We start from the raw sequence: 144,179 nt of genomic DNA on the forward strand, positions 1-144,179 counted from the left end.
TCCTCTCTTTTCTTACTAACTGTGCCATATAAATTTTACCCCTTGTAAAAGAATTAAGATTTAAACAAAAATGTATTTCTTATCAACTGTTTAGAAAGTCAATGTTGTGGAAAGTATTTTCATTTGTAGACTCAGGGCAGCATTGGTAAAAGGTGTTTAAATATTTAGATGCCGGTGAATGTTTTATAAAGCATCCAAATAAGAAAAATACAGCAGGAATAAAGACGTTGGTCAATTTAGATTCAAGGTCAAAAAGAAATAAAATCAGTGTGACTCAAAAACAGCCTCAACGCTCAATGAAATCCAAGTACCAGGCGACTGCTGATTATTTTGTCAGGATCTGTTCATGACAACATCACTCAACACTTTTGTTGGTCATTGTTGGTCATTTCAGTCCAACCCTAGTAACCACACCGCGTTTCACCAGCAGCGAATAAATTCACGAAACTTGAAAATTCGCCAGGGTCAAAAAATATTGGAGGCGCGTCCAAACACTATTTGGACGCCCATTGACATTAACACCGGCATCAAAATCGCACATTTTTCGTCGTTTTGTGAATTTCGCGGGATCACTATTCCCATCCTTTCCATGAAGGAAATGACAAGTAAATGCCAAAAAATGAATGACATGTATATTGTATATGTGAACTTCTACTTATGTGTAAGCCAAAGTCTGAAGTTGACTTCACTTAAACTAGAGTAAGTCTGAAAACATAACCATTCTCTGTTTATGCTTTATAATTATAAAAACCAAGCAAGAATTCATTTTTATCAATTAAAATAATAGGCACAAAAGGGGCCGATTTATATATAAAAAAAATGAACATACATCTTTTTCTCCACTCGAGAAAAAAACGTAGTGACAAAATGTGAATGCTAATAGTCGCACAAGTATTTTCAGCTCTGATACAGTATTCGGGGTTTAATGAAATCAAAGTCGGCAAAAAGTCGCCAGAAAAAACTCAAATTCCAATTAACTCTATTGAAGTTAATTGGAATATTCTCTAACAAATTTTTTTCCCCCCAGTTCAGTAAAATATGAGTTTTTCAGCCCCATTGAAAATGAATGTATAATGTGATTCTTTGCAGCATGCCGCTTTTTTATGCAAATAAATGAGTATGCGACTATTTGGTCCAAATTTTTCATAATCAAGTTAGCATTCGAGTAAAGTTGCACGCTTTTTTTTTTCTATGCTCAAATTGTTTTTTGAACTTGTAAATGAGTAAATGGGCCTCACTGTATTCACATTATTCAGTTATGGGATCCATTATCCAGAAACCCATTATTCAGAAAGCTCTGAATTACGGAAAGGCCATCTCCTATAGGGGCAAATTCACTAAGATTCGTAGTTGCGCCAGGCGCAACTTCGCCGCACTTCGCCACACTTCGCCAGGCTCCGCAAATTCACTAAAATCCGAAGTTGCGCTCAGGGGTAGCGTAAGGTTGCGAAGCGAAGTTACGCTAGTGATGGTTAATTTGCATACGGCGCCAAATTCAAATTTCAATGGAGGAATATGTAGCAGCACTACAAATGCCTGGGAAACCTTCAAAACATCAGATAAAATGTTTATTTTGCCCTACACATGTGCCCACTGTATAGTTAAGGTGCCATGAGTTAGGAAATGTAGGGGGGAGCCCCAAAAAAAATTCGATCTTTTCAGCCTACCCATAGGCCAGCGTTTTTTGGGACTAAGAAAAAATTTGAACTTTTTTTGAAGCAATCCCTATCTACTCTATTGCACTTCGCCTGGTCTGAGGTGGCGAAGGAAGTCTAGTGTAAAAGGTAGCGGTCAGAAAAATGTGCGTCAGTGAATTTGCGTAGTTACGTCTGTTGCTCAAATTCGCCAGACGTAAGGGTGCGAAGTAACACTAGCGAATTTACGCCAGTGTCCGTGAATTTGCAAAGTAACAAAAATGCTCAACGCTAGTGAATTGACGCTAGCGTTAGGCGCTTCGGCGCTTAGTGAATTTGCTCCATAGACTCTAATCAAATAACTTAAATTTTTAGAAATTATTTAATTTTTCTTTATAATAATAATAAAACAGTAGCTCGTACTCGATCCTAACTAAGATATAATGAATCCAGCAAAACCAGCCTATTGGGTTTATTTAATATTTACATGATTTTCTAGTAATTCTCGGAGTATCCAAATATTAAACTTGAAAAGCAACAAAAAAAAAAAACCCTTTTTCAGACATCCCATTTTTCTTAAAAGTTACACTGAAAAGTTTTCCCTCTTTTGACCACACTTAATATGTTGTGTGCAGTCAGCACAATCCATATGTTAGTATGACATTTACAGGACCTGAATTATTTATGATCTGAGTCATTGTTATCGGATACAGTGTGTACACGACTTGTTGGGAAAGCTGAGCATTATCATCTGGATTGTGAGGCTAAGCAGATGGTTCAGGATGGAAAAAGAACAGTATAATACTTAGTAAAAATGAATATTCCTTTCATAATAAATGTGCTTATAGTCTTAAAGTCTGTTACCGTTAAAAAAATAGTAACATGAGCATAAGGACATGTGCTGGTAAACATTGGTTTAAAAATAAATGAAAAATATAGAGATTCCACCATCCCATGGTACTTTATCCCTGTTTTTATCTTCTTCATGTACTTTTACATAAAAGTTAAATTTCCCGTTGCTTAAAATTCCATTATTATAATTTAGCTTCTGGGGTCTAGCCTACTCAATAGATTGATTAAGATTGGGTCTGACTTCATCTTCCTCTATCAGTTAATGTTGATATTAAAAAAAAAAACAGGAAAATAAGCATTGCCCATAGCTATTTGTATGTGGGGCTTAAGATAATGAATCCCGAAGGCTACTGGGCAATGCAAAATAACGGGTTTGATCAAATATGTCAATTTGATTGTGAATGTAGGCTAATTTGTGTCATGTTTTGCCTGGGGAGAAGTTATGGGGTACCAGGAAGTTGGGAGCCTGAAGACTGGGTAACCTGGGGTATAATCATACACAGCATTACAGAGATCCAAATCCATTATTATGGTGAAATATATTTAATAAACTTAGAAGTGATTACAACTCATGGTGCTCACAAAGTAGATACAAAGTTGTAGTAGAAAGCAGCAGCCAAGGATACAGTCCATAAACAGGCCAAACAGTAAAGGCAGGCGGCAGACAAACAAAGTCGAGGGACAGGCCAGGAGTCAGAACTGGAGAATCCACAAGCAGAGCAAAGAGGGGCACTGGGGTACAGGAACAAGGCAGGAAGGAACTTGGAACAGGACAGGTCACAGGAACTCGGAACTTGGAACTTGGAACAGGATCAGATAAATACAGGAACAGCAAGGTCATAGGAACATTGCAGGATTGGATCATGGGAAACAGATGGGAATAATGAGATGGGCGGAAAAGTAAAACAGACAACTGGAGTATATCAGGAACACAAATACAGAACAAAGCAAGGACCTCCAGTGGCACGATAGGTAAGTGCAGAGGTAACTTAGTCCAGAGTTCGAAATGAGAAAATTGGCCCCTATAATACTGTACATGTAAGGAACCTGTTATCCAGAATACTACGGACCTGGGGTTTTCCGGTTAATGTATCTTTCCATAATTTGGTTTTAATACATTGTCTACTAGAAAATCATGTAAACATTAAATAAACCCAATAGGCTGGTTTTGCTTCCAATAAGTATTATTACTTTAGTTGGGGTCAAGTACAAGTGACTGTTTTATTATTACAGAGAAAAAGGAAATAATTTTTAAAAATGTGGATTATTTGGATAAAATGGAGTCTACGGGAGATGGCCTTTCTGTAATTTCAGATTTCTGGATAATGGATCCCATTCCTGTATCCTATTTTTAAAGCTAGGTTAATTTATTCTATGTTAGAAATCATTATCCTCATGTACATTAATCTATAGCCCATAGGAGTGACCACAAGTGAATTGTATCTAGAGGTATTTGAGTACTCAAGTTTGAGTTGCACCCAATTTGCAACAAAATGCAAACTCAGTTGCATCCATTTTGATACATTGGGCACCATAGTTGGGAAACACCTCATTATGGGTAAAAACATGGGAATTTAAGTCCAAAATTGTACTTTGCAAATTTGAGTTTACATCAGAGCACAAGATGAAGATGCATTTCCACTCTTGTCTCACCTGGACACTAATCCAACAAGGCAGATTGCATTTTAGCACAAACTCTAAGGGGCTGATTCACTAAGGGTCGACTATCGAGGGTTAATTAACCCTCGATATTCGTCTAGGAATTAAAATCCTTCGACTTCGAATATCGAAGTCGAAGGATTTAGCGCAGATAGTTCGATCGAACGATCGAAGGATTATTCCTTCGAACGATTCGAAGGATTTTAATCCAACGATCGAAGGAATATCCTTCGATCAAAAAAAGTTAGCCAAGCCTATGGGGACCTTCCCCATAGGCTAACATTGACTTCGGTAGCTTTCAGATGGCGAACTAGGCGGTCAAATTTTTTTTAAAGAGACAGTACTTCAAATATCGAATGGTCGAATAGTCGAACGATTTTTCCTTCGAATAGTTCGATTCGAAGGCGTAGTCGAAGGTCGAAGTAGCCCATTCGATGGTCAAAGTAGCCCAAAAAAAAATCTTCGAAATTCGAAAGTTTTTTAACTTCGAATCCTTCACTCGAAGTTAGTGAATCGGCCCCTAAGTATAAGAGAGTATGTACTGGTACAAGTACAGGTATGGGATCCGTTATCCAGAAACCTGTTATCCAGAAAGCTCCGAATTACGGAATGGCCGTCTCCCATAGACTCCGTTATAATTAAATAGTGCATATGTTTAAAAATGATTTCCTTTTTCTCTGTTATAATAAAACAGTACCTTGTACTTGATCCAAACGAAGATATAATTAATCCTTATTGGAAGAAAAAACAGCTTTTTAGGTTTATTTAATGTTTACATGATTTTCTAGTAGACTTAAGGTGTGAAGATCCAAATTATGGAAAGATCCGTTATCCGGAAAACCCCAGTTCCCGAACATTCTGGATAATAGGTCCCATACCTGTACATTCATTAACACAATTTAACATCAGTTTTTTGGACTTTGCAGTGCACCGTGTGATTGTAGAACTCCTTTAGTGAAACATTGCTTTTGAGCCTTCCAAACTTTTAGTAAATATGCTCTCAGCAAGGCAACTCGATAAATATACACTTAAGCCACTTTTGCCATAAATGTTTCTACGTAATATCCTAGGAATCATTTCACATCAAATGTAATGCTTTATATTGTGATATATAACTCATGCAAAGACAACCCAATGGATTTTAGATTTCCAGCGAAATATATTGTTCCCAGTAATAGACTTATTGATTTCATACTGCATACAATTCAACACCTTAATATTGTCTTAGGCAGGATCCATAAAATACCGGTGAATTGCATTTTAAGCCCTTCAAATGGGTCCCTTAAATGCCCCCATGTTATAAGAGTTTTGGTTATCAAACTTTAAATTCACAGTTATTAAACTTTAGACTTTTTCCTAATGTTGCTGCATTTTTCTGTTACTGCTCTAAAATGTTTTTTTTAGGACTGCCAGTTGGCTCTCGATTCCAGCACTGAATGTATCTCACTATTGGGATATAGCATCGTTATAGCAATTATAATGTGTCCCAGCTGTAGAAACTGTATTTTTATATTTATTTGTCAATGTACCTTGAGAGCATTATATTTCCCTTAGTTCATATGCATCACATTTCAGGTACTGTAAGTTACAAAATGTTCCAAATAAGATATCCAAAAAATCTAGTCTGTAAATATTCATACGGTTAGTGGTTCCCAGGGAGTTAAGTAGTTATGACATGACTATGTACAGTACTGGATACAGAGGAGCATGAAACATTACTCATAGTGATCTAGCACCTCTATCTAGCACATTGTCATGGCACTGCTTTGGAAATATATTTTCTGATCTGAAACAGCAGAACTTCGTACACAAATCCAATTGTACCATATCACACTGATGTGTAACATCTGTCCTAAATTCATGATGAGGGCATACTCAGCCCATTACCTAAGAAACTCCAACTCATAAAAATGAATGGTGTTGGAAGAAGGAAAGGATCATAGAACAACAACTTGTAAAGGTCTTCACTGACCAGCACCTCATTTGTAAGGGCCAACCGAGGCCCCTTGATTACTTAAGAGATTCTAGAGCATCGTTCTTCCCATAATGTTGCTTTGTCTGGAGCCTTGTGTATGTTTATATTTAGTACTTGCAGTTATAGTTGTATTCTTAGAATGCATGGAGCTACATCAGCTCAACTTCCAAAAGGCATTAAGCAGATGTGCCTGGTGCTGGTAGATGAGCCAAACATCCTATAAGTCCACGGTGCAGAGAAGAATTTTTAAGGTTATATTCAAAGGTTAAGCCCAGCAGATGGATAGACCGAGAAATGAAAAGGTTCATCATTCACATAGAATGGAAATGTTCTACTGGGGAAGGAACAGTGCCTAGAAGGGAGGGTTCAAGCCAGTTCTGACTTATATGTGGTCATGCAGAATTTAGTATTTCTAATCTGCCCTTCTGATTACAAGAAAATGAGGGGCCCATTCATTAAGTTCGAGTGAAGGAATAGAAGAAAAAATACTTTGAATTTTGAAGTGTTTTTTTGGCTACTTTGACCATCGAATGGGCTACTTCGACCTTCGACTACGACTTCGAATCGAAGGATTCGAACTAAAAATCGTTCCACTTTTCGACCATTCGATAGTCGAAATACTGTTTCTTTAAGAAATAACTTCAACCCCCTAGTTTGCCACCTAAAAGCTACCAAACTTAATGTTAACTATGGGGAAGGTCCCCATAGGCTTGGCTATCTTTTTTTGGTCGAAGGATAATCCATTGATCTAAGGATTTAATCATTCGATCGAACGATTATTCCTTGGATCATTCAATCGAACTATTTGCGCAAAATCCTTCGACTTTGATATTCGAAGTCGAAGGATTTTAATTCCCCAGTCGAATATCGAGGGTTAATTAACCCTCGCTATTCGACCCTTAATGCATATGCCCCATAGTGTATGGATGGATGCATGCACCAAGGTTTTTTTTTTCACGATAAGATGAAGCCTATCTCTTTCTTCTCATCACAACTCTAACATCAACAGGTAGCAATGTACAGATACAACAATATTTTGAAGTTCTGGAGGTGGATCCAATAATAAGGGGATTGATTACAAAACCAAAACACGACACATACACAAAAACACATACACAGATGTTGATGGGATTTTTCTTGCATATCATGTTCATTCTCAGTCACCCTCAGCTTTTGTGAGTATACCCAACACAAACAACACATTTCTGGTTTGGTATTACTTAATAAATAAAATATTTGTATTTGCAACAACAATGGGTAATGTTGAGGAGCAGTTAAAGTATTTATTCAAATGTTAAAATAAAAAATGCTTTTAATTAGTAAGTATTGAACTGCCACATGATTTCACTAGTCTAATAATAATTCTGAATTTTTCTTTAGTTTGGTGCCTGGGTCCCTTATACTGTATGTTAAATTTGACTCATAATATTACTCATTCGCGCCTAGCATTACTTCAGACTGCATTACCATATTGGAAATGTCTCAGTATGCTTCCTTTTCATCTGAGCAGGGAAAAGTTGTTCATATATTTAAAATTAGAATTATGAAATCATTCATTTGAATCTGTAAGTAGTTGAAAGCCTTCCTTTCCAGTGTGAGAATATTTGTTTAAGTGTTACTTTTCTGCACAATTTAATAAGATCTTTAAAATAATTCCATCCTGTCCCGCTTAGTATCAGGGGCAAAAACTTACACCTACGCATTCATTTCATGATGAGATTCTAAATTCAATTAAGATTCATCAACTGTATTTAACTTTGGCTTGGCTTTAAATTAAACTAAGATAATGGTTGCTAGAAGTGTTTTGGGTGTTTCACCATTAGGAGCATTGTTTAAGGTAAAACGTTTTGCTACTAATCTTCAGGATGTAAATTCCAAAGTCTCACTTGGTATCCATGCAGACTTACAGATGTAGGCTATGTTGGACTAGATGGGGGTTCGTTTCTCTGAAGAAATGGGTTTTAAGATATCATTTGAAGGCAGAAAGACTGTAAAAAGTAAGAGATAACGAGTGATAAGGACTAAGTCATCAGAGGAACATAACAAGAGGCTTGGTGAGGATGAGTCTGAAGAGGTAGGGTGGGCCAAAGCCATGACCTGTTTTGAATATCAGGGTCTGTAATTTAAATGTTATTCTGAAATGTAGTAGAAGCCAGTGCACTGGTAGTTTGTGATCAAAGCAGAGGAGGAGTCATTGCTGGAGGCAAGTCACAGTATTCATTGTGGACTGAGAGGTGAAGGCCAATTAATAGAGTTACAGTTGTCAATGCAAAATAAGATGAGATAGTAAATCAGAATTTCGGGTGGCATCCTGGGTGGTAAATGATTGGATTTTGGAAATTAATATGATTTGGTAATTAAATGGATATGAGAAGGGAAGGACAGGATCATGGATAACCCCAAGGCCCAGTCCTGGAGAGATTTGGTGATACTATACTATCATATACTATACATATACTATCACTTTAAGGGGCAGATTTACTAGTGGTCGAATATCGAGGGTTAATTAACCCTCGATATTCGACTAGGAACTAAAATCGTTCGACTTCGAATATCGAAGTCGAACGATTTAGCGCTAATCCTACGATCGAACGATCGAAGGATTATTCGTTCAATCGAACGATTAAATCCTTCGAATCGAACGATTCCAAGGATTTTAATACAACGATCGAAGGAATATCCTTCGATCAAAAAAGCACAGGCAAGCCTATGGGGACCTTCCCCATAGGCTAACATTGAGTTCGGTAGCTTTTAGCTGCCGAACTAGGGGGTCGAAGTTTTTCTTAAAGAGACAGTACTTCGATTATCGAATGGTCGAATAGTCGAACGATTTTTAGTTCGAATCGTTCGATTCGAAGTCGAAGTAGTAGTCGAAGGTCAAACTAGCCCATTCGATGGTCGAAGTAGCCCAAATTCGAATCCTTCACTCGAGCTTTGTAAATGTGCCCCTAAGGGTTACAAATAAAGGTAAAGTTGTGCATCAAGGGACGTCAGTTGACATTTTTCTTTTTTTTTTTCAACAATATTTTTATTGTTTCACAAACAAATGCCAAGTGTACGTTACAAAAGTTTGACAGGTTATCAAAAATAATGCAAACAGTCGAAAGCGGACACAAGTAAAACATCAGTGCACATTGACACAACGTAAGATATCAACAGTGAATAGACAAAAAAAAAATCGTTGCAAATTATTATGAGACCATGTGAGTCTGTTATGTGACATTTTTCTTTTTTGCTTTGTTGTTATGGTAATACATAAAGATAAACTGATAATGAGTGTTACAAATAAACACATATTTCTCTAAAGTTATCTAAAGCAAATGAAATACTAGCACAAATTACCTTTGGCCAAGGTTATAAAATTCAAGTGAAAGAATACAGAAATGCATTGTATAGTGAAAAATGTTTCTATGTGCGTAATGATGTTCGGTCCAGCATCATGAATGAGGAGGTTTCGCTTTATTTACACAACAGTCTATCATTTTTTCAAAGACTAAAAGTGACAATGTGTTAAAGGTGAGGAGTAGGAGTAATGCAAGTGACTGAAAGGTTTAATACAAATTTAAATTATTTGTTGAAAAGCATCGCCTCTCTGTTTTATCTCTTGGCTAGTTTTGATACCAAATGAGGTTGTCTATAAGCTCCAGACTTTAACAAGTTTTCACCTTGATATTAGCAATACCAGAAAAATCTCTTAAACATCCTTGGCTTCTATGTTTGTGGCAATCCTCATTAAGTAGTTTTCTGCAAACCCAGACTCAATATGGAAAAAAATTAACATTGTATTTACAGCAGCAACTTGAAGATGATCTTTCACCCGTCCCACCTTGCAGCAACCTATCTTCTCTCTGATCTCCACCACAAATTGCTTTTGTGCACAACATGCCAGTTGTGACTATTTAAACCCTTTGGCAGGGCCCAGCATATTTCTCAGTGTTTAGCATTGTATGAGGCTTTGATTTATTTTATATTTTGCCAAATATTAGGAAAATCGCTGGGTGGCCACAACAAAGTCACCCAGGCATTGGTCAGAGCAGGCAGAGATTAGGTAGGCTCAGATACAGTAGAACATAAGCACCTACCACAGGCAGTGACCAAATTACTAGTGGGAGGTAAAATGCTAAATTAGGCTATATGTAAGCAGCTTCTGGGGAATACACTGCACCTGGTAATGCAGAGCAATATAGGTAGACTTCAATACAAAGAAACCCAATACCTACAGCTTGCCTCTGTAGAACAAGGGTAAAAGGCTGCAAACTACTATTGCTTCAGGTTCAAAACAAGCAGAGAACAACAAAACCGGGGACATCGTCTTACTCTGGTGCTACAATGTATCTCTGAGCAGAGATAGAGAAGGCAAATTGTTCATTATTGCAGGGCATTGTGTGTTTGTGTGTGGGGGGGGGGGGCAGTATGATCTTTAAGTATGGCAGCTGTTTCAGATATTCTTCTCCTCCCATTGTGCCTCAGGGTAGAACCAATGTCATCGGGATGTGTCACTGGCTGGGCAATAATATAAACAGTGGAAGCTCATGTTGGTTGCACTTTAGTCAACATTGATATTTCCTTTCTGGTTGTCCATCCTACTTGTTAAGGCTGGGGCTTCAGACCTCTCATCTGGACTGAGCACAACAAAGCCCACTTCTTTTACCATTCCTATTGCTGGTTATGATGTCAGCATGATGAGGACTCCTGAATATTGTTCAGTAAATTGAACTCCATTGGGAGAGTGCAGACAGCAATACTGGGATATTGGAAAATCTCAAAATACATCTCATAAGTACAGCAAAAGTCATTTAACTGGATGCCCAGCAATGGGCAGGCCCATACTGATTGATATTTAAGGTTCAGAGGTGATTTAAGAGGATACATTTAGGAGGTTATTTCAGAGGATATTTAAGGTCAGAGGTTCAAATTGATATTTAAAGGGATACTGTCATGGGGAAAAATTTTTTTTTCAAAATGAATCAGTTAATAGTGCTGCTCCAGCAGAATTCTGCACTGAAATCCATTTCTCAAAAGAGCAAACAGATTTTTTTATATCCAATTTTGAAATCTGACATGAGGCTAGACATTTTGTCAATTTCCCAGCTGCCCCAAGTCATGTGACTTTTGCTCTGATAAACTTCAATCACTCTTTACTGCTGTACTGCAAGTTGGAGTGATATCACCCCCTCCCAGCAGCCTAACAACAGAACAATGGGAAGGTAACCAGATAGCAGCTCCCTAACACAAGATAACAGCTGCCTGGTAGATCTAAGAACAACACTCAATAGTAAAACCCATGTCCCACTGAGACACATTCAGTTGCATTGAGAAGGAAAAACAGCAGCCTGCCAGAAAGCATTTCTCTCCTAAAGTGCAGGCACAAGTCACATGACTTGGGGCAGCTGGGAAATTGACAAAATGTCTAGCCCCATGTCAGATTTCAAAATTGAATATAAAAAAATCTGTTTGCTCTTTTGAGAAATGGATTTCAGTGCATAAGTCTGCTGGAGTAGCACTATTAACTGATGCTTTTGAAAAAAACATCTTTTCTGGCGACAGGATCCCTTTAAGGTTCATAATGGATGCAGATAATAGTTACCAGTTTGGCAAAACCTGCGAAGCAGCCTAGAAGAAATTGACTATTGCCACTTAACACCTAAAATAATATTGTGGAACGTTAAGCTTTAACGCAACTTGGCCAGACTAGACTTTGATCAGACAGTTGCAGAGAATAATATGAACAGTGCATTTTGTAATTGACAGGTTAGAGGACTGAATATGATACAAACCTTTTTCAACTATGATACATGAAAGTGTGCCGTTGAATGAGACCTTATTCCATTTATTTGAAGTTTTCATTCTATAGCATTTAGACTTGTTACAGGGGTCATTTATTGTAATTTTAATGTCAAAATTCATCAGATTATCTAGAGGAACATTCTTTTTTGGTAATGTTAACACATTGGTACAATATCTGTGAGATACCAAAGTGATTCACATTGAGCAGCAAGACTAAAGGAATTCTAGACTTGTAATGAAGTTTGTTCTACAGGCGGTATTCCCCATTAGGAAGAGCCAGTATAATCCTCAAAGTACTGCCCGGTGTGAACATTGTAAAGCCTAATTTTAGGAGAGATGACTGCTTGATAGAGGTCACCCTTGAAAATAGATAAAAGGTTCTGGGTATTATGATGAACACAGGGCCGTATTTAACTCTTGAACTGAGACTGTAGCAGAGTGATAGAAAATCTTAATATCCTGTTGTGCAGAATTATACATGAATGTAGTCAGTTTAAAGATAAATGTATTTTATTTCTGTAAAATATAGACCTGGGTTCCATATTTCAGTACTGACCATTCCTCCCAGCTGTAAGATAAAATACAATGTTTACTATTATGTACATGCATAATTCTCCTGAAATAAAAGAACTAACAAGTTGCTGCCAGAAGAGAAATGAAAAGTGTAACTTCCCTTGAGTAGATAGAGGTATTGTGAGGCCACACGGAGACTTTTTTTAATAACAGAAAATTACAATAAATGTATTTTTTTGTTATAAACTGAACTGATAGCTACACATTATAGATGAAAGGAATAATGCCCACTTCAGGTACTGTTGGAAATGTTGTCGTAGTGTTAAGAGAGGATAATAGGAAGATTAATTTTAAATTTAGGTGCCAGCATGATCCATTACTGGCAGAGACAACTGTTACCTGGCATTAGCATTGAGCAGTGTTGCAAAAAGGACATTTCATCCCTGAGGAATTGTTTGGAGAGTGATAAAAGTCTTGCTTTAGTCTGGTGTCTTCTTATAAGCTTTTAATCAATAAAGAGAAAAAAGGAAAGTAAGGTAGTAAATATGTGAAGTGAGGCATAGAGAGATAAATGGATAGAAAGAAAGAGAAGTTATAGAATATATAGCGATTGATTATGGTGATTTTGATAGATAGATGATATAGATAGATAGATATATAGATGACAGATAGATGATAGATAGATAATAGATAGATAGATAGATAGATAATAGATAGATAGATAGATAGATAGACAAGTGATAGATAGATGGAAAGAGAGAGTGAGCAAGAGAGAGAGAGAGAGAGAGGTGGATAACGATAAAAAGATTGATAGACAGACAGACAGACAGACAGACAGACAGATAGATAGATACACAAATGATAGACAGATAGATAGATAGATAGATAGATAATAGAGAGAGAGAGAGAGAGAGAGAGAGAGAGAGAGAGAGAGAGAGAGAGAGAGAGAGAGAGAGAGAGAGGTGGATAGATAAAAAGATTGATAGAAAGACAGACAGACAGACAGACAGACAGACAGACAGACAGACAGACAGACAGATAGATAGATAGATAGATAGATAGATAGATAGATACATAGATAGATAGAGAGAGATAGAGGTGGATAGATAAAAAGATTGAGAGACAGACAGACAGACAGACAGATAGATAGACAGACAGACAGACAGACAGACAGACAGACAGACAGACAGACAGATAGATAGATAGATAGATAGATAGATAGATAGATCCTGCCTGGTTATAATAGACAACACTTGGGATCTGATCACTGTCATAATAATTTTTCCTTCTGGTGCAGTATAATGTAGTATAATGTAATAGAATTTGCATCTATTGATTGTTGCTGGTCAGATGTGAATTAACTCATCACATTAGATGTGTGTTCTATATTGTGTTTATTTTTTCATTTGTAATATCTTGTTTATTTCTTTTTCCAGCCAATCACATATGAGTGATGTCTCCCTAGGGTGCTAGTCTGATCCTTATATAATGAGAAGGAATATCAGTAAGGGGGATCTGGTCAATAAACTCTTTTCATTCAGTGGTTACACACTCTTTTTTAAACCCGTTGTTCAATGAGTCTTCTTAAGCTAATGTCCAACCTACCTTTATATCACAACTACTTTACAAGTTTGCCGAGGTACAGCAATCTATAGGAACCAATACCAAATTTGCTTTTAAATACTAAATAGGTAACCAGTAAATGCTTTGCTGGTTGGTTGCTATGTGTTACTGCATCTGGGTAAACAAAGTCACAGATTTATCAGTCGTCTTCAAAATCATAATGAAACTCAATCTAGTTTTTTTCTTGACTAGTTACAAAAACGGAGTCACATTCACTTTCAAAACACCCATTATTTACAAAAAAAAAAAAAAAACTTCAAAAAAATTCACTATGTTTTGGGCTGCCAATTTTTTCATTGGAATTTTGAAATTTAGTCAAATTTTTGTGGTATTAGAGATTTTCAAAACCATGATTAAATTAATTTTCTCTAAAAACAATAATGACAAGTTATTAAATGATCTGAATAGAAAAAGTATGAATAGAAAAAATTGCTTAACAATCAAAATAAAAATAGAAAAGAATCTAAAACAATTACTAGAGATGAAAATCTTAAAACCTCTAAAAGTCTTGATGGCTTAAAAAATAGGTCCAATAGGATCAGTGCAGCTCCCATTGACTTCTATAGGACCTAAACTATATTAGAGTTTTGTATGGGTTTTACACGTAATGCATCTCAAGTTTTTAGGGTTTGAGAGAAATCAAAAGACACCAATTTATAGAGAAAAAAATTGTGAACATAGAGAAAAATAGAAATCTGTATGTTAATAAATCAGCCCCTAAGTCTTGAAAATTGTAGTTAAAAAAATGGCTATTAAAAAAAATGTTTTTTCTTTGGGATTTTCTTGATTTGTGGAAAAAACACACAAACACAATTTTAATATATAATTAAAAGAGTAGAGATAAGTAGAATATGAGGTGTGCAAAGGTTTATAGAAACGCCAACCCTCTAGGACAAAATACAAACAGATACTATTTTTTAAAACCGCTAATTAAATATCAAGGTTAAAAGCAATGAACACGCAAATGCGCGTTTCGCATAATTGCTTTGTCAAGGCGAGAATGTGGCTACTTCCGGGACTAGCGGTTAAAAAACATTTCCTTGTAGACGTCATCACGTATATCTCGCGGGAGTTTTGGTAATAATACTTGCTGGATCTCAAGATAACATTTGTCCTATATTTTTGCTGTGTATAAACTCGTCATCACCAATGTGCGGGTTAGCACCTTCCCCTGCAGCGACACTCCATATGTATGTGGGTCCATTGCTTTTAACCTTGATATTTAATTAGCAGTTTTAAAAAATAGTATCTGTGTGATATTGCAGTCACTGTTATTCTTTCATATAACCAACAGAGAGCGCTGTGTGATATTGCAGTCACTGTTATTCTTTCATATAACCAACAGAGGGCACTGTGTGATATTGCAGTCACTGTTATTCTTTCATATAACCAACAGAGGGTGCTGTGTGATATTGCCATCACTGTTATTCTTTCATATAACCAACAGAGGGCGCTGTGTGATATTGCAGTCACTGTTATTCTTTCATATAACCAACAAAGGGCGCACTGTTATTCTTTGATATAACCAACAGATGGCGCTGTGTGATATTGCAGTCACTGTTATTCTTTCATATAACCAACAGAGGGCGCATTGTTATTCTGTCATATAACCAACAGAGGGCGCTGTGTGATATTGCAGTCACTGTTATTCTTTGATATAACCAACAGAGGGCGCACTGTTATTCTTTCATATAAGCAACAGAGGGCATTGTGGGATATTGCAGTCTCTCCCCAAGTGTACTGTTGGTATAGGAATGATTAAAAGTGACTGCAATCTCAGCTACTCGGGTCGGGTACCGCTGACCCGAGTATAAGCCGAGGTAGACTTTTTCAGCACATTTTGGATGCTGAAAAACTTGGCTTATACTCGGGTATATACGTAATTTTGTGACCAACGGTATAGTAATTAGCTTATGCGGGATACTTTCCTCTTTCTATAAGAAACTACTTATCAGTCATCAAAATAGTAATTTAATTTTAAAATTCTATAGTTTCTTTTTGTCTTCTGAAACTGTTTTACAGTTATATTTTTACTTCTGTAACAAAGTATAAATTTAGGAAATATTTGGCTCTGTAGCTTGAAACCTATTTGGGATCCATTATCATTAATCATTTAAATATTTGTAACACCAGGGCTTAAAAAAGGCTGTGCTTCATTTAAGGCAGATGATAATTAGCAAGTGAGTCCTGTTGTTAGGCCAATAACAGCAGCCTTGGAGGAAGATTGCTAACAATGTTTATATTTGATTTTATTCCCCAGTCAAGTGAAAAGAGCCAACACTAGGTCAGAGAAACAGAGTTGTGTCTGCAGAAACTGAGCAAGTTGTATCTAAAGGGGTTTTGCATTAGATTCACTGGCAAATGCCAGGTCCACTATGGTGGCAGAAGCTGCAGGAATCTCTAGTGTCAGAAATGATGCCCCTTAATCAGAATGATGGCTTGACTGGCAACTATATGGAAGTGCATGAGAGCATATTTGCACAAGTATCAACAATTTGCATCAACATGCTCTCTCCATTTTGTCCATTTCCAAACACCTGCACTTGTATTTCTAAATGACCTCTATCAACACCTTCAGCTCTTCTCCAGCCAAGACAGGTCTTTTAATCAGTTGGCTTTTGCTACTTTGCTTTAAAACTCAGAACCCTGTATAATACATTTGACAGTTGATTAGAATTACATTATATACTGGAGGCGGGTATGTCAGAGGACCTAAGGTAGAGATAGGCCTCCAAGAAGAAAAAGTCTGATCCAAAAGTAAACTTTCCTTAGTAAAGCAAGGACAATGGGACAGGTAAATGAGGCTATCATCCTGGGATTGTACACCGCAGGGTTGAAAGACTCCACAGTCAACACCCGCCAAAGTAGGGACTTCAGTATGGCAGATCTGATGGTAAGGTACATTCCCTTGGAGCACCAGTAAATATTTGGTATGCTGAGGCTGACACCTGTGGTAATCTTAACCAAGTGTCTGTTGTATGAGTATTGCAAAAACTATTAACATATAGGGGGTTATTTATCAAAGTCCGAATGTATCTTAATATTTTCAGAAAAAACTCCAGACGAATCCGCACTGGTTTTTTTGGGCTTATTTATTAATACACTTTCCTGAAATAAATCAGAAAAATTTTCAGAATTTTCCGAATTCTGCCCAAAAACTCTGAAAACTTCAGGGTATTGCCAAAAACCCAGCGCACATCAAAAAATCATTGGGACTTCTCCCATTGACTTATATGCAACCTTGACAGGTCTGAGATGCTGAATTTTCTGATTCTGACTTTTCCATCCTCAGGGTTTTTATAAATTCCCAAAAATTTGTGATTTTTTTTTAAAGTCAGATTTTGTATTCGTAGTTTAGTAAATAAACCCCTAAGAGTAAAAAAGGAAGTATCTTTCAATTCAATAAACTGTTGTTTCATGATGAGGAACCACGTCGCCCTTCTTCTCGACACTTACATCAAGGGCTGAGTGAAGGGGTCACAATGTAACATTGCTTCTGTTTAACAGCTGTCAATGCATCTTTGACCAGTTTACCTATAACTTTCTGCTGTCACAGGGAAGTTTAAAAGTAAATGATCTGGAGAGCAGCAGAATATCAGCTGTGAATCCGTTTGCAATGTTAATGTTTGAGCAGGATATCAAATAACAATATTTTACATGCTACAAATAGTTGTATAGCATAATAACCATAACATTCCATATCATAACTGTTTTCTTTCTTAATGTATATTACTCACCTTTCTAGGTTGGTTATATCCTTTTACTATGAAATTTAAAAAGAGACCAATTCCATGTAGGGCAAAGAAAAAACAAGAATAAAACTGGATCTAATGAAAGTACTTTTTAATTTAAAGTCTTCATGTTTGATAGTTTTGCTCTAGATTTGTGTATTTTCCATGAAGGACACAGTGCTTTTTACCTCTAATGTACATTTGTATATATTTTCTCAAAATGATTCTCCTTTTAAGGAAGGTTGGGCTTTTTTTTGATGCCAAGAATAATAATATTCCAATTGTCTCTATACTGCAGCCCCCATGTACACAACCTTTCCACAAATGCAGTTCTTAATCCTTTTCCCTATTATACAGCATATCATTGTTTCTAAGTAACTCAAATCATTTCATACCAAGGACCACATAGGGCATAGTGGATCTTTAAACTCAGTTAAACATAAAATAAATGTATTACATTACACAATGACATAACATCCACAGTGGAGCTGTAATCTTGCCTTTCTTTACAGCCAAGTTCAGCTAATTAAAAATAACCTAAAAAGAAAGCTGTAAAACAGTATACAAATGAGTAATTCTCTATAATTTTGCATTTTTCCAATTTACAGAGAGGCCAAGTTACAGTCCCACGTGTAGCAGATAAGGGTGGAATGATATGGTAGGATTAAGCAATTGGTAGCTACTTGGGGCCCAGGAGTGTGTCATAGATAAGGAGTAGGCTATGCATCAAATATAACACCAGAGACCTATATGAATCAAGCTTCCCTTCCAGTGATTCTTGAATATGGCAACCAAGTGGAATAATATTTAAGGCTGCAAATATCCTAAAAACCTGGACAGGACTAGGTATTTTTTTAATATATATAGTTTGTCTATGAAAAACCATTGGAATTGCCATTAATTAGGAACTACAGAAAACTTTAGAGAGTTTTAATTTAGAAGATTTTGCTGAATGTACATATGCTAAGTTTTTTCTTTCTAAGTATTTGCTCCCAGGGCCCCCCTTTGGCTCTAGGCCCAGGCACAGTTGAGGCCCCAGGAGCTATCAACATGCAACCGTAACTTAGCACTGATCAGTTCTTTAATAATGAACCAGGCAAAACAATGATATTCACATTTCATATTTTACAGGTTTATGTAACTGAACAAACTGAGAAATATTGCTTTTTGTTACTTGTTTCAGGTCCATGAGGAAACAAAATAATCATTTCAGATTTAAAGGGACCATGTACACCCATTTTTTTCAGGTATACTTTTTTTTATTGTTTTGTTGATACAGAGATATATATATATTTATTTTTTTTATTTTCTGGTGCTCAAATTTTTCTGATTTTTGAAGAATATTTCAAGTGCACTATATCATTGTCTTAGAAACCTACAAAGGGCTCAAGAGTCAAAGACATAGAGATCCCACAGACTAGAGATAAAGAATTCCAAATATTGGGATTAACTGAGTCATGACAAAACATGAGAGGAAGAAGATCAATCACTTTGTTTGATATATAATCCCAAACCAGAGATAAAATCCTGTAAAACTAGGCAAGATGCTTAAATGAAGATACTTCAGGTTTTAAAAGAGAAGATTATGTTTCAAGCTCCATAACAGCGCACTCAGGATAAAAACCCTTTTCAGTGTAATCTTTCAGAATGATCATGACTCCTTTATTAATCAGTGTCCTTCACTCATTTCCAGGCGTCAGCATATTCCCATGGACATCCCTTCAAAGATCATAAATATCAACATATGCTCCAAATGAATCCCTCATTGATTCTTAATCAACATTCTCAGTCCATATAGTGAATCCCATCTATCCCTGTGCACATTCCCATTCACTCCCTGCAATGTATAAACAGATTAGTCAAACCAAAAGTCCTGAAATCATCTTCACATCTATCTATCTGTCTGTCTGTCTGTCTGTCTATCTATCTATCTATCTATCTATCTATCTATCTATCTATCTATCTATCTATCTATCTATCTATCTATCTATCTATCTATCTATCTATCTATCTATCTATCTATGACACTGCCATTGCAAATGGTATTGAATTATTTTAAAACTTTATGGATAATTGGCTTCTACACAATCCCATACTTGTACCTAAAACATAAAAAAAATGTGCATACTATACAGTATGATATTATATAGTATTATATTTTTCTCAACATATGTAGGGCATATTTATCAAAAAAATACTGTATTTCTTTTCACATTCTCTGAGCAGTAAACTAAACTCACATTGTCACAGGAAAATTCCCTGTAATTCTCATTCAAAAATCTTTATAAAGTTTTCACAACTTGTCACTTTGCTTGACTGATTGTAAACTCCATGGGGCACATTTATTAAACCTCGATTATTTCTCGTCTATGTTTTTTGTGGGGAAAAAGATATATCATACCCCAAAGATGCTAAAAATCCAAAAATAATCCATCTGAAACCTGTTGATGTAGAAGTCAATGGCAGATGTCCTTGAAGTTGTTTTTTGACATCGTGATCTGCGCTGGATAATCTGAAAAATTCAGGGTTTTCATCCAATAATCTTGAAATGCTGAGTTAAGCAGAGAAAATTTAAAAAAAACGAGTTATTGGTGCATCTATTGTATTGACACTCAATTTTGTTGTGAAGTTTTGTCAATCAGATTTTTTTCTAGAAAAACTATTGATACGGGATGTGAGTTAAAATCATGGGAGTTTCGTTGGATTTCTTTTCATATAGAGATTTTATCAATTTGAGTTTGAGTAAATGTGCCCCATATGTAAGAACTCTAGTGCACCCATTTTTAAAAATCTACAACCTGAATTTATGCCAAATTGTTTCACCTTAATGGACTTAGGGAAGGCGCAGGCAAGTTAATGGGTACAAAGGCGCATGTGCATCATTGTTTTATAGACTATATCAATTATTCGTCCTTTTTTTTCAGAATTGTATTTTTGACATGGGTTTCTAAACAGGTGTTCTAATAAATATTTTTATCTTGCAGTATTTGTGCTAGCAAAGTGTGACAAATAACAGACCCTAAAAAGTTGTGTTGTATATGAAATACAAAAACACAGTTGTTAACCTTGTATTGGGGTTGCCTTCATCTGCCAGATAATTCAGGTGACAGAAACAACCGGCAACTCTACCGGTCATGGGGCAAAAAAAAAAAAATTCTATAAAAAAAAAACCTAACAAAATAAATAAGAGCACTGTAAATTGTATATGTTGATGCCTGTGTATAATCATAAAATGATATGGTCGTGTTTAAATAACTATCATTTGCTTTTCTGTTCACAAAACTGGTTATTATTTTACAGTATTTTTTATTTTTATTTTTACAGGTTGCTACAGCATATACCTTATGTTGTCATGCTGTTTGCTTACAGGCTTCTTGCTGTACAGAAATGCCCTGGGTGTTTTTCTGTTATTCTATGAGTTTTCCCACTGACCTTTGAGCAGAAGAGCCAAGAGAGATGAGATCTCACAAGCAATGGCCGTCTTCCTCTGCTTCCCCGTCTGCCTGGTGTCTGAAGTTGACTGAAACAAGATTGTTTTGCATTCAGCCCAAACCGTAACTCAATCTCATATCTATCACCATAAATGGATCAAGGTGTCAGCAGAGCTATTTTGCTGGGAACATTAGATGTATTTAGAATTATGAGAGAGATCATTACTGATTTCATGAAACATTCAGCAAAATTGATCATGAATGATTTGCTTATGTCTAATGTTTACAAGCCTTTGAATATTTCATTAGCCGTTCTCATGCATAAAATAGAAATCCATCTAATGAATGGTCTCCGAGCTTTCATATGTCATATAATAACGTGAAGAAAACCATAATATGTATAACGATTCAGAATAACCCCCAAAATACAAAGCTTTCGGACCCAAACATCGCTTACTGCGTCAAATAATTCCACTGAATCTCATATTTACTCGAGGGAGGAGAACGCACCACTGATAGATTAAAATACAAAAAAAAGTTCATCAAATATTTATAAACGACTCTTTATGACTGTGTTGTGTTTACTAAGCCTTGGAATAATTAGAAGCAAACACTGGTTCAGCATAAATAATTAACTGTTTATTATATTTCAAACTATGAAACAGTAGTAAAAAATATAAAGATTCATGGAATAGTTAGGGCACCTCTGTGTTTATTATTTACAAGATTATTCCTTATATAAATTTGGCAAATTTTTGTTTTTGTGCAGTATTAAAAACCAGCTCTACCATTTGGGTAATTTCCTATATTTATATTCAACACATAGGGCCAGAAAAACAAAAAACTTCGAAATTCGACCATCGAATTAAAAAACTTCGAATTCGAATATCGAATTTGGCAATCCTGCGGACAAATAAAATTAAATAAAATTCGAACGATTTTAGCGATCGATCGAAGGATTTTTATTCGATGTGTAAAGACTTAAGGGCCGATTCACCAAGGGTAGAATATCGAGGGTTAATTAACCCTCGACATTCGGCTGGGAATTAAAATCCTTTGAATATCAAAGTCGAAGGATTTTAGCGCAAATAGTTTGAACGTTCGATCGAAGGAATAATCCTTCAATCGAACGATTAAATCCTTCGAATCGAACGATTCGAAGGATTTTAATCCATCGATCGAAGGATTATCCTTCGACCAAAAAAACGTAGGCAAGCCTATGGGGACCTTCCCCATAGGCTAACATTGAGTTCGGTAGGTTTTAGATGGCGAACTAGGGGGTCGAAGTTTTTTCTTAAAGAGACAGTACTTCGACTATCGAATGGTCGAATAGTCGAACGATTTGTAGTTCGAATCCTTAGATTCGAAGTCGAAGTAGCCCATTTGATGGTCGAAGTAGCCCAAAAAACACTTCGAAATTCGAAGTTTTTTTACTTCGAATCCTTCACTCGAAGTTAGTGAATCGGCCCCCTAGAAAAACATAGCACTTTGGCAGGTTTAATTTGGCGAAGTATTGAAGTCGAAGTTTTTTTTAAAGAGACAGTACTTTGATTATCGAATGGTCGAATATTTGAACGATTTTTACTTTGAATCGAAGTCTAAGTAAATTCGAAGTCGTAGTATCCTATTCGATGGTCGAAGTATTAAAAAAAATTACTTTGAATTTCAAATTTTTTTACTTTGAAAATTCCCTCGAATTCTCTTCGACCCTCAGTAAATCTGCCCCATAAAAGCAAAGACTAAAATGCCGATTTCATTTTCACAGATTTTTCTTTTCCTTTGCAGGTGCTAGAATGATGCCGTTGATTGATTCAAGAGAGGGAAGGAAAATGCAGAACTATGGAAGCTTGACATTATCGATCTCTTTTCTGGCTACATTTACATTCCCTGTGCTTGTTCATTTGCTTCTGTACGAGATGAATGACAGATTGAAAGACAAAGGAAGAAAGGGGAAAAAAAGCAGCGGCATAAAAATGAAGGTTCTTCCAGTTTTGATGAATTCTAAAAATGTTGCAGGAATTTGGTCTGCAAATTTTTTACTTATTTAAACATTGTTATTACTGCAAGGTTAGACTTTCTAATAAGTAAATATCTAGATAACAAGACTCTTTGGTTTATTTCATTTTATAAATTGTTTGCTTGATTCATTCATTATCTAACTTTGCCTTTCCATGTAAACACTAAATTATGTATCTCTGATGCTTTTCAGACGTTGGGTAGGCTTAGGCTGGAATAAGAAATCTTGTTCTTTTCTTGTCGTGATCCCTGATGTCTCTGGGTAAATGTGTATACGGTTGGGCCCACTGGGTGGCAGAATTTGTCCTCATATAGAAGTGTAACAAACAAATGTGGCGAGTTCTTTAATTTATACCCGAATTAAATGAAATCTTCAGGGGGAAGACGACAGTTGCAGTGTTCTCAATTTCATGCTAAAGCACCGAACATTCACTACCAATGGTAATTTCATTTGAATCATGATATGTAATCAAAGATATATTTACATACTCAAATCAGAAAATGCTAGAATATTTCGTTATATTATTCAGTTGTTTTTTAAAAAAAAATAATTTTTTTTTCCATCTGTATTCTACTTGGCAATGTTAAAGAATATAATTCACAAAAACAGGTTTAAATACGGAAGTTCACTTTTATGTATACAATAAAAGGAGATGATTTCAGATCAGGAAGCTTTAATACACCGTATCTTGACCTGATTGATTTACTCAACAGGCAAATTGAGAAATCTACAATGATATACTGAACTTAATATTATTACAAAAACATTATTCTCTAGCAATCCCTGTGTTATTTTTCTTAGAAAGGTTTCCTAATGTGTTGAATTTTTTATCAACTCATTATTTCATTCTTTGGCTAGTGTATTGGAGGCTTAATTAGTCAGTTCCTGACTCATCAGATTCTTTGGAATGCTACAGCCAGATTAATTCACCTCATTAACTACTGTACTTCTGTTCTGCAGTCCACATGCCAACCCCTAAATTATATCTACAAAGAGTGCCATCATTTTACATTGCTTTGTAGCCAAATAACACACACACTGTATATTTATATATACATAGGTATATCTATATATATTAAGGGAATATATATCGGAACTTATATATACATGTACTATGTATGATTTCACACTGTTACCTTACTGATCCGCGCTGTATATGGGAATTATACAGAACACTTTTTTTTTATTATGATTTACTTTATGGGGTTTTTATTTCTTATCACTCTAAGTTGGATAGTAGTGATGGGCGAATTTATTTGCCAGGCGCAAATTTGCAGCGAATTTGTGCGATTCACCGGCGGCGAATAAATTTGTGAAACGGCCACGGTAGTTTGTTACATTAATGTTAGCAGATAACATTGCAACACTGTGTTTGTTTTTAACACTGTTTTTAATTTGTTTTTTTTAGAAGGAGCTTTTTGGTTTCCTATAATGTGTTTAGACAGGTCAACCATTTATGAAATACGGTCAACCATTTACAGATGCAGCCACTTTGGTTTGTCTGTTTGACACAGAATAACTAAACACAGATATCCCATTTATCTCATTTAACACAGAAAACTGCGTCACAACATCCCATCTAATTAAAGCATTCACCATTGTTCACAATGGTGCTTTGGTATGCTAATGGAAAGGTTAAATGCATTAAATGAGTTAAGATGACTTTAGATAACGCAGTTTCTTCAATTAACCATGAGTCATGACGCATTTATCTCACAAATCCAAGTGGCTTCATCTGTATGCAATGATTTGATTTGATTGGCAGTAGCTTTAAGTTGACTAGGGATGGGCGAATTTGACCCATTTCGTTTCGCCATAAATTTGCCGCCGGAGAAATGTCGCTGACGCACATTAAAGTCTATGGGCATCAAAAAAACTTTTGTCCGCGGCAAATTTTTTTGACGTGTGTCTTTATTTTTGTCACCCATCCATACACCATGTCTAGGGATGGGCGCATTTGACCCGTTTTGTCACAGACGGCCATTAAAGTCTATGGCCGCGCGGCAATTTTTTTTTGACGCGTGTCTTTTTTTTTTGACGCACGCCGCCATACGAGTCTATGGGCGTCATTTTTTCGCCGAAACTAGGGCAAAAAATTTTGCCCATCCCTAACCACGTCAGCTAGACTGTTGTTTTCCCGCCAGATCATGTTTATAATATGCAGTTCTAACAAAGAAATGTTACTTTGAGAAAGGCCTGGGATCAAGCCGAAATGTCAGTCTGTAACTTCTACAATAAAACATTTTTTTCTTTTTGAGAAGTCTTGAGAGTGCAGACCTTATTGCATTTGGATACGCGGGACACTGCACCCAGGCATTTGAACCCTGTGTCAAGAGTGCTGGCAACATGGAGGTTGTATATATATATATATATATATATATATATATATATATATATATATATATATATATATATATATATATATATATATATCATCTCTCATACAATTTATATATATTCTCCAGAGATTAAAGATAAGAAAAGGTATAAGGACTGGGGTGCCAAAATGTTAAGCATCACTTACCTTAGACCCCTGGCTTCCAGTTTGTTAAAAACTGCACTGGCTTGGGATTCTTCTTTAGGAGCACCATGTTGCAAACTTCTATCACTTTGTTAGGTATGCATGTGCAGTAGAATAAAAAGCAACTGAAGGTGTGCCCAACATTTTGAACTCTGCTGTCGTTATACCTTTCCTTCTCTTTTAAGTGAAAGAACATGATTTTCCCTGAAGTGAATTGAGGAGAGCAGGTGGGTCATCCATTCCACTAGGCTACACCAACATTGCTGGTAGTGACTTATTAGGTGCAGTTTTGAGTGGGGAGTATTTTTGTCTCAATAAGAAGTAGATGAGCTTTAGTTCTGTGAAACACAGTGTGGGGAAGAGCAGGAGCAGCAATTCTAAATGAGAACCTTACTAATATGTAAGCACATGTGTTTGCTTCTTAAAGGAGAAGGAAAGCTACTGAGGCATTTTATTGCCAATAGATTAGCCACAATAGTGCAAGCTAGAATGCTATATTTATTCTATAGAATGTTTTACCATACCTGAGTAAACAGCTCTAGAAACTCTCTGTTTGTTTGGGATAGGAGCTGCAGTATTAACATGGTGTGACATCACTTCCTGCCTGAGTCTCTCCTTGCTCTGGGCTCAGATTACAGTAGTGAAGGGAGGGGGCGGGGGAAGAGGAGCAAACTGAGCATGCTCTTGCCCTGGGCAATGAGGTTTTAGCTGAAGGCAGGAAGTCAGATACAGAAGCCCATGAGTACACAATAGAAGGAAAGAAATGCTGTGTTTCTTTTGACAGGGGACTCAGAGCAGCACTACTTTGGGGGTTTACTGGTATATTTAGATGGACCTTTCTGATAAGGCTTACTTAGTTTTAACCTTTCCTTCTCCTTTAATGGCTAGGCCATCATTTTATGGTAAAGTGGAACAAGACCTTTGTATTAAGGATTTATTTTCTTTTTGCTGTTTGGAAAATCCAGCTGTAATGTAATTTGAGTGGACTTCATCTATACTTTGGGTGTCTGCCAGAATCTTACTGGAAGGCAGCTGTCCAGAGGTAGAATGCCAAGAATTTTAATCATCGGATAGGGTCCTAACAAATTGGCACCCCACAGTGTATTTTTTCTCATTTTTACTTTCTTTCATTGTTCTTTGAATCGATACTGGCACATCTGAAAAGCATCTAAATATTGAGAGTATGTGACTGCTTCAGGTTCTCCAGTTCAGAAGCTTATTTGCAAGTTCTAGTTTCAGCACTGCTATATGTAGAAACATCTATAATTCTTATAATCCACTGTAAGGAGAGTATTAAGCAATGAGAACATGGGGAGGTCCATTTATTGAAGTCCGAATTTATCCCAATATTTTCTGAAAAAAACTCTGACCAAATCCGCACAGGTTTTTTCTCCTTATTTATTATTACACTTTTCCAAAAATTTTATGCAATTTTCCCAGTGCTTCCCTTAACGTTTATTAAGTGGGCTCACCTTCTTAATTTGGTCACATCATAAAGACAAAAAGATTCATCAATATACGTTGTATGAAGGAGGCCACAAAGCATCCGCAGTACTGTGCTGCAAAACTTTTATTCCAAAATACACTACGGGGCACATTTACAAAGCTCGAGTGAAGGATTCGAATTAAAAAAACTTCGAATTTCTAAGTGTTTTTTTGGCTTCTTCGACCATCGAATGGGCTAGTTCGACCTTCGACTACTACTTCGACTTCGAATCGAACGATTCGAACTAAAAATCGTTCGACTATTCGACCATTCGATAATCGAAGTACTGTCTCTTTAAGAAAAACTTCGACCCCCTAGTTCGGCAGCTAAAAGCTACCGAACTCAATGTTAGCCTATGGGGAAGGTCCCCATAGGCTTGCCTGCGTTTTTTTGATCGAAGGATATTCCTTCGATCGTTGGATTAAAATTCTTCGAATCGTTCGATTCGAAGGATTTAATCGTTCGATCGAACGAATAATCCTTCGATCATTCAATCGCAGGATTTGCGCTAAATCGTTCGACTTCGATATTCGAAGTCGAACGATTTTAGTTCCTGGTCGAATATCGAGGGTTAATTAACCCTCGATATTCGACCCTTAGTAAATCTGCCCCTACATGTTTCGAGTCAACAAGGACCATTTCTTCTGAAAAAACCTGAAAAAATTGTACAAATTGTTTTTTGATTTTTTCACCGGATTTTGTCTGATTATATCATGAATTCAATCAAAACTGAACCCCTGGAGAAAGAAAACTGATTGTGACCCATGATGTTTATTGCTACAAATATTTTTTCAGCTATTTTACTCCAGCCCTCCAGCACAGTAACCTTGTAATTCTGAAACAGGAAAACTTACTAGTAGGAAGGATCAGCAAAAAACATAATGGCCAACTGAAGAGTTGCCAAACAAAGATGTTCAATAACTTCTTAATTCAAATTTGCACTAATAAGCATTTAAAAAAATGTTCCGATTTGATACCCATACAATACACAATTGAGTTTTTCAAATTCAAGTTTTTTTTAGTACCGATGATATCGATCAAGAAGAAAAATTGTGATTGTGAAAAGACTTCACCAAGTTTATTGTGACTTTTTTGTTTTGAATTCTGAAAAACTTGAATTCCCAGGGTGCTGATTTATATAGTTGCAAAAAACTATTCAGCAGAAACATGCAAAAAAGTGATTTCGGTGCATCATAATGTAAAATAAATAAAAGTAGTACAATTTTCTTAAGTTTTCTATATCATTTTGCTTTAAGGGGCATATTTATCATCTTCAATTTCATTCATATAAAACTGCAGATAAAGTTGAGAAAGATTTTAAAAAACAACTTAAATATCTGAAATAAATGGGTATGTTTATTAGCAACTATCCAGCTATTTTATTATTTTCTTTAAACCACCTAATTGTCAAAATAAACGGAATAATGTGATTTTTGATTAATTTGACCCTTGCTTTTACATTTTCAAATAAATAACAACCTATCAAGAATTTTGATAAAAAAGGAAAATATTCAACAAAGAAACAAGTATCAGTGTCAAGAATAACTTAGGGGCAGATTTATCAAGGGTCGAATTTCGAAGTTAAAAATACTTCCCAATTCGACCATCAACTTAAAATACTTCGAATTCGAGTATCGAATTTAAACTTTTTTTCATCTAATTTGGCCATCAAAAAGTAAAATGGAACGACTGAATGATTAAATCCTTTGATTCAAAAACTGCTGTAGAAGGTCCCCATAGGCTAACATAACACTTCGGCAGGTTTAATTTGATGAAGTATTGAAGTTGAAGTTTTTTTTAAAGAGACAGAACTTCGATTATCGAATGGTCGAATATTCAAACTATTTAACTTTGCATCAAAGTCATAGTATCCTATTCGATGGTCGAAGTATCCAAAAATTACTTCGAGTTTTGAATTTTTCGAAACTTCCCTCGAATTCACTTCGACCCTTAAATCTGCCCCTTAGTGTTTAATCTTTACGACTTTTCAGTTACTATTGCTACAAGTTTTAAAAATATGTTTATGAACAATATATGCTTGAAGTTTACTATGTCCTTTAATGTACAATAATGCTTATGCAATATGGCTTTAAACTGATATAAATATGTTCAATAAAAAAAAATACAGAAAAAAAGGAAAATATTTTAAATTAAAAAAAAAAAATCTGCCTCTATAATTCTTTATTATTTTCAGCTAAATCATGTATAAAATAAATGTTTCTGAATATTAGAAGAATCTAAAAATAAAATGAGAAACAAGGCAGCAATCTGTATTATTTTTCTTCTGGAAGAAATAGCATTGTTATGAGATACAATAAAAGTAATTATGTGTAACCTCAAAACAGAAGTAATTCTGCACATTTTCTCACTTAACACATGAGAAATACAGTAAATGTGTCCACCCACTTTCCAGTGCATGTTATTATATTTGGGAAAAGATTTGTATTTCTTGCGTCTAGGAGATTATTCATGCACTTGTTAGTAGTTCAGTCGTTGTCAGATAACCGAATGAATCTGTTCAGTGCCCTTTAGTAATCTTTCCCATTCATTTTATGAAATATTTTCATATGACAATGCAATACCAAAACAAAAAGTGTCGTTGTACCATTAAGAAGCAGAAATGAGGCACGCAATAATTGGTTGTTTTTCAAACAAATCTGTATTTCTGCATTGCCTCGTCAGTTTTAAACAATTTTTAAGCAATGACTGTATAAGTAATGTTTATTGCAAGGTTATCTTTTAATGCTTTTATTGCATCTGGCTAAAGCATCATTGCCATACAGTAGTACCAATGCCATAGATACAATGGTTGAGGTTTTTGCTTTCATCTATGCTGTTACACTTTAAAAGACACTCTGGCACAAGAGTGTTAAACATGGAATGGATGTGTATGCTGAGAAACAGAAAGATGAGCAAAAGAAGAAGAGTTCTAATTAAGAGTTGACGAGGAAGATCATTGCATGATGAAGGCATTAAAAAAATGCATGAATAATACAAGAGAAAGCCAATAGAGTATGAGAAAAATGAATCAGGCAAAACCCATAGGTTTCTCATCTCAGAAGTTATAAAATGTATGGGAAACGTTTTTTTGGCGAATGCACACAGACCTCTAATGACTATGGTAAATGACAACATATTTTGGATCTCACCTGATGGTCCTCAACTGATGAAGGATCTCTAGATCTGAAACATGTTGTGCATTATACAATGAAAGTTTACTAGATAAGTCCTATGGTTCTCCAAAGTGCAATTTGTTTGTAATTTGTAATGTCTGGATGGCCTGACAAAGCCAAACCCAGATACAGGATTAAAGGGGAAAAAAATCACCTATCAATTACTGTGACCTATAATAACTGACCTATTCTCTTCAGTTTGGTCACTGGTATTCTAGAAGTCAGTATCACACATGAGATGGAAGCCTCACTAGATCTGTTCATTATGTCAGTTGTACTGCTCATCCCATATAAGGACATAACAACACCACCTATTTCTGAAGCCCATAGTAAGAAGCACATTCCTGTCCTATGGTGGCATTAGAGAATCAGTAAATATCAATCCTACAATAAGTGAATTTTCTCTAGCCAATGTTCAGCCTTATGGAAATCATTGCACACAATCATTTGCTACTTTTCTCTAACATAAGCTGCTTTACAAGATGTTATCTTAACAGTTAGGGGCTGATTCATGAAGCTCGAGTGAAGGATTTGAATTAAAAAAACTTCGAATTTCGAAGTGTTTTTTGGGCTACTTCGGCCATCAAATGGGCTACTTCGACCTTCGACTACTACTTCGACTTCGAATCGAAGGATTCGAACTAAAAATCGTTCGACTATTCGACCATTCGATAGTCGAAGTACTGTCTCGACCCCCTACTTCGGCAGCTAAAAGCTACCGAAGTCAATGTTAGCCTATGGGGAAGGTCCCCATAGGCTTGCCTGAGATTTTTTGATCGAAGGATATTCCTTAGATCGTTGGATTAAAATCCTTCGAATCGTTCGATTCAAAGGATTTGGTCGTTCGATCGAAGGAATAATCCTTCGATCGTTCGATCGCAGGATTTGCGCTAAATCGTTCGACTTCGATATTCGAAGTCGAACGATTTTAGTTCCTAGTCGAATATCGAGGGTTAATTAACCCTCGATATTCGACCCTTCATACATCTGCCCCTTAATGTCATAACATGTCTGCATTGGAACTGATGCCTTTTGACTTTCTACTATGTTTTAGGCATAGCTGTACACTATAATATACTGTGTTATATATTTTGTACCATGCTGTAAGTGTGTTCCTTAAAGGGAAACTAAAATAATAAAATAGAATAAGGCTACAAATGCTGTATTTTGTATACTAAACATAAACATGAACTTTACTGCACCAGAAGCCTAATTAAACAAATGATTTATGCTTTAAAAGTTGGCCACAAGGGGTCATCATCTTGTAACTTTGTCAATCATCTTTACAAGACTACGCACATGCTCAGTAGGGATGTAGCGAACTGTTCGCCCGCGAACTAGTTCGCGCAAACTTCGACCGTTCGCGTCCGCCGAATGTTCGCGAACGTTTGGGAACGTTCGCATTTTGAGTTCGCGTTCGATCATTCGACCATTCGACCATTCGACCATTCGAATTCCTTCGACCGCTAAAAATCGAACGATTCCATTCGTTCGAACGATTGTAAGCATTCGATCGAATGAAAAGCATTCGATCGAATGGCTTCGATCGAATGAAAAGCATTCGATCGAATGGCTTCGATCGTTCGATTCGAATGAAAATCCTTCGATCGAACGATTAAAATCCTTCGATCGTTCGAATCGAACGATTTTAGCGGTGTTCGAAGTTCGCGAACTGTTCGCGAACGTTCGCATTTTTTGCCGGTGTTCGCGAACGGCGTTCGCGAACACCAAATCGGCAGTTCGCTACATCCCTAATGCTCAGTGTGGTCTGTGCTTTAGTTGGGAGGTTAAGCTTAGTTAAAACCACAAAAAACTCTACTACAAAATTCTCCAAGTAAAAGCAGTCAAGTTCCTATAGAAGTCAATGAGAGCTGTGCTTTCTTTCCACTTGTAATTGTCCAAAAAACTCTATTTTCTAGAGGTTTTAGAGATATTCATATTTTTAGCAGATTATTCAGAATTTTTTTCCCTTTGAACTTTTTGTATTTGGATCTTTTAATGACTTTCATGGCATTCGAGGTTTTAGAGAAATAGAGTTTAATCATGGTTTCAGAAAGCTCTAAATCCACTAAAATTCCACCTTTAATATATTGGCCTCTAAGGATTATATTTTTACTAAAATTAAAATAATATCAGTTTTTTTTTAATGAAAACAAAGTTGAACAAACTCCCTTCCACTAATTGAACTCATTTATGAATATTTTTTCTCCAAAAAATTGGAGTGACAAAATGTTGTGACAAAATCGAGCCTCGATTCGTATCATACGATAGACGCTCTAAAAACTCGATTCTAACTCATTTTTGATGCAAAAACTAAACTTAATCGAGTTGTCGGATGAAAACCCCAACTTCATTGGATTATCCAGAGCAGATGCTAATATCAAGAAACAACAAAGGGGCATCTGCCATTGACTTCTTCATGACCTCGACAGGTTTCAGAGTATTTTAGGATTCCGATTTTTAGAAGCTTTGGGGTATAATTTTTCTATTTTCCCCAAAAAACCTCAACCAGAAAAAAACAAGGTTTAATAAGTAGGCCCCTAATTGTTATCAGCTGAATGCCTCTAGAAGGTTCATTTAGGGCATATGGACTACATGGTCCCAGTGATTTGGAATAAGGTTCATGCTCAGTAGTACAACTGGAGTCTGTTGGCACTCATACATTTCGAGTGTTCATAACAACAAAAGTAAATACATTCAGGGATTCAGATCAAACAGTGCGATTATTAGACTAATGTAACTATAGTTTATGCATAGGAAAGATTATTGGTGGCAATTCATAACATTAACATCACTTTATGCTACGGTTGTGCAGCTGTAGGTTTGGTTTGCATGATCGCTTTACATTTGGGATTTGTTTTGTGCTACTTCCTAAATGCAGTTATTTATGAGCCTGCCCTATATTTCCACAGCTAAAATTCACTTTATATATAGAAACCCTGATGTCTCAGCTCAACAACTTCAAGTGCAGAATCTTCCTGGCATATTACAGAACATTGGAATAAATGATCAGCTTAAATGAACAGTCTCACCTTACATTAACGGTGGAAGGAATTGCCTTTAAAGTGCTTAATATTGATTGTTTTAACCCAATCATTTTCCTATTTGAAGTGCGCTACCCAGTTTGGAACGCACTGTGTGCTTGTAGGTTCAGTACTAGTTTTCTTCTGCAAAAAAAGTTATATCTGGCCAGTTATGGGTTAAATAGTGGAGCCAGTCTATACAGCAGCAAATGGAAAACAGAACCACCAGCAATAAAAAAAACAATGGCATCTTTGCCTCAGAAAATGATATTTCCAAATTCGTGCATAATTTATATTTATGAAAGTAATTCTGTTAACATTTTACAATATCAAAGACACATAAATTCATGGACAAGGTTATTAACCCTTTGTGCACTGGCTACTGTACAATCTGTAGCACTGACACAACACCATAGATCCTGCGATCCTTTTGATCCATGGTCCTTGTTCATCATGGAAGTGGAAATATTGACTAGTCCATTGGGGCAGGCCCAAATCCTGCTCATACTAGTTCTTAGGTGATCATAGTATTCTGATGTCTTATATCAGGAATAAGTAATACTAGAAAAATATGGGAAGTTACAGTGACTCCGAATAATGTAATTGTCATTTTACTAGCTGAGCTCTTGATACATGAACCCTTTCAGAAAGTATTGTTACGGCACATGGACTACATGGTCCCAGTGATTTGAAATAAGGTTATTTGAAGAAGCAAGCTCAGTAATACATCTGGAGTCTGTTGGCACTCAACCAACATCCATTTTGCAGTGTGAATTGCAACAAAATGCAAATGTTCATGTTTATTTGCAGCAGTGTGGTAAGATAAAATGGTACCACCACAGAAATCAATTATAACAAGTGCTTAGGAGTAAACCTCCTGATACTGTACATCTGTGAATAATGCACTAGACCCTGAATAAATAATATAGTAATGCAAGTCTTACAGATGAAACATTTATTTGCTGCACAAAGCAATCCTAAACTCCTAACGCGTTTTTCGTCATTGCGCAATTCCTCAAAGTAGGTCTGACAGAGCATCAAATGATGCGAAACACATTAGGATGGAGGAGTTCATGGACCATGGAGCACTGAGATACCTCAGTCCTTTTGGTATGGTTAATTACTTTGAATCTTGGATAAATGTTTCATGTGTGAGACTGTCTTCTACAATACTTGTATTACCAACACAAAAGGCTTAAAAGCCAGAGCAGAAATCATCCAAAATCTAGACAACTTCTTTCTGTGGAGCAAGAGAGGCGAGGCAATTATCTATGAACCAATTGGTTAGATCATTTCGTTTATAATAGAATGTAATATATTTGCAGTTCAAGAGAGAGGAAACAATCATGATCTTCCTCTAGAGAGAGCACAATAGTTCTCATATATTTTCTGCCCTAAATGAGCCACAACCGCAAAACTGAATCTACCAATCTAACATTGTAACATAGTAAATTATGTTGAAAAAAGACACATCCATCAAGTTCAACCGTTTAACTCTATTTTAACCTGCCTAACTGCTAGGTCCTCCTTGCAGCAAGTTCTAATAGTAACAAAGTTGCTCACTTAAAATTGTCCTACAACAACAACTTGCACTCAGAGGACCAGCCGCACAGTGTAGGGCTCTGTTTACTGCCATACATAAAGCACAATTGTAATGGTTGGCACCCTGAATCTAGAACCAATGCCAAGCACCCTGGTCTCGGCTCGTGCTTCTGCCTCTAAACAAGTGAAGGGGCACAACTGTAGGTAAAGTCTTTGGGCAGAAGGTCGTGGTACAAGACGTTAGGCCATAGATTAGTCAGATCAGGCCGGGTCTGGGCAGGCAGATTATAAACGTAGTCAGTCAGGCAAGGGTCAGGATCCAGAGGTCAGAATGGTCAAAAGCCAGGCAGGGGTCACAACAGGGATCAAAACAGGTTCAAACAGATTAACAAAAGCTCAAATAGCACCAGGAACAAACTCCTATAACGGGCAAGGTCTGGAAGCCCTATTAGGCTATTTATACTTTTTGAATTTCGCACCCTTGCGTGCTGACGTCATCATACCTTTAAATGAGTTATGAGCGTGCTGTGCGCGCCCTAGTGAGCAGGCACCTGCGGCCTAATGGCAGGGGCCGCACGACATGGCGGGCGTCCCTGCCATCCTCCCACTAGACCACCAGGTACGATCACTACAACAATGCTAGTGATACAGTACGTGTCTGGATTTTGAACTCTGGCTTTTTCTTAGTGGTCACTTCCATATTGTTCCCATTCACAGAATAAGGAAACATTTTGAGGGTTATTTATCAAAATATGAGTTTTTCTGATTCTTTAATTTCAAAAAGTCAGACCAAACCAGAATCCAAGATTTGACATTATTTACTATTAGCAGAGCTTGATTTATTTAGATTGGGAAAAAAACAAGCAAAAACCCGAATCTTACGATCTTTTAGTATTTTCCCCCCGAATTGCTAGATTTATTCTGCTTTTTTTCTGAAAAGTCCAAATTTTTCAGATTTTTGCCCAAAAAGTCAGAAATATTTGGATTTTCGTGAAAATTCCAGCGCAGACCACAGAAACTTTCAAAGGATAGGGACTTCTCCCATTGACTTACAGTATATACAACCTCGGCAGGTCTGAGAGGGTGGATTTTAAGATTCTGACTTTTTGTAGCCTCCACTAAAAACTTGATTTTTTTTTAGTTTTTAGCATTTGAATTTTGATAAATAACCCCCTTTTAGTTAAGTATACAGCCTGATGTTATGGAATATTCAATCACTTGACCTAGAAACAATTATGTGAATTATTTATAAATGAGCTGTGAAATTAAGGGGTCTATTTACAACCATTTCAAATTCTATTTTTTACAAATCTTATTTTTTTCTCTAAAAATGTTTTGCTTTTTTTAATTTCTCCAAAACTCTAAAAAATGTATTAAGTGTAGGGATGTAGCGAACTGTTCTGCTGCGAACTAGTTCGCGCGAACTTCGACCGTTCGCGTCCGCCGAATGTTCGGGAACGTTTGGGAACGTTCGCATTTTGAGTTCGCGTTCGATTCGAATACAAGTCGTTCGACCATTCGAATTCCTTCGACCGCTAAAATCGAACGATTTCCATTCGTTCGAACGATTGTAAGCATTCGATTCAATGAAAAGCATTCGATCGAATGGCTTCGATCGTTTAATTCGAATGAAAATCCTTCGATCGAATGATTAAAATCCTTCGATCGTTCGAATCGAACGATTTTAGCGGGTGTTCGAAGTTCGCGAACTGTCCGCGAATGTTCGCATTTTTTGCCGGTGTTCGCGAACGGCGTTCGCGAACACCAAATCGGCAGTTCGCTACATCCCTAATTAAGTGTAAAAACCAGGAAAAGCTCGAATACAAAACTTTGCCAAGTAAAAGAAGGTCTTGTGGAAGTTAATGGTAGCTGCATTGATCCTATTGGACTTTTTATAGCCATTTAGAATTTTAGAGATCTTTGGAATTTTTTTTTGCTAGTAATTGTCAGAAAAACTTGAATTTTAGAGGTTTTTGAGGTTTTCATATTACTATTCGAATCATTTGTCATTTTTTGATTGTGCTATTTATATTCAGATCTTTTAATAGATTACATGGCATTTCTGATTTTAGATACATGGGGCTCATTTATAAACACTGGGCAAATTTGCACCTGGGTAGTTACCCATAGCAACCAAACTGTAATTACCTTTTTTCAGTCAGCTGCAGGTTCAGTGCCTTAAGCGGTTATGTGATTAGTTGCCATGGGTTACTTCCTAGGAGCAAATGTGCCCATTGTTTATATATGAGCCCCCAATAAGTTTATTCACGGTTTCAAAAACCTCAAACACTACTAAAATGTGAATGTTGATAAATGGTCCTCCCCATGTTTCCAAAAGGTCTCTGAATATGACATCATAGTATGGCATCATACTAAAATGTAATATTATAAATAATAAAATGTAATAATATTGTGAACCTCTCCTTTATATTATATATCCTATATATTTATATGGTTATTTAATCAAAAATCCAACAAACTTTGAAACTTTTGAAAGTTAAACATTTGAAAACACTTTGCCCCAATTTCCAGGAGCAGACAACTTTTCTATCTAGGCCAGTCCATTGTTTTATATTTGGTAATTCCCGCTCTTACAACGATTATCTAAATTTATTTTTACGCATGTTCCAGTTCCAACGATGATCATCAAGCATATTCATTAAGGCTGTTATTCTGTGATTACCATTCATTAAACTGGCATGGCCTGCAAACCCTATTGACTCAGCTTCTGCCTTACTTGCCAGTTATTGATGCCAATTTTATGGATTAGATTAAAATAATTGAACATTTCATCCTGCCATTGACTTATAACTGTATATAACCCCATCTATTAGTTCTGCACTAATGATGGGCTGAATATAAATAGGAATACTGTTATTCTATTTTTCTAATACCATATAGTTAAATCAAAGTGCTAGAATGCATTATATAAAGAGGGTAAAAGAACCTTGGCACTGGTATGCTTGATAACCAATATTTGCTGAAATTTCTAAAAACACAACAGTTATTTATTTAGTTATTTATAAAGGAACTATGTCAATGCACTATTCATTATTTCTTGTATTCAGTGTACTACTCTGTTTATTGGATACTCTGGGTTACAGATGGTGTGGTCTTACCTTTCCATGAAACAAGGGAAACCCCTGCCAGCACACATCTTCACCAACACCCTTTTTAGGCTACTAGAATTTTTGCTGCAGAACTGACAGGGAACCTAGATGCTTTGGAGTCTGAACCAGAGCAAATGGCGTAAAGACAAGGATCAGGCAGGATCATAGTTAAGGACAGGCTAAAGGGTGCCAATGAAGACTAGGTGCTAAGATATGATGTTGCAGCATCAAATGTGCCTCATCTTTGTGACCCAGAAGTAATGGAGCACACACAAGGGGTACAAGTCAGAAATGGTAAGCCAAGACTTACACTAAGATAAGCACATACAGAGGTTATCCACAAACCCTGGGGTTGCATATGCAAGAGTACTAAAGGGAGCAAGGGCTCCGGTCCTTAAAAAGGATATCAATGAGCTGGAGAGAATGCAGACTAAGTGCAACTTAACTGGTTAAGGGGATAGAAGATTTAAATTATGAGGGTAGATTGTCAAGGGTGGGGTTGCTAATTGCGGTTTGTCTTTTGTCATAACAGTGTTCAGTTTTAAAGCAAAAGCTTAAGGGAGAGCAGAGTTAAAACCTTATCTGTACCCTCCTGCTCCCAAATAGCACCACCAACCCGAACCTGGCCTACAACTCCATTTATAGACCCACAACTGTCCATCTCTGATGTCAGGAAAATGAGCAGGAGTGCACCTATAAATGGAGGCTGCTAGAGCCAAAAGCCACAGAGTAAGAGCAGGAAGAGCAGAAGAAGAGTTTAGCTGCCCCCCACCCCCACTAATACATATACAAATATATATATCCACATACATATAAAAACTGACTGTAGATATTGAGATCACAATAACCTTGAATATTATCCTGGTCCAAGAAATAATTCAAGGCCCTCTTAAAGGAATTAATAGAATCAGCCATCAAAACATCCCAGGTAAAGCATTCCCCAACCTCACTGTGAAGATCCATTTCCTTTATTTCAATGTAACTTCAGTTCCAGAAATCTAGAGGAGTGACTTCTTGTTCTTTGTTCTTTTTCAGGTAAACAATTATAAACCACTGTCTGTCGTTTATGCCCTCTAATGTACTTATAATGAGTAATCATTTCCCTCACAAGCGCTTTTTCTTAAGAGAAAACAACCCCAACCTTGACAGTCTGTCTTCACAGTTGTTCAATTTCTTATACCAGTTCGCATTTCTTGTACTCTTTCCAGCCCACTGATATCCTTCTTCCAAACTGTGGGCCAAAGCTTCACTGGATAATCAATTTGCCACATTGTCAGTTAAAATTATGTTTTCACCCCAAAAGTCAATGCTCCTTTTTATACAAGAGAGCATTTTATTAGCTTTGTAACCACTAACCGCCACTACCTAGAGCTGCATAGCCTGTTATCCACAAAAACTCCCAAATCCTTCTCTTTTAAGGAGGTCCCTCAGCAAACTTGTCCATGTGTATAAATAGCCTTTTTTAACAGTCATTTTTAACCAAGTACTAATTTGGATGGTGGAGGCTTTGTGTGTTATTATACTGCAGAGTGCCAGCCCTCACCTTATGTGCAGTTTTTTCTGCTGTTTTTTTTTTTCTTTTTGCATTGGCGCAAAGTAGAACATTAGAACATAATCCTTATTAAATTAATATGATAAACAATACAGATACTTTGTGGTTGGCGATTGGATATCAAATTCATGCAGCCACTGATTTAGTCAACTTTGACGAACACTGATAATACTTTTGGATCAAAAAGAAAGAACATTTAGACAAAACTGATATTCCACAGATCTATCATTGTTAACCTTTGATCTCATAGGTTTACTGCTTCACAGAAGGTCCCAGAAGACCTGTGTTTCTCAACCATGACAATCCTTCTCCCTACAGATGCGATGCTCAACAAAGAGAAAGAAAAAAGAAAACACCAAGGAGATTTTCACTTTCAAGCTTTCATTTTATATTTGGCACCTTTTTTGCATTATATAAATATACAACTTTCCTACACTTCTTGAAATATATTTTGTCAACCCTGTTTGAGCAAGGAAATGTAAATTGCAAATGGAAATACAACATTTCTCTGTTAAAAAAAATATTTACACACAGGCACCTATAAAGCGTGTTTGATTTTATTGCCAGATGATAATTTTTCAAGATCTGTTTTTGTTTTAAATCCAAGAATGCATAACAAACAGAGTTACTGTGCATATAACTAAATAACAACATTAATTAATAGATTTCTCATTTCTGGAATGTGTAAAATGCTAAGAATAAATAGGCTTTAGCTCATAGAAGAAGAAGAGCACATTAAGAAGGAATATGAGCTTATATCCTTTTAAAATATTTTTAAAACATGGCAATGGTAGTGTGTTTTCTTCCCCTCTCCTTTATTTTAAAGGGAAATGTGTGACAGCACTGAAACTGGAGAAGATGATCACTCAGTCAATTACTCAACTGTGCAAATGAATATCATTGGTGGATTCAGGAAATACTACACTGGCTGAAAAATCAGCCTAGATCTGTTCTTGTAACACAATAAAGTGATATTTTTGGAATTCATGTTCAAACAGTGCAATGGATATTGGCACATTTATAAATGGTTTGAGATTTTTAAATGTATATTTATTACAGTACCTTCTATTGTGTTTTTCAAAATAGGAAAACTGAAGAATTCATATTCAGTAGACATGAGCTTATCCTATCATGAATCCTAATATGTACCTGCCATTTTCAGAGGCAAGACACTTGGTGAATACATTTGCTGCCCACACAGCCAGTATCCCCAGGAACCGTCGCTGCATTCAGTGAGTCATGTGTTTCTGTAGATGATGATCTACTGTAGGTCACTGCTGTGTTAGTGCCTTGTGGATTCTGATACCTGGCCTTGTAAATGAGTGTTCAGCCCATCAGCATGAGAGGGAGGTGAACATGAGTTTCTTGAATGAACCTGGATAACATGTAGACAACTCTTGGCGATAAAGAATATTCTGACCTAGGTTATTCTGGGTGGAAACAGTATCTTCTAGGGATATTTTCAACTCAGTTGTGAAAGATGGTGCTCATGACATTGTGTTGTGATAATTTTTAACTTACTGGTGTACCATCCATACAAAGTCCTTGACCCAGGTGAATTGTCTTCTTCTCCTTTCCAGAGGTTGGTGAAAGTGAAGATAAATAGATGCACCACATAAGGACTACAACAATGATTACCTCCTGACTCTCATGACACCCCCATACACCTTTATCCATCATGCATAAAGTAAATACAGGACCAAATGTAAACAGAAACACAGATTGGTCCTCAGCGCATGACCAATTTATATGTTTTGTAGTGACATAGGGAAATGTAAAAAAAATGTTTTTGTTTTTTAATGCTTTTCCTACTCTTTATAAATGTTTTGAATCTTTTTCTTTTAACTCCTATTGTTGATATAGTTAAATGTCATGTATAAAATTATATTAAGGGAAAGCATGTTCTAAATGTTAATATTAAGTTATGTAAGCAGGTATGTGCTCATATTCACTTTACGCTTGAAGACCTAATGAGATATCACAAATCATGATTAATTGAAGTGCTTTATTACTAGTGTCATGAAGCAAGACATCTTCCAGAGTGAGAAGTGATAAATGATGATGAGGTTAGTTAAGATCCAAAATTATACACAATAGAGACAGATTCAACTTATAAAAAATGTTCTATCCAAATCAGAGTGGCTCATGGGTGAAAAAAGGTTGAGGACCCCTGACTTAAAGTATGGTGATCCAAATTACAGAAAGACCCCTTATCTGGAAAACCCCAGGTTCCAGTGATTCTGAATAACAGGTCCTATACCTGTAGGAATTGGAGCACCTCTGTGAATTTCTGAAGAAGTGTATTATACCAAAGAGATTAGTGCACATAGCTGGACTTGCTGAGTACTTATTGAAGACATTTCATTACTCATCCGAGCAGCTTCTTCAGTTCAACTGACTGGTGGGGGAAGTTCTCATCTTATAAACTCTTCCACTAATTCAATTACAATGGCACATTGTAACTCTTCAGAGAGGTGACATCTGAAAATTACAGAAGTGTTGATTCTGTGTAGTTACTATGATAGGATTACCAATGTGTCATGTGACTCCTAGATACAGGTGTTACTTGTGAGAGTTGCATGAATGAATGTATGAAATGTTCTGAAACCGCGGGGTACAGATGTGAGAACAGCATTGTATGTAGCAGACAGGTGGTGTCGAAGGCCCCCACCTCTGTTCAGGGATGGTTTCTCCACCTTGACATGAATCGCCTCTTTCAAACCCCAAGAAGAGAACCAACATCACTACCCCACATGATGAATATACATCATCAATGTACCTCATCCACTCCCCACAATAATTATAATAGGTGGTTGCAGACAAAGGATTCCTCAAACCAATCCATAAAGGCATTATCATATAGGTGCTATGCCCTATAACAAACTCAGACCAGAAGTGAAAATAATCATTAGGAAGAATGTGAAAAGTAATTCACAAAAAAAAAGAAATCAATCACTTGGACTTCCGACTCAACATCAATAGACCTCTTGTAGCTTCCACCCTTTCCTGGTGGGGGATTGATGTATATAATCTACATATGTACAATGTCACTAGTATAACATTCTTTTTCAAGGGGACAGCCCAAAAGTATTCTAAAAAAATCATTGGTATCCCTCAAATAGAACTAAGTATCCTGAACAAGAGGATCCAGAAACAACCATGCAGGTTGGGGTATATACCCTGGGATATAAAAAGGTCCTTATGTATCTTTAGAAGACTGTAGAACACCAGAATGATTGGGTACAAGTCATTGTACCCAATCATGTACAAAAGTTGTGTATCAATAACATGAAATGGCAAATATTTACTCACCAAATCTCTTATTTTTCTAATTATTTTAACTGTTGGATCCTCACTCAATTTACAGTATTATCTCCTAATTGTCTATACACCTCTGTGACCATCACTGCAATGGCTTCGCTAGTGTATAACTAGCATTTGTTATTTGTACCAAAGTGCATAACCTTGCATTTATCAACTTTAAACCTTATATGGCAATTGATAGTGATGGGAAAATAAATTCGCCTGGCACAAAATTTGCGGCAAATTCCCACATTTCGCCGCTGTCGAATACATTCGCGAATCTCCTGCGAAAATTCCCCCTGCGTCAATTTCCGATTTTCATGATTTTTTTGTGAAAACGTTCAAATTGCTAGATTTTTCGTGAAAAGGTTTGAATTGCTCGATTTTATAGTGAAAACTTTCAAATTGCTTGATTTTTTTGTGAAAACGTTCTAATTGCTTGATTTTTCGTGAAAATGTTCGAATTTCACGTTTTTTTCATGAAAACGTTCAAATTTCTGATTTCAAGATTTTTCAATAATTTTTCGCCGTTTCGCGAATTTTGCGGGAAATTCACAAATTTTTCGGCGCAATGTGAGAGATTCGCCCATCACTAGCAATTGACTATCCAGTTCCCCAATCTCTCTGCAAAATGGCATCATCCTGCATGGAACTTATAGTTTTGTACAGTTCAGAATCCTAAGCAAAACAAAGCCATCCACAAAGCCATTAATAAAAACAATATTTTTTAGATAACTGATCTATTATTATTATTATTATTATTATTATTATTATTATACCTGTTTCCACTGAAATAAACACAGTGACATATTGTGCTATGGTGTGCTGCATTATGAGAGCTCAAAGCCAAGTTTACAAACAGAAATATTATGATGAGGCTAAAATGAGAAAAATATGCCCTTCACTATAAAATTACAGTAAACGCATTTAAAAAATTGGGTAAGCAGTTAGCTTCAATTATACACTATAGAATTGCCTTACAAAAGCAGAAAATGAGAGAACAGCCCTAAGTAATTGTGCATATATACATGCAAATTATTCTTTATGCCAAAGACCTTTGTTCAACTATGCAGATGTCATCTAACTGTCAGCTGTGTTTGCTTTTTTTTTTTAGATTCTACTGGGGTGAGTTTTATCAATGGCACTAGAAAAAAACCATAAAGATTAAACTTGTATGAAATATTTATATTTCATATATCTGCTATTTTTCTTTCTATATTTACTGCCTATTTCTTACTTACAGTATATACATGTGTTGTATTTATCAAATGCAAGTGAGAAATCAAAATTTATAGTAAATTAATTATGACAAGTTGGGTAGATTCCATTAGCCATGTAAAGTAGACATTGCACATTTTTTACTTTTTATTGTTTGCTTTTTGTCCAGTTTGTGGGGAAAATGTGTATGCAGTGCTTATAACAAGCGATATTTCTAAAATATAATTATAATAACCACATTTTTTTTTTACTTTGAAAAATATGACATATATTTCCCTGACAAAGTGACTTCCAGTACATAGATACCGAATGGCAGTTGTCTGGGAAAAAAAAAGGTTCAAATCAAAGTACTTGATAGACGGCTTATGGGTATCAGCCTTTTCATTTTTTATTATGTGTCAAAAAGAACCATTTTCACACAAGTAACCTGTCACTCATTGCAGGAATGTGCACTTTCTGTGGAGAATTTCATTGTTCGGAATGATTCTACATTTGAATTGACTGTTGCAGCACTAGCTAATCCATTTAATCAAACAGGTATCAAGGAGAAGGCATACTTATTTGAAATACTGAATATCATTTACATTTTCAAGTGACCTTGCTAAAATATTGTGACCTTCATTTTTTGGCAGAAAAACAACTTTGTGTTAGATGAAACCAGACCAAAGAATTATTTATGTCAGATAATGCAATTAAAGTATTGGGATTTTGCTTTTCAATTTTTTTCCTCATGATTACTTTAGTTAAGATGCATTAAATACATTCCAATTTATGATATTGTGGGGGATGAGTTTGGAGCCTTTTTTTGAGTATTGCAGGAATAAAATAGGAAAGATTGCAATGAGCTCCTTATCTGGGCAATCTCTTAGGGGCTCATTTACTTAGTTCGAGTGAAGGAATAGAGGAAAAAAGTAAGAATTTCGAATGGTCGAATATGGCTACTTCGACCATCGAATGGGCTAGTACAACCTTCGACTACGACCTTCGAATCGAACGTTTCGAACTAAAAATCGTTTGAATATTCGACCATTTGATAGTCGAAGTACTGTCTCTTTAAAAAATTCTTACTGAGGCCAATGTTAGCCTGTGGGAAAGGTCCACATAGGCTTCCCAACAATTTCCTGATCAAAGGAATATCCTTCGATCGATGGATTAAAATCCTTCGAATCGAACGATTATTCCTTCGATCGTAGGAATAGTGGTAAATCCTTTGACTTCGATATTCTAAGTCGAAGGATTTTACTTTGATGGTCGAATAGCGAGGGTTAATTAACCCGAGGTAAATGTGCCCCCCACAGTATCCCCAACCATGGGCTCACAAGCAACATGCTGCTCACCAAGACCTTTCATGATGCTCCCAGTGTCCTCAAAGAAGATTTCTGACTTGGAGGCAAGTTGTGGTTCTATAAAAAACAAGTGTAATGACAAATAAATAATTACAGCCATAGGAACTTTTTTCATCCTTGTATTACTCCCCAACTTTTTTATATTTAAATGTGGGTCATGGGAACCCCCACTCTAAAGTAATAGTTTTGCAAATGATTGTCCACCATAGACCTTTGTGAACAAGTATATTTTTGAGTCCAAAAGGCCTTACTTGTACTGCAACAATCCTTCAGAATGATATTGTTTCTACTGACATCATTTGTCAGTCAATCTTATTTGCTATGCACTGTTCAGAATTGGATTACTGTATACCACAGATTATTGAGGGGAAAATAAAAACAAAAAAATATATATAGGGGCAGATTTATCAAGGGTCGAAGTGAATTCGAGGGAATTTTCAAAGTAAAAAAATTTGAAATTCGAAGTAATTTTTTGGATACTTCGACCATCGAATAGGACACTACGACTTCGAATTAACATCGACTTCGATTCGAAGTAAAAATCGTTTGACTATTCGACCATTCGATAATCAAAGTACTGTCTCTTTAAAAAAAACTTCAATACTTTGCCAACTTAAACTTGCCAAATTGCTGTTTAGCCTATGGGGGACCTCCTATGTGTTTTGCTAAGTTTTTTTTAAGGAAAATCGTACGATCGTATGATAAAATCATTCAAATTGTTCGATTCGAAGTGCGATCGGGGTACAAGCGTACGATCGTACTACGATCGAAATACAATCGTACGATGTATAAAATCCTCCGACTTCGAATGTCGGAGGATTCTATTCAATGGTCGAATTTCGAAGTTTTTTCTACTTCGAAATTCGACCCTTGATAAATCTGCCCCATAGTGTAGTATTTTTTAAAAATTGTTTGTTACAACCTTGGTGCTCTTTTTACATTTCAATCTATGTGTATCAACTTAGAAGTGTTTTTCATTAGCATCAAAATATCAAGTGAAAAAAAATAATAAAAGAAAAACGAAAAAGAAAAATAGAAAAAGAGAATAAATTATAGCTTAGTAGAACCCACACTTTAAATCACAGTGAATTCCACAGTGCTGCAGATGGCATATAGGTGTAGTAAGGTGGGGATTCAACTTTTAGGACCACACTACTCCCCGGTGGTATATTATACTCACAAGACATGAGTTAATGCAGGCATTGAATATAATAGGCGATCTATTCCACTTCTGATCTTCTTTTATCCTTACTTGGGCAAAAACAAAGTGACTTGTGCAGAAGCGCTTTTATAACTTTAATGAATATTTAAAAATACACTCACAGACGTTCTCAATAAAACCGCATGTAAAATCAACAAAGAGTATATTGCTCCGAGTTCCTTAGCGTTCTTTACAGTGCACTGCGCAAGTTCGCTAAACGCTTCCGCAAGTCTCAAGACACGGTTGTCCTCATTGGCTTAAGCCAGTCGGTGAAACACGTTAGCGAGGACAACTGTGTCTTGAGACTTGCGGAAGCTATTTCAAAAATAAAAAAACATTTCAAAAAGAAATGGCAACACAGATGAGAGTTGAATCCATTTCTTTCACACAAGCACAGTAGACTATGCAATACCAATAAGAGATCTGGGCAGTGATCCTCTGGCCTCTGACCCATTATACCCTTCCCTCCACTGTCCTGGGACCCTGGAGAGTTCCAGGCCCATGTATAAAGGTTTGACTATACTCACCTGCCTAGCTAGACAACTTGTAGCTGAACTAGTTCACATATACTACCCCACTTTTTCTTTCTTTCTTTCTTTCTTTCTTTTTCTTTCTTTCTTTCTTTCTTTCTTTCTTTCTTTCTTTCTTTCTTTCTTTCTTTCTTTCTTTCTTTCTTTCTTTCTTTCTTTCTTTCTTTCTTTCTTTTTCTTTCTTTCTTTCTCTCTCCATACACAACTTACCAGAAGCTTCTGTAAGGTCTTCTCTATGATATAATTATTTTTTAACTTGATTTAGCTTCTGATAATGTAGAAACCTAACTGAACAGTTATTCAGTATTACTTTTTCTGTTATTCTTCCAAAATCAATAAAAATGTAAATTGAAAAAAAAAAAAAATCAGCGGTCAACGTAAAAAATACACAATTAAAATATAGAGAGTTCTCTACCATGAGGCCTACAGACATGAAGAGACCAAATGCAAAAACATGTCAGGGGTGGGGTAGTGTATAATTGAGTGACAGCATGGAGTAGGTTGGAAAGTGCTGATCTATACCAAATAATATAATAGCTACGTTTTCAACAGATACCATTTATAGGTATCCATTGTATGTCTCCAATGGCTCACAGGCTCTAATTCCTATGTCTTTGTGTTTGCAGACTTCAAGCATTGTTGGCCTCCTCTACTGATTATTTTAAAAGTGCCGGCTGCTGCTGTGCACAAAGACAGCAAATTAACAGGATATGTGTCAAGCGTTAAGGCAGGCCGTTCACACGAGCTTCTCACAGCTGTCTCCTTAGCACAATTGGAAAGTTTTCTTTTTGGTTTTGGTGACAGTTACTAAAAACCATTTGAAAAGCAGAGTATGGGCCAGTGATTTTCAAAGCTCTACCTTGTAATGTCTGTAATAGAGCTAAACATTGTGATCCTGGCTACAAGTCTTTCTTGTCTTTCTGCTAGAAACTTGAATACAGTTCTCAAGTAAGGAGAGATGTGGCCATTTAACACAGTGATAAAGATCAAGAAGATTGTGCATAAACGTGCCACAGAATTTTTGATTGATCATCTGCATTTATGGCATGATAAGTGATGGGCGACTTTACGCAAACGGCGCCGGCGTCTCGTTTTTGATGCCGGCGCCCGTTTTTTGACGCTGGCGCCCGTTTTTGATGCCGGTGACCATTTTTCGAAAAAAATCGAATTTATTCGCCAGCGGCGAATCATGCAAATTCACCACAAATTCACGCCTGGCGAATAAATTCGACCATCACTAGGCATGATCCATGACATGCTTCTCTTGCACGGCTATATGCTGGACATTATTCCTTGTTCCTCATTCACATTAAGGAGCATCAACACGTAACTCAACCAGTTGCAGTTAGGCTCAGATCCACATTTTGCAGGTGGTAAAAATTTCTGTGAAAATGCATAAAACAAAATGACGTGTAGCAAAAAAAGAGACATGCAACAAATGCAAACACCATTAATTCCTTCCCCTCTCCTTCAACATCAATCAAAGGGATGTGAGCCATCCAACTCTATATACATACACATAAGTATATAGTTAATTCATTTTAATGTGGGCTACAAAGCACCCAGATATTATCTATTGGTGATCAGATTTATTATTAGTTGTGCCTGTGTTTGTAAGCAACATGGTGTAGTAGTAGATACCATTACCACTCAACCAGGGGTAATGTAAAAATTACAGACATGTTTTTAAGAAATTGGCAAAATGGGAGCCTTTTTTGCTATTGAAAAAGCAGTTGTAGCCTAGTGAATAGGAGGTTCTCTAACACTGTAGAGCATGTTTGTAGCAGTATATTGAGTCAAAAATGTATGTGATTTTGCCCTCCCAAAGCAGAAACAAGTTGGGATGAAAAAAACAGGCATAGACGCTGATGTAGTTTACGAGAAAAAGGACACGCCACAACATTTTTCACCATTTCGCAAATGGGATAAATTCGATTCTGCACAACAAAACTTAACAAAAACCACTTCATGTATTACATTTTGGCACAAGCAAATATTTTGGCACCGAACTCTGTACCTGTTAATACTTAGGGCTGAATTATTAATGTTAAAATTAAAAATTTTTGCACTAAAACTTGTTAAGCATGAAAATGTGAAAAACTCTGATGTAAAAAGAAAATCACTTTTAAAAGCTGTCAAATTCACGTAGAAGTCAATGGGACTTGTCCTAGGCTAAATTTAATTTATTAAATTACATTTTTGAGATATGGCAGACCTATTGAAAATGATGAGCAGAATACATATTAGCTGTATACTAGGTTTACTAGGTATACTAGGTTTTTTTCATGTTTTTATTCAAGTTTTATCATAAATAAGTATGGGGGGGTTGTGGATGCACACCTGAGGCCAATTTCAAAAAGTATAAAGCCCTGTCTAAGTAATTCAAGTAAATATGCAAGTGCATGTAATTTTGAAACAGGGTTTTTTTGTTACAAAGTTATGATCATAATATTGATAAGCCACCATACCACGTCAAGGTAAAACCCCACATGGTGGTCCCTAACTTATTTATCTTTAGTCATAGTAAAAAAGGAATATTACCTCTCTGTAGTAACAATTCTTTATGTAACAACCCCCCCATAGTTATGTATTTGCCGGAAGCTTTGGCTAAGCTCATGTGGTTATTGCACCCTCATACCCACCCCTTTATATTTTTGGTGGTCCCCCTCACTTGTTGTGCATTGGTTTGTGCAATCACTCTCTCTTAAAAGCCATAAATGCTAGCGGCATGGGAGGATCTAGCCGTGAAAAAACCAACGTCCCATTAGACTCTTCTCTATGCACACACACACTTATTTTGTCATTTATTTAGTTCTCCTTTACACTCTTTCATTCTATGTTTACTTACATACATACTCCCAAATACACATACACTTTCCCTTATCACTACCATACACACCTTCACATTTCACTTACACATGTATACACACTATTGTGCAACTGCACATATCACTCTACTTTGTTTTTAATTACAACACCTGACTTCTACTTTTCTAAAATGGGCGTTGGTTAAGGCAGTCTCTCCCTCTTAAAAGCCGCTTAGCAGTTGGCGGGGGAGGATTTAGTTTGAAACCAAAGCACAGGAGATGTTTACATGAAGAATTGTTACTACACAGAGAAGTAATGTTCCTTTTTTACTATGACTAAAGATAAATACGTTAGGGACCACCATGTGGGGTTTTACCTTGACGTGGTATGGTGGCTTATCAATATTATGATCATAACTTTGTAACAAAAAAACCCTGTTTCAAAATTACATGCGCTTGCATATTTACTTGAATTACTTAGACAGGGCTTTATACTTTTTGAAATTGGCCTCAGGTGTGCATCCACAACCCCCCCATAGTTATCATAAATAAGCACAAATTAGAGTTTCAAATATTTTCAAATTGAAAATAAAAAAAATCTAAGAGCTCTAAGATTAAAACATTAGAGAATCACTCACTTTCTTTCTTTGTAACTCAAAATTTTATTTGGCAAGTACAGGAATCCAGGGTGTTTTACATATAGACATTTCCATACAAAAATCACTCACTTTCTATTCATTCCTATGGGATTTTTAGAATTTTATCAGTGGGTTAAAATTTTGCACAATGCATAAAAGAAACTATATAAAATATTTAAATAGCAGGAGGAGAGAGCCAAGTTTGATTGTCTTCCGGCTTCTTCTATCTTCAAATTTCCAGGGGCAGCTGCATGCTCTGTAAAACGAAATAGCCGACTTTTTGTTAAAGTTTGGCTTTTTGTGCTACTGCACATGTGCAGCCGTGAGTAAAAAGAAGAAACCAGAAGACAATAGCTTGGTGGAAGAATCCCGGACCAGTGCAGTTTTCTTCTGATAGGAGCACTTGCCCAGGTTTCAGGTAAGTACATGCAATCACTTGGGGGTGACTAACTTTTGACACCTCCAAGTTAAAAGACCTTTCCTTCCCCTTTAACCTCCTGAAGCTCCTGTCACATGGCATTCACGGCTGTTGGGGGTAGTATGCCCATGGCCATCCCCACACCCTCTACCACCCATTCTCCCACTCCCATGGCTCCTACTATTCACTACTAACTAAAAATGAAAATAGGGGGGGTTTGGAGATTTGGGGGATGGGAGGGATAAATAAATAAAACACTAAACTAAACTAAATCAGCAAAGAAAAAAAAATAACTCAGCAGTAGTTACACTCACAGAAGGACAAAGACAAACACAGTCCTAACAAAGGATCTTGGGTCGCATGGGTGAACAGGAAAGGAGAGATGGAAAAACAGGAAACTGAAACCCACTACTTTCACTTGCACTGACTCCAACAGATATCTCTTCAAACACCTACTCTAGCTGAAGGACACAAAATGCTCCTAGTTCATGTTCTAATCACAGCCCACAATAAACTGAGTAATGGCCACCTGTACAACTGCTTATATAGATAGTGGGAGGGCTCAAATCCCATTGGTTGATGTGGAAGGAAAGGATAAAATGATGCATGCATGATGTGCCTTTTTTTACTGCACAACTCACCGTGTGGCAAATTTTTGATGCAGTTGTACAAAACTTTTCATCAGTGGAAAAGCGCAAAAAATTAATAGTGGTAAAAGAATTCACTCATCACTAATTTTAACTGAGATAGAAGTAAAGGTTAACTGTTAGCCAGTCTTGATGTGCTACATATAGTGATTAGCAAATCTGTCCTGTTTGGCTTCACTGAAATATCGATTGAACCATTAAAATTTGCAAAAATGTGACAATTTGTGGAGCACAATAAAGTCAATGGATCTTTTTCTCAATGACTTTTGCAACACAAAATAGTGTAATTCTGATGTGAATCAATTCCTGGCAATAGATTTTGCTCTTCCCTAGTGACATATCTAAGGTAAACTTTGTTAGGAATTTGCACAAATTCTTATATGAGGACAGGAATTTATATTATATTCCAACTTTTTCATGACTTTCAATAATTATTTTAAAATAACACTAACATATACAACATCAACAAACATTTTTAATTTCACTTCAACAGTAGGAGAAATTACGTATCCTTGACATTTAGTTTTTAGTATAGGCAACGGTTAAAGAGAGAATTATCGATATTTTGTTAAAGGAGTTGGCAATAACACGTTATTGTTAATAATTTTATTATATTTGTTTTATCTGCTGTGCTATTATTTTAAATGCAGAAATTGGCGTCAGCTCAGTGCGCCACAGGACTGTTTAATTTTTTTGCTAGAATTATAGGTCGTAAAGAGATATCACTATAATGAATTACCTTCCATTGCAATGTGTCAGGTCTGCTTGTGACAAATGATAGGGCTGCCGGTGAAGCCTTCAATTGATAAGCACAGAATGATCTATAATTCCAAGTCATCCACCAGCTTTGTAGTAATTTCACTTTGTTATTGCTAACTAGTTAGTTCAATCTTTTTCCTTTCTGTAAGGGCGACACACACACGTTCCATGGCAGTTACTCATTTTTGTTCGGAAGCCTGAACTGGCCTTCAAAACAGTTCAATTAATATGTATAGTATTACTAAGTGGTTACTATTCATAGTCTTATTTATATTTGTGTAAAATTCAAATGGAGTGTAGTGAGAGGTGGTAGCATTGTCCATACATATTGCGGATTTTTTATGTTGCTATGCCATTGCTAGTCTCCTAGTTGCCAAGGTAACAAGCATTCCATAATCATAGAACACCAAGCCCATGTCCACTTCCAAGGCACCCATTTTGATGGATCCATACATTTCTTTTTTGCCCTAAGATCTCAGCCTTCGAAAAAAATGATATAGCATAATACCACTGAAATATATCAAGTCTTCAGGACATATGCTTCAAAAGGGAAACTAAAGCCTATTTTGAATAGAGTTATAGTAGTAACCTCCAACTACTATGCTTTCTTCTTTTCATCCAAGCTCTATTCTCTATTCTTCAAAACCCTCAGTCAAAATCCTTCACTTGTCATATTCTTCCTGTCCACAATTCAAGGTTAAATATAAAGAAGCAGATAATAAACTCAGTAGTTGGGTGAATCTGGATACACTACTTATAGTACATAGGATGGGCTCGTGTCCCTTCTTAGCAGTCTAGTTGGATCAAACACAAACAAATGGGCCATTTATAGAGAGCACTTGTATCTGGGGTATCGTTGTGATTTGCACAAGTTCGGCTCTGGTAAGTACAAGACAGCCCTGTGCCTACTATGGGGACGGCAGTAAGTACAGGGCTCTGTTGACATCTGTGCACACAGGCACTCCCTAACTTGCTCATCTGAATAATGGGAAGGCCCAGATTTGTGAGAAGGTCACAAAGGCCCGGGCCTAGGGAGGCTAAACTTTAGGGGTGGTATGCCCCCCAGCCACATTTGGTTTTCTGGAGCACTGTGAAAAGGGTGAGATTTTTAATTCTTTTGCACCAATTCCTGGGACTGAGGAGGAACAAATGTTTGAGCAAGGGGGCTTCTAGTGAGAGAAGAATGAGTAAGGAGCAATTGCATATATGTACGGGGGTGGTAGATGATTTATGGAGGCTGGCCTATGGGTGCAGTTATTGCAAACCCAGGGCTGATGATGGGTAAGTTAGATGCTCGGTAGGAGGGTGGAAGAGAGGACACCCATGTGCCTTCACCTGTCCCTCATGGTGAACACAATTTTTGAGGTCACAGGTCTCTGAACTCCAAAATGGAGCTTACTTTGCACCCTGGTGTGTCCTTAATAAATGACCCCTAAAGCTGTCATTGATAGTAATGTATGGATATTTATGAGCATTTTATACATATGCTTATACAGTAGCTACAGTATGTAGTCTGAAGTACTCCATAAATACTCCATAAAAGTGCTCCACAAAATGATCTTTACTTGCAACACCAAAATTTTAACAATTTCCAAAATAAGATATTTATAAAAAAAGTTCTATTTTATCGAATTAAAGTTGAGATACATACAGTAGCATAAATAATCTATAAATCTATTAGCTATAAATACATATTAATTTGCTGTGCGAGCCTCACTAATGGGAAGGGATGAACAAAATCATTTGACTTGTTTCCTAATGCATTGAATCGTAGGGGGTTATTTACTAATTTCTGGTCGGGCTTTTTTGGGGAAAAACTCGAATTTTTCAAGTTTTTTTTTTTTTTTTTTTAAAACTCACATTTTTCCAGGTCTATTAAAGTGGACCTGTCACCCAAAAATCTGTATAATAAAAGTCCTTTTCAAATTAAACATGAAATCCAATTTCTATTTTTTATTAAATCATTCATAGCTGTTGTAAACTCATTTAAACATCTCAGCTGTCAATCAAATATTGTCTTACAACAAAGATTCCTGATTCCCCAGTCTCTCCAAGCTCGGTATCCGGAAGAGAGGTTGGCACCTCTCTAATATGCATGATTTGAATTAAACACACAGAGGTTTGGGCAGACAATTACTTTCACTTTCTATTCAGCACTTCCTACATGTCACTGCTCTCCCCACATTCCCCCCAATCTCTTCACCATTTAATTGTGTAGCCAGGACATGGGGATGGACATCAGCTCCCCCATTCTGATGCACAAACAAGATTCTGAGATGATACAAGACTTGTCTTAATAACAGTGTCCCACAAAATGGCTCCTGCCTGCTTGTTATAATTATGAATTCCCAGACTGAAGGAAACAAGATTCAAATAATTTATACAGTGTAATTAAAGTTCATTTTGCTTGACTTATGTGATAAAATAGGATTTTGGACAATTTTTTTGGGTGACGGGTCCCCCTTTAAAGGCCGATGCAGGAAACAGCATGAATCCAAAAATCCACCATTTCAGACCTGCCGAGGTTGTGTAAATGATAATGGCAGAGATCCCTTTCCTATTTTGATGTTTCTGTGGTCTTCTCTGGAATAAGCCCAAAAATCTTAGCATTTCAGACTTTTTGGGCAAAAATTAAAAAAAAATAGGGAAAAAGCCAGAAAAAATGGAGTGATTCAGGAAAAAACTCATATGATTTGGGTTTCACTCAACTTTATTGACTTTTTAACCTTACTGATTAAATCAAGTTTTTTTAATAATAAATAAGGTAAAATCAGGTTTGGGAGTTTGGTTGTGGTTTTTTATTTATATAATGAGATAAATTAAGATTTTAGAAAATAACCCTCTTAATGTGGCATTGCACTAGATAACCTTTAGTTGTCTAAACATGGTGCTTTTTTAATTCTCAAATTGTAATTGGCGCATTAGGGAGTCAGTGAGGTATTTGGAGGAGAAATTAACATTTGGATTTGGTGCATGTCTACTTCATATATTTTTCAGCAATGTGTAGATCCACCTACAAAAAAATGACATGAAAACAAAATTTGATGCCATTTCTAGTGCAGTGAAATGGATATTTTGCAAATAAAACAAAGCCATCGGTTTCGTGAACACTTTTGGAAAAACCAGGTATTGTCCTATTATATCTACTTATTGGAATGTACCATACAAAAAAATCAATAAACATTTTTTACACTCCAGGAGTAAAGATGTAAAAACTGCTAACAGTTAATTTTACTGAGCAATTCCTACTGACAACGCTCAATTCTTTTTTGCGAAATTGTTCCCAGGAAACGTTATCTTGTTTATTGAATAGATGTTTTGGTGTTTTGAACAGTGAACGCTTCTTGTTTATGTTGCACCGGTTAAGCTAACACTTTTTTTTTTTCAGTGCCGCCAAGTATATTTTTGTTTATAACGCTACTTGTATATGCATTGCTGTACATTAAAACAATACATCAGTAGCACAGATGGGAAACAGAATATGATTTTCTCTATAAAGACAACAGGTTTTTTTATGTTTAGATGTTTGTGCATAATCATAAAAGCCTTTGTGTTTTCCTCTAGGAAGAGTTAACTCCGCGGTATCCTTTCCTTCAGGGGGGTATCACTGCCTCCCCATGGTGAGCATTGCAGGGTAGAGAAGCTCCTCGGGGAAGATGCCAGTAGTATTCAGTTGCAAATCCAACGTTTGCAGCAGTATTGTCATTGCAAACATGAAAAATAGAATAATCATAGCATTTTGGATTGTTAATGAATTCACTACTTGCAATGTCATTTTTTGGTGTAATAAACATAATATACCATATGCAGGTGTCCTGTACCCTGTGTTTCTATTTTAATGGGAAATCTACAGCCTTATGCCAAATTCGGTTTTGCTTATCGTCTTCCAGCTGTCATGATGCTTATCAGTTTTCTGTTTGCTCTTTGGAGGGGAATCAAATCGCCTGCCAAACCTTTGCATTGCAGCTTCCTGCTGAACTGTCTTTTTCAAATCCTAGCAAAGCATTGACATTGAGTCTGCAAAGTGTACAGAGCTAAACAGAATATGTTTCTGAGGACAAAGGTATTGCATTTACAAATATATTTTACTGTGTTTAGTTATTCATTTAAATTCACAAATTGAGAGTGTTGCTCCATTTAATAATGGTACCAGTATGGTTGTAACAGATACAGAAAAGGAAAATGTGCTAAATCAGTTCTTTTCTTCAGTGTAAACAATAGAGGAGTCTGAGTTCCCAGGCTCACTTTATAGCTGCACTGATGGCTCAGCTCAATCTAGTCAGTGGCTGACTCAGGATATGATTCATAAAGCTTTAATACAAATGAATGTAAACAAGGCTCCAGGGCCTGATGGCATACACCCCCGGATTCTAAGAGAGCTTAGTTCAGCTTTAGACCAGCCCCTATCTCTGATTTTCTCAGATACACTTTCATCTGGTATGGTATATTTAAAAAGGGATTCCGATCTCAGCCTGGCATCTATAGGCCAGTAAGTTTGACATCTGTGGTGGGCAAATTATTTGAAGGCTTGTTAAGGGATCACATTCAAAATTTTGTCCTAGTGAATGGCATTATGAGCAGCAATCAGCATGGCTTTATGAAGGATAGGCCATGTCAGACAAATGTGATTGCTTTTTATGATGAGGTAAGTAAGATGGGGGGGGGCAGTAGATGTGATCTATTTGGATATTTGGATTTTTCCAAAGCATTAAACTAGACATGCAGGAAGAGAGTTTTTGAAAGTTGGGGGGGGGGGGTGATATTTTGGGCATCCGAATGAAGTTGTTTCGCTGAGACACTAGATTCACCAATAAAAGTTTTTAAAGGTTTTTAGGGCATTGCCCCAAGCAACATAATTCTTGTTAGCGTTGGCTAAATGGTTTTAAGTAGAGTGTTGGTTGTTTTTTAGGAAAAAATCTATTAAAAGTAAGCTAGTAGTACACTATTGGTATATAATATATACATTTGGAAATCACCTAAACTTACCAACTAAGGGTAAGGGGAATAATGATGTAAATCCCTGGTTCCTATATCCTAGATTGTGGGTCAGAGTCTGTGGGTGTGTGAGCGCCCAACATATAGATTTGTATGCTTACATATTTATTGCTATCTAAGTACAAAGATTAGAGTACAGGAAACTAGACTAGATTCTAGAACTCAGGGTTTAAGGTCACTCTATTTGCTATTTTTCTACAGAACAAGAAATACTTTTGTTGTCTTCTGTCACAAGTATTACTAGTGCTAGGCTAAAGGAGTCAAAAGCCATTTAAAAGCACAGATGCTGCCCCATGGACTAATATATGGTTAGATAGTAACATGTTGGTTTAGAAGATGCCCTCTAGCTTTGTGAGGAGTTTTCATGATACACAAGCCATCTGGTTAATATCCTGAGTGAAGTCAAGCTCAAGAGGAACAACAGGGACAGTTATTTATTGAAGTCCAATGGACTGATATATGAATATTTGAATTTTCATTTTTACTATAATTCAAGGTTTTTGGAGCTAAAATACACAAAGTTGAATTAGAGTTTTACATTTTTTAAGACATGTATTAAGAACAAATAGCTCCGACACAAAAGTAAGCGTTTCTCTCAATTTGTGTTTTTCAAGTTTTAAACTTGTTTGGAGTTGGTAGATCCATTGATGATGAAAATGATGCCTATAAAAACAAATTTGATGCATTCAATGTTTTTTTCCACTGTTTTAATCTATTGAGCTATTAATATTCAGATTGTTTAATGAATAAGCAAACATTCGAGTTTCATAAAATTCTGAGTTTATTCGAATTAGACACAAATTAGAAAATTTCACAAATATTGATAAATAGGTCTCCCTGTGGTTAATTTGATACAATTATCTCTTATTGATATTTTTTTTTTACTTTTAAATAAAACAATGCAATATTGTGGTTAGTTTTGCAACAATTTTAATTTTTTTACTGTTATAATTAAAAGCAGTTGCACCCAAGGCTGGTGCCCCCCTGCACACACTCTCACATATGTGTGAGAGAGCCACAGAGTGAGGAGTGGGTGGTGTGACCCTCCAGGACCTTGAACTAGGGGTAGGTAGATAGAAGAGTTATGTGCCTACCCCTAGTGAAATACATATGAATAAAAGTTATTTCCATTTTAAATGCTCACATTGCATTTATTTAATTGTTTCTATTTCCTGTCTGCCAAAGAACAATGGTCATGTCTTAAGGACATGGATTTCAGATACTCTGTTGGCATAAGGGCCAAAGTAACATAAATAACATTTCTCTGAATGTCCGTCTCATTTGCATTTACTACACTGCTGCTTCATATGTCTGAGCTGCTTTCATTCCAGATCTAGAAAGTAACAAAAGTATGATGTGAGATATGGTAGTACTATAGCGTTACTCAAACATATTCATTTATTAATATGTTATTAAGCATTAGAGGACATTTATCAACCTTCACAATTTAGTGGTTTTAGAAACCGCAAATAAAAAATGTTCTCGGAACCACAAATGCCATGAAATTTATTAAAAGCTCCAAATATAAAAAGCATGAACAGAAACAAACGAAAAGCTCTAAAACCGTAAAAAAAAATCACATTTTCAGACATTATTAGTGAACTAACATCCAAAAACCTCAAAAAGTCTGAATGGCTAAAAAAAGACAAAATGAGATCATTGCAGATCCCGTTGACTTGTATAGGACGTCAGCAGCTTTTACTTGCCAAAATGTTGTATAAAGAGTTTTTTTAATTTTGTTAATAAACCTAAACTTTGTAGAGTTTTAGATACATTTAAAAAAATACAATTTGTGAAAAAAAAAGAAAATTGCACTTTAGTAAATAGGCCCCTTAGTATCTTCACACTGTTCCCACCATCAAAAAATGAGATGCCATACAGGCATATGATGGGATATTATTAGCGTTGGACGAATTTATTAGTCAGGAGCAAATTCGCTGCAAATTTCTGAGTTTCGCCGCTGGCGAATAAATTCATGAAATTGCCACAAAAATTCATGGCATATTTTTGATGCCAATGACAATTCTGATGCCAGGGACAATTCCAATGCTGGCAACAATTCTGATGCCTATCAAAGTCAATGGGTGCCTAGAATTGTCGCTAGCGTCAGAATTGTCGCTGGCATCAAAATTGCTGCTAGTGTCAAAAATATTTTGATGCCATTGTCAAAATTTGCGTTTCGCAAATTTTTCACCGTTTCGCAAATTTCACAGGAATTTTTTTTTTAAATGATTTGCAGCCATTTTCTTTCCTTTCATAAATTCTGGCAGAGTTTATAAAAAATGTTAACGCTTGGTTCTAGAGATGCACTAAATCCACTATTGAGGATACGGCCAAATCCCAGAATCCTTTATGAAAGCTTTTGGCCGAATAACAAACCAAATCTGAACCCTGATTTGTATATGCAAATTAGGGATCTAAAGGGAAAAAGTGGGGAAAAAAATTGTTCTGCAATGTTTTGTGACAAAAAGTTATGTGACTTCCCTTCCCACCCCTAATTTAGGGTTCAGCCAGACACAAGGATTTTGCTGAATCCTGCTGAAAAAGGCAGAATCCTGGCCGAATCCTGAACCAAATTCTAGATTTGGCGTATCCCTAATCAACCTCTGTTAAAGTTGTCCCAAATTGTTCATTCAGTAGCCAGCTTAAAATAGTCTGGTAGTAGTTTACACTGTTCACACTTATTCTGAATGGGTGTTACAATATCAATTATATATTACTGGATGAAGTTGGTAATTACATATTAGAATTTTACACCTTTAAATATTTTTAGAGGTACATTTCTGTCTGTTGGACGAGTGATTTTAAGACATTTTGATCAAATACAGAAATCTGGTAATTTACTTTATAATACCGATGCCTACTGTACAGAAATGTATGTATCAGCTTAACGGTGGTTCCCAATGTGTCCATAGGATTTGACACACACCTACACAAAGCAGCAAGTGTGTATAATGTGGGTGCCTTGGGATGCAGTCTTGAGTTCTAAATAATGCACATGACTACAAAATAGCTTTGTCTGAGTCTGAAATTCAGGGAAAAATCACAGTCGTGCTGTAAACTTCAAAAAATATTTGTGAAAAGTAACATAAATGCCAAATTGTTGTATCAGCACAACTCAAACCCAATAGCAGGTCCCTCGCTTCTCAATATCACACAGATATGAATTATTATAGAGCCAATAAAAAAGCCAGTCAAGAGGAAAACTCGGGCTGGAAAAGTTAAAGGAGAAGGAAAGGCTAAAAGTAAGTGAGGTTTATCAGAAAGGTCTATATAAATACACCAGTAACCCCTCAAAGTAATGCTGCTCTGAGTCCTCTGTCAAAGAAAAAAAACAAATTTCTTTCCTTCTATTGTGTACTCATGGGCTTCTGTATCAGACTTCCTGTTTTCAGCTTAAACCTCCAGGGCTAGGGCTTGAGCATGCTCAGTTTGTTCCTCTTCCTGCTGTAATCTGAGCCCAGAGCTATGAGGGAGAGCCTCTGGCAGGAAGTGATTTCATACCAAGCTAATATGACAGCTGCTATCCTAAACAATCAGAGAGAGCTTCTAGAGCTGTTTACTCAGGTATGGTAAAGCATTCTGCAGAATAAATATAGTGTTATAGCTTGTACTATTGTGACTAATATATTGGCAATAATCTGCTTCAATTGCTTTCCTTCTCCTTTAAGGAGAATTCGACATTTGTGAATATTTTGTAACTCTTTGAGAGTTGTCTATACTGTATGTGTGCAGTTAGGTACTTTTTTTTGTGGCTTTTGTAAAGTTTTTGGTAATTGGTCAGCCAGGTTGTGTCTTAGAGGTGAGGGCTTTCAGAAAAGGAGTTCTGGGATATGAACAATTAATGTAGCTGGTAAAAAAAATGGTTGCTGATGCCCACAGGCAAGTGTTAAGGATATTTGTTTCTTCAAAAAATGTTCTCCTCACTATTACCCCTTGCTGTGGGGCAGTTCAAAGACATTGCATTAGAAAACATACTTTTACCACATTATGGCCATTCTTTGTGATGGGTTGCCTAATTGCAGAAGTCCACCATTTTATGGTCTCAAATTTGTTTTCGAGAATAAATCGAACACTACATTCTTCCGTTGAGTACAAGATGGTGTGGGTATCACTTTTATAAGCAGGAGCAGTTCATGTCACCATCATCATTTTCAAGGCAAAATAAAGTATTAATTATATTGGTTCAGAACAATTTAGTTATTTGCCGGGATATAAATATACAGTAAACATTAAATATACTGTACAAACATTTTGTGAAGGTGGTGCAGGACGTGGTTTAGGAGTGGCCCCCACTGCTCTCCTTGTAATGTTAGGTGTAATATAGAATGAAAGTGACAGGGCACAATGCAATCAATCTTGCCCACGATTCTGATTTCAATTGGAAATTTGTTTTAAGGACACAAAATATCCATAAAGTGTTGAAAAAATTTACACCATTACAGTGGGTAGGCCAGTTGAGATTGCTTGTGTGGCTGGCGAAATTAAAGTCATGTTATACTTATTAATATGCAGTATATGATTGCTGAGCTTGTAGATTAAATCATATTTGCTAATACCCTAGGGGCCCATTTATTAAACCTCAAATTTATCTGGTCAAGTTTTAAAGGGGAAAACTCAAATTTTTAGAGAAAAAAAATTCAAATGTCAGGGGGCATATTTATCAATGGTCGAATTTTGAATTGAAAAAACTTCGTAATTTGAATTCAAAAAGACCAACCGAAATTAAGACGAAGGTTTTTTTTGGTCGAATAGGTCCGTTTTCCAGCGAAAATCGGCAGAATTTGATTTGTATGAATCAAAGGAATATTGAATTCAATCAAATTTGATTCAAAGTTTTTCCCAAAAACAAGTTTGATTTTTCAAAGTCCACAATTGACTCCAAATAGGTTCTAGGAGGTCCCCCATAGGCTAAAACAGCAATTCGGCAGGTTTCAGATGGTGAATGGTCGAAGTTGAATTTTTAAAGAGACAGTACAAGATTTTTTTTTTTCAAATTCAAATTGAATTTGGATTATTCCCTATTTGAAGTACACAAAAAAAAAATTTTCATTCAAAAATTCACCTTGACCATTGATATATCTGCCCCTTAGCGATTTATTTTACCCCAAAGCTGCAAAAAATCCAGATTTTAAAATAATCCATCTAAAACCTGTCATGTACAAGTCAATTGCAGATGTCCCTGAAGTTGTTTCTTGACATCGTAATCTGCGTTGGATAATACAGTAAAACTGGGGTTTTTGTCTGATAAAGTCAAGTTTTCAAATTGACAATTTGATAAAGTCGAGTTTTCGGATCAATCCTATGATACAAATTGACACCCGGTTTTGTTGCAGCGTTTTTTTGCTCCAATGTTTTTGAGAAGATGTATTCATAAATGAGCTCTAATAGTGGATGGGAGTTTGGTCGAATTTGTTTTTAAAAAAACTTCAATAATCTAAATTTTTAGTAAAAAAACCCCTCAAATCTTCAGAAATGAGTCTGTTCAGGGTTGTCCTTAATTATACCCCTACAAGTAAGGCTGAAGTAAAGTACATGAGATATTCCCTCTACCAGTGTGTTTGAACCATTTGTACAACTGCTACAATTGCCCCAGCTTCCTTCCATTGGGCTGTAATATGAACCACCTTCCATAGTATTGTCAACTCTTACCCTAAAATATGCTTACTAGAGAGCATTTGGCCTGAGGAATAACAGGGCTTGGGTTTCCCAATGTTTTTCATTATATTCAGCAGTAGGTAGGTTGTGGTTGTGACTGTTTCTCCATTAACTGTAAATACTTCATTGGCCATCAGGTCTACATTAAGGACATATTTATCTAGGTGTGAAAAACATGTAGATGAAATACACTAAATGTGAGCTGTAAGCTTGAAAGAAACCATGGAAAACCTGCCATTGAGTGTTTTCCACAACATATTTTACCACTTTTCATGCCAGAAATTCTTTGCTTTTTATTTAGTGGGTTAAATAAAGACTAGAAAATCCAGTACCTTTTTAAATTTGCCTGTAAATAAATTTCACAATTATTCCTCTTGTGATGATTAAAGATGAAACCCGCACATTAAATGTTCCTTAAAATGAAATGCTCTCATGGGGGTCTCAAATTCGTGTATAGCAATCCTATCGAGCACACCAGTGAATATCGGCTCATACGAGGCTTAATTAGCAACTTCCAACATCCTCACAAACTAATCTCAGGGATGAGATCACACAGCCTTTTCTCCTGTATGAGATATTTGCATTTCTTAAAGTCACAGCTTATTTTTTATTTCTCTTCCAAATGAAATAAAAAAAAATTATTCCAAATGTTGGCTTTCTGGTCAAAGCCTTACATACAATTAAGTACTTCTATCAATATTGTGATTAAGTGCCAAATCGGTGACAGTGGATCACGACTAAATTAATTTCCTCACTCCTAGACTTTACTCACTCATGACCATCTAATCTCAGTTAGTTTTTAGTTTATCCCACAAACAAGCCAAACTTCATAACCTAAGGCTTTACAGATATTGTCCTGCTGTTTCCCTCTGTAGCCCCTTTGCCTGTGCACAATCTGGTCTTTATATTGTTCTACACTGTACAGAACATACTGCTCTTTAATTTCAAGCAAAGTTGGTTAATTAAAAAATGAGTAGTAAAGTAATAGGATTTTTTTAAATTAGTATTATAAATGAATGTATCCTTCATCAGAGCCATCATCCAATTCCACTAGGGAACTTTTTTTGAGGGCCAAAACAGGTTCTCTTGCAGTATTTCCCTGTATACGATACTCATTCCCTTCAACCCTACAGTATGATGCTACTTTACTCTAGATATGGTGTTTCTGGAAGTTTTGATAGAGCTAGATGCGTGCCTTATATAGGGATTTATGCTCTGGTCATATCTGAACTCAAATTTTTTTCTCCTATGTTGCAACTGGGTTTCTCTCATGCATTTTTAAGGACTTCTGATGTGCAATCACACAGTTCCTTTTGAGTAATGACTTCTTGTGTGACATATAGGTTAGTTTTTGCTTGCTCATGCCTACAGTGAAGAAAGTTGCTGGTAACATCATCATTAGTGATGGTCAAATTTATTCAGCAGTCGCAAATTCGCAGCAAATTTGCGCGATTCGCTGCCAGCGAATAAATTCGCAAAACGCCTGCGAAAGTTCGCCGGGGTCAAAAAAAAATTGTTGCCGGCGTCAAAAACGAGACGCTGGCACAGTTTTGCGAATTTTTCACCCATCACTAATCATCATTTTTTTTACTGCAGGGGCTGGGCAATATAGAAGGAATTACTGAAATACTTCAGTCTACCAAAACCTGAACAATACGGAAGGTCGTCCTGAAGAAGGACAATGATTCCTAGCACAAGTCCAAAATAAATTTGGAATGGTTACAAAACAAAATGGTGAATGTCCTGCCATGGCCCAGATCTCAGTCCAACTGAGAGTCAGTGGCAATGTTGGGAAAGAACATTCATTGACGAAACTGAACAACCTGGAGATATTGTGCTAAACTATATAATATGTAATATTTACCTTGAAAGACTTATTGCTGCAGCAAAGATAGATTTATAAAATATTAGTGTGGGCAATGAATACTGATACAGACACTTTTTTATTTTTTAACATAAAACATAATCACCTTAAAGACGACAAGTTTTGACTATTTGTATAATGCAGAGAAAAACGAAAAACGATATTTTAATAAATGCAGAGCGAATATATAAGGTTTTCTTTCCCGACGATCACAGAGAATGGCTTAATTATATTTTAGCAGCTCTTGAAAAATTGACTACAGAAAAAGAACTAAAGAGGAACTGAAATGAATGGCAGTTTGGCCCTGATGTCAAATAAGACACGGCTTGATGATATGCTGGCTCTAGATCTGCCATAGCTCAAAATGGATATGGAAACTTTAATATGTAATGCAGCATATGAAATATGAATGTCTAGCTCATCATCTAATTCCTGTAGGAAAATGACTAATGGAGAATTTTTACAAAGGAATATCAAGTGTGATAGAAATTTAGATGTTAGTCAATAGGCAGTGATGAAGAAACTCCCTCTATTGATCATTTGATGACTGCTACAACAGCAACATAATAATAATAATAATAATAATAATAATAATAATAATAATAATAATAATAATAATAATAATAATGATAATAACAACAACAACAACAACAACAACAACAATAATAATAATAATGATAATAATAATCATAAAAAAGTTGGAAACCTAAACACAAATGTAAATGAATTAAAATGAGTATTAAAATTGGCATTTGTTTCCCGCTTGATCTTATTTGCAGAGCAGACGTGAAAAATATTCACTGCTGTATGAAGTTGGTAGACAAGTGTTTTCATGTCTTATACTGTAGCTTAAACAGCAATACTAGCTGAGTTTGTTGGTGGTAGTTGAATAACTCTTGGCATGTATATACACATGGGGAGGATCATTTATCAACAGTCACATTTTAGTTGTTTTTGTGGTTTTTGAAACCACAAGTAAACAATTTTTTTTCTAAAACCGTGAATGTCATGTAATTTATTAAAGGATCTACATCTAAAAAGTATATATGAATTGGAAAAAGGCAAGCTGAACTATGCACTAAAAAATATGAAAACCTCTAAATTCAAGTTTTCGGACAAATACTAGCAAACAAATTCCAAAACTCTGAATGTCAAAAAAAAAGTATAATTGGAGGACTGCAGGACCGCAGGACCTTAACTGCTTTCCATTAGCAATGTTTAGAATTAGGGTTTTACATGGTTTTTACACAATAAATCTTGAATTGTTGGCGCTTTAAAATAAATTAAAAATACACACATTTTTAGAGAAAAAGTACAATTTGTGAAAAAAAATAGAAATTTGAATTTTAGTAAATTGAATTAGTGATAGCAACCCCCTTCTTCCCCCCACCAGCAACCCATCAGCAGCACAATGGGAATGCAACTGGATAAATGCATTGCTGAAAATATTTCAATGGCCCACCTAGTGGTATATATGAGAATACTAGTGATTAGAATTTTTTTTACCCCAAGCATGAATTCACTGCAAAATTCTGCATTTCACCATCTGCAAATTTATTTGCGAAACTGTGGCAAAAATTTGCCACACAAAAAAAATTTGCTACAACAAAATAGTTGCTGAGACAAAAAAAGTTGCCACAAGAAAAAATGACCATCAGCTTAAATGCATTTTGAGTGAGAAATAACTTTAAAAAAAGACACCCATTGACTTTAATGCATTTGGACAAAAAAAATTGCTGATACAAAAAAGTTGCCAAGACAAAAAAATTCACTGAAAGAAAAAACGCCCATTGACTAATGCATTTGGAGTGAGTAATAAAGTTGGTGACTAAAAATTTGTTGCACCAAAAAAAAATCTTGTCATCTACTGACTTCAGCGCATTTCATGAATTCTTCACCTTTTTGTAAATTTTTCAGCAGTTTCACAAATTTGTTACCAAAGCAAAATGGCTTTCGCAGATTCGCTCATCACTGGAGGATGGCACAATAGTAAAAATCCACGTCCGACTAACCCAAGTTGCATCTCGTTTAGTTACATTGAGTAGGAGAAAAAATAGCTTATCTAAAAGCAATTTCATTGTGCAGTGCTGGCTCTTTCTGAAAGCACAGGATCAAAAATATGTGATTAGCAGAAAAAAATAGGAATGTTGCCAAATAACGTTGCCAAATATGATATCATTAGAAATGTTCTGAATTGCAAGAAAAATACTGTATGCATATTGACGCAGGGGAACCCTGTTGTTACCACCTTTAAGTTTAAGGTCTGGGTTCCCACAGTGGCCAGAGTAAAAAAACATAACAGACTTCCACCTGAAGAATTACAAGTAGACATGATGTTGGTGTTCAGTCACCAGATGTGACACCATTAAGAACTGCATACTTGAACTGGCTCAAGTTAATGCGTTTGCAAATAAGTGAAATGCATACAGTTGTCTGCATCACTAGCTCTCATAAGGGTCAAGTGTCCATTTAAAATGAAATTCAATTTTGGACATTGAGCTCAAAGCGAGACATTCAGTGGCATCATGACGTCATTGACGTCATTGTGGGGTGCAAAATTCATTCAAATATTTATAGAGATTCTATCATGATAAATGACACTGTTTACACTGCAAATAATTCACTCCACAATATACAATGCAGTGGCGTAACTAGATGTTGCTGGGCCCCACAGCAAATTAATTTTAGGGCCCCCAACATATCTAGTGTTTGTCCTGTTTTAACAATATATGTTGAAATTGCTCATCAATAAGAGCCTCATGGGGCCCCCTGTACCTCCTGGGCACCCTGCAGCCGCAGGGTCTGCTTCCTCTGTAGTTACGCCCCTGATACAATGTCATTCCTGAAGCAGCAAGTGTATTTAGTTGTAATATTGGTGTGTAGGTGCATCTCAGCTTATTTTGCCTGGTCATTTGCTTTCAGAAAGAGCCAGCACTTTTGGATGGAACTGCTGGGGGCAGCTGGGAAACTGACAATATTTCTAGCCCCATGTCAGATTTCAAAACTAAATAAAAAAATATCTCTTTGCTCTTTTGAGAAATGGATTTCAGTGCAGAATTCTGCTGGAGCAGCACTATTAGCTGATGTGTTTTGAAAAAAACATTTCCCTTTTAGGATACCATTCATTGCCCAACGTAGCTGCTGTCTTGTGTAGCTCCTGGGTGAGATTTCTGTATTGATTCCTGTGTTTTGACTGATCCCAACCTTGACTATTACTGCCAGTCCCTGTTGCCTGTTCTTAACTACACATTTGGATTCTGAATTGGTAACTTACTGCTGATATGGTTTTGATCTCGGCCTGACCTCTGACTACGTTGGGCTTCCTTTTGTTTATGCTCTGGTTCCCTGCCTGCCCAGAACCTGTGCCTTGGTTTTCTTACAATAAGACCTGGTGACATCCAAGTAGAGAAGGGCTTAACCTTAAAGTGAAAGGCAGCTGTTGTAGGTAGAAGTATCAGCTGTGATCGGAACCTTGGTCCTTGTTCTGGGTTTTGGGAGATGGGGTGACACCATAGCAACCAGGCTTAGTTATAGTCATTCTGCTGCATACAATGAAAGTAAAGACCTCACCGGTTGCTATGGACATTTCAAATAATCCCTCTTTGCACTTATGTCAGTAAATTGATCTTGTTTATTAAAGCTCAAGCAAGGTGGAAACGTGGCCCATGGTTTGAGCCTGGTGCTTCAACTCTTTCCAGTTATAGAATTCCTTGAGGATAAAACTCATGATATTATTTAGAGATGCAACAGAATTCACCAACTTAAAAGTGTTATATCAGTTAAAATATCTAATTTCTACTTCATAGGGAGATTTTTGTGGAAATTTGACTTCATGATATTGCACTGCGATCAAACACCAAGAGGATGGACATACTTCTATTTAGTTTCTTTTTGAAGCTTCCAGCTCCAGAAGCTCAACACACTTGTTTAATTGCTATTGGACAAACACAAAAACAAAACCCAACATACTTTAATATATTATTACGGGTAAAGTTTTAATTGTGTGCCCAGATTTCTCACCTTATAATAATATCATATACTGTATACGGAATGGCTGAAGAACAGACATTTTTAATTTTTAGTTTCCAAATAATATTGCAATTCTGTAAACTGCTAGTGAAAGGCACAATAATGCATGGTCATACAAAAATATCTATAGAATTAATTCAATTTAGTCAGTGTTATATAATGACTACGTTTTGTTTCAGATAAAGATTGAAGTTGGTAATTGTCATCCAGTGGCAAATGTGAATCAGTATCTATTTGACCTTTCTAGTTATGGGGCATTTAGAACTTTACATGGGGCAGTCAGTACATTTTATTCCAGGTTTTTTCATTTACTCTTTTTGTTATGGTTTATGTTGCTACTACTGCAAGCCATTGTCTAAAATAATTGAATCTATCATCAACCAGAGCTGGCATATCAGGATGGCAGCTCCCTGACAGCTCTCAAAATCCTATATAATCCTAAACTTCTTCCATGCTGAAAGGAATGATTGAGACGGAGTGTTACAGTGTTTTTCAAAACTGCCTTTATGTGAAGCATCCCAGGAAGCCTGAGCTAAAGCTTGTACACCGAGACGAGAGCTGCAGAATAACAGAGTGATGCCTTATTCACAGAATCTATTTCATGTCATACCAACTGCTGAATTGCACCCATAGTCTGCACTTTGTTGGCTGCCATAGGAACTTACTGTCATTATTACTTTGGCTCGTTACCTAGTTTGCAAAGCACAGGTGGAAGGATACATGGATATCTGCATACACACTGTTATATCAACATTCTCTAAATCATTCTGAGTGGGTGAACTTACATGTGAAGGTGAAATAGTAATAATGTGGCTGAAGGAAGGGGGAATTGCTTGTGAAAGACGGAGGTAGGGTTGGGACTTACTGTATTCCAATTTTTTTATCACAAAAAAACTGCTGAAGGCATCTTCATTTGCTCTACTTCTCCCAGTTCTTCTTTCTATACATTATGCCAGCTTTTTCTTTTTAATCTTCCCTTATAATTCATTCTATCACATACCTTTCCTATCTCCCCTGAACCTTCTGCCTTGACTAATTAGAAAATGGAGCAGTTGCTTGACGCCTGCAGGACACTTCACTGCTCAGCCACAACTGTTTAGAGCCCCTGACTCACACGAGAGAAGCTCAATTTCCAGAGTTAAAGGGTCAGCACCATGAGAAAAAAAAAATATATATATATATATATAATGCTTATAGTATAATGTGCTGTGACCCAAAACTAATATAACTGTGTTTCCTTCAGAAGGTCTATTAATATTATTAAATTCCTTTCTAGCAGTGAGGGTGCTATGCAGTGATGTAGGAACCATAAGATGTTTATTTGATTGATTGGTTAACTGCTGATAAATAGAGGTCAAATGTTAGCTGTGGCTCTCCAAACATATGTTGGATGAAAAGAATATACAAATTAGACTCTTGGGGGTCGATTTACTAAAATTTGGATTTCTCTTTTTCCTGAATTGTATTTTTCTGTAAAAAGTTGTGTTATTTTTATTTCTCTAAACCTCTAAGGTGCCAATTTACTAAAATTCAAATCTCTTTTTTTTGGCACAAATATTTTATTCGTTTTACTAGTTAGTTAGTGTTTTCTTTACTTCTCTAAAACTCTAAAAGTTCTAGACCTATTAAGGGGCCAATTTATGTTTTTTGTTGAGACAATTTTGTGTGCCAATTCGATTATGATTGACACTTCTAAAACTCGATTTTATCGAATTGGCACTGTGAAAACTTTATTTATTTATTGGATTATCAGATGAAAACCAATGTGGATCACAATGTCAAGAAACAGCTTCAGGGACATCTGCCATTGACTTCTTCATGACTTCGACAGGTTTGAGATGGAGTATTTTCAGATTCGGATGCAGCTTTGGTGTATAATAAATCTCTAAAAATGTTAGTATTTTTCCTCAAAAAATTTGCGTTTTCCCCTTTACACACCCCACCAGAAAAATATGAGTTTTAATAGTGGTTTTAAAAGCTCTAAAAACCCTAATAAAAAACTGTGGCGAGTAAAATTAGTTGAGGTCCCATATAAATCAATTGGATCTACACTAATACTGTGGGACTTTTTTTTTTAACCAGTCACACTTTTCAAGGTTTTCTTATATTTTTTTCGCTAGTCATTGTTAGAAAAAGTCGAATTTCTAGAGGTATTAGAGACATTTAGTATTTTCATATTTTTTTTTCCAAATGGTTCGGAGTTTCATTCTGTTCATCCTTTTTTTATTTGGATCTTTTAATAACTTTCTTGGCTTGTGGTTTTAGATAAACAGAGTTTAATAGTGGCTTCAAAAAAGCAACTAAAATTTGACTTTTAGTAAATGGCCTCCCCTTCAGTGTATATATATAGTAGCAGATAGACATAATCCTTATCTATGTGATACTTTCTTTTATTTTCCCTAATGGAAATTTTAAGAGAGGAAGGTATACTTATTTCTATTTGTGTTATTCCCTCAAGATACTCTGAAAATAACATTACAGATTAAAGGTTTTTTGCCTTGCCCAACAAAACATTGTCTCACTGGCAGGATGACTGTAATCTCCAAGAGGCCTCCAAATCTTGTTTATAGTCTCTTTATAACAGGCCAGAAGGAGCAAATTTTGACAGTCCAGGTGGTGCAAAATGATGTCACTAAAGGTATAGTCAGTCAAATGGCACAAATGGCAATCTACATGGTAGGGAGAACTTCATTGGTACTGAAAACTTATAATGGGAGAAACCTTAAATCTATTCCAGCAATATAATAAAGATGGTCGACTATGTCAACATCATCCTTGTTCTAGTCAATTCTACACACATTTTCATAACATTTTTGTATTATGCATGTTTATATGGACTACGTTTTTCCTGGAAATTGACTGTACACTCAGGGGCAGAGTTATCAAGGGTAGAATTAAAAGTGATAAATACTTCGAAATTCGACCCTCTAATTTTTCACCGAATTTGGCCATCGTACAATCTAAGTAAAATCATCGATCAAACGATTTTAGAGTACGATCGAACGATTTTACTTAGATGTGTAAAGACTTAGAAAAATGGTCTAGAAGGTTCCCATAGGCTAACATAGCACTTCAGCAGGTTCAATTTGGCGAAGTATTCAAGTCGAAGTTTTTTTAAAGAGACAGTATTTTGATTATCGAATGGTCGAATATTTTAACGATTTTACTTCGAATCGAGTTCGAAATCAAAATCATAGTCATAGTAGCTTATTCGATGGTCAAAGTATCTAAAAAATTACTTTGAAATTCGAACTTTTTTAACTTTGAAAATTCACTCGAACCTTAGTAAATCTGCCCCTCGTAGTTTGACTGAGCTGTGTGTTATGGCTGCTTTGCTAGTGCTCAATTCACTGTTTCTCTTTACCTGAGTCCAACTGTTCAGTAATGTATAAAATGAAGGCAGAGGACTCCAACTCCAAGTGATACTTTATTTGGTTGACATGTTTCAGACTATATAGAGCACTTTATCAAAGCATATTTCAAAGTGAAACAGCAAGTGAATTTAAACAGTTCCAGGAGGAGTGGTTTATTTCTAAAAGATGCCCACTTGCCCCACCCCTCAATCCATCAAATCACAAGATCTCAATCTATTGTAACAAAATTTTACAGAACTGTACAGGACGTTTGTAGACAGGAGTAATTTATTCCATGCAAGGAGTTTTCATAACCCAAAAGTGGTAAAAGATCTCCCTAAAGGCGATTTCATTATTCCCAAAAGGAAAGGCAGCAAGAAGCTTTGTGTCCTATAGGAAACAAACTCCTTAGTGAAGTCAAGGAGACAGGACCCCTGTGAATGTGGTGTAGAAAGTGGATAGCAGGTTAATGTCTATCACACTCTAGGAAATGTCAGATACTGTAGATAGTGTTGGTAGAAAGAGCAGCTTCAGCTTCACCCAAGAGAAGTAGTGTGGAGATGTTCATCGGTGAAATCTTGCCTATGTTAAAGAGATGCTCAAAGGAGCAGATTTACTAAAGGGCGAAGTGGCCATCACTAGTAGGGATGTAGCGAACGTCGGAAAAAAAGTTCGCGAACATATTCGCGAACTTGCGCAAAAATGCGAGCGGTTCGCGAACGGTTCGCGAACCCCATAGACTTCAATGGGAAGGCGAACTTTAACATCTAGAAAAGACATTTCTGGCCAGAAAAATGATTTTAAAGTTGTTTAAAGGGTGCAACGACCTGGACAGTAGCATGCCAGAGGGGGATCAAGGGCAAAAATGTGTGCTTGGAAGAGATAGTGTAGGGGGAGAGCTGTTAGTGATTTCAGGGACAGATGATAGTAAGTTTGCTGGCTAGTAATCTGCTTGATACTGCTCTGTATTGGAGGGACAGAAGTCTGCAGGGATTTGAGGGACATTTTAGCTTAGGTAGCTTGGCTGGCTAGTAATCTACTGTTCTCTTTAAACAACTGCCATACGTTGACCTTGTAGGCATTGTTTGCCCAGTTTTTTTGGACGCAGCCACTGAAGCACAGTTGCCATAAAAAATATGCCATATAAATGCTGAAAATAGTAATTTTTCGCCATACGTTGACCTTGTAGACATTGTTTGCCCAGTTTTTTTGGTTGCAGCCACTGAAGCACAGTTGCCAGAAAAAATATGCCATATAAATGCTGAAAATAGTCATTTTTTGCCATACGTTGACCTTGTAGGCATTGTTTGCCCAGTTTTTTTGGTCGCAGCCACTGAAGCACAGTTGCCAGAAAAAATATGCCATATAAATGCTGAAAATAGTCATTTTTTGCCATATACGTTGAGTCAACGTATGGCAAAAAATGACTATTTTCAGCATTTATATGGCATATTTTTTCTGGCCTCTGTGCTTCAGTGGCTGCGGCCAAAAAAACTGGGCAAACAATGCCTACAAGGTCAACGTCGTTGACCTTGTAGGCATTGTTTGCCCAGTTTTTTTGGCCGCAGCCACTGAAGCACAGAGGCCAGAAAAAATATGCTATATAAATGCTGAAAATAGTCATTTTTTTGGTCGCAGCCACTGAAGCACAGTTGCCAGAAAAATTATGCCATATAAATGCTGAAAATATGCATTTTTTTGGTTGCAGCCACTGAAGCACAGAGGCCAGAAAAATTATGCCATATAAATGCTGAAAATATAAATTTTTTTGGTTGCAGCCACTGAAGCACAGAGGCCAGAAAAATTATGCCATATAAATGCAGAAAATATGCATTTTTTTGGTCGCAGCCACTGAAGCACAGTTGCCAGAAAAATTATGCCATATAAATGCAGAAAATATGCATTTTTTTGGACGCAGCCACTGAAGCACAGTTGCCAGAAAAAATATGCCATATAAATGCTGAAAATAGTCATTTTTTGCCATACGTTGACCTTGTAGACATTGTTTGCCCAGTTTTTTTGGTTGCAGCCACTGAAGCACAGAGGCCAGAAAAAATTAAACCAGTAGGGTTTGCACCCTAGTTTGTAACGGTGGCGGAGGGAGGAGGAGGACGCTAAAGGACAGCTGTGTGTGGAGTCATGAGGCTTGAAGAGAAGGACAGCTGCATAGAAGTCAGAACAAGTCTTCCGGCGTGCAGTAACCCTCCGAGATCCACCCCTCATTCATTTTAATAAAGGTCAGGTAATCGACACTTTTGTGACCTAGGCGAGTTCTCTTCTCAGTTACAATCCCTCCTGCTGCACTGAAGGTCCTTTCTGAGAGCACACTTGAGGCTGGGCAAGACAAGAGGTTCATGGCAAATTGTGACAGCTCTGGCCACAGATCAAGCCTGCGCACCCAGTAGTCCAGGGGTTCATCGCTCCTCAGAGTGTCGATATCTGCAGTTAATGCCAGGTAGTCCGCTACCTGCCGGTCGAGGCGTTCTTTGAGGGTGGATCCAGAAGGGTCGTGGCGCTGCCTTGGACAGAAAAACATTTGCATGTCTGACGTTACAGACTGGCCAAAGGGCTTTGTCCTTGCAGGTGTGCTCGTGGCAGGATTACTGGCACCTCTGCCCCTGGAATGTTGATGAGTTCCTGAAGTGACATCACCCTTAAAAGCATTGTACAACATGTTTTGCAGGCTGGTTTGTAAATGCCGCATCTTTTCGGACTTGTGGTATGTTGGTAACATTTCTGACACTTTATGCTTGTACCGAGGGTCTAGTAGCGTTGCGACCCAGTACAGGTCCTTCTCCTTAAGCCTCTTGATACGGGGGTCCTTCAACAGGCATGACAGCATGAAAGACCCCATTCTCACAAGGTTGGATGCAGAGCTATCCATCTCCGCTTCCTCATTATCAAGGACTGCATCATCCACGGTCTCCTCCCCCCAGCCACGTACAAGACCAGGGGTCCCCAAAAGGTCACCACTAGCCCCCTGGGAAGCCTGCTCCTGTTGGTCCTCCTCCTCCTCCTCCACAAAGCCACCTTCCTCCTCTGACTCCACTTCTGGCACCTCTCCCTGCGTTGCAGCAGGTGCCTGGGTTCGTTCTGGTGATTCCGACCAGAAATCGTGCGCTTCCAGCTCCTCGTCACGCTGGTCTACAGCCTCATCTGTCACTCGTCGCACGGCACGCTCCAGGAAGAAAGCGAAGGGTATTAGGTCGCTGATGGTGCCTTCGGTGCGACTGACCATATTTGTCACCTCTTCAAAAGGTCGCATGAGCCTGCAGGCATCGCGCATAAGCACCCAGTAACGGGGGAAAAAAATCCCCAGCTGTGCAGATCCAGTCCTACCACCCAGTTCAAAAAGGTACTCGTTGACGGCCCTTTGTTGTTGCAGCAGACGTTCCAACATAAGGAGCGTTGAATTCCAGCGAGTCTGGCTGTCAGAAATCAAACGCCTGACTGGCATGTTGTAGCGCTGCTGAATGTCAGCAAGGCGTGCCATGGCTGTGTAGGAACGTCTGAAATGGGCCGACACCTTTCTGGACTGGGTGAGAACGTCCTGGAATCCTGGGTACTTGGAGACAAAACGTTGGACTATTAAATTTAACACATGTGCCATGCAGGGCACATGTGTTAAATTGCCTAGTCTCAACGCTGCCAACAGATTGCTTCCATTGTCACACACCACTTTTCCGATCTGCAGTTGGTGTGGGGTCAGCCACCGATCGGCCTGTGACTGCAGAGATGACAGGAGTACAGATCCGGTATGGTTTTTGCTTTCCAGGCACGTCATCCCCAAGACAGCGTGACAACGGCGTACCTGGCACGTCGAATAGCCTAGGGGGAGCTGGGGGTGCACAGGTGTGGAGGAGGAGAAGGAGGACCCAGCAGCAGAGTAAGAAGAAGAAGAAGACGAGGTAGAGAGCGATGGAGGAGTAGAGGTGGTGGCAGAACCGCGTGCAATCCGTGGCGGTGACACCAACTCCACTGTTGTTGTTGAGCTACCCATTCCCTGCTTCCTAGCCATTACCAAGTTCACCCAGTGGGCAGTGTAGGTGACATACCTGCCCTGACCATGCTTGGAGGACCATGCGTCAGTAGTCATATGGACCTTTGGCCCAACACTAAGTGACAGAGATGCGGTAACTTGGCTCTGCACATGTTGGTACAGGTGTGGTATTCCCTTTTTAGAAAAAAAATTGCGGCTGGGTACCTTCCACTGCGGTGTCCCAATTGCTACAAATTTGCGGAAGGCCTCAGAGTCCACCAGCTGGTATGGTAAAAGCTGGCGGGCTAAGAGTGCAGACAAGCCAGCTGTCAGACGCCGGGCAAGGGGGTGACAGTCAGACATTGGCTTCTTACGCTCAAACATGGCCTTCACAGAAACTTGGCTGGTGGCAGATGACTGGGAATGGGAACAGGTGGTCAAGGTGGAAGGCGGAGTGGAGGGTGGTTCAGACGGGTCAAGGAGAGCAGAGGTAGAGCAGTAAGATGCTGGACCAGAAGGAGTGTGGCTTTTAGTTTGCCTGTTGCCTTTGAGGTGTTGCTCCCAAAGTGCTTTGTGCTTGCCGCTCATGTGCCTTCGCATAGAAGTTGTACCTATGTGGCTGTTGGGCTTACCAAGGCTCAGTTTCTGACTGCACTCATTGCAAATTACAATGCTTTTGTCAGAGGCACACACATTAAAAAAATCCCACACTGCTGACTTTTTGGAAGTGTGCGATCTGGCGGTAACAGTAGAAGTTGGCGGCATTGGCGGCAATGGCGGGTGCGTTGGCCGGCTGAACACAGGTGCCGATACATGTTGTTGCCCTACTGATCCCTGCGGGCTGTCCTCCTTGCTTCTTCTAAGTCTTATTCTCCTACTGCCTCTCTGACTCTCCGTCTCTCCATCTGAACTACCCTCCTCTTGCTCTCTTCTACTAGGCACCCACAAAATATCAATCTCCTCATCATCATTCTCCTCAGATGCATCAATTTCTTCTGACACATCACAGAAGGAAGCAGCAGCGGGGACCTCCTCCTCATCACTCATTATGTCCATCTCTATCGTGTTCTCTGCCAGAATTAAATCTGGTGTAAGGTCCTCATCTCCTTCATCTTCTTCTGGCAATAATGGTTGCGCATTACTCAGTTCAAGAAACTCATGGGAAAATAACTCCTCTGACCCCAGTGAAGAAGGGGCACCGGTGGTGGAGGAAGTGTTACGTGGGGTGGCCATAGCAGTGGAGGATGAGGAGGATGTTGTGGTAAAGTTAGAAACGGTAGAGGATGGGGTGTGCTGTGTAAGCCAGTCAACTACCTCTTCAGCATTTTGGGAGTTCAGGGTCATTGGCTTTTTAAAACTGGGCAATTTGCTAGGGCCACAGGATTGCATAGCAGCACGGCCCCTAGCACGGCCTCTGCGTGGCGGCCTGCCTTTGCCTGGCATTATTTTTAAAAAAACAACAACAACAACAAAAACTCAGTTGGTTTTTCTGGAAACGATAATACACACAGCTAGATGGCGGGTTGAAGAAAACAGTGTGCAAATAATGCCTACAAGGTCAACGTATACACTACTACAGCGGTGGATACGGATTACGTAAAATATATTATGGCTGCTTGAAAAAAGTCACTCCGGTGTTTTTTCTGGAGACGGTAATATTATGGATATTTAGACAGAATGTGAACAAGGTCACACAGCTAGATGGCGGGTTGAAGAAAACAGTGTGCAAATAATGCCTACAAGGTCAACGTATACACTACTACAGCGGTGGATACGGATTACGTAAAATATATTATGGCTGCTTGAAAAAAGTCACTCCGGTGTTTTTTCTGGAGACGGTAATATTATGGATATTTAGACAGAATGTGAACAAGGTCACACAGCTAGATGGCGGGTTGAAGAAAACAGTGTGCAAATAATGCCTACAAGGTCAACGTATACACTACTACAGCGGTGGATACGGATTACGTAAAATATATTATGGCTGCTTGAAAAAAGTCACTCCGGTGTTTTTTCTGGAGACGGTAATATTATGGATATTTAGACAGAATGTGAACAAGGTCACACAGCTAGATGGCGGGTTGAAGAAAACAGTGTGCAAATAATGCCTACAAGGTCAACGTATACACTACTACAGCGGTGGATACGGATTACGTAAAATATATTATGGCTGCTTGAAAAAAGTCACTCCGGTGTTTTTTCTGGAGACGGTAATATTATGGATATTTAGACAGAATGTGAACAAGGTCACACAGCTAGATGGCGGGTTGAAGAAAACAGTGTGCAAATAATGCCTACAAGGTCAACGTATACACTACTACAGCGGTGGATACGGATTACGTAAAATATATTATGGCTGCTTGAAAAAAGTCACTCCGGTGTTTTTTCTGGAGACAGTAATATTATGGATATTTAGACAGAATGTGAACAAGGTCACACAGCTAGATGGCGGGTTGAAGAAAACAGTGTGCAAATAATGCCTACAAGGTCAACGTATACACTACTACAGCGGTGGATACGGATTACGTAAAATATATGAATGCTGCTTGAAAAAAAGTAACTCAAGTGGTTTTTCTAGAGACGATAATATTATCAATATTTAGACAAAATGTGAACAAGCTCACACAGCTAGATGGCGGGTTGAAGAAAACAGTGTGCAAATAATGCCTACAAGGTCAACTTATACACTACTACAGCGGTGGATACGGATTACGTAAAATATATTATGGCTGCTTGAAAAAAGTCACTCCGGTGTTTTTTCTGGAGACGGTAATATTATGGATATTTAGACAGAATGTGAACAAGGTCACACAGCTAGATGGCGGGTTGAAGAAAACAGTGTGCAAATAATGCCTACAAGGTCAACGTATACACTACTACAGCGGTGGATACGGATTACGTAAAATATATTATGGCTGCTTGAAAAAAGTCACTCCGGTCTTTTTTCTGGAGACGGTAATATTATGGATATTTAGACAGAATGTGAACAAGGTCACACAGCTAGATGGCGGGTTGAAGAAAACAGTGTGCAAATAATGCCTACAAGGTCAACGTATACACTACTACAGCGGTGGATACGGATTACGTAAAATATATGAATGCTGCTTGAAAAAAAGTAACTCAAGTGGTTTTTCTAGAGACGATAATATTATCAATATTTAGACAAAATGTGAACAAGCTCACACAGCTAGATGGCGGGTTGAAGAAAACAGTGTGCAAATAATGCCTACAAGGTCAACGTATACACTACTACAGCGGTGGATACGGATTACGTAAAATATATTATGGCTGCTTGAAAAAAGTCACTCCGGTGTTTTTTCTGGAGACGGTAATATTATGGATATTTAGACAGAATGTGAACAAGGTCACACAGCTAGATGGCGGGTTGAAGAAAACAGTGTGCAAATAATGCCTACAAGGTCAACGTATACACTACTACAGCGGTGGATACGGATTACGTAAAATATATTATGGCTGCTTGAAAAAAGTCACTCCGGTGTTTTTTCTGGAGACGGTAATATTATGGATATTTAGACAGAATGTGAACAAGGTCACACAGCTAGATGGCGGGTTGAAGAAAACAGTGTGCAAATAATGCCTACAAGGTCAACGTATACACTACTACAGCGGTGGATATGGATTACGTAAAATATATGAATGCTGCTTGAAAAAAAGTAACTCAAGTGGTTTTTCTAGAGACGATAATATTATCAATATTTAGACAAAATGTGAACAAGCTCACACAGCTAGATGGCGGGTTGAAGAAAACAGTGTGCAAATAATGCCTACAAGGTCAACGTATACACTACTACAGCGGTGGATACGGATTACGTAAAATATATTATGGCTGCTTGAAAAAAGTCACTCCGGTGTTTTTTCTGGAGACGGTAATATTATGGATATTTAGACAGAATGTGAACAAGGTCACACAGCTAGATGGCGGGTTGAAGAAAACAGTGTGCAAATAATGCCTACAGGGCAAATAATGCCTAAAAGGTCAACTTATACACTACTACAGCGGTAGTAAAATAAAAAAAAGTAAAATAAAAAAAAATGAATATTAAAAAAAAAAAATTAAAGTTGGTGCTGCTGAACTACTAGGAGCAGCAGATTAGCACACCAGTCCCACTCCCCAACACTGCTAGACTAATAGCACTGGGCTCTTATAGTAGTAGTAGTAGTAGTAGTAAAACAACAAAAAAATAAATAAAAGCAGTCCTTACAAGGACTACTGTTATTGCAGCAGTCAGCAGATGAGATCAGAAGCAGGACAGCTGCCCACTGCAGCTACATACAGAGCACTGCAGTAGAAGGTAGATTACTAGCCAGCAAAGCTACCTAAGCTTAAATGTCCCTCAAACCCCTGCAGACTTCTGTCCCTCCAATAACAGAGCAGTATCAAAACGATTACTAGCCAGCAAACTTTCAACTGTCCCTGAAATCACTAACAGGCAGCAGCTCTCTCCCTACACTATCTCTTCAGCACACACAGGCAGAGTGAAAAAACGCTGCAGGGCTTCGGTTTTTATAGGGAAGGGGAGTGGTCCAGGGGAGAGCTTCCTGATTGGCTGCCATGTACCTGCTGGTCTGGGGTGAGAGGGCAAAAAAAAGCGCCAACAATGGCGAACCCAAAATGGCGAACGTCGCGCGACGTTCGCGAACTTCCGGCGAGCGCGAACACCCGATGTTCGCGCGAACAAGTTCGCCGGCGAACAGTTCGCGACATCTCTAATCACTAGCGAAAATTCTCCAGAAATACCATTCTGCGGGGACATTGTTAATTTACAGGCATAGAGGACAATTCACTAGCAAAAAAGTTAATCGCTAATGAAGTTTCAAGCCCTATAACCAGGCGAATTTTTGCTCAGATGATCGATTATATGAAGCTTCATTCTTCTCAATCTTATGTCTGTGACATCATATCCTGTATGCCGAAAAGCTATAAAATTATATAAAAATGTTGTGGTTTTTTTCAAATGTTAAAAATTTTTGTTTTAACATTTTCTTTTTACCATTTGAGGGGCATGCCACATTTGTTTAAGGGTGGGCTCATGTCTAGGGCATTAGATGGTCTCTTTTGTCTTTATTTGTCTTCCTTGTCTTCCTTGTCTTCCTTGTCAACCCACCCTATTCAAATTGACCTAAACCTAATTGTATTAATGAAATTTCACTAGGCAGAAATGAACGCTAGTAAAGTTTGCTATGGAATGCTTGCGCTGACGAATTTACACTAGTGAAACTTCGCCAATATCGAGCTGCTGTTTTGCTTTTTAGTGAATAAGCATAGTGGTAGCGAATTTACAAGTCAAGAAGGGCCCCACTAATCACCATGTTCAAGTGATGACATCAATAATCACCATTTCTAACTCATAACCTCAACATAGCTTATAGGTTTTTTAGATTTGGATTTTTCCTGGATGTTTTGGTTTATGCTGTAGTTTAATTGTGTATTTTTTAGAAATTGTACTGATACATTTTTTTTTTGGCATGCTTCTTCCTTTGCATATTTGAATGATGCACATTGCAAATGACAGCTTCCCTGCAAATGTTTAATCTTTTAGGAATTAGGAGAGGCAGGAGCAATCATCTTCAGATTGGCGCTGACATTGCTGCCCTTTCTATAGATTTTTGGACACTGTTTATGTTTCCCCTTTCTATATAGAGAATCAGCTCTTTTATTATCACTCAACATCTTGTTTTTTTACATCAGCAAGTCAGAATACATTTACTACAACTCATTAGTTTCTTTGTATTGTTGGTTTTTCATTGAAAGAACTGTAATCTCTGTAATTGCAAAAATGGAGACAATTTCAAACAGAAACCAACTGCACTGTAATGGAATTAAATGAAAATTAGAGCTCTTCTTTGCTTTTATCTTTCACTTCATGGATGTGGTTTTGTAACGTTCATGTTTGTGCTGATTATTTAACACTTAAAGTGCTTTCAATCTGATGGTGCCAGACGTTGACAGCAAACACCTGACTTTTTATAGATTAAAAGAAATCTCTTAAAAGAAAGAATCTATAGCACTGTTGTACTTTTATATTGTTGCTATGGATTCTAATGCAGGTGGCAATTAAAGGGTTAAAGAATTAGAAAAATTACCAGTGTTAACTTGCTTTGGCCCTTAGTTGCTCTTTAGTAAATAGGGGGCCTATTTACTAACATAAAAATGTCTATTTTTTTCACGATTCAAATATTTTTCTCTAAAAATTCATTCTCTAATATTCTAAAAGTTTTAAAGATTTATGAAGTGTTAAAAACCACAAAAACCTCTAATCTCCTCTAAAACCTCTAAAATTGGACCTATTTTAAGCCTAGACTTTTAGAGGTTTCTGGATTTTTTTCACTAGTAATTGTCCATAAACTGAACTTTTTAGCATTTTTAGAACATTGTTCAGCATTTTTTTTTCATTTGGACTGTGTTTTGATTTTTTTTATAAATTACAGGTCATTCTTGAATCTAGAGAAATAAAGTTTGATCATAGTTTTAAAAAAACTCTAAAACCACTAAAATTAAAATTTTAAAAATTAAAAACAGGCCTCTAAATTTTTACTTTTTCTACCACATTCAAGCAGCTTTTTTGACTATTGGAATGTTAGACTGATCAATCTTTGGAATACCCTTAGAATGTAAAAAAAGGGGGGTTTTGCAATTCAAGAAAAGAGTGCTGAAAAAACGCAGACATAAATTGGAAGTTGGAATTTAAAAAAAAAAAAAAAATTAGTTTTTATATTTTTTACAAATTTTTAAAAAATAAATTAAAATTGCAAGTGTGGCCAATGGTGGGTAAACAGCATGGAATATTTTTCAACTTTATTGAAAATTGATGGAATGATGTTATTCTCACTTGTGAGCATATCCCAGAGAATATCCCATTTCTTCTACATCCCTTTCATATCAGTACACATGAGTAGTACCCACCCAGACAAGGAGGCTGGTGTCGAACAACCTGTGAAAAGGGCAAATTCACAGCAAAATCGCGCCTGGCGAATAAATTTGCACATCACTATCCACCACTAAGTATTAAGCTGATGCTACCTGCAGAGAGGATGACCCCAAACCTGCTACCAGCAGGAGCTGCATCTCCCAACATGAGAGAAGTTCAGCAGCCCTGCTGCCAAACAGCAGTCTTAATGATAGGAAATCCAAGCAAGCCGTCACCTAGCTAGTGGCGTCTGTATCTATCAACTCAATGTGCAATTACAGGAGAGAACCTTCTTTCTCCCTCTTCTAAAATTTCCTGTGCAGTACTCTGGCAAACTGCTACCACTGCTGTGACAAATGAAACTTGAAATTCATTATCATATATCCACTATTTTTTTGATCCAGAGGAAGGCAAAAACCCCAGCCTGAAGCCAGTGCCAATTATGACTCAAGAGGGAAAAAATTCCTTCCTGACCCCAATGGCGATTGGAAACCTTCCCTGGATCAAGCACTTGACCATAGGGGGAGGGTGATTTCTTTAGTTCGGGTAGGCTAAGTCTAATGTTACTTCAACGGTTTCTTCACCAACAATTTGCCACTGGCCGAGAAACAGCTTATGCAGTCCCAAATTAAAAGCATTGGCAAAAGTGGATTTTTTTCTAAGGATGACATACAATTTGAAATCTGTCCCATACATGGTCTGACTTAAGAGCCACTAACTGATGGATGAAAAATTTCACTCATCACCGTTTGCAGGAAATAGAGATGTCTGATGCCCCATGTTACATAATATTCAAATTGTTGCTAATTGGGAAGAAATGCAGGGATGTGTATGTCTGTGGTCCTAACCTTGTGCTCTATTATCTCCTGCCCCCCCATCTTATACCCCAATATGCACAATATTCAAATTGGTAATTGTTGGGTAAAAACACTTAAGTAAATAAAAAATGCAATTAAAGGTATGGGGCATGTTATCCATAATGCTCGGGACCTGCTGATTTCTGGATAACAGATCTTTCGATAATTAGAATCTTCATACCTTAAGTCTACTAGAAAATCATGTAAACATTAATTAAACCCAATAGGCTGGTTTTGCCTCCAATAAGGATTAATTATATCTTAGTTGGGATCAAGTACAAGCTACTGTTTTATTATTACACAGAAAAAGGAAATTATTTTTAAAAATTTAGATTATTTGGATGAAATTGAGTTTAGGGGAGACCGCCTTTCTGTAATTTGGAACTTTCGGTATAACATATCCCATGCCTGTATGGACATATTTATTTTTTCAGTGTGAAGCTACTGTGCTAAATTTGCTAAATTAGACTTAATGATGGTATTTGTTTTATAGGCAAACATGTACATGTAATACATGTAGGATGGTTGGCCTTGTGACAGTTTTTGCTGTGTAGGAGCTGTTGTTTGAGCTTCAGTTTGCACAGTGTTTGTACTGTAAATTGGTTATGTCTCACTGTGGTCTAGTTTTGGCATCAGTGGTGCATGTGCAGTAGCTGGCATGGCACCAGTAATAAATGTGGTAGTTGTTTTTGGCACCAGTCTTGCATGTGTTGAACTAGGGGGGTTTCTGTGTGCCAGCTTTGGCCCCAGTGTTAGGATAGTGTCACATGTAGTAGACTCTACAAGGATTTATTGCTTTTTTGTAAACTCTGTTTTGTTTAAAGGTTTTGCACTTGTTGTGATAATTAGGGATGTAGCGAACCGCCGAGTATGTGTTCGCGAACGCCGTTCGCAAACACCGGCAAAAAATGCGAACAGTTCGCGAACTGTTCGCGAACTTCGAACATCCGAAAATCGTTCGATTCGAACAATCGAAGGATTTTAATCGTTCGACGAACGATTTTCGTTCGAATCGAACGAAAATCGTTCGATTTTAGCGAGCGAATGGTCGAATGGTCGAACGATTTCTTGCGGCGGACGCGAACAGTCGAAGTTCGCGCGAACTAGTTCGCCGGCGAACAGTTCGCTACATCCCTAGTGATAATTGATGCACAATTCTGTTAATTGAAAGACGTGTTAATTACACTACATAGGGGGTGTTATATTGCCTTCTCTCACAAAAAATCTTTATGCTTGACAAAGGGTTTTAACTCCGAAATGTTGCATTTTCTTCTTAATAAACACTCAAGGGCTTGGCCTGAGAGAAAAAGAATCCTACAGTCGGCACAAAGTTTGCCAGCACCACCTACCTCTTCCGAGACAGAGATCTTCTGTAAGTTGGAACAGCTGAAACGCCGCGACATATCATGGAAGCGGCATTCTTCCTCCCTAGACAAATATGCAAAGGCCCAAAGAATACCTTGTGGTTTACGCATTACGCTGAAACCGGTGTTGTTCAGAGACGATCAAGATTTCACATCAAAGTTGCAAAGGATCCTCAACCGCTGCAGCTTAGATCTCATTGCTAGTGATGGGCGAATTTGCACCGTTTTGATTCGCTGAAAAATACCTGGGTATTCTGCATGAATCGTTGGTGGTGGAAGTTCAAGGGTGTGTTTTTTTTGCTACTTCAGGCCAGATACTGTAGTTTGTCAGTTGTTGGAAATATGTTTTAGATTCAGTGATTGTTTGTCTGAAGCACTGAAATTGAGGAGGTTATTTACTAAAACTCAAATTTACCTTGTATTTTTACTATGCCAAGCTTGACCAAACTCCCATCCATGATTTTAATCTTATATTATATATATTAATAAAATAACTTGAAAAAGTCGGGTTGGGAAAAAAACAAAACAAAATCGAGCAAAAACTCGAATCATACAAAATTTTCAGACTTTACTCCCGATTCACTCGATTTTTTTGGGTCATTGCCCGAAAATCCAGAATATTTTGGATCATCTGACTAACCCCAGTGTAAACCACAATAACTTCATATTGGGATAGGTGCCTCTCCCATAGAGCATCGGTGCATAATAAATCTCAAAAAATACTATTTTAGAAAAAATAGAGGTTTAATAAATAACCCCCTGACTGTACCTACTTTTAATTTCTTCCATGTCCCAACATATCAGTACATTCCCACCCAAGTGTATTGTTGATTCCTATATTGCTATGACATACAGTATATATATATATATATATATATATACAGTATATATATACAGTATATATATATATATATATATATATATATATATATATATATATATATATATATATATATATGAGGTTGAATTTTTATAGGTCATATTTGTTTTTTTTTTCACTGTGTTGGCTTCTCAAATCCAAAGTGTTTAATATCATTTATTCATAGTTATTACTTATTACTTAGCACTACTACTTTTAATACAATATATATTGTTGGGGTGTCGAAGATGAGGTGCATGATCAATTAGAATGATACAAATGATGAAGGGATCAGCACACTCTTGAAAAGTTGAATCAAGTGTTTTTATTTGTAACACAGCATTGTCCAATATTTTGATCCCACCTGGAGACCTTTATCAAGGATCCTTGATAAAGGACCCCAGGTGGGACCAAAACGTTGGACAATGCCGTGTTACAAATAAAAACACTTGATTCAACTTTACAAGAGTGTGCTGATCCCTTCATCCTTTATATATATATATATATATATATATATATATGGATGTAGTTTTCTGCCTTTTAAAATTGTTATTATGTAAGGAGGGAGGGGTAGAATGGAAGAAAACTATTTTGGATGATGACAATCATTTAAACCCTTTTCAGATTAATACACTATCACCTAGAGAGATTTTGCAGGGAAGAGGAGGTTTTGATGGACAAATCACCAATCTAAGCAGTAGGTTTCACCTATAAAAATAACAGTTTTATTAGAAATAAAGAATAAATCACGTTTGAGTTTCAGACCAGAATATAAGTATGGAAGAGAATGAAGGAGATATATTTGCAGAGCTAGAAGCAATCCTAATGTTCAATATGGTAGCATTTATGTAGGCTTAACAGGACCACCATTCCAATACATGATCACTTAGGTGTCCTATATCTACTGGACTTATAATAATTACATCCCAAGAATAACTGGAAACCATGTTGATACGATGCAAAGCAGAAGAGATTTGTGTTACTTTGAAGGAGAAGGAAAGCTACGGAGGCATTTTATTGCCAATAGATTAGCTGCAATAGTGCAAGCTAGAATGCTATATTTATTCTGTAGAATGTTTTACCATACCTGAGTAAAAAGCTCTAGAAACTCTCTGTTTGTTTAGAATAGGAGCTGCAGTATTAATGTGGTGTGACATCACTTCCTGCCTGAGTCTCTCCCTGCTCTGGGCTCAGATAACAGCAGAGAAGGGAGGGGTGGGGGGAGAGGAGCAAACTGAGCATGCTCAAGCCCTAGCCCTGGAGGTTTAAGCTGAAGGCAGGAAGTCTGATACAGAAGCCCATGAGTACACAATAGAAGGAAAGAAATGCAGCATTTCTTTTGACAGGGGACTCAGAGCAACATTACTTTGGGGGTTTGCTGGTATATTTAGATGGACCTTTCTGATAAGGCTTACTTAGTTTTAACCTTTCCTTCTCCTTTGAACAGCAAGTACACTTAGGGGCAGATTTATCAAAGTTTGAGGGGAATTTTCAAATGAAAAAAATTAGAATTTTGAGATATTTTTTGTGTACTTCGACTAGGGAATAGTCCAAATTCAATTTGAATTTGAAAAAAATTTGAAAATTCGAATATCGAAATTTATCATGTACTGTCTTTTCAAAAATTCGACTTCAACCATTCGCCATCTAAAACCTGCTGAATTGCTGTTTTAGCCTATGGGGGACCTCCTAGAACCTATTTGGAGTCAATTGGTGGACTTTGAAAAACCTAAGTTTTTTTGGGGAAAAACTTTGAATCAAATTGGATCAAATTTGCTATTCCTTGACTCTAATTCAGCAGAACCTATCGGACCTATTCGATCGAAAACAGACCTATTCGACCAAAAAAAACCTTTGACTTAATTTCGGTTGGTCTTTTTGAATTTGAATTTCAACGTTTTTTCAATTCGAAATTCGACCCTTGATAAATATGACCCTAAGACTCTTGAACTAGCAGTTGGAGCTACAAAGACAAAACATAAAAAAGTTGTGTATTTGCAGTTCATAGAAATTACACCTACATGTCCATAAAAAATTGAGGGTGTGTAGCCTGCACAAAATAGTTACAACAGAAATATTACAATAGGGATAGTTAATTACTATGTGCTGTAGAGCATAGAGAATGCACTCTGTAATTATAAGATTTTCTATATACTAGTTAGTATTCTCAACCCTCAGATTTGAGATTCTAAAGATATCCAAAATAAACTATGCCTAAACCTAAACTTGAAACTTGAATATGGGAACAAAAGTTTATTGAGGAGGAATCTCAAAGTGTCTTTGGCCTGGTTTCTGTAAAGGACAATCCTGGTCATAACTGCCTGCCCGTTTTTTCAAATTTAGAAATCTGGAAAGGTCTCTCCTCAAATGAGGAAGTGTTTAGCCAATTGCTGATGACTCCATCATATCTTCCTTCTTCGTTTCTACTACATTAACTTGGGATATGCTAATGTTTTAGCTCCAGTATAATAGATTAGGGACATTAAGGCATTTAAATATTAGTCTGAATTTTAGGGGGCTATTTATCAAAGGTTGAGTTTTAGAGGTTTGTGAGGTTTTTTTTATGCCTTGAATGAACTCACAACTCAAATATTTTCTAATTTATGAAGAAACTCAAATGTAAAAAACTGAAATCAGTTCATTTGATGTGAAGTGTTTGGCAATTTCTAAAAATGAATTATTGTTTGATTTTTCATGCGAAAACCACCAAAAAAAACTGAACATCATGAAGGCTACAAACATCTTCAAAAGGTTGAAGGAACCTCTGCCATTGACTTCTACATGACCTTGACAGGTTTTAGCTGGAATATGCTTGGGTTTATTCTATTTCCAGGTTTGGGGTATAATAAATGTCAAAGAATTAGAGTTGTTTTTTAACTTGAAAATTCAAGTTTTGACTGAAAAATAACCTTGAAAACTCAAAAGTTTGATAAATGATAATTAACTCCCTAATCTCTCCAGAGCTACCAAGTTATCATTGATTATTAAATTGAACACTGGGATTTGGGAAAATTACTGAGAATATTTAAGTATGTATATTTCATTGGATCAAACTCAACTGTGTTAAAACTATTTGAGAAGATTTGAGGATAACTACGATTACAAATATAATATGGAAACAGAAGAGTGCATTACATCATTAGCTCCAAATCTATCACAAATGATAGCTTTTTGATGAATGTGCCCCTTTTAATATTTTTCTAACTGGATGGACAGCCGTTGCGTTAACAAAAATGAAATTCCTACACAATAGTGAAATGTTTTCTGCTAGATTTATTTGCTGAATTATATAATATGCTTCCTTATTTCATCAATTATATTGATGTACAACATAAAAGAAGCCTGTTCTTGCAAATTAGAGAAACAACTCTTGAAGAGATTATTGTAAGGGTTTTAATTTACAGTAACACTCTATTATCTAAAGAACGAGAGTCAAAAATAAATTATGTTCGAATCAACTTCTGCCAGCGTCCTCATATTTACTCAAGAGCTGGCTTATATGTGTCTCAGTTGTACATAATCAGATGTTGTCTAAACACATCTTCAACAGTTACTTGAATCATAAAGGAGCAAGATTAGTTATTTGATTTTGAATGTTTCTGTTGAAATCAATTTTTTGCAATTCACAGTTTTTTAGATACGGAATTTACAAATCAGTTAAGAACATGTTCTTTCCTTATTGTGTTTCTAGTTGGAAATGATGCATTTAAAAGTTTAATTAGTCAGCAAAGAATGGGCTACCGTTTTAAATTTATAAAGCAAAGTAAAATTCTCCTTTGAATATTACCCAGATATCTACTTATTTCTAAATCCATGTAGTGACTGTTACTTGGAAATTCTCAGCTTTTCTACTTTCAGAGAAGTCATTACGTTAGCTTTCAGCTGGTGAAACCCATTGAAGTTAATTGGAGCCGGCAGCTTCTCTGCTGAACTATGGCTACTGAGTTGTTTAACAGAAAAAAAATGTAAGCAAGCTATTAAGAATTCTGCAGGAGTAAATGTAATGTAATCAACTTTTAGGGGCCGATTCACCAAGGGTCGAATATTGAGGGTTAATTAACCCTCGATATTCGACTGGGAATTAAAATCCTTCGACTTCGAATATCGAACGATTCGAAGGATTTTAATCCAACGATCGAAGGAATATCCTTCGATCACAAAAATTTAGGAAAGCCTATGGGGACCTTCCCCATAGGCTAACATTGAGTTCGGTAGGTTTTAGATGGCGAACTAGGGGGTCGAAGTTTTTCTAAAAGAGACAGTACCTCGACTATCAAATAGTCAAATAGTCGAACGATTTTTAATTCGAATCCTTCGATTCGAAGTCGAAGTCGTAGTCGAAGGTCGAAGTAGCCCATTCGATGGTCGAAGTAGCCCAAAAAACACTTCGAAATTCAAAGTTTTTTACACTTCGAATCCTTCCCTTGAAGTTAGTGAATCGGCCCCTTATTGTGTTGGGAATTTTTATTTTTTTTCAGTATAAAAAGCCCTGTACCTGAAGACTATTGTGATTGACTGTCCTTTTGTTATATTTCTTAAGAAATGAGCATCTTTGTGGTTTTTGGGATCATGGACTCCCCTCATTTACACTAATTGAGCATAAGTTTTCTTAAAATATATGCAGTCTGCATCACAGCAATTCAAAAACCCCAAATTCCAGTTTGAAACTTTTTGTTTGTATGTGAGAAGATTGATCTGTGCAATGCTGCAGAAAATAAAGTATGCTGCCATACAACTCATATGAACTTGAACTGGTGTTGAGTAATATGAAAATAAGGCAAAAGAATGTTTTTGTTTGTCTATTGTATTGGTTTTGGAGGTAAAATTTGGGTATTAGAACTATTTGAAAACACAATTAAACCCTATTTCTCTAAAACCACGAATGCCATGAAAATTATTATAAGATATGCAAAATGTACAAATGGAAAAAACGCTGAATGATGCCCTAAAAAAATCTCTAAAACCTCAAAGAATTCAAAGTTTTAGGACAATTACTAGGGGAAAAAAATCCAAAAACCTCTAAAAATTGAAATGGTTAAAAAAGGTCCAATAGGATCAGCACAGCTCCCATTCCTTCTATTGGACTTTCACTGCTTTTGGATACGTTTTGTTTTAGAGTTTTTCATGATTTCTACACTTCATAAATATCAGCTTTGTTTTGTCTCACAGACCAATACTAAGGTTAAAAATGTAACTTTGGACACTACTTGCTACCAAAATATCTACAGGTATAGACCCCTTATCCGGAAACCTTCTATCCTGAAACTCTAAATTTTTCTATGTAATAATAAAATAGTACCTTGCACTTGATCCAAATTAAGATATAATTAATCCTCATTGGAAAAAAACAGCCTATAGGGTTTATTTAATGTTTAAATGATTTTCTAGTAGACTTGATTCTTTATAAGACTTACATTATGGAAATATCCATTATCCGGAAAACCCCAGATCCTGAGCATTCTGGATAACAGTATAATCTGTGCAATTACTAGACAAGTAAAAGCTTGATTCTTCAAAGATCCTATACCAGGTAACCAGTCAACTAAGCAATAATCAAGAATTGATTGCAAAATCCTGGTGATGAAAATAAAATGTACTGATCCTGAGGATTCTGAAAAACTTCATAAAACACCAAATATAAACATGAATGAAGTTTGGCATAGATGGAAGTAAAGGTGGCCATAGACGAACAGATAATATTGTAAAAAACAAATTTTCGTATGATATTCGGTGCATGTATGGTGGTAAAAGAGCCGACCAATATCAGCAGAAGAGTTGGATATTGGTTGTCTCGTCGATCGGGCTGGACAGAGAATTTTGATCAGGCGGCACCTGAACATCGCCCATTGTTAGTGCGGAATCGTTCAGCTCTACAGATGTGTATTGAAATGAACAATCTTTCTTGGAAATATTTTTTCCAAAACAGATTGTAATTGTTACGTGTATGGCTACCTTAAAAGCTGTATATTATACCTCCCTTCACTAGTCCACCTTATACCCACACGTTAGCCTGTGCCAGTCCATTATTTAAAATGTTGTACCATGAGCATAAAACAGCTGTGGTTAAAGTTGCACCAGAGAATCTGCCTTGAGTAGAGTGTTGAGACATATTTATATTGTGTAACTGTTTTTTTACCACTGCTGTGGACAGTGAAGGTTAAATTCTTTTGTAATATGAGCAGTTCTGGTTATCAAGTCCAATCTAGTTGTTTAATCAACATTCATTTTGGGGATGAAACGTCCAAGAGAAGGTAAAATGTTGCTTTTTGCCTATGGTGAAGTTGATAATGAGTAAGACTTTTGTGTGCTTGGTAGTTTAATGTTTTCCAGGCTATACCAAGGTTTTGATATTTACAACATTCCTATAAAATAGTTATCAACTTTAAATTTAGATTCCTATTCTTTATACAAAAGTTTGACTTCATTTCCCCTCTGAGCTATTAAAAATAACGTAAAATGCATGAAGTCTAGAAAACAGCAATATCATTAACATTTTTTACCATAGTACTGAGGACAATACTGAATTTACTGAATCTGTAAATAGAAGAACAGAATTAGATCCTAAGCATTATGCTAGCAAAATAGAATTTCCGTCTTTCACAGTAGAACCATTATAATCATTTGAGATTTGTACTGAACATAACATAAAGTTTGATAATTATGCCTTGTTATAAGAAACTCAACCCACTGACGGGAACTCATGGCATGAAATCAAACAACTATCAATAGAAAGTTTTGGCCTCATATATGATTAAAATATTACTTGCATTTCAGTCACCGAATTTTGAACAATCATTTGAAGAACTAATTCTGTGCCATTGTTCCCAATGAAATACTGCTGTGGCTAATTTTAAAACCTTGCAGCAGAGTTATCTTGTTGTAGTTCCCTTTATTTCTAATCAGCCATATCTATGCAACACAAAGCAGAAAGCTATTAATAATCAGCTGAATTGAAAGATGCTTTCCAATTTACTATCTTTTTATTTAGAACTCTTTGTTCATGGGGTAATCAAGAAGTCCTTGAACTAAAGTAGGGTCACATGAATGATCATATTATTGCAGCCAAGGAATATAAAAATACTTCATATATTAACTGGAAAGCATCTATAAAATAGAAGTAAGACAAAAGCAGGCAAGGAAACATCCTATAAAGCAGCAATATAACTATAATATCTCACAGTAAAGGATTTGTTTAATAGCTCAGTGGTGCTTTATATCTCAAGTGCAGATAAACACCATTCTGTATGAGGGAAATAAAAAAAAGTTAAGCCTAATGCACCAATACATTTATACTGACACTTTACTATCAAGGGAAGAAAACAAGACACCATTAGGGATGTAGCGAACCGCCGATAATGTGTTCGCGAACGCCGTTCGCGAACACCGGCAAAAAATGCGAACAGTTCGCGAACTTCGAACATCCGAAAATCGTTCGATTCGAACGATCGAAGGATTTTAATCGTTCGATCGAACGATTTTCGTTCGAATCGAATGATTGAAGCCATTCGATCGAATGATTTCATTCAATCCAATGGCTTCGATCGTTCGATTCGAACGAAAATCCTTCGATTTTAGCGATCGAATGGTCGAATGGTCGAACGATTTTGACGCGAACGCCTATTGGCGAACGTCGCGCGATGTTCGCGCGAACAAGTTCGCCGGCGAACAGTCCGCGACATCCCTAGACACCATAAAGAGGGAAAGCACTCACTCACTACCACCCAGAATAACCTTTTGACTATTGACACCTCAATGCATAAAGGAAGGGAATGTATTAAAAGTTGTACCAGCTTGGTTAGTGTTCCTAAACTGAGACGGATCTGGGGATTTTTGTGGATAACAAGTTGTCTAACTCTGGGCAGTGTCATTCTGTGGCTACTAAAGCAAATAAAGTTATTGTATAAAAAAGGACATTAACTCAAGGGATGAAAACATAATTATGTCTCTTTATAGGTCCCAGGTGAGGCCTCATCTGGAGTATGGGGGCAGTTTTGGACTCCAGTCCTTAAGAGGGATATAAATGAGCTGGAGAGAGTGCAGAGACTAAGTGCAACTAAACTGGTTAGAGGGAGGGAAGAGTTAAATTATGAGGGGAGACTGACAAGGTTGGGGTTCTTTTCTCTGAAAAAAAGCACTTGTGAGGGTACATGATTACACTTTACAAGTACATTAGAGGACATTTATAGACAAATAGCAGGGGACCTTTTTACCCATAAAGAGGAAGACCAACCGAAATTAAGTCAAAGTTTTTTTTTGAGTTGAATAAGTCCGTATTTCGCCAAATTACAATTGTATGAATCAAAGGAATAGTGCATTTGATCAATTTTGATTCAACGTTTTTCCCTCCAAAAAGGTTCTAGGAGGTCCCCCATAGGCTAAAAGAGCAATTTGGCAGGTTTTAGATAGCGAATAGTGATTGGCGAAACTGCGCCGGGGTCTCATTTTTGACGCCGGCGCCAGTTTTTTGACGCCTGCTCCCGTTTTTGATGCCGACGTCCGTTTTTTCGGAAAAAAAAATTTTTTTGACGCCGGCGTATTTATGCCGCAAATTTTCTCGGGCGTTTAATTTATTCGCTGGCTGTGAATCGCGCAAATTCGGCGCGAATTCGCGCCTGGCAAATAAATTCGCCCATCACTAATAGCGAATGGTTGAAGTTTAATTTTTAAAGAATTTTTTTTCAAATTCGAATCGAATTTGGACTTTTTCCTAGTCGAATTACACAAAAAATAGCTCGAAATTCGAATTTTTTTTATTCGAAAATTCAACTCGACCTTTAATAAATCTGCCCCTAAGAGTGGCTTGGATGATTTATTGGACAGACATAATATCCAAGGCTATTGTGATACTTAATTCAATAGTTAGAATAGATATGGGTATATATAATTCATGTAAAGGTATGGAGTGGTGTGTGTATGGATGCTGGGTTTCATTTGTAGGGGTTGAACTTGATTAACTTTTTAACTGGAGAAAAAGGAAAATGAAAGACCAAAGAGGGAGGGCTAAAGGGGCAGGGGGTATGAGACCAAAGACTAGGTAAGAGATTGGAAAGGGAGGGTAGAAGGGGAAATTAGACTGTAGATAAAGGATGAGAGGGGCATTGAGAGCAAGACTGGAAAGAGACATATGGTGGAAGGGAGAGGGTAGGCTGAACCAGAGAGGAACGGAGGGTGGGAGAGAGAAAGAGAATGGAAAGGGAAGAAAGGAGGGTGCAAGACCAGAGAAAGAGGTGCAAGAGAGATCAGTGCTGGAAGTGAGGAGAGAGGAAGACAGACTGGATGAAGAGTTGCTGGGAGAGAGCAGCAATGACAACTGCTGTCTCTTTTGGGTTTGAATGCTGTGTTCTGGTATCAGAATGTGCCATAGGAAAATGACCAAACTGTATATTATAATGGTGTAAAAAAATCAGGTACATTGATATGAACTTGTAAATATTTTTTTAATTGGATAACAATGTTCTGAAAAATATTAATGACCATGAATCAAGCAGATTAAGGTATTTGTAGCCTTTTAAAAATGGATTTCCATTTTAAATGTTAATTATCCCAGAGGAAGTGTCTTGTGAGACATGAAATGAGTTGGGTTAATAAAGATTTATATATTCTAACTCCAAAAATAGATTTTGCCATTTCAATTCTGATCAAAGTAGGCTTTCTGTAAACCCAACATCACCCTAGACACTGGGGAGTAATGGACTAATGATCTAGTCCATGAGATGTGCTTCATGCCGTAAGTACCAGCCTTTAAAGTGCAACACTACACAATTACGCTTTTTTTTGTATTTTATACACATGGGTCCAAAGAAACTGACTACCATCACAAGACCAACATCCAAGAAACTGTGAAGATTTGATTTAATATACACAGTATAAGAACAATTCTTATGACGTACTAGTTCCATACAATATATATACATTATTGGGCATACTCTGCTCCTTCCTCTCTTTTTAAAGAAGACACAAAGGAGTAGAATTGGAGTAGGAAAAAATACTGCAGTTAAATACTGTTCCAAAAATACACCACTATTAATAAGATCTTCAAAAATGCCGCATGAGTGATAAAAATGCACTGTGTAATATTCTACTAATGAAGAATTTCACTACATTATGAAATTTTTGTGTAGGCAATTTGTGGCAAAACTCCTAAGGGTTGGATAGGTGTGCCAAGGTGAAGGGTAACACTGAGCTGGGGGTTTTAAAACGTTAACCCTGACCTTGTTCTTGTGAAAATTGTAATGTTATAAATCTTAAAAAACCCAACCGAGCACACACTTGTATCTGTACAGTGATAGTAAATGAAGTGAATACTGAAATCTGTTTTTAAAAATGAAAACAAGTTTCTGGTTTCTATCCTATAGCTTAGAAGCAATATATGAAATAACCTATAAAACTGAGAGGCCAATTCACCTACATTTAAATTTATATTTTTTCACATTCTAATGTCTCAAAGAGGTCAATAGGAACTGTGCTGATCCTACTGGACTTTTTTTTTAGCCATTTGGACTTTTAGAGGGTTTTAGATTTTTTTTTGCATTCTTTAGACTTTTTCTTTCATTTTTACTTCTTGTATTCAGATCTTTTAATAAACATGACATTTGTCGTTTTAGAGAAAATGAGTTTATTCAAATGTATTCATGGCCTCCCCATCTCCTCCAATCAGTGATCTGTCGTAACAAATTAATGAGGCAGCCAATGACCTGAGTAAGAACAACAGTCAATTTCACAAATATTGTACCAACTGTAATAACATAATGTTATTTGGGATGGTTCTAAATTAAATCTAAATTATATCTTATGATGTTATTATATCTCATTATACATATTTTTTCTTTTTCAAAAGCCATTAGGACATAGGCTAAGGTGCTTTACCATGCTGTCTGTTGGCAGGTATGAAATAGTTAAATAGTTAAATCTAATAAATTTACGCAAACTCAAATTAATCTCTTTTTTTTTGTAAATAAAGTTGACCTAACTCAAATCCACAAATATAACTCGTTTATCAATAACTGTTCTTTAAAAAGTCACAGCAAAAAAACACTGCCACAAAATCGAGTGTCAATTAGAATTATGCAGCATTTTCCTCAGAATTTAGACATCATTAGGGTCACAGAGCCCTATTTTGACACAAGTACCTTGAAAGCACTGTTATGTGCAACTGATTGTAGGGAACTGTGGGCAACTACATTAGTCAATGTACATGAGTCTGTCCTCTACCTAAAAATTTGAAGGATGACAAAAAATTAAAGCAAGCCCAGCAGTTTGCTTAACTAGAGCAAAGATATTACAGACTAATTTAAGGGGGTCATTTACTAAACCTCAAATTTATGTGGTTGGGTTTTTTTGGAGCAAAACTCAAATTAAATTTTTTTTTTCAAAATGTATTAAAGCCTGATGCTGCAAAAATCAAGAATCCAAAATCCGCCATCTCAGACCTGCCGAGGTTGTGTATGGAGTCAATTGCAAAGGTCTCTACCCTATTTAGAAGTTATCGTGGTCTGCGCTGGGTTTAGCCTGAAAATCTGATCATTTCGGGCAAAAAAAAATGAAAAATGGTACCATTCAGGGAAAAAGCCTTAAAAAAATTGTATGATATAATTTTTCATACAATTTTCTCTGATCTTTCCCTGAACCGATTAATTTGAGCTTTTGAAATTATAGCTAAGGTCAAATCGGGTATGGGAGCTTGGTATTGTTTTTATTTTTATTAAATAATGAGATAAAATCGGATTTTGGTAAATAACCCCCCTAATGTCACTTGGATTTCATGCCTAACATTGTCAATAAAGCCATTTATTTGATACTAACAAGCCAGACTCCGATAATGCTTTGAACAGCGCTATACAGCGATGACAGAGAGTGTGTGAGTAACATTGTCAGGGTCAGCTTTTTGAAACTCATGAATGGAACAAAAAGAATGGAGCCTGAATTGCATGGTACCAGACACATCTTGCATATCATGTAGGATTGTTTATGTGGGCGTCATTCCATATGCTCAATTAGGAGCACCTATAGGCATATCCATAGCCCTTTACTTAACGTCCCTCCATGCAGGCCATATATACCCCAGTACTTGAACTACTGGCTATGGTAAATGAGCTCTTAAGTGTTGCATGCTGAAAGTATGTTACTTAAACCTTAATAAGTATGAATAATATACATTCAGTATATAAGGTGATACTAAAATAAAATAAACAGTTTTCATTCATTTGGACAAATAACATTCAGAAACTCGCTACTTGGAAGTAAAACAATGATCATATAACAATTAGGATTATGGAACAGTGAGATTCCATAGCGCCAGCATATCTGTCTGAGCAGCGGCTTTCAGTAATGAATCTTTAATAAGAAAATAACATTTTTAATCCATGGCCATAGGAAAGCTTCCATTTAAATACAAATTTCATCTGCTGTACTGTAGCTCACAGTTATAAAATTCATCACATTGTTGTAGTGGGGTCATTTTTCTATTCCGTCATTTCTTTGTTATGTCAAATAGTTTTAATAACTTTCCTATGCAAAGTCAAAAAGCCTAAAGCTGCCTTGCAAATCTTTCAAATAAACAAACTTTACTTGCCCCTTGGAAACCATGCTCACAATTACAAGTTCCTTATTTCAGCTAATAATCGGAATCTTTTTCATAGATATTCCGAGTGCAAATAAACGTGATAATTACCAAATTTCATGAATATTAAGATTAAAAAGTCGGAGTTGTTTACAGTATGAACTCGTCAGAGAGCGTCAGTGGGAAGGTAAACCCTTAGGTAACCAAGTAAGTCATGGATAAGCTATAAAATTGACTACAAATTTGCACTTAAAAAACAGCAGTGAAAAAACAATGCATTTTGTAAATTTTTCTGCATATTTTATTTTATCAGTAGTTATCAACCTTTGGTAGCATTATGATTGTTGTCTGAGCAAGGATTCAGACTGGTGTTAGTACTCAGTGCTACTAATGCTCAGTGCTGGGCACTATCACTCTATAGGGCAGATGGAATTAGGAAAGTTTTGCTAAATTTGAAAATTGGAAAACTGCTAGGAATCTTCTGGACACCCCTGTCCAGTCCATAATAAATTAGCCTCTATATTTACTGAAACTCCAAAAAAAATGATTGCCTTTATGGTTTAACTGGTTCTAAAATCAATGAATAAAGTGAAATGCAGGATCATAGTGTTTCTGACATGTAAGACATTTATGTTTGTTGATCTGTTCACCATCTTCTACAGTTTGAGACCCTGAGACATTATAGGGCCTATTAATCAAAATTTGGTTGCATTTTCTTCACAAAAAAAACCCATAAAAACAAATATTCTACAGATAAAATCAGCGAAAAGTTTGTAAAAATTGGTACGTAAAAGCTGGCAAGGTTTAATAGAATTTTATTTAATATATTTTTCCAGTTCATTAAAGAGTTTTTTTAGCTTCATTAAAAATGTGTGAATAATGTGATTTCATGTAAATTGCTGGCATACAATTTTATTCCTGTTAAAATGTGCGTGTGAATATTCTGTCACTTTTTACTTAAGATTGCATTCAATAATAAAAAAAAAATTTGTCGGTGTTTTTTTTTCACAAACTCAAATTTTGAAATATGGGGGTCCCATCCCAGTGAGAACCAGTCAAAGTATTAAAGAGTGGCAGAACAAAAAAATACAATGCACTTTTTTATTATTACAGAGAAAAAGGAAATAATTTTAAGCATTTTAATTATTTGATTAAAATTGTGTCTATGAGAGATGGCCTTTCTGAGCTTTCTGGATAATGGGTTTCTGGAAAATATAGGTATGAGATCAGTTATCTGGAAACCCGTTATCCACAAAAGCTCTAAATTATGGGATGGCCATCTCTCAAAGACTCCATTTTATCCAAATAATGTAAATTTTTAAAAAGTATATCTTTTTTCTCTGTAATAATAAAACAGTGGCTTGTACTTGATCCCAACTAAGATATAATTAATCCTTATTGGAAGCAAAACCAGCCTATTTGGTTTATTTAATTTTTAAAGATTTTCTTGTAGACTTTAGGCATGAAGATCCAAATTACGGAAAGATCTATTATCCAGAAAAACCCTGGTCCCAAGCATTCTTGATAACAAATCCCATAATTTTAGATCCCGTACCTGTATTTATCAAATAACGAAAAATCATATTTTCTTCCTTTCACCTAAAATGAACATATTTTATACTTTTTGCTAAAGTCTAATTTTATTTGTTAAATAATCAAGCTTGTTAAATGTCACTTTGTATTTAATAAATGTCTTTGACCCTTTTTAGGTGACCAAAGACAAGTAGAGCCTGGATTAATGGTCTCGGTGAGATTAGTATCCTAATGTCATTTGAATTTTTTTTAGACAATTCATTTGATTTTATATGCCATGACCCCCTAGGGGGTTTATTTGCTTGCTGTTATGATTAAATGAATACATTTCTATTCAAATGCCTACTGAAAAATAAATGGTATGTTTATCCTCCCAAATGAGTGGAGCAATAGTAATAAAAGCTTGTTTCAAACTCCTTTGTGGTAAATTCAACTAATATATTAATATGTCTGAGATATGCATTTTGTTGCTAGTGATAAAAAGAAATTTTGAAACTACACAATGTGATTAATTTAGAAGTCCACTGAGCACTCTAACAGTGAGAGAGAATAATAAAAAGTAAATCATAATCTCTATTGTGTACAAATATTGTGCCATCATCATCAGCCGCTCAGGCTTAATAAGCAGATTTCACTGCTTAAAAAAAACAGAGAATGATTTTTACTTCTCCCCCAACTCTGCCTTGTGTGGCATTACAGGTCCTATGATGCCAGGCAGTTTTTTGAAACCATGACTAAACTCACTTTCTCTATGAATGTCACAAAATGTACAAGTTTTAATTTAAACAGGACTAATGAAAAAAGGGCTCAATGATTCAGAAAAAAATCCAAATACCTCTAAAATCGTTAAAAAATTTGGACAATTCCTAAAAGAAAATCTGAAAACATCAAAAAAAGTAATCTAACATAACAACAAGATAACTGACATAGTGCTGGTGAGTAGCATTCTCCTTAGTAACAACTCTTAATTACACTTACTTAAGTGTTTTGCTTATCAACTTTAGAGAATTAGGTGGTTTTATGGAGAGTTTAGATCAGTTTTCCATCTGCCCATTTGTTGACTGTAATTGGACTGAAATCCCTGCCAGAATCACAAAAAACTGATAAGATCAAGCAAAAACACAAATTTCCATGTTTTTTCCCCCGAATCTAATTGGACTGAAATCAAACTCGGAATCATATTTAAAGGTAAATTATTTGACAGAATGATTGACTTGTGAATGTGGTCATCATCATTCAAATAAGCGGCAAGGCTCCTCACAGGGAGTCATTTGGTTTGCAGGTGGAAAGCCGGTTTAAAAAACTTGGCTTCATCTGTTTAATCGCTCACAGTTACAGGGCATGGGGTGGAAAGAAGGGTTGACTGGCACACACTGTGGGGGTTATTTACTAAACTCATAATTGATCTCATTATTTTATTAAAAAACCACAACTAAACTCCCATGCCTGATTTGACCTTATTTATTCATTAAAAAACTCTAAAAAAAAACTCGGCTTAGGGAAAAACAGATAATATAGAGCAAAAACATGACTTTTTTCCCATATCACACAATTTTTTCTATTTTTGCCTGGATTTTTTTGATTTTCAGGCTAAACCCAGTGCAAACCATTATTACTTCAAATTGAGATCTGTGCCTCTCCCATTCACTTATACAGGACCAACAGATTAGCTCGATGGCAGATTATCTGATTTTGGCTTTTTGTTGTATCAGGGTATAATAACTGAAGTTTTTTTTCATAAATAATTAGATTTTTCCCCTAAAAGCCCTATTTTAGTAAATAATCCCCTTTAACTGGCAACACATTATTTTTTGGCATCCAAAGGAATTTTTAAGTAATTCTTCCAAGAAGCCTTCCCTTTAGTAGCACAGCAGATTCCTGGTTCTTTGGTCAAAGGGTTGTCCAAGGGTCAGTCTAAAGCTTTCAGATTTTAACCAGCACTTCGATAGGTTATTCCATAATTCTCACCATTTCTCACCATGTCCCACCTACATTTATAATATCCAATCCAATGAGTCATCTCACCATTGTGTGACTACATATTCTACTATAGATGCCACCATTGATTGTCAGGGGCCAAGAACAATGGAAGCAATAACTCTTCAGGGAGTTTTTCAGCAGTTAACCTTGAGAATTGAAGAAAGTTGTAGAAGAACAATACTTCTCCACTGAGGAATAGTGTTTAACAAGGTCTAGCTGAAGAGATCAAAGTTGCTTTTTTTTCTTAGGCACCAGAGATTATTAATAATTGAAAAGACCATGAACAATATGAACTTAAAACAAACGGTACTTTAGAATAACGGTTTATGAGCATGAGGTCTGTTAAAGACGATTAACAATAAATAATTAAAAGTAACTGCAACAAATAATAATAAAGTAAATGGAACAAATAAATTCACGTCATATATTGATTATATTTATATTTTCCCTTTGGTTATTAGATTCCTAGTTGAGAGACATTACTATAAAGTTATATATAGTTGTATAGGCAATCTGTGTGCATTTGCTGGGCATGCTATTTTCTTTATTTAAGGCACATTTGTTAATTAAGAATGGTTTGCACAGGATATATTTTAAACTAGATAAATGGTGAATTAGGCCGCATGGAGTGTCCTCACCCAACTTAGAAAAGTAAATATAAATATTAGAAAAATGGGACTTCAACTCCAAATGACCAATTGTCATGACCAATGGTGAATTGGTCATTTGGAGTTGAAGTCCCATTTTTCTAATATTTATATTTACTAAGGCACGTTTGTTTTTCTTGTTGAACAAATCATAGTTATACATTTTTCAGTGAAGGTTTTTTAATTTATTTTATTGTAGTTAGCAGGTCTACTTGAATGCTGAGCATTGTTTCATAGGTTTGTTTTCTCTTTGAAGTGCACGATTATGTTGTAAAAATAATTTTATTTTTTTTAATTATAATACATTTAATAATAATAATTACACTTGATACCAATGGGATTTATTAATGCTAAATCAAATATGTTCTAGAATTCTTACTTGCTCTGACCCAAGCTGCGTATCAAAAGCAGTGGCTAAAGGAAAGGGCATAAGGATAAGATTTCTGCTGATTGCAACTGCTCTTACTGTCATACTTATGTTACACTTGGAAGACCAAGAGAAAAGCGTAATAAAATGCCACATTTGCCCTGAGCACTGCAGTTTTCAAAATCCCATCTAATCCGCATACACACAGACACAGATTGCTGAGAGGGAAATTATTCCAGAAAGTTTTAGTTTGTTTAGTTTAATATAATTACGTTTATAATAAATTCTCATTTGTTAACCAGCAAAAAGGTAAAATTGCTCTTCTAAGCATTTTGCAGTTTACATTAATTTTTTTATGTAGATGTTAAGATATTAGCAAATTGTACACTGCTTATAAAATTACATTGAAACAACAGCACCTCCTGCTAGTCAAGTCTGCTGTCCAGTCTGATGGTCAGCATGTTAGACTGAAGGTAAGTTTCTAGACATAACTGAGCAAACTCTACACATTTTCTCCTTAATTAAATAAAAGATAGGCACTAAAAATTAATCTTATCTAACTGGGCTATATATAAATAGCCATCTTTGTAATTTAGAAACCAAGCAAAGGGGATATAATTAAAGACCAGTTAGTGACCACCAAAAAAAATGACCCACATAAGGCAAATCACAACAATGTGTAATGTGAATAGCCATCAGTATATGGGCAGTACTGGGCAGTCCACAATACTTGATTGATATTTTTCAACAGTTTTCATTTTCAGTTTGTGGCTTATTTTCAAACACATGCTCAGTGAGAAAAGTGCAATTTCAGGCTCAAGTTATCATATTATTTTGCCCACAATGCAGAATTTCCCCTATAGTTCCTATAGTGTAATCACAACTGCAATTATGTCTAATCCATCATAGCAAATACTATTTCTATTGCACATGTAAGGAAATGATAAATAGCTCCCCCTTGTGCAGTCCCCATAAGATTGGCCACTAAAGGGCACCGTCGTTTATAGAGGAGGCAGTTCCCCTTCCTGGGTCAAATCATGACTTTAGAGTTCCCTATGTTTGATGATATATTTGTTGAAGCCCATAAAGGTTCAAGACAACCTGGTAAGGAGAAGGGAGTACAAAGTGGAAACCCAAATAAGTGCAGGATTTACTGAGTGACCAGCTATCTCTGTTAAAGGAATCTCTAGGATAGATAGTCAGCTCAGGGGTATTTAGATGAGCAGTTTTGGACTCCACCAAGGATGAATAAGATCCTGATGGCCTTGTTGCCCAGAGAGGGAACCAGTGTATAGGCCTTTGGCTAGATAGTTCCATCTGGGTTCCACTCCAAGAGCGGTTCCAAGAGCGGTTCCAAGAGAAGGGAAGAAAACTATATGTGCAGTGCTTGACTACTTTTGACATGTTCTATAGAGGTGAATGTTATCCTCACAGTGCTGTATCATGAGTATATGATGACTTATGATATTTGCAACCTATCTTATCTCAGTAATCTCCTTCATAGAGTGTTCTCAATAAACACGTTTTGGTTAAGTTACAAGAATCATTGGTACCCATTTTTGTATACTAATAATTGTAGTTGCACAACACCCTGCCTCCACTATTTGTGAGGGCTCACACCTGGGAACTATTTTATCAGGGTCAATATTTAGTAAGCTATTTTGGGAGCCCGGGGAAGTTCCAATTTTACTATAGTCTTACAAACATTTTTACAAACCAGACAGAAGTTGTGGCAGTTTAATGGTAATTGTGTTGTTTCCAGTGCTCATCATTAAAAATTATATTTGCATACAATTCTTGTGCCCCAATCTGTTGTTCCTTTTCACTCAGCCCACTGAGGAAACTCTACAATTACTGACACATTCAGAGTGGCGATAGCCTCAGGTTTCCCTTGCTTTAATAGAGGCACATATGCTCAATTGTGCCCAAGAGGCAGGACATACACAAGTATCTATGCAATTATACAAAAACAAAGAGCATGTTTGCATGCAAATAACTGGTTATTTAACCCAACCAATGAGATATTTTCTATCACACTGGGTATCAGTCAATGCAGTTTCCTGATTAGTAGCCTTACCAAGCCTTGTAGGAACTTTGTTAATTACCCCCAAATCTATTTTTCTATTACTACTTTTTTTACAATAATTGTTTTTGCAAACTTTTGTTTGAAGTTGCAGAGATTTCCTGTAATTTACCACTCACTGAATTATTCTTCTTTGAAAGTAGGAAACAACATTTCAATCAACGCATTCACCAACCCACCAGTGCCAGTAAAGTAAATTTCCCCAGTGAGTTGTCTGCATTATTAAAGTCAAACAATGTGAATATCATGGCTCATGCTGATTCTGAATGACCTGCAGCATCATTTATCAATTAATTTCTTGCTGTGCTCAATTTAAGTATATTTCAATGAGCTTGAGGTTTGCAAGTTCAGCTTCCCTTCATCTGGAACGCTTAAAAAACATATTTTTATTAATATGACCTTGAACAATATGACACGTTTATCCGGCGGTGTTTCATTGGAAATGATTAAACCTTTAGGGCAGTGTATAATGCAAAACTTTCAGCTTGACAATTGTCACTTTATCAGTAACAGTACTCCAACTGGGATATATCTTTGCATTAATCAAATAGTATAGTTTATTAGACATGACCTTTCCAGCAGATACAGCTGTGACATTTGTTGAGTAGGAATGCCATACATTCTTTCTCTTGTATATAAAATAGTCTTAAATCCACTAAAGGCCTGTGATTATGTCTGTTGTTCACTGCTTCAGTGTATTTACTGTATAGAATGGAATTTGTGGTTGGTATATGTGCATATTAGCTTGGGTGCCAAAGTTCTTTCCAAACAATGGAGAACCTGCGGTGCCTGGCACATACACTGGACACCCATTTGCATGAGGTACAATGTCTATTATCCAGAATGCTTGGGACTGAGGGTTTTAGTTGACACAATTTCTAGATAAAGAGCTTAAAGTTGATATGGAAATTTAATATAAGCTTAATCATACTGAAATAAGAAACTTTCAAAATACAATCAATTAAATATTCTGCATCGTTTCTGAAATAATCAAGTTTATATTCAATATTCCTCTCTCAGCATCTGTTTCTCTTCATTTTCTCTTCATGCAGCAGTTGGGTGTCAGATATTTATTGACAGTTAAATTTAATATATCTTATAGGGGGCTTCCATTCCTAGCAGATGTGTCATAGCTCATTTAAATAACTGATAGTGATGGGCAAATTTATTCGCCAGGAGCAAATTTGTGGTGAAACCGCTGCGAAAATGTACCAGTGAAAATTCGCCGGTGTAAAAAAAAAAACGCCTGCACAATGTCACCAAAAACGGATGCTGGCATCCAAAAAAACGGATGCCGGCGCTGTTTCGCAAATTTTTCGCAGTTTCGCAAATTTTTCAGCAAAACGCCCCAAATTGGCCAATCACTAATAACTGATTCCAGTACAATTGAAATCTATCAAAATAACTGCCTTTTGCAAAAATCCTGCATGTAGCGAGACATGATGTCTAGAGTGAGCTCTAATAAAACTTCTAGACAAAAAGAGTCCCCCCTATAACATATATTGGATCTAACTATCAATAAATATCTACCACCCAACTCCTGCATGAAGAGAGAATGAAGAGGAACAGATGCTGAAAGGGGGATAGTGAATATGAACTTGATTATTTCAGAAATGATACAGAATTTTTAGTTGATTGTATTTAGAAAGTTTCTTATTTCAGTATGATGAAGCTTATATTCCATTTTAATTTTCACCATTGTTCCCCTTTAAATAAAATGGAGCTGAGCTGATCATATTGGACCTCTTTAAATCAATTCAGACTTGTGGAGGTTTTTGTATTTTTCTTCTCACTAGGAATTGTCCCAAATATTTTTTGAGGTATCCCTATTTTTTTGTGCATCGGAATTTTCCACTCTTTTAATTCAAATTTAATTTTATAAATCTCATGACATTCGTAGTATTAGAGTTTGTGAGTTTAGTCATGGTTTCAAAAACCTCAAAAACTACTAAAATCCAAGATTTGATAAAAAGGACCCTAACACTTAATATAGCATTTCTTTTTTTTTTTATAAATTGGCAAGTGCATGATGGCTTTTTTGATCCAAGTAATTCATTGGCAAAAGTTTTGAAAACTTTCTTGAAATTTTGGCCATCAGAGGCAACTGTTTAACCAGCGCCTCTGGAAGTTATTTGGTTGAAGGAATGAGGAACACTATCTAATATAAAAAAGGCTCATTCTGTCCTTTGAGGACTAACCAATGCCAAAATCCTTGGCCAATTCCTAGCTTGCATTTTGGTCATCCGAGGCAACTATTTTGCCGGAGTCTCTTGAAGACATTTGGCAGATTTATCAAAATGTGAGGGTTGTAGTAGGTCTTTCACTTTCTTAATGAGATACTGCATGGAACAGCACTCATACTATACTTGACTACTAGACTCCAATGCATCTATATTAACAAATCCATGTTATCATTTATGAAGCATCTTATTGAACTCCAAAGCATGGGACATACATGTTGTCATCAAAATATATCCAAGCATAGGTGATATATATTAAATTATGGAGGGTTGAGGGAATATGTGAACCAAAATCTGAATACTTAAAATAATGTTACTTTTGTGTATCACATAACAAGGACATACATTTTTTTTTGCAGCAAGCACAGTGCATTTGCATATGCAAATTAGAGTTTGGATTCCTTTCGGTATTCAGCTTAATCTTTCACAAAGGATTCTGGCAGTTTGGCAGAATCCAAAATAGTGGACTCGGTGCATCCCTAATTTGCTAATTCCCCTGACTTTTTTTTGCAATTCAAATTTTTAGAGGTGTTCTGATTTTGGGGCACATTTACTAAAGAGCTAATTTGTAAAAAAAAAAAAGAAAAAAAAGAAATTCAAATGTTGGTAAATAGGCCCCTAATAGAAAAGATGGTAAACAAAGTAATGGCGGGTCTGTATAACAGGAGATCAGTCCAGGGAGAGACAAAATCAGGACTAGAACTGGGCAGATATTGATTAATGGAGACTCAGTTATTAGAAAGTTATAGTTATCTGTCAGCATGCTTACTACAAATTGAGAATATCTATGATTCAGCACATGGCTGATCAGTTGGACAAATAACTGGGTCAAGTAATTTAAAGACCTTAAAGCATGAGTTCAGGGACCCAGGCATCTAGTTAAAGGCAAGGTCTTCCAAAATCATTATTTATTAAATGTACCTGTTCTACACACAACATTAAGAAGACATTTGGCTGATTTATCATTGGGATACAATCTCTATAACCACCATAAATTGCATCACAGCTAAAAGGTACGCTGTGCTAGGGAAGAGGATGACAAAGAGCATGGCAAAGAGCTCGGAGGAATGTTTAAACTAGGCTGGGGAAGTTAGAGTATTATGTGGTGTGTGTATGGGGCTGGGTTTTCATTTGGAGGGGTTGAACTTGATGGACTTTGTCTTTTTTCAACCCAATTTAACTATGGAACTCTGATTAAAATAGGGATTTAGGATTAGATTTGGGAAAAAATCAGGGGCAGGGTCTGCATATTCATGTAGAAGTCAATTAGAGTCATCCTAGGCAAAATTCGTTTTTTGATTGGTAGCGCAGCCCAGCATCAATATGTGCAACAGATTTGTCGAACGAATCATATGCACCCCCTCATTTTCATGGTAATTTTCTGTCCAGTTGTGTCATTTTCTGCCCAACTATGTCTGATTCAATAAAAAACCTCAAAAAAACCTCGCACATTTTGTTTGACACATTGGCCACACCTGCAATGAGTACAACTGCAATGCAACTTTCGGCTACAATTATGCTGCAAATTAGGTAAAAAATCATGGAGATTGCATTAAGCACACTGCACTTGTGTTAAGTAAACAATCCTTTATGAAACCCAAATTCCTAGAAGGGATAATATCCCCCAAATCCAGGCAGATCAGATTACTAAACTTTTAAGAGGAGTTTCAGTGTAACTTTTTATAGTGGCACAACAGGTTTGATTTTCTACTGTATTCGGCCTCAAGTTTTTTTCTGGCTTTTTTTTAGGGGTACAATTTGTAGAATGAAAGAAAACTAATTTTTGAGATTTTTTTATGCTCTAGAACTGCTAAAAATCTGAAACTGAAAATATGTAAATGTAAAAGTCATGTAAAAGTCAATGGCAGATGTCGCTTTTACAATTTGAAGATATATCTTGGCTTCATAATCTTTGAGGGCTTCAGGTTGTTTTTTGTTTGATAATTTGAAAAAGTCTTGAAAAAGTCTTGAAAAAGTTTTTCTGCCATTAAATCAAAAAAGTCGTATGATTCGAGTTTCAAATGAAAAAGTTGCACAATTCGATTTGACCCACTATTTTGACTCAACTTTTTCCTGCAACAACTTTTTCCAGCTGATTTTTTTGAAAAATGTGTTAAATTTGTGGATGGGAGTTAGGTTGACCTTGTAATAATAAAAAAATTGTTCAGTTCATAGTCTTAGTAAATACCCCCTATGTGCCAATAAGAAATCAGTGAGATATTCGTTACAATCACAGATTAAGTGAACATTAATGATTTTCTAAATAGTGAACTGACCTTTTTCGCTTCACCAAAATTTGCCGAAATGCATTGCAGTCTATGGGTGACAACATATGTTTGACATGTGAGAAATTTTTTTGACATGCAACAATTGGGAGTCATTTTCACAGCGAAACTTGGCGAAAAATTTCGCTCTTCACTATTCCTAAACATAAACTTTGCTTGCAGATTTATTGACATATTCACATGAAATATTTTAAGAAAAAAAATCAGTTAATGTGTAATTGAATCAATATCATTAGCAGCTCAATAGTGAATAATTTAAGGTAACATGGGATCTACAATATGTGTTTAGTTTGCAGTAATGCCCCTGTAGCACCGCCTGCTTTACAGTTGGACAATTATAAACTGGTTTCTGAACTCTTTATGCAGTAACTGTATTTTGCCTGCAGGTGACAGCAATACATGAACTAATTCATTTGACTAATGATTGGCGAATTTGTACCGATTCGCCGAAAAAATTCGCACATTTTCCGTGAAATTCACGAAACTGCGAAAAATTAATGAAACGCCACCGTTGTCTCGTTTTGGACACAGGCAAATTTTCGCAAATTTATTTGCAACCGGCAAAATGCGGGAATTTGCCGCAAATCTGCGCCTGCCGAATAAATTCGCCCATTACTACAGCTGACATTACTCATAGGATTTAATTATATTCAATCTGTGACTTAATACCAGGAAAGCTAATATTTACATATATTTCATAAGCATAAATAAAAAACTTGACAAACCTGATATTTTTTCTCTTTTCTGTCTATCTGTTGATCAATTGGCATTTGCCCCTTTAATAAAGTATTAAAGGCTAAGCATTAAAAATACAATCTCTGAACAAAGTGGTTCTTTGCCGTCTCAGGCCTTTTGATTAGCCAGTCATACTATTGTGCATGTTAGCGCTGAGGTAAGCTAACTGCCAGCTTCTTATTAGTATATCGCTGACTTGCTTATTTCCCTCTCTATCCCATATGTCCCTGTCAGAAGTGCTTTGTGTGAAATAGTGAGAAGTGACAGGAAAGAACACTAGTGGGGCACGATAATCCTTAAACGTAACTTTCATTTTTTCCCTTAAATTCAGAATGAGTGTCTAGGTACATAGTTATTCAAACCTTCAGTGTATCTTCCAACATCTATCTATCTATCTATCTATCTATCTATCTATCTATCTATTATCTATCTATCTATCTATCTATCTATCTATCTATCTCTCTCTCTATCTATCTATCTATCTATCTATCTATCTATCTATCTATCTATCTATCTATCTATTATCTATCTCTCTCTCTCTCTCTCTCTCTCTCTCTCTCTCTCTCTCTCTCTCTATCTATCTATCTATTATCTATCTATCTATCTATCTATCTATCTATCTATCTATCTAACTATCTATCATCTATCTATTTCTCTCTCTATTATCTACCATTAAACACACACATGTATGAAAAGACATGCATGGGTAGGAGGCAGAGAATGTGCATGCCTGGTGCCCCCTTCAGCTTTGCACCCTAGGCACATGCCTACTTTGCCTACCCCTAATTCTGGCCCTGGGCTGTATTTCAAATTGCCTGGGAGCCATTGACTGCACTCATATTCCACTCACACCACCTAGACATCTTCCGAAGTGCTACCATAACAGGAAGTGGGTAGTCTGAACATTGAGTTGAGAAGTACTGAGGAACTGGCGTTGAGGAAATAGTTAACTTTAATTTAACTGCTAGAATATGTGTTCTATGATGAATGAAATGTCAGGAACGTATAATGAACGGGTCGCAGAGCGACGGAAAAAAGCAGAGACTATGTTTAAACATGATGGGGCAGATACGTCCCGCCTGACGGAATCAAATACTTTATGGAAACTGGGGAAATTAATGATAAAAGAATTACGCATTTGGTGGGATACAACAACACTTGAGAAATATATATCTAGAGGAATGATCCCCAGAGGGTTAAGGATTAGAAAATATCCAGCTTATGAGATAAAGAAAGAAGAGTTCACTAGAAAATGGAATACCGTGTTAACAAAGTGCTCATTGGAGTTGATGCAGCTGTTGGTTGAACGCAATCAGGAAGTACTAGAAACATTGAATGTAGAAATACGTGAAATCGAAGAGCAGTTTAAATCACCTGTAGCGGGCAGTGGCAGCGATCACGATACATTTCAGAAATGGGAGTGTGATATAAAATCAAAATTGGTAAAAATTGAGTCGGAAATAGTTGAAATGAAAACGTCTAAATTTAACCGTGACTATGGTGATTATGAAGGAAATCGTGTTTATTACAAGCCAAATAGGATGCAGCATAGGAGACAGCCTAGGTCGATTTTGAAATATAGGGATAATAATGAGAAACGTGTGAGCTTTTCAAAAGATGATACAGAATATGATGGAAGTAGCTTCGATCAGTCCACTGTCTCCTCGTTGTCCCTCTCTTCTTCCCACAGCACACAGGAACAGCGGAATAAAAAAGCAATGGAGATTTTTTCCGGGAAAAGACAGAGCACACCAGGAGACAAAGGGGAACAGAGACAACAACGTACGGATTACAAGAGCCAAGATACAGAAAGACAAGGAGGGGGAAAGGAGAAAAGAGACTATGGAGATCGGAAGTACCCCTTGAGGGATCGCATAGGAAAGAAACGGAATGTAATGTATTAAACCTCTCGGACATTGAATTGACCCATGAACAATTGCCTTTATTGGGGAAGGGTTTATCGTTTAGTCCTACGTATAATTTTGGAGTTCTAGATGTACTAATTGATGTGAACAAATTTGTAAGAAAATTGGTTTTACGTAAGCACTTCCAGCAGCTACAAGATAACACGGATAGGGTTAAAGTAGACACGGGTTTGGCGTTGTGTGATTCAGGTGCTAGGGGTAATGAAACACTGGATATGGATTCACGTGGAATGCCCATAGGGGAGGGTTTGGAAAAATCAGTAAATTTTGTGGATCAGAGAGCGACACATTTGTTAGAGTCACTGTTATTGGAGAGTGGTGATCGGGATTTACGGTGTGACAGAACAAGCACACACACTATCAGTAGTCGTTTGAGTAAAAACTCCACCTTCTACCCAGTGAACAACAGGGGTGAGATAGCCGATATCTTTCAGGAAATGATCGAGAAGGATTTAATTAAGTTACATGAACAACAGAAGTATACACATAGATCGTCAAATCTTACATTTGGGCAGAAGAAGGCACTTAAGGAACTGAGTTCCAATACAGCACTTACCTTTAAACAAGCAGATAAGGGTGGAATGTTAGTAGTGTTAAATACGAAGGACTATGAAAGGGAAGCAATGAGGCAATTAAATGATAAGGATACATATAAAAAATTGAGTTTTAATCCAACACTGAAGTTTAAAAAAGAAATAGAAAATATAGCAGCTCTTGCGATCCGTGAGGGTCTAGTGACGGAAAAAACTTTTAAAACCATAGTACGGGAGTGCCCACAAATGCCCATTTTTTACCACCTCCCTAAGGTGCATAAAGGGGAAGTGCCACCTAAAGGCAGGCCGATCATTTCAGGAATTTCATCATTGAATGAAGGGCTGTCGGAATTAGTCAATGTGTTGTTAAAACCGCTTGTCAAGCGCTTATTTTCTTATATAAAGGACACTGGAGAAGTCTTACATCTATTACAAAGTGTGGAATGGAAAAATACGTTTGGTTGGGGGACAGCCGATGTAGTCTCATTGTATTCAAGCATCCCACATGATAGGGGAATAGTAGCGGTCAAATACCATCTAGACAGATACAGTGGTTATACGGAAGGGGAGAAGACCTTTGTGATAGAAGCTATTTGGTATCTGTTAACTCACAATTTCTTCATGTTTGGAGGCGAGTATTACCTCCAGGTGCGTGGGACGGCGATGGGGGCGCGGTTTGCGCCCACATACGCCAACCTCTACATGGGCTGGTGGGAGGAGACCCACGTACTTGGAGATGACAGCACGGATTTGGGACACATCGTTCTGTTGTTTGTGTGGTCAGGAGGTGAAGATCTTTACAGAAAGTTCATTGCAGGTCTGAACAACGAGGCTTTAAATTTGAAGTTTACCAGTTGTTTTAGCGTGGATAGCATAACCTACCTAGACCTACTAATTAGCACAGACAGAGGGAAGGTGGTTACTACAGTCCATACTAAACCTTGTATGGGGAATTCCCTGTTAAGAGCGGATTCGTGCCATCCACGACACTTGAACCTAGGCATCCCTAAAGGACAATTTTTGCGATTACGTAGGAATTGTAGTACCGAGGAGGGATATTTAGAGGAATCTTGTAAGCTAAGAGATAGATTTTTGCAGAAAGGATATAGCATGAAGGACCTACAGAGTGCTTTTATTTCAGCCTTAAATCGTGAGAGAACTGAATTAATTGTTAAAGGCAACAACATAGAGAAGAAAAAAATCTATGAACGTAGAAGGAGTAATGAACTAATGATGAATCAGAGGAGACAGACACAAATGACGGATGGTAGACAAGAGGGGTATAAGTTAACTATGAGTATGATCTATAGTGCACAGTTTGACAGAATTAAAAATATCTTTAACCGGCACTTACCAATACTATATGGTGATAAAGCTTATAAGAGGATTTTGGAATCTGGTGTCCGAATTGTAGCCAGAAAAGCCCCCACACTAAGGACATCCCTAGCCCCTAGTCTACCCAATGTAGAAATGAAAACGCGGACTTGGCTACACAATCGGGGAATGTACAGGTGTGGGTCGACGCGCTGCATGACATGCGATGTGGTTACTGTATCGGAGACCTTTAAGTGTAGTGTCACCAGTGATATATACCAGGTTAACAGTTACATCAACTGTAATACTAAAGCAGTTATTTATTTGATTACCTGTAAAAAATGCCGAATACAATATGTGGGTTGCACAATGAGAAATCTTAAAAATAGGATCAGGGAACATTTGAATACCATCAGGTCCGGAAGTGACACTACACCGGTCTCGAGACACTGTGCAATGGGAGTGATACAAGACAACTATCGGTGCAGGGCATAGAGAGGGTCGTATTAGGCCCAAGAGGTGGAGATTTACAAAAGAAATTACTGAGGGCAGAAGTAAAATGGATTTATAAATTGTGCACTAGGCATCCGAATGGCTTGAACTCAATTTTTGATATAAGCTGTTTTGTCTAAGGAGTAGGTGGAACAATATTCTAGATGCAACAGAATCGCTACGAAGTTACAAAATTGTTGAAATTAAAGGGATTAACGATGTAATAGTTGTATAACTATAACTTGGTACTAGAGTGAACATTGTAACAGAAGCAGGGGTGAATGACTATAAACTGAGTTAATTGACTGTTTAATCAGATTTTTGTATTATTTTAAACCATGAAATTATATTGTTTGTATAAACACTAACATTAATTAATTAATAGCAATGGATTTGTGAACTGATATTTAAATTATAAAATACAATGGATTCGCTGGTTGGAATTGTTTGCCTTGAAACTTTTGCACACGTGCATCTTTCTTATCTTTTAACATTGTTGCTAAATGGGTTAATATACTAAATGATTGGGAGTGTTTAACGTTTAGAGGGAAAAAAAAAAAAAAAAAAGAAAGTCTCTGATGAAGTGCAGTGAGACACGAAACGCGTCAGACCTCATGGCGCTATATGAATGGTGTACCAAGATGTTTCATTAAATAAAGGAAATTTGTTTTAAACTACAACCTGGAAACGAGCGATTCTGTTTGAAAAGGACCCTGGAGTGCGCTGTCCTAGTAATAACCTGCATACTAGCATGGATTACCAACAGACATTGTTGATGATCTGGAACCTCAGATTGAGGGATACATTGTCAGGCAGCAGGATAATGAACCATAGGGGAGATGAGTGTGTGATTGGCTCATCACCTTACACTTTTGTTGCAAGTTGAATATATGAATCGTTTATAATTTACCTCATTAATGGATTGAACTTCACCTTGAAAGTGCATGAACCAGAAGACAAGAAATGTTTCTAAGCAAAAGATGTTTGTTTAGCTATTTTGTGTTTTGGGACTAAATCCTGCCACTATATGAACATAACACTGCACTAAGAACTCTCATAACTGATAAGCCTTGAGATGTAGGGATCTCAGAGGGCTTACAAAATGGATGTGTGTAGAACAGATGTTTGTGACAACTTTTGGTCAACTTTACACAATGTACATGGCATTGTAAACGCTTACTGTCTCCTGCAGGGGCATAAGAGTAAGCAGACCCCATGGTCACAGACTTTCAGGTGGGAACATCGGCAGGGAGTAGAATTTTAGATGCCAAAGGGCTGAGTCCCGAGTCATGACGCATTTAACACATAAATCCAGGTGTCTTCATATATATGTAGTGTTGTTGTGCCCAAAGGGTCAAGCAATGTTAAATAGGGGCCACCTTCAGCATAAGTAACAAGCAGAGACCATTTTTAGAACATGTAGCAAAAATAAATTACGTCTCCTATCTGTGTCCATATAGTCACCTGGCAGCCCTCCACAGATCTCTTCACCAACAGCCTCCAAAAGGCAATGCTCAAAGGGCTTGAGACAGAGGTCAGGTGTTGGCCCAACTTCTGAATCTTTGCTCTATGTGCCCCACATTTGTTGGGAATACCCCCCAAGTCACTGAAGCGCTTGTACACCATGTGCCTGTCAAGGTGTACAGTGCTTACAGCACTCACAAAATCTGCTTCTTTCTGCCAGAGTTGTTGGCATCTGGCAGTGTTGAACTAACAGGAGTTGACACCAAATAAGCTGTCCCATGGATGGATCACCTTGATGATGCCAAATTCTCCTCACTGGTAAATCTAGGGCCAAGTTTGGGGCCACTGGTATGCTGGGGGTTGGTAGTGGAGTCCTCCTCCTTCTGAACCCACAACCAGAGGTTTGCTGTCCATCATCCTTTATTATACCCCTACTGGCCATGTCTTTTTGTAAAAAATATTGATTTGGGCAGCCCTCCAAAAATCACTCCTTCCTTTTTGCTTTACAAAATGTAAGTGCAGAAAATGCGCACCAGTGCTCCTAAAATGGTCACTGGAGCACTTGCTGCTTGGAAATGAACAGCAGTTAAAATTTCTTGAACTCCTTGATTTTTTTTTAGGAAAGTGCTATGAGGTTCTTTGATATTTTGTATTGAGTAATTCATCTAGAAAAAATATTTGATTTTTCTTATTAGACAAATTTATACAAATGTTTTTAAATTTTTGCAAATTACTATAAATACCATAAAGATTGTTTTTATTCAAATGACTATGAAGATTTTCATTCATCCAGGTCATAGTATATCTAGTATAGGTCAATCTAAAAACAACTGGACTTGCTGAGTAATCAATGAAGACGTTTCACTACTCATCCGAGCAGCTTCTTCAGTTCACACAATGTACATGTAAATGGATTAGTGGAAGAGTTTATATGCCGAGAATTTCCCACACCAGTCAGTTGAACTGAAGAAGCTGCTCGGATGAGTAGTGAAACGTCTTCATTGATTACTCAGCAAGTCCAGTTGTTTTTAGATTGACCTATACTAGATCTAGTGGAAGAGTAGATATTTTTATTCAAATTTGAAAATTAGATTTAGTAAATAGCGAAAGTCCATAAAATAACTTTACCAGGTAAAAAAGCAATTTACTAATCATCAAGGTATAACCCCTTCTTGGCCACCCCCCTGTGCCATAGGTTATACATCATTATCTTAATATCTAATAGCAGGTCCTGAATTCCCTTTGCTAAGTGAAAAGGTATTTGGGAATTGCATCTCATGGCAGTGCCTCCACCTAATGGAATCCTTAAATACACCTGTGGGTGGCTCCATTAGGAAAAACAATAAGAAAACACACCAAATGCTGTAAAACATGTAAAGAACAAAGTAAATATGCAAGTTCATATTACTGACCCACTACCCTGGGGATATCTGCAGTCCCACCTTGGCACCTCCTTGCCAGGCAAAGTCCCGCACTCAACTCCTGGTGGACAAAACGAGTCTCGGTCCATTTTCCCCAAAGAACTCTTAACTTACCCCAGGTAGCGTTACCTCTCCAGCTGGACAGAGGTACTTGCTTCCACGTGGCAGGCACACAAACAACACATGTATCTTTCACAGGGACACACGCTGGATCCTTCACTACCCTCCCATAGGCAACGCACCTGGGGGTTTGCACAGAGCTGGAACATGCATCCACAGTAAAGACATCCTTCAACCAAACACACAAAGCTTGAATCTTTAGGGCATGCTCCCAACATCATTCACAGTGTGATCACAGCAAAGCCCATCCAACTGGCATCCATCTCCAGGACTCTTTCTCTTATGCTAGGCCGCATCTATCACAAATATCCTAATTTTCTCGGTCCCATTATCCCAGAGCCCACACAGGGCATCACCAACAATTTGGTTTCTCCATAGCCTGGGGTCTGCCCAAAGCACCCCAGAAGAATAGTCATTCTCCATGAAAGTGAAAGCAACACTGGCACTACCTATATCCAAAGTTGCACAGCAGCGACACCTTCTGGCAACCTCTGGTATCTGCCAGAACACACTGCACAGGGACAAGGTCTTCTTCAATTTTGGTCCAACCTTTAGATGACCAGGTAGGAGGTTTCCCAGAATGTGGTAGGATTTCAGGAACATTAACACTATGGATCCCTACAAAGGAATCACAGAAGATAATGATGGTAAGTAGTAAAAGGTGAAATAGGTCTAGCCACCTATAGCAACCACTCAAACATGGCAACTTGCACCTTTTTTCCACTTTCCACCTTGCCACATCATCAGTTAATGAGACCTCATATCTCAATTGCAGGCAGCCACAGAGGGTCCTTTTTAATTCTCACAGCAGCTTAATGTAATTTAAAGGATAGACTGTGGGTAAAAAGTTTGGGTGTTGTTGCAGATTTTGTCTGCATTCAATTAAAGTTTTATAAATATGTATGTATAAATATATATATACAATTGCTACATCTGCCTTTCCTTCTATGTGAGGCTTGAGTTAATTTGTTTGTTTATCTCTACTATGGGGCATCAGTAGAAGTTCCAGACCTTAAAAGTAGGAAGTCCTTAAAATGCTTAGAAATATTTTTCTGCTGCAAAAATTAGATGCAGGATGATGGGGGCTGCTAAAAATGATGTTGAAATGGTAGATTCCTATATACATATTCAGGGCTGGTCCTATCACATGTGGGGCCCAATTGGGACCATGTTGGCGGGGCCCCTAGACAAAGTGTTGCTGGCTACTGACACACCAAGTATTTAGGAAAATAAGGGCATACAGGCACAAAATAGAAAGGAAAGGGGCAGACAAGGTAACATAATAGGGGCACACAGGGTAAGAGAGAGAGGGAGGAAATAGGAGAGTGGACTGGGCCAATTAGTTTGGGGCAGGCTGGGCCGATTCAGCTTGGGAGCAGGCTTGGTTGGATTGGGGGCAGGCAGGGCCTATCAAGGTTGGAGGAAAGCTGGGCCTATGAGAGTTGGGGGCAGGCTAGACCTATGGATTTGGGGATGGGCTGGACTCTCAAAGTTGGGGGCAGGCCAGGCAGCATCATGTGCTGAGGGAAATATTATCTGTGCTGCCCTGTGGTGCGGGGCCCCCCAGAGGTGCGGGGCCCAATTGGGCCCAATTGGTCCAATTGGCCTAAGGCCGGCCCTGTACATATTGATAAAACACATTGGTTTAAGTAGGCAACAGATTTGTTTCTATGCTGGCAGAATACAAATGCAATTCCATGTATCATCAGATATCTCTTTCAGATTTGAAGTGTGTTTATACTTCACCTGCCTTTGGGAATTACAATGTTACACTATGTGAACAGGTTGGCTGCACTTGAGAGACTGAAAAGAACATTGAGGTTATTGCTGGTGCGTCACTATGTTCCTGTATCTACCGTGATATTCAGAATATAGCCCAGAGAAAAAACAGGCGTGCTTGTCCGTTCCATGAACTGTTAAATCTGTATTTAAATAAACATTGGGTAAATAGAATGTGATGAAGACAAATGTGTTTTGGCTGAACTTTGTTTATCTCTTGCAGAAATATGCAGAGAACCCTATCCATTTTTATTTCCAGAATATACACAACAAAGAGGAGCATTAAGGGGCAGATTTATCAAGGGTCGAAGTGAATTCGAAGGAATTTTCGAAGTAAAAAAAAAATCGAAATTCAAAGTAATTTTTTGGATACTTTGACCATCGAATAGGATACTACGACTTTGAATTTACTTCAAATTCGATTCAAAGTAAAATCGTTTGAATATTCAAATATTCGATAATCAAAGTACTGTCTCTTAAAAAACTTCGACTTCAATACTTTGCCAAATTAAACCTGCCGAAGTGCTATGTTAGCCTATGGGGACCTTCTACAAACTTTTTCCAAGTCTTTACACATCTAATTAAAATCCTTTGATCGATCGATGAAATCCTTCAAATCGTTCGATTCGAAGGATTTAATCGTTTCGATTGAAGGATTTTAATTCGATCAATCGATTGCCAAATTCACTGAAAAAACGTAAAATTCGATATTCAAGTATTTGAAGTATTTAAATTTGTTGGTCGAATTTCGAAGTATTTTCAACTTTGTAATTCGACCCTTGATAAATCTGCCCCTAATTGTTATTGATAACAGATTTTTTTATTAGCTAAATTATTGTCTTTCAACCATAGAGGGCACTTAAATATGATGAATCAGCATAGCGAAATGACTTAAGTATTCAGTTAAGTCGGAGAAGATGGAAGTCTGCACCCCATAAAGCTAACATTCTAAGCAGTAGAGTACATTACGGGGCACATTTACTATGGGTCAAATATTGAACGATTAGAAGGATTGTAATCCATCGATCAAACGATTTTCCTTCCATTAAAAAAAGCTAGGAAAGCCAATGGGGACCTTCCCCATAGGCTAACATTGGTGCTCGGTAGGTTTTAGGTGGCAAAGTTTTTTTTTAAAGAGACAGTACTTTGATTATCCAATGGTCAAATTGTCGAACGATTTTTAGTTCGAATCATTCGATTTGAAGTCAAAGTCGTAATCGAAGGTCGAAGTAGCCAAAAAAATACTTTGAAATTCAAAGTATTTTTTATTCTAATCCTTCACTCGAGCTAAGTAAATGTGCCCCTACAGGTTGGGCTAGTGTTCCCAAAGGTAGGATTGCAGTTGATTTTTAAAGATGCTAAGGGGGAGTGTCTTATGGAGAAAGATAGTACCTGGGGCCCTGTAGCAGTGGCACGGGGGACTCAGTCTGAAGCCAAGTTAGATTAAAATTTCAGGAGAATAGCTATTTGCTCTACTAGATATTCTTGAAAGCCCAGCTTGGGGAAAATTCTAAAGTGAATATAGGTATGTGGGTGAATATGCATTGCTGTCTTAGATATTGTTGGAACTTTGGTTGAACATCAATATTTGTACCCAGTTTTTGAGCTAAGTGGGCTCATGACCAAAATTTGGATCTTTAAGGGGGCTGTAACCTAACACTAGACTTTCAAGGTAGGGTAGATCTGAAAAGGTTTGACAATCACAGTAATGCAGTGGGACTGGGGGAGGGGGGCTTGTAGCAGTGGCAGGGGGGGACTCAGTCTGATGGCAAGTTAGGTTGAGAATTGGGGAAAATGGTCATTTGCTGTCCTAGATACACATGAAAGCCCAGCTTTCAGTGAATAGTGAAATTTTATGTGAATATGTATATGTCCTAGTCTAGATATTGTTGGAACTATAGTTGAACAATTAATACACCAATATTTCTGAACCCATGACATGTGTTATTAATAAGTAGGAAAGGAGCTACTGTTAGTGAGTTCATGAACAAACATTGGATCTTGAAGTGGGAACTCTAACCAAACATTGGACCTTCAAGGTGGGGTGAAATTGAAATGTTTGATACCCCTTTATTAATGGAATTCTGCACCATAAAAATAACTGTTGTTAAATTCTTCAACTGTTAGCAGGTCCCCAGGAACTGTACAGGACGCTAATAAGTATTTAAGATGCTGCATATAATGACAGAAATCTCAAAGAAAGGTAAGAACAAGCACATGTTCTCCCATTTAGTATTTTAAATTAAGCATACAATTCTGGTTATTTTCCTCACACAAAAAAAGCCAATTTTCCAGCATGCGGTGGCATTGTGTTCTTTGACGTTATAAATAATATGTTTCAGGCTCCTCTTAAATTGCTATCTGTTACTAAAAGACAAAGATGACTTCAATATTTTTTCATCTGGGCACGTACAGCAGAGCTACTTGAGATTGTCACAGTGATAAAATGATCCTTTAAATCTTCAAAGCTTTATGGCCATCATTTTCATGTCCAGGATAGTCAGCCACTTCCTTACGAAATTATACACCAACAAATACCGATATTCAAGTAGTTAATTCCATTTACATAAATTGTGAGAGAGGCAGTTTGTTAGAGAAGATTCATTTCTCAGCCAACTTGGTAAGAACTTAGAGACCTGGAAGACTGAAAGTTGGGTGCAGCCTGTTTTTCAATCCATAAACATATCCAGCTACAGCTGCAAAAGTAGATTCTTTGCACCTTGTTGAAGACTGAAATACATTAAGTACTCATCAGATACTGATTGACTTGCCTTTTCTACGCACATTACTGACACACAAGCTCTGGCTTTAAAAGCTTTGCTCTGAGAAAACAAGTGTCACGGCAAACCACAGTTTCTTTATTTATCAAAGTACATGCGCTCTACAGAAAAGCAGATGAAAATAGCATGAAAGGATCACCAATGGCTATTTATGAAGTACAATTTGTCCTGTTTTCACTTTGATCTCTTTGTTCTCAATGCGATGGTGTGAAGTGCCCAGAAAGCCGCAGTACAAACAGAATTTTGTGTGGTTCAAGGACATGTAGGGATCTTTGGCTACTGTATTCAGCTTAAAAGTTAACATCTTTTTGGGATTTTTTGAAATGTAGAAAAAAGGTTCATTGCCAGACAAAAGCTTGACACAAATTATGGACAGTTTTTAGGGATAATGTTACAAAGTTTGATCTAAGTCTATTAACCCACAGCAGCCATATTTCTTTTAACACTACTAAAACACTTACGAGACAGATTTAAGAACAATCTGAGTATTCTAAATTAAAAAAATTTTAACTTTCTGAATACAAAAAAATCTTTAATATTCAAATGGAAAAATTGACAGCTAAATCCCAGTGAATTTCTACAAAAGTCAATGAGAGGTGTCCTTTAAACATTAAAGTTATTTAAGAATTTAAATTTTGATTATGCTTGAAATTTATTTATGATTCCTTCACTTTGTTCATGGCTGCCATTTCTCCAGTATTTACTAGATTACTACTAAAAGTCTAATAAAACTAAGCAATGGATAGCTTAGGGCTGGTGATCTACAATGATCCAAAAATAGAGGCCCATCTATCAACAATCTTATTTTAGTGGTTTTAGAGGATTTTGAGACCACAAATAAACAAATGTTCTCTAAAACCATGAATACCATGTTATTTTATTAAATGATCTGAATATAAAAAGCATGAATGAAAATTTACTAGTGAAAATAATCAGAAAACCTCAAAAATTCAAATGACTAAAAGAAAGTCCGATAGGATCAACACAGCTCTCATTGACTTCTATAGCATAATCACTGCTTCTACTTTCTGAAGTTTTTTTATTAAAGTTTTTATGGTTTTTACACTTCATAAATCTCATATTGTTAGAGTTTTAGAGAAATTTAAAGAAACACTTTTTTTGAGAAAAAATGTGATTTGTGAAAAAAATAGAAATGTGAATGTTTCGAATTCTCACATGTCAAAATCAGCCTCAGACACACAGGCAATGGTGGCATAACATGTTTTTCATCAGTTTTACATCAGTCATTTAAATATTTGAAGGCATGAGGAAAATGTAGTGCTGTCCCTTTATTGCAGCTCCATTAAAGGCCTGACTTTAGCTGTGTCATTTCCAATGTGCTTATTTTAATAACAATAAATAAAATGTGTGATTCCTCTTGATATGATTCAAGCAAACAACAGAATAACAATATGAAAAGCAATATACACAAAGAATGTTATATAAAGCACAGAAGGCATATTCAATCCTAATATATGTGTATGTGTATACAATATACTGTATATATGTCATTGCCAGAACAAAACAACAATGGAATTTATATTACTATTTTAATGCAGCAAGATAAAACTCAATGCTTATATTATTCTGAATTACTAAGTATTACTCAGGGCATTAATGCACAGACAACATATAGGGGCAAATTCATCAAGGGTCGAATTTCGAGGGGTTAAATCCCTCGAAATTCGACTGGGGAATAGAATTGAATAGAATCGAATAGGCAATTCAGGCGAATTTACGCGTTGGCGAATAGTCGAATTGGCGAATATTCGCCAGGCGAATAGGCGCTCGATCGGATATTCGCTCGAAGGATTTTCATTCGATCGAATGCCTTTTTATTCGATCAAAAACTTGGAAAACAAGCCTATGGGACTTTCCCATAGGCTTATAAAGCAATTCGGTAGGTTTTAGGTGGCGAAGTAGGCAGTCGAAGTATTTTTAAAAGAGACAATACTTCGACTATCGAATGGGCGAATAGTCACAGCGTTTTTGCGCTCGATCTATTTGAATCATTCTACTCAGGCGAATTTACGCCAATTCGATAGTCAAGGAGCACAAAAATTCGAAGCTTTTTTTACTTCGAATCCTTTACTCAAAGTTAGTGAATCGGGCCCATTGTAATTTACTAAACTCCAGTCGGGCTGTTTGGGGCAAGACTCAATTTTTTTAAGTCAAATTTTTTGTGATTTATTAAAGCCCAATGCTGCAAAAAGTCAGAATCTGAAAATCCACCATCTCAGACCTGCCTAGGTTGTATATAAGTCAATGGGAGAGGTTCCTTTCCTATTTGGAAGTTTGTGTGATCTACACTGGAATTACCCCAAAATAAGACAAAAATTTGGGCTTTTCGGAAATAGCCCGAAAAAATCTAACGATTCGGGAAAAAACTTACGATTCGAGTTTTTGCTTGATTTTTATTGAGTTTTTCCCCAATCCGATTAAATTGAGCTGTTTTAATAATATATAATGTCAAATGATGGATTCTAGTTTGGTTGGACTTTTTTAATCAAAAAATCAGAAAAAATCAGATTTTGATAAATAACCCCCAAAGAGTAGTAGATTTCTTTTTTCTCACAAACCTTTATCAAAATAAGACATTGTACAATTTCCAATGTAATTATGAATATATATAAGTCAAAGTCAGTTGTAACCATGGTAACACTGAATGCAATGTATAATCGCTTGTATTTGATGGGAAAAGGCCAATAAGTCAAGTAGTTACTGGAAAACACATATGCTGATTCTGGGTTACATGATAGCACCAGGTCATTTAGCGGGTCAATCTAGTGTGGCTGGAAACAGGCAGCAAATTTTAGTGGATTGAAGGTTGTTGTTCACAGGTCAGTTCAGGTCAGGGTTTATAAGACTTGCAATATTGTGCCGTCACTATTGTGCGAGTTGTTATTTTCCAAAGAATCAGTGTGTTGGCCACCATGAACAGAAGAGGGATTCAAGTGGCAGAAGAACACAAAGGGGAAACTATGCCATTGACATATTGTTGTGTAATCAGTTATTATGTATCCCTGTCATTAGTCAGAGATTAGACCAGTGTGAAGTACCTTTACACGCGCTATATAAAATAAAAATGTTTTTTAAAAAAAATTATTGAATAACCTGCAGTTGCCCCTTCGCCTTATTACAGGCAACGTTATATATTTTCCATATAGAGCTACAGCAGACAATTACTGCATGAAAATAATTAGGACTCAATGCAATTCCATTGAGCTCAGAATTCTTAGAGAAATCTTGAGTAATTCATCCACCTGAGATCCATCCAATTCCTGAGAACAATTCACATTTGCTGCTGCAGGTCACTGAACTGTAGCCCCGGGATTTCATCCAACTTATCAAGATTATACTCACTGACAGTCAACCAAGATCAATGAAAAATGTGTAAAATATATTGGCTGTTCAAAACATGATTACATATTTAAGAATTAGGAGAAAATATAGGTGAATCACATATAATATAAACATCTTAAATAATGAACAGTTTTATATATTACCTTTTAGTGCTTAAATTCTGTAAGACATAATTTTTTACTTCAAATCATCAAATTAAAAATAAAGTTTTTAATTCATCTGCATACAAAATGGTTGCCTACTAAATCTCAACCTGAGGTCTGACCAGCTATTGGCATATTCACTTATTTCAATTCTTATTAGGTATTTTGACCACCATATTTGGTGACATTTGGTATTAGTTTCAGCTGCCGATAAAGCATTTTTCCTTACTTTCAAGTCTTGTTGACTGTGTATCTGCTATGTTTTACTTTTTGTCAAAATTCAAAAACCAATGTCAAAATTAGCCAAATTACATTGAAGTCAATGGGAAAGCAAAAGCACATGCATGTTTCACTCAGGATACTGCTACACATGTCCCTACATTGTTAGAGGACCTCCTATTCACTGGGCTGCAACTGATTTTTCAATAGAAAAAGGCTCCCTTGTTGCCAATGTCTTAAAAGCAAGTCTGTGATTTTTGACATTACCTCTGGTGGATAACCAAACTCAAATACCAGAATTTACCTTATTTATTTGGAAATTTAACCTTTTTTACATCAACCATAAAATTGACTTTGCATGCTTCTCATAATTTTTCCATAAAGTATTTGCCCAATGCTTTTACATTACCTATCTGACTCCCTGTGATCGCCTATGAGGGGCTGCCATATTTGTGAAGCAGTAGTACATTAGTATTAGAAACTTTAACTGACAGGCTGAGATGGGACAATCAGGTTGGCAAAACAGTCAGGTGTAGGAACTTCAAGTAACAATTACTTACAAAAACAAACCTCTCAGCAAAAAACAATCAATATGACCAATAGGTAACTTTTAGGGACAGATTTATCTAGGTGAATTTTCCAAGTTAAAAACTTAGAATTTCAAGCTATTTTTGGGTACTTCGACTAGGGAATAATACTCTCTTTAAAATTTCGACCATTCGCCATCTAAAACCTGAACAGTGCTGTTTTAGCCTATTGGGGACCTCCTAGAACCTATTTGGAGTCAATTGGTGGACTTTGAGAAATCAAAGTTTTTTGGGGAAAAACTTCAAATCAAATTTGATCGAATACGCTATTCATTCGAACGTACGATTCGAAATATGGACGAATACGGACATCTTCGACCCAAAAAAACTTTCGACTTCACTTTGGTTGGTCTTTTTGAATTTGAATTTCAAAGTATTTTCAATTCAAAATTCGACCCTTCATAAATATGCCCCATAATGTACATTCATATTTTAAAAGTCACTTTTTAAGGGTCAGTATTACTTTAAAAGGCTTGTTTAATTGGTTCAGGTAAAAAATCGAGCGGAAACTCAAATCATATGTTTTTTTCTGAGCTTTTTTCCGTATCACTGGATTTTTTTTGGGCTTCTTCCTGAAAAACCCAGATTTTTGCCCAAAAAGTCGGAAATGGTTGGATTTTCGGGCTAATTTCAGAGCAGACCACAAAATATTAATTGTCATTTAAATCCTGTACCTGGACTTGTTTTGCTGCCATTTAAATCATGTACCTGGACTTGTGTTTTTGCTGCCTTTTTTAAGTTTCTGAAAAGGTCTGTGCATATTTTTGTTTAATAAACACCTTAAGTTATTCAGCACATAGGCTCCAATCTGTGAATCCTTACAACAGTATAAAAAAAAGTCCCTGCCTGGACATCCCGCAATGTCTTCATAGCAGCAGAGAGTGGATCGACATCCTGATAAAATTGGGCAATACTTACTTAGACTACTTACTGGTCTCCCTCCTACATGGTAAGTGCATCTGGTTTTGTTCTTCTCATGGAGGCAGTAGTAATAGATCAGAGGGGGCTGTCAGAGAGACCCTCCCCATAATTAGTCCCAGCCTGGGGTCCCAAAGTTGCTGAAGTTGGCACTGCATATACAAAACTGTGTATTGGTGGGCATTTCATATCAAGTTGGTATTGCTTTTGTGCTGTTACAGGTTTTGAACTGGGGACATTAAACATGAAGTTATCACTCTATTTATATGCTGCTATGTGTATTTGGGCATTAGCATCAAGTTGGCACTTGTAGACTATGTGAAATTGTCACTGCATTAATTCTACGTGTGAATTGGCAGTTGTTAAACATGACATCTTACGCCATATCATAGCACTATTTATATTAAGGGAGGTCTCATGACAGAGGCCAGGTGGCAAGAGTAGATCACATGGTGATAAAGTCTGGCCACCGCTAATCTATAGTTTATATATTACTAGCTTATAGGCACAACTAATAAATCCAACTACCAACAGATAGGGGGTTATTTATTAAGGTTCGAGTTGTGTATTCAATGAAAATTAGCGTTTTCTAGGTTATTTTTTTGGTCAAAACTCACACTTTCGGGTTAAAAATAAACTTGACTTTTTCGAGTTTTTTTTTTAACCAAACTTTTGAGATTTATTGTGCACAGACCCTGGAAATTGCTTGGATCTGAATACACCATATAAACCCTGTCAAAGTCATGTAGGAGTCTATGGCAGAGGTCCCTTGATAGCCTTCATGATGTTAGAGTTTTTTCGGAGGGTTTTTCCCGAAAATGTGATCAATACAAGTGATTTGAGTTTTTTTCCCGAAAACTGGATTAATTCGAGTTTTCAGGTTTTGCAACTCACAGAATTAATTTTTTTCCACTCAATTTTTTTCTTAAATAAGAAACCATTCGAATTTTGATTTCTTTTGAGGTATAAAAAACTCTAACATTCCACCTTTGATAAATAACCCCCTTAACGTCTGATGGCTCAAGTACCACATGCTAAAATCCTATTGGTTAACGTGGAAAGAGAAGGAAGGATAGTATGAAGCATGCATTTTAATTGTGTACTGCACATTTTTTTTGTCATGTGTGAAACTTACCGCATGGTTGGCACCTTTTCACAAAACTTTCCCCTTGCAGCAAAACTCAGAAATTCACGGCAAAATCATACCTGGGGAAAAATGTGCTCATCACTATGCATAAGGGTTTATACTCAATAGTCAATAGCTAGACACAGGAGTGCAGCTAGATATTTAGCAATGCTACTGTGGGTTGTACTTGACTACTTGAGTTGAAGCAAACTCATACTCGTAGGGATACTTATATGGATACCCATATGATCACTGAACTTACAGTATTCTTTTGTGTCATGTATTGATGTAACACGAAGAATGTGCCACTCTAGAATCTTCAATAACTGCTTGTATTCACATTGGGATCTGGTTACTGAAATTCCCATGGTATGGGTATACTGCCTTCATATATTCATCAAACCATTTGGTGAACACATTTGCCTTGTGGTCAGTTACCAGTTCGTTTTTCTTACCTTTTGTTAAAAGCATTTGATCTCCCCATAGCAAAAAATGGAATATGACTAGATCTGTGCTGGAGAATATTTGTTACTGATATTATTTTGAAAAGTCGGTCATTAGAAAAATAACTGAAGTAGAAACACTTCTGAGACAGATCTGAGAAGAACTTGACCAAAGTTACTACTTTAGTGTTTTATAAAGATGACTTTTAGTTTTCATGATGTTGTATAATGCTCTCAAGTATAACTAATTACTATACCCACAAAAACTATGAACAACCAATAAAAAATATGTCCTCATAAACATTTAAGTTTTCTCACCTTGGATTTTGATGACCTTTATAAAAGACACTGACCTTCAATCTCCTGTCTAATTTGACATGAAACTCCTCCTCCGCATGTTATTCTTTTCATACTTTTTATGTTTATGTAACACCCTCTTGGCTACCCCCCAGTGCCAAGGTTGTACAGTCTTACCAAATACCAGTGAAGGAGTCCACTTTGCAAGGTGAAAGGGTAGTGGAAAGTTCCTCTCTTGGCAGTGCATCTGCCTAATGGGATCCGGGAATACACCTGCGGGTGGCCCCATTAGGAAAACAGTAATATATATACACACAGTGCTGTATAACAATACCAACTTTATTATAAAGATTAAAAGGCAAAGTAAAAATTCAGTTTAATCAGATGCATACACATAGCATAACCCACTACCCTGGGGAACCTGTGACAGTCCCATCATGGCACCTCCCTGCCAGGCAAAGTCGCGCACTACTCCTTTGGAGGACAAAGAGTCTCAGTCCCTTTTTCCCAAAGAGCACAATTGTTCCCAGGTAGCGCTAGCTGTGCAAACACCTTTCCCACTGGACAAGGTATTTGCTCCCACGTGGCAGGCATACACAAAGCCTTTATCACAACAGGAGACACACTGGATCCTTTCCTTTTCTCTACCCTCCCACAGGATGACTCACCCAGGGGCTCTAACAGAGTTAGAACAGGCATCCACGTGATGTCCTCAAAGACTCCAAGCTCTCCTGGTAGAGCACACAACTTGCTTTATCCTCTACAGCTGAACAATAGATCCCAGCACTGTCCATAGCACGAACACACAAAGTCTAGGTGTTGCATTTAAGAGCTCCAGACCCATACAGGGGCTCCTGCCCCTGCATCTTTGCAGTAGTCTCTGTCCACCCTCTCTCAGTGGAAGTGAAAGCAGGGATGGCTGTGAGCACATGGCTCTCCTATATATCCAAAGGTGGTGCAGCAGCAACACCTTGTGACACCCTCCGGTATCTGCCAGACATGCTGCACAGGAACAAGGACTCCAGCCCCTCCCTAGACTTTAGGAGACCCTGTAATTGCACAGGCAGGGGATTTCCACCATGCGGTTCAGACCATAGGGGAATTAACCCTGTGGGTCCCTACATTTGTATTTTTCTATTTTGTCTTTTTTACCCTTAGTTATTTGTTCAATTAAATTATTTTGTCCTACTTTCTATTTTCCACATCAGTGCATACATGTATTGCTGTGGCATGCACATCATTTGTATTTCTGATACAGTTGTTAGGGGTTTTTTTTTAATTTGTAAAGAAAATTATCATATACCTAGCTTGCCTGCAAGCAAAGTCCATCTGTTTCTTATAATTTCTGCTCAGAATTTCTCTCCGCACCTTTTGCACATCTGCACACAACAGATTATCGCATCTGACAAACATCTCATCCTGTTGAAAAGAATAAATCTGCAAAATCAGTTCAATGTGTTTTCCCCTCAGTCTCTGCCAACCAAGACTGTTTTTCACAATACCGTCACCTTAACAGATGTTTTTGTCTGTAACTCCCCCCATTCCATAACAATCTGATGTTTTTCTTGCCAAGCTGTTAGACTAAACCTCAGTCAGTGTGTTACAATTTAGTCCTTATTACTTGTTTGTTAAGCAATCCTCTGTGTATGATAAAAATTACCCTTTTGCAAAAACATTGAAAAATAACAGCTAGCAATGGCCAAAGGACCCAGCTTGTCTATCCAATTAAGTAATGCTTATTGCATTTTACATAAAGATTTCTGCCTATTCTAAATATTCTCTAAATATGCCTTACGCAAAGGCATGAACAACTCATTGAGATCACTCCATCTTTCTGCCATCCATACCAAACATTAAATAAACCTACTGGTGTTATTAATTAGTAATTAAGGCAAATACTGTGGTTCTTGTGTTATTTGTGAAATTCTCATACGGCATTTCATGCTTGAAGGCTTTCCATAGTTTAAGTCAATTACAGAAAGCGAAAACGCATAAAGCATTTATGGTATTTACAATATAAAAGTTCTGTTTTTCTTTGTTAATATTGGGAGATAATTTAAAAAGTAAAATAGGACTCATTTTGTAAATTAGGAGATAAGGGTGCTTATTTATCAATGTTAATTTTTCTTTCATGGTTCCAATTGTTTTGCACTACAAATCATGAATTTCAATAACGTTTTTTAATAAAATAGTAACCATTCAACTCTTTTTAAGTTTATTTGAAGAAGAAAAACCTCTGAAATAAACACTCACGTTTTGATAAATAGGCCCCACAGAGTCCATTTTTCTTTTCATATAAAACTAAGTTACTAGTCATAAAGAGAGCAGGCCAGCAACTCTGTGTAACCTTGTTAATAAAGGGTTTCATAAAGTGTCCCATACAAGGACTCCTTTTCATCAAAATTTTCAAAGCTGCTCAATAGATGGTTGGCTAATCCTTGACTTAGTGTTAGTCAACTGATTGATTCCATGGGTTAATAAACTGCGAATTGGTCTCAAACACCAGAGTGGACAGCCTACATTTCCCCATGTATAGCCAGTTATAGTGCTCTGTTTTTATGTTTATCATTCAGCACAAACCTAAAAATGTGATCTGTATCTGGTTCCCATATTTGTAAGACCATGTTAAAAAATGTTTTTTTTTTTTACATTTTTTATGAGCTTCAACAGTCAGCATCAGCACTTGTTGCACTTTGTTGTCTTGTGCTAAGCTCAACAGTAAAGTTGCAGGTATCTCTATTTTGTTGGTACAGGTATGGGACCTGTTATCTAGAATGCTTGGGACCTGGGGTTCTCTGTATAATGGATATATATATGTAATTTACCTTAAGTCTACTAGAAAAGCATGTACACATGAACTAAAACCCAATTGTGCTTCCAATAAGGATTAATTATATCTTAGTTGGCAAAGAGTACAAGCTACTGTTTTATTATTACACAGGAAAAGGAAATTATTTTTAAAATTATGTGGATAAAATGGAGTCTATGGGAGAAAGCCTTTCCACAATTCTGAGCTTTCTGGATTACCTGTTTCTGGATAACAGATCCCATACCTGTATCTCTATTTGTCTTTCTATGTCTCTGTGTACATTATATCTGTGTTTGTTTGCCTATTAATCCATCTATGAGTATCAGCAGCATCATTTTTATTGTAAAAGTTATGTGTTCAATTAAAAAAAAAAAGAGTGTCCTTCATAAATGCCCTGGGTGATAGGAACACATCAGATGGTCTGTTTGTAGAGGTGAGGTCCTGTGATCTTTCTTTGATTTGCAAGAAAATATAAACTGAAGGTGAGAAGCTTACATTTCTGATGTTTCTCTGCTGTTGATTTCTTCTTTTTACTGTTGTATTGATTGGAGAATCTTATTGGAAGCTCAAGTAGACCTGTTCACCTGCTGGGAAGTGAATATTCCTCCAAGAGTTTAAAGTGCTCAGTTGCCCTTTTATATTTTCCATTAATCCTGAGCTTCCTACCTTCAATCTTAGGGCATGACTTTTTTTCTTGTACATGTCTCTTTTTCCGAAATATACCCCCTCAGGTCTTGGTTGAGTCCTTTGATGTAAAGACTTTTTTAAAAGTATTTGACATAATTTGTCAAATGTTATTTTTCTCAAATATTGTAGATATTATACATAAACGTACAGTGCAGAGAAGTTTACTATGCCCTATGATGGGGCTGTATACATTAGTCTGTATTTGTAGTTTAGTTACAAGAGATGCAGCAGAAAGCCTCTTGCCATATAATACCAAAAATGAGAGTTTAACTCTCACAGGCACAAGGTAAGTAAATATCTTCTATTTTCAGAAGGCTCTATGCTGCATGTCTTGCACATGAAGGGCTTTTTGGCTCCTTTAAGCCCATCTCACCCTAACCAGGTTAGGTTCTTTGCTTCGCTACTCCAAAAGTCCTCCCCACTCAGAAGTCATGTTCCAATATCTTGCACTGATGAGATTTAAAAAGAATATAACAGGCTTTCTGCAAGTTTGGATATAAGGCTCTGAACTATTAGGCTCTATCTGTGCTATAAACCCAGTGGTTCTGGATGCATAGTTGGCTAAAGGGAATAAAGGAGTGATTTGCATGTCTCTGCCCATAATGCCTGTCAGAGTTAAAGTTTAATGTTTGGTATTAAGGCAGTGCTTTGTATATGGCACGAGGCAAGTAAATACCTTCTATTTTCAGAAGGCCTAATGTTGCATGTCTTGTACATGAAGGGCTTGTTGGCTCCTTTTAGCCCGCCTCCCTAATCAAGCTAGGTTCTTTGCTTAGTTACATAGTTAAAAAAGCAAAGTCCATGAAGTTCAACCCCTCCAAATGAAAAGCCAGTTTAGTATCACAATAGCCTTTTTATTATGTCTGTCCAAGAAATCATCCAAGTCCCTCTTATAGTCATTAACTGAATCATCACCCGGCAGTGCATTCCCCAACCTCACTGTCCTCACTGTGATGAACCCCTTACTCTGTTCCTTTAAATGAAACTTCTTTTCCTCTAGTCTGAAGGGGAGGCCTCTGGTACGTGATTCTCTTTATGGGTAAAAAGGTCCCCTGCTATTTGTCTATAATGTCCTCTAATGTACTTGTAAAGTCTAATCATGTCCCCTCACAAGCGCCTTTTTTCCAGAGAAAACAACCCCAACCTTGTCAGTCTCCCCTCATCATTTAACTCTTCCCTCCCTCTAACCAGTTTAGTTGCACTTAGTCTCTGCACTCTCTCCAGCTCATTTATATCCCTCTTAAGGACTGGAGTCCAAAACTGCCCCCATACTCCATATGAGGCCTCACCAGGGACCTATAAAGAGACACAATTATGTTTCATCCCTTGAGTTAATGTCCTTTTTTATACAAGAACTTTATTTGCTTTAGTAGCCACAGAATGACACTGCCCAGAATTTAGACAACTTGTTATAAGAGACTTATATCTTGATGATTGCAGGGGTAATTTCTGAATGGAAGTACAGTGAATAAAGATGCAAATTGACATGTTTCAATTCATAATGCAGTGTATTATGAATCCCCCCCCCATAACTGTAGAGAAAATCAGCAAAATTCTGAGTTGTGTCTGCCACAAACGTGTAAAAACAAAATTGCACTTCAGTGTAAGGGTTGTGCCATTTCCAGAGCATGTGTTTCTTGCATCTCATTCATGGGTGCAAGTCTGGTTTACCTTTTGGCACAACCTACCATGGGAATCCTGAAGCTACTTTAAGGTCTAAGGTGGTGGTAGCAACTAGGTTCCCCAGTTTCAAAATTGCTCACAAGAAATTGAAAGAAAGTGCGCTACACTACATACTGTACACTACATACACTACATACACTATATGCACTACATACACTACATACACTACATACACTACATACACTACATACACTACATACACTACATGCACTACATACACTACATACACTACATACACTACATACACTACATACACTACATGCACTACATACACTACATACACTACATACACTACATGCACTAAATACACTACATACACTACATACACTACATACACTACATACACTACATAACTACATGCATGTTCATAAATTACCCTTTATTTTTTCCTAGTTCAAAGAATAGCTACAGAAAAAAAGATGACGAGAAAGCAATAGAAATAAAATACAGGAGGGCTTATTTAAAATAACGAATGATTAAAACACTTATCATTTACCTTTTTAAAAGTATCATTAGTGAACAAATAAACAATGTTGTTATAGATATCTTATATGTCACACTTCAGCCTGTAATACAATCATAAATATAATATATATAAATATAAACTTTTTGTTGCTTCCCGATTGTTGCTTTGAAGCTTTTCACCTGTTGGGTCTGAGCTTACCTGCCCTTCTGAATCAACGCTCACAGCAGTAACAAAGATTCTTACCAAGGCAACCTTGAAGCTTTCAGCATTAGCTCACTAAACAAAGTGCAATGCTATACATTAAATCAACAGCAAATCTTCAATAGCAAAAACCTGTTTCCATTCTCATTAAAAGTGAGGCAGAAAAACAATAGGGAAGAGAAGAAGACAGGAAAAACGCTTGTGGAAAAATACTTTTTTAGTTAGAAATGCAGTAGAAGAATGCACTTGCAGAAAGGTATTCAAAGCAACTTCAAAATTAACATTCAAACATTTGATCAAAAGTCTGTAGACCGAATGTTACTAATACTTAAGAGTGTGTGTCAGTGTATGGCCAACTTCAGACATAGGAATTGGAACTTACCTCAGTATTCAGCTGCTTTCTCCTACTAGTAGACCACGCAAAAGCAATTCATTAGGTTTGGGGTCTGTTATCTGAACAACCATTGTTTCGAAATCTCTGAATTAAGGGATGGCCATCTCCCACAGACTCCATTTTAGGCAAATAATTAATATTTTTAAAAACTATTTCAATTTTCTCTGCAATAATCAATGGAGGCAAACTCATCCTTATGGAGTTAATTAATGTTTAATGACTTTTTAGCAGATGTAAGGTATGGAGATGAAAAAGATCCCTTATCTGGAAAACCCTAGGTCCTGAGCATTCTAGGTAACAGATCCCACACCCATATAATGTAATAACATGTAAAAATTAAAGTGGTTGAGTTTTTTTTTCAAAACTTGACTATGAAAAACAAAAAATATTGATTTCATTTGACCTAGCTTTTTTTCAAATGATCTCTTGTCGATCCAGCCTCTTCCGGGTTTGACGTGAGCGCTGTGTCTGATGTCATCGTGTTTGGCATGAAGTTCAAATATTTAAAGGCACTATGTCCCTTTTCTCCTTGTCCAACATAAGGTTTATTTTCATTGTTCCTGGCTGTGATTAATAGTAATCTGACCTGTTTCTGACCCTGCCTGTCCCTGATCTTGTCTAGTCCGCTGCCTGTCTTTTGACTACTCTCTTGGATCCTGCCTTGTACTGCGAAATTGGTGTGTTTGACTTGGCCTGTGACATCAACTACTCACTCATCTCTTTAAGTTTGTACTGCTTCTCTTGATTGGTATCGACCCGGCCTGTCCCTCAACCATGTTTCTCGTTCTCCTTTCCAGTTGCAAGTTTGGGTTCCCTTGCCTGCCCAGAACTTTCTCCTTGGTCCTCTTTTGATAAGACCTGGCTGCACCCGAGTAGAGGAGGACACTTCCTCTATTTAGCAAAAGGTGGTTGTTATAGGCAGAAGAGTGAGCCACGACTGGTACCTTGAGGCTAGTTTCTGGGTTTGGGATGCCGTCTATAACAAAAACATTGTAAAGAGAATTACAGTGTTCCATTATTTTTTACAAACTTAACTTTGTAACTAAATGGCAAAGATAAAATGACTTATTAAATACAAACCTCCTATTCACTTCTAAATTACTAGGTTTTAGCAGCCACATTTTTTTCATTCACATTTTTTTGTTTTTTTCCATTAATATTCACATTCATTTATTGTCACAATTTCCTCAATTTAGAATTTAAATCTGCTCCATAAGCGTACAATCTGGTTATGACTTTCAGATCAATATATTGAACAGATCTGGAGCAAACTTTGCACTTTAAAATTTAAAATTGCTGTGTTTTTCTGGAGGGGGCTCCATCATCTGTTCTGAAAATGATCATTCACAGTTCTGAGGAGTTTGAATGGCAAGAATCTCCCAGATAAATTGCTGGGAAGAGACCTCACTGTGTTTGCCATTGACAAACATTTTTATAAAATTGAAGAAATGAACATTGCAGGAAAGATGAAATAAAAAAAATTCATTCAAATCTGGATTCTGCCATCACTAGCAACACATTCATTATGTTTTCATTATATCAAAGGGATTTCATTTTGGAAGAATTTTGTAGGGATTTGTGAAGGAGCTGAAAAACATCTTGAGGCAAAACGAGGAATCTGTTCTAACCGGTGGAATATTGGTTTGTCTTGTTTACACTGTTTACGCTCATCTTCTCCCACCTGCTACTTCTCATTGTCCAGCTGTTTCCCTTCCAAAACAAAATTTTAATTTTTAGCTTTACAAAGCGTTGCACTGGTTTACTTGGTGTTAGTCTCTATTGCTTCCAAATTACAGTAAATAAAAGAAACGCTCTAGCTGGAATTATGCATTAGGAATTACTGAAATGACAGCAATTACTGTTTACATTTAACTTTCTTATGTCACTTATTAGCATGGAAATTGAATTGATAGAATTTATTCATTTGGGTTACTCTACCATTCTACATGCTTTATCTTTTGGCATTTAATTGTGTTATAAAAGCACACCTTGCTTATTTTATTATTTCTCTAATGAAATACTAAAACTAAAATACCATATCATTTCATTTAAATGTCAAAGAGATCACCGATTGTAATAACAAATATGTTTGGAAAAGTTTCAGGAGCTTTTCAAAACAGCATTTTTATTATGAATAAGTTTGTATTTTGTGATGATCAAACCTTCTCCCCAACGCATGGGAATGGAGCCTAATTCTGTATTTTGCCATCGGTTGATTTTTCTGTGAAACTGTGACAAAAATTCACTGTGAAAAAAACTTTGGCATGAAAAAATGCCCATTCACTTCAATTACATTTGATGCTTTCAATGGAAATGTTTTTTTTGGCAGAGCACCCTTATCAGAACATATTGGGTCATGGGCCAACATGAAAGTTTAAATGACTAGTGATGGACGAATTTGCGCCGTTTCGCTTCGCCGAAAAATTTGCGAATTTCGCGCGAAATTATCAAAACGGTGAAAAATTCGCAAAACGGCGCCGGCGTCTCATTTTTGACGCTTCCGCCCGTTTTTGACGCCGGCGCCTGTTTTTTGAAGCCGACGCCCGTTTTTGACGAAAAATTATTTTTGACGCGGGCAAATTTTTTCGGGTGAATTTTTGCGGGCGTTTCGCGAATTTATTCGCTGGCGGCTAATCGCGCAAATTCGCCATGTCACTTGATAGAGGAAGCAGACCGTGTGGCTGCAGGGGGCTCAGGAGGTATAGGGGGTCCCATGAGGCTCAAATTTATATACTATTTCAATAAATGTTGGTAAAACAGGTCAACCTCTGGATATGCCCAAAAATTTACTTTCTGTGGGACCCAGTAACATCTAATTACATCACTGCTCCACATGATCAACAATCATTGGTCAACAATTACCCTGTGTTTGGCCAAGAACATCATAGTCAGCCTCTGTGCACAAAAAAACTGGCATGTAAAAGATCAAAAAGCTTGCTGAGAGCATTATAGTAAGGCTGGATTCACTATTCCATCTCAGGTGGATATAGTTCTTTTTTAAGGAAAGGAACACAGAAAATTCAGCTTATGCTGCTTTTCTAGAAAAGTCGTTTATGACGAGCACTGCCAGTAAAACTACAGAAACTTGCAAAATGTAAGTTATTTTAAGATTAATATAAAATCCTAGAAAATAAAGGACAACATATATTGCAGATAGATATTATACGGCCAGTGGAACAGTCTCTTTCAAATGATCAAAGACCGGCCGGAACTAGGGGTAGGCAGAGTAGGCACGTGCCTAGGGCGCAAAGCTGGGGAGCACCAGCCACGCACCTTATCTGCCTCTCCTACACCCTAGTCTGGTCCCCGATTGCCACTCGGCGTGTGCCGTCCTCCTTTGTGTGCCAAATCTTTTTGTTTCCAAGCGAGGGGTTTTGTGAATGCGGGTGCCGTTTCTCGTGCATGTGTTCTTTCGCATGTGTAATTGTTGGGTGCTGCTTGGGGCACCTGCCCAGGCTGGCCTGGCACTGATCACAGATCACCAGAAAAACATACCTACAGCAAGGACCACAGGTATCTAAATGGGGTCTTCCATCTAAAAATTCCCCTGAAAATTCACCCATGCAGCCTGTTTTATGCATTTGTTTTTTGCAGCTAAGATATTATGAAAGTATGTTTGCAAATATTAGAGCTGTGCAGGTAAAACAACTTGGGAATGGATTAAACGGTTTGTCTAATCTGGTCCATTGTTTGCAATGACAGCCCCAGCAATTTTTCAGCTGGGCAGGAGTATATTACATAAAGGTAACTTTAAAGCACTTACAGTAAATACCAGGGTTGATGGCCACAAAGGCTGCTGATATGGACTGCCAGTTGGGCAGTGATTATCTACACCAGTGATCCCCAACCAGTAGCTCATGAGTAACATGTTGCTCTCCAACCCCTTGGAAGTTGCTCCCAGTGGCCTCAAAGCAGGAGATTATTTTTTTAATTCCAGGCTTGGAGGCAGGTTTTGGTTGTATAAACACCAAATTTACTGCCAAACAGAGCCTCCTGCAGGCTACCAGTCCATGTAGTGGCTACCAAATAGTCAATCACATCCCTTATTTGCCATCCGTAGGGGCTTTTTCATGCTTGTGTTGCTCTCCAACCATCTTTTTACATTTAAATGTGGCTCACGGGTAAAAAAGGTTGGGGACCCCTGATCTACACAATTAAAGCCTTAGTATAGAAAGGATAGCAATTTATGGTTGAGGATCTTTAAAGATATGATCAGTTTGAACAAAGATATACAATGTGAATGCAAAATTTCTGAACTTTATATTAGGAGTTTCCCTTCACTCCACTGTTCCTAACTGAATACTGCTTGAAAGTTAAACATACGGCAGTTATAATGGTCTAAACGATTGGCAGCACCGGTTGAGAATGGCAGTGCCAGAATGTCCTATTGGAGCTCAATATTGTAGATCAACCTGCCACAAATTAGAATTTGAATTATCCCAAAATAAATAAATACATGTATAAATGATTAACAAAGCCAGCTGCTAAATTCAACACAAATAAGCCTGTGTGAAATATGCTTGCATGTGAAATTCACACATACAATATGTAAACTACAGAATGTGTACACTTGCTCATTGGAAGCTGATTAGAAAACCTGTCTCCAAGTCTTTTTTTTTTAGCATCACTTGACTTGATGTTTGGGTAATGCCAGTATTGCTTATAGTGAAGAAAAAATCTAGCTTTAAAATATGCTAGCTGATTTTTTTTTTCCCACGATGTACTGCTTTGTTATTACAGAGAATAAGGAAACCGTCTTTAAAAATGTGGATTATTTGGATACTCTCCATACTCAGATGAGAAGACTGTAACATTAACCCTGTTTGATGTACACAACTCAACCCATTATCAATATATTTAAGACAGCGACATTTTGTGCTACTGCTACTGAAAAATGCCTTACCCTTTAAACAAAACAGGGATTGTTTGTCCATATATTGCAATATATTTAATAATAAAGTCATCCCATATCTGGCCAGTCCTACGCTTAATTTTCATCTGATTCATTAAGAATTCTATTGCTTCATTATACATTTTACAAAGGTACTAAGTTTTACCTGCAACTTACTTGCTGCTTTCAAACTAAAATATATGGACAAACAATCCCTGTGTTGTTTAAAGGGTAAGGCATTTTTCAGTAGCAGTAGCACAAAATGTCTCTGTCTTAAATATATTGATAATGGGTTGAGTGCAGAGGACCTCTTGTAGTTGACTATATGTATTTTGTGGTCACTAGGGATGGGCGAATTTTTTCGCCTCGTTTCGCCTAAAAAATGACGCCCATAGACTTGTATGGAGACGTGCGTAAAAAAAAAAAAAAGACGTGCGACAAAATAATTTCGCCGCGCGACAAATGTTTTTGACGCCCATAGACTTTAATGGGCGTCTCTGACATTTCGCCGGCGGCGAATTTTTGGCGAAACGAAACTGGTCAAATTCGCCCATCCCTGGTGGTCACCCCCTCATTGCACCCCCGCCTAATGGTTTTTAAAAAATAGTGGTGAGCACAACTTTCCCTTGTTTGATGTACACAACTGCCTAACCACTGCTTTCTCACTTTTGTACTGGGCAAATAAAACTGAAGTTTTAAAAAAAAAATGTAGTCTATGGAAGCCTGCCTTTCCTTAATTCAGAGCTTTTGGGTTTACAGATAGCAGATCCCATACCTGTTCCTATTTAGTATACATTAAGTATATCAGTTCACCTTGGGCTGAGGTGCATATAAGATGTGAAAATATAGTTGTATCCTATTCCCTAACATTGACTTACTCCATTGTGTGTCTATTGGGCAGTACTCAAATCTGAATCAAGTCTGCACGTGGGAATTATTTAATTACAATAGAAATTTAAAAATGTATACATTTTTTTTTCATACTGTATGAAACCTGCAAAAAATATTTTTTTCAAAATAAAATTGGTCATATATTTATTTTGTCATTACACCATTGTTTGTACCGTAAAGAAGAACAGGAACATCTCTATTCTGCCAGGTATGGTGGATTCAACACTTACGTTGTTTTTCTTGGTGGAAACAAAAAGGAAGGACACCAGTATTGTTTTTATTTCGGCATGTAAGCTGCTGGTGTTCCCGGAATTGAGGCGGAAGGAGGGCAGATTATAATAAGGTTGGAGTAATAAACTAAAACCCACCTATCTAATTGTGCATGAGGCCCAGAACATTTACAAACTTTAGGTTCCTGCAAAGTTATCATTTAAAACCTCCACATATTGCTCATCAGGAATCTTATACAAAGCTGCCAGTATTTCAGGCTTACTGTAAGTTCAGGGTTATAGTTTTCTGTTAGCATGATCATTTTCATTCCAAAAGTTATCACTTAAAGGGATTCTGTCATGAATATGGCGTAGTTTTTATTTCCAAAGTGCACTGTTTACACTGCAAATAATTCACTCTACCATGTAAAATCTAATTCCTGAACCAGCAAGTGTATTTTTATTTATTTATAATATTGGTGTGTAGGTGCATCTCAGCTCATTTTGCCTGGTCATGTGATGTCAGAAAGAGCCAGCACTTTAGGATGGAACTGCTTTCTGGCAGCCTGTTGTTTCTCCTACTCAATGTAACTGAATGTGTCTCAGTGGGATCTGGATTTTACTATTGAGTGTTGTTCTTAGATCTGCCAGGCAGCTGTTATCTTGTGTTAGGGAGCTGCTATCTGGTTACCTTCCCATTGTTCTGTTGTTAGGCTGCTGAGAGGGAGGGAGGGTGTGATATCACTCAACTTGCAGTACAGCAGTAAAGAGTGACTGAAGTTTATCAGAGCACAAGTCACATGACAGGTGGGAGCTGGGAAACTGACAATATGTCTGAAACTGACAAAAATCTGTTTGCTCTTTTGATAAATGGATTTCAGTGCAGATGTGTTCTGAGAAAAAAAAAAACACGTTTCCCCATGACAGTATCCCTTTAAGTTAAGTCTAGTGTCCTTTTAGTAACCTCAGTTACTGGCGAACATTTTTAATTGGCTTTGATATTTCTAGCTCTGTGCATAAATATTTATTTTCTGTCTTCAAAAAAGATAAATTGCTTGCTTAATGATTTTTTTTTTGCCCAAGCCAGACGAATTCCCTTTTCCCCATTATGAAAGCTTGTACCTACAAGTAGATCATATGTACAAATACATGAATAACATTAGTATTATATCTTATGTGTATGTTTATGCTTAAACTAATAGATTAAAGCAATTTAACAGCACAAGTGTACACACTAAAGCTATAAATACATTACAACTGAATACAATTGATAATATATATTAACAAAGGGAATTAAAGGGAAAATGAATAATGGAGATAGATTCTCACATCTTGGATTGACATGATTCTTGTCACAGCATAATTCAGACAAAGTGAATTGCTCATTTCTACTGAAAATGAGGTGATAGTTGACTGTAAAGTGTCAGTGTTTTAGTATCTGTGAATAAATATATCTGAATACACAATAAGCAGTGACACATTATATTGACTTTGGAGATGTGTGTACCCAGTGCAGCACCTGATGCAAATCTAGAAATTTAAACGGCAGAAAATATTGAATCTTTCCAAATGGAGCAGCAGAAATTGCCTTCTGACATCATCAATAAAATAGCAAACATTCATTAAAAAGAAACATGGGAGCTATATATATACAGTAGAAATAATAAATAAAGTTCTATGGGATTTTTAAGAGGTGAACACTCACTTTCACCCATTGATAAACAGGTTTTAAAGGAGAACTAAAGCTTAACTAACAAAGTAGCTAGAAATGTTGTACTTAATGTTTAGGGTTTCTGTACCATCCCTTTAGCAGTAAAGATATGTGTCCCCAAAATACACCCACTGACTTCTACAGAATTTCAAAAGGTTTTAGGTGGCAAAGTTATCCAAATAATTTTACAATTTTTTCATTTGATGAATGTCAACTATTCAAGTCTCAAAACCTCTATCACAGATATATTTGGAACCAGTTATTTTAATGTCACTTTTGCCCCCTAATGTGAAGTATACAGTATCAAGAAAAAAAATTTGCACTGAAACAAAAGCTGATTTCTTTAAATGTAGAACTTGAATAAAATGCTGATCAATAGCAAATATTTTTCCACTAAGAATGTAGTATGGCATTTTTTTTTCTTACTGACATCAGGCAATAACTGAAGCTTTGTAACCTTTAGCCTTTCATTACGTATATGTATTGAAATAAATTGACACA

Source organism: Xenopus laevis, chromosome 5L, assembly GCF_017654675.1.
Source record: "Xenopus laevis strain J_2021 chromosome 5L, Xenopus_laevis_v10.1, whole genome shotgun sequence".
NCBI classification, from domain to species: domain Eukaryota; kingdom Metazoa; phylum Chordata; class Amphibia; order Anura; family Pipidae; genus Xenopus; species Xenopus laevis.